The following is a 135,276-nucleotide window of genomic DNA, read 5'->3' on the forward strand; positions in this document are numbered from 1 at the left end:
TTTATTATTCATCTTCTTATTATTATTATTCAGGCAAATCAATTGGCTTTTTGAGGGCTTTAACATGCTCAACTTCTTACCAAAATTTGCAGAAAGTTAGAAAGTGGTGAAAATTTACGTATTCTGAAGGAATTTTCAATGGGCGTCGCAAAATGGCTCAACGGTGCCCCCGAGACCCCTGGAACGTGTTCGCATTCACCGGTCTTCACAAAAATCGATATACAGGTGTATCATGACCAGACAAACAAAAAAGTCTTTAGGTGCAATTGGAAAAACACAACAGGAAGCATTTAGTGGCCATTTTGGCCATATTCCACATTTTTACTTTGATGTACTTGTACAAGGGTTTTCATCGGATCAACGTCAAATTGAGATGAGTGTCATCACAACAAGATGGAGATAAAAACTGACCGACAGATTTTTTTTTAGTGACACGGTGTGACCGTGGCTTGACGTCAAAGTTTGATTACACGCCATGAAAACACGATGTTCTGGCCATTAAAACACGATGTTCTGCGACCATGAATCCTTTGATGCTGAGCCGGTCAAATATCAAAGGAATCTCTGTTTTTATTATTATTTTCAGGCAAAACGCATGCAACGCTAGGCAAAAAGCATGCAACGCTTCAAATGTGCTCGGGCCCACTCAGTGCTGCTTTGCAGCCCTAGAAATTTTATATTGTATTTGAAGTTCTATCACATGTGTTTATTACGTTTATATTTTTATTATTATTATTATTCAGGCAAATGAATTGGCTTTTTGAGGGCTTTAACATGCTCAACTTCTTACCAAAATTTGCAGAAAGTTAGAAAGTGGTGAAAATTTAAGTATTCTGAAGGAATTTTCAATGGGCGTTGCAAAATGGCTCAACGGTGCCCCCGAGACCCCTGGTTATTATTATTATTATTATTCAGGCAAATGAATTGGCTTTTTGAGGGCTTTAACATGCTCAACTTCTTACCAAAATTTGTAGAAAGTTAGAAAGTGGTGAAAATTTACGTATTCTGAAGGAATTTTGCATGGGCGTCGCAAAATGGCTCAACGGTGCCCCCCAAGACCCCCCGACACCCCCGGAATGTGTTCCCATTGACCAATCTTCACAAAAATCATTATTATTATTATTCAGGCAAATGAATTGGCTTTTTGAGGGCTTTAACATGCTCAAATTCTTACCAAAATTTGCATAAAGTTAGAAAGTGGTGAAAATTTACGTATTCTGGAGGAATTTTTAATTATTATTATTATTATTATTATTATTATTCAGGCAAATTAATTGGCTTTTTGAGGGCTTTAATTTTAGTTAGTTCTCTCCTCTAGGGAGTGATCTCTGACCTGTTAATGGATGAGTATAGAACATGGGACATCATCATTAGAGATGAGGCATGTCTTTGTGAATACACTATTTCATTTACATTATATGCTTAGACACATGCAGTTATGTCCTGCTGAACCACGAGATTTGGGACGTTGTTTTGCCTTGGGTCGCAACCTCTCTATTTAGGTCCCGAGCACTGATCAAAGGTCAGGTGAGACCCTATTGAAATTGTAAAGATTATTATTATTCAGGCAAATGAATTGGCTTTTTGAGGGCTTTACCATGCTCAAATTCTTACCAAAATTTGCAGAAAGTTAGAAAGTGGTGAAAATTTACGTATTCTGAAGGAATTTTCAATGGGCGTCGCAAAATGGCTCAACGGTGCCCCCCAAGACCACTGGAACGTGTTTACATTGACCGGTCTTCACAAAAATCAATATACAGGTGTATCATGACCAGACAAACAAAAAAGTCTTTAGGTGCAATTGGAAAAACTCAACAGGAAGCCTGCTATTTTGCATTTAGTGGCCATTTTGGCCATATTCCACATTTTTACTTTGATGTATTTGTACCAGGGTTTTCATCGGATCAACTTCAAATTGAGATGAGTGTCATCACAACAAGATGGAGATAAAAACTGACTGACGGATTTTTTTTTTAGTCACACAATGTGACCGTGGCGTGGCATCAAAGTTTGATTACACACCATTAAAACACGATGTTCTGTAACGCGGTCATACATGGACCATGAATCCTTTGATATCAGTCTTCCTAGATCAAAGGAAACTTTATATCTTGCAAAGGTCATGTCTCTTTCTCTCTCAGAACTGGTTATTTTTGTTTTTTCAGACAAAAATCAAAGGTCAGGTAAGACCCTATTGAAATTGCAAGGATTATTATTATTCAGGTAAATGAATTGGCTTTTTGAGGGCTTTACTATGCTCAAATTCTTTCCAAAATTTGCAGAAAGTTAGAAAGTGGTGAAAATTTACGTATTCTGAAGAAATTTTCAATGGGCGTCGCAAAATGGCTCAACGGTGCCCCCGAGACCCCTGGAACGTGTTCACATTGACCGGTCTTCACAAAAATTCGATATACAGGTGTATGATGACCAGACAAACAAAAAAGTCTTTAGGTGCAATTGGAAAAACACAACATGAAGCCTGCTATCTTGCATTTAGTGGCCATTTTGGCCATATTCCACATTTTACTTTGATGTACTTGTACCAGGGTTTTCATCGGATCAACTTCAAATTGAGATGAGTGTCATCACAACAAGATGGAGATAAAAACTGACTGACGGATTTTTTTTTAATCACAAGGTTTGACCGTGGCGTGGCGTCAAAGTTTGATTACACGCCATTAAAACACGATGTTCTGTAACGCGGATATACATGGACCATGAATCCTTTGATTTCAGTCTTCCTAGATCAAAGGAAACTTTATGTCTTGCAAAGGTCACGTCTCTTTCTCTCTCAGAACTGGTTATTTTTGTTTTTTCAGACAAAAAGCATGCAACGCTTCAAAATGCATGTGCTCGGCCCCACCCAGTGCTGCTTTGCAGCCCTAGAAAATTTTAGTTACACATGTTACTGCTGCTCCCTTCATCTCTGGCGGACGTTTTCATGTGTATTTTTTTTTACTGTTTCTTTGGCACCAGACTGTATTTTACAATAAGTGATAATAAAATAAAAACTAAATTGATAAACACGACAAGTATTATGTTTTACATGAATCACTGTGCGATGCCAGAAACCTGATGTACAACCGGTTCTGTGATCTATTTTTCATTTTAAGTATTTTTTTTAATTTATATTTATATATGTATCCATGAATTAGTTTATCATTTTGATATTTCCCAGAGTATTTATTTCTGTACTTTACATGTATTCAGTTATTTATTGATTTATTTACACTGTTATTTTGTCTTTCATATTGAACAGCTAATGATCACAGAAAAAAATTCAACCAAACTAGTTTATCCACAGAATAAATATAAAATATTTTACCCTACATGGCTATTTTGTCTCTATGCTGCCCTTGTGGTTTTCCTCAAGTCAGCAGGTGTGTTGACAGTTTGAGATGTGGGTAATGACCCACTGACGACATAATGACTGACATCAGGAAATCATCTGTTTAAATGATATAGATATTTAGAGAGTTTACAGTAAAGGCTACTGGTGTGTATGTTCGACAAGGTTCAAGGAATTTCCCAGCAGGCCACACTCCACAGGGACCTGTGTTCCTTCATTAAACACGCAGAGCCACTCTGGATACGTCCTGCTCATTGAAGTGACTAAACTTCTGTGGGTTGCCTGGCAATGATTAAACTGCATATGAGTTAAAAAGTGTCTGTGAGGTTTCAAGAACATGACAAATTATCTTTTCATCTTATTTGTATTATTTTTTCATTTGAAATATGTTTGCACAGAAAATAGACTAACTTATGATAACATTTCTTCATAGTCGTTATTAAGTCAGAGCAGCAAAAGTTAGTAATCCTACCTCTCCTGGGTGTTGACTAACTTTGCCTCTTTAAATGATTATCCCACTGAGGGCTTGTCTGTGGGGTTAGTGGCTCTGTTACCCCCAGCAGACTCACAGTTAGTTTGGAAACTCCCATCTCGCTGCAGTCTTCTACTCAGTGGATGTGTTGACTCCCCTGGTCAAACACTGGTGACGGATGATTGATCCAAGGAGTTGGACATTCCTTTCCTGTCTGGATACAAGAAGCTTTGTTTGAGTAAATTGGGTTTGCATGAAAAGACAGAGCGAGTGATGCAAACAAAGATCTCAGTTTGGACCAAGCGCTCACAGGAGGAACTTCTCACCAGGCTCCTTGTGGAGCTCAGGAACAATAAAACTCTGACTCTGGATTAAATGTTGATTAAAACTTCAGCTGAAAAAGATGGAGCAGTATCGGGAATGAAGGATTTACCGAGGAATTCAGACAGTGAGGCTCAGGTCGTCAGTATGGATACTTTAAGAAACAAAAAAAATACATGGGAGCTTTATGAGAGAGAGGTACCACACAGCAGGTTTTGGTGAGTTATCATTATACTTATCATTGTTATTTAACTGTTAAATGAGAATGATAAGGCCACTTATTCAATGCATGCAGTAAATAATGTGTAGGATGCATTTCAATATCGATATCATACCATAATTGCCTATAAACATCTATTATCCACATAATAATATAATCTAAAATGTGTTTATATATATATATATATCTACATACATCTATAAATCTATTTCAACATCTACAAATACTAATTTACAAATACATATTACATCCTTGTAACAATATCCAAATTGAAAGGTGTATATTATGTACATATTATGTATTGGCATTTTTATTTTTTTATTTTCTCATTCTATTGCCTTTTTTAAATTATCATATCTTCCTCATTCTGACTTGTCTGATGCAGTTACAACTGAAGATCCAGGGTATGGGATCTTGTCTTGTCTTATCTTATAAAATTACTAATAACTTCCATTTTCAAAATACTGTGTAAAGCATGATGTTAAGTCTGCAGCCTCTGACATGTTATCACCTTAAAATAGCTCAACTCCCAGTAAAATGTTGATATTAAACATAATTCTTCCATCCTTAATTAAGACTTGTTAATAAAGTTAAAGCTGAAGTTGTACAATAGCGTCACACTCTGTCCCTTAATTCTCAGATTTTCTCTTCTCAAACACTCACAACACTGAAAAGGACTTTCTCTTCCTCCACCCCTCGTCCCCACACATGTAGCAATCTCTTTCAGATGCATCAGTCTTTTAACCTGCCTTTTCAGCAAACCTCTACACTTTTATTACTTAATTATTTTACGGTTCCATCGGGTTGATTGTGAGAAATGAGTATAATGTAAAGGACCTCTCGTGCGTGTCCTGATGGAGCTGGAATAAAGAGCTCACATGTGACTTATTGTTTCAGGCTGTATAGTCTCCCTGAGCGACAGGGCCACACAGGAGCTGCTGGGCGTGAGGAACACGCTGAACTTTCAAACACAGCATCTCCCAAACCTTAAGAACTCCCTCATCCCTTATTCCCCATTTTCAACTTTCACCAGACACACACGTTAAGGCCCAGAGTACATTTGAACTATATATCTACTGCTTATCGTGTGTCTCAGAAGAAAACAAAACGATTTGCATACTGCCAGTCATCTATCTATCTATCATCCATCCATCCATCCATCCATCAATCCATCCATCCATCCATCCATCCATCTATCTTTACTTTTGTATGGATCAGTTGTGTGTTGTCCCGATACTGCCACTTGGGAGCGCTGCATTCATTCTGAGACTTTCACCCATTAGCTTTTCCAGAGTACACTAGATTAAATAAATTGAATATTAACAGAAGAAACTCACTAACAAAGATAAGCAATAATAATAATAATGAAAAAAAATAAGAAAAATCATAATAAACTTTATTCGTATAGCACCTTCCAAAACACAGTGTTTCATGAAAGACTGAAGGCCAACAACAGGAAATAATTACAGGCAATTTCCAAATCACAGAACCCTACAGCACAAATACAAAATAAAAAATGTTATTTAAGAGAAGAGAGTAAAATCACGATCAAATAAAACATGGTAAAATCATTAAAAAAAATGCTGTTAAGTCAGAAGTGTGTCTGGAGTTCATTCAGGGGCTGATGTCACAAAACTAAGAGCAGTTCCCAACATAAAACAACCCCTAAAGAATAATGGGAAAGTTTGCACTCTCACAAAACATTTAACTATTGTAGTACAAGCTCCTAAAACTGTAGAAAGTCCAGATGTTCAAGATGTCAGTGAACTCCAAAATTTGTAAGTTTTAAACACAAACAGTCAAAATGTATATACACTAATTAACATTTTCATTCATCTGATTATCCCCATTGCAGTGATCCCAGCTGGGGAGTCAGTGCTGCAGAGAAGCTGAGCCCCGAGCAGCTGAAGCTCCTGAGAGACGCATTCACCGTGACTCCGAGAGCTGGAGAGCCGCAGATACAGGAAGACAGGCTGAGTGGAAGGAGAAGGAAGAACAGGGAAGGAAATGAGGAGCAAGGGTTGACGTTTGAAGAGTTTCTTCAGGTTTTGAGGACAGTGATTGGTCCGGATATTGAGGACACGTGGGTTGAGAGGTTTTTCAGTGAGGTAAACAAAAAGTGTAGATAGAAATCTCACTTTTCAGCAGCATAAAGTCATTGTACGTCGTTTATAATGATGCAGGGGCACTAACGGTATAAACTTCATGACATCCAGGTGGATATCAGCTGTACGGGTCAGGTGAGGTGGCAGCAGCTGTGTTCCTACCTGCTTCTGGAGTACACTGAACGAGAGCGCTCCTCCATCCCCACAGCTGCTCTGCTGGACTCCCAGCCACAGATCACACACTGCTCTCACAACAAGGTACAAATTCACCTCATATACAGTCTATGATTCACCTGCAGACCTGTGAACGAGGGGAAAATGTGCATCTTCGTAGGATGTTTCGTTGAACAATTACTCAGAATTGTCCAATCTAGGCACCAAAAGTGAAGATCGTGTTTTTTCTGGACGACAAGTATGAATCCCACTGTCAGTTTTTGAGTCACATGATGCACCCAGCTGATCCCCAAGTTAACTGCAGAGGGAACGTAGTAAGCAGTTGCATTTGGTACAAAGCATAGACTGTAAATAAAGATGGACGACATGACAGCCTCCCAAAAGTGAAGCCAAAGAGTCTTGATCATCCTAGTGGCAGGCTGCAGTGTAGCTATTAGCCTCCATGTTAGTGGCTGGGATGGATGGACCGTGGATGGACCAAATTAAAAATCAAATAACATTTTTCAAATACGGTTTCTGTCATGTAAGTAATTGTTGATGGTACTAAGTGGAGAGAAACGGTATGATTGAAAGCTGAGACTGACTTACGATTGGTAGAGTGCTTGCATTGGCAAGACCTCGCTACTGTGGCTCCATTTGTGAAACCTTGGCATATTGATTGTCCCCCCTGGTGGCTGGCTGCAGTACAGATCATAAATTCTGCCTCCTCCATGTTAGTAGATGGGACATTAGCCAAAAATAAAAAGTTAAAGTATACGTCAAATTAAGTTTTCCCAAACATGGTTCATGTCATTTTGGGTAGTTATTATGACTTGTCCAAGTTTTCCTAGTAAGTTTGGTTTTGATTACATTAATAATCAAGGTGATACGTCGTGATAGAAGGATGAGACTGACTGACCTCGACACCGCAGCTCCGTCCTCCAGATCAGTAGAGTGAGACTCATCAGTAATCAGTGCAAGATGGCAGCTTTCGTATTTGAGAAATTTTGACTTCATTTCTGGATAAGAGGAGGAGAGACACGTCGTCCATCTTTATTTACAGTCTGTGATCATGACATATTGAAAAGTCTTCCCTAAAAGAGGCTCCTAGTGTTAGGCTGTGAGGACTACCTGTATTTTTTTTACTAGGACTCCTCAACAGTCAAATAGGAATTAACAAATTAATTCTATAAGTATGAAACTTTACTAACTAAATCTCTCTATACTAAGTTTGGTCAGCTTCTTTTCTACACTCTTCTACTGTATATATAAATAGGTTATTTCATCCACTAGCCTTTTTTATTAATTACATTTCTTCATCTGCAGCGGGAGCCAACTGTGCGAGTGGTTGCTGTTTCCCATCCACCCCCACTCCGCTATATAAGTGTCAGCAAGGGAGGTCAGATCACTGTCTGGAACAGCGGCCTACACATCCTCAAAACTGTTGGGGTGAGTGACATCACGGTCCTACTTTTACATCCACATGGAAACACAGCACGCTCACACAATCTTTTTTACATTCACTCCTCAGCTTGCCGGAGACCCAACGGAGGAAGTGGCCAACACGAGGAGGTTCAGAGGCTGGACCACTGATGCTGTTTATATGGGCAACGTCCACAAGGTTGCCATAGCAACTGACTGCAGGGAGCTGCACTTTCTCGATGTCTCATCAGCCGATGTATTTGAGGACGTCCACCTGTTTGGTAGACTTGAATGCTAGCATGTTATAATGAGCTGATCACTAATGAAATAATTTACTGTGCAAAAAGGTGAACTTTCAAATCTTTGTCTCATCAAGGGTTTCGAAGCGTCCCCACTGCTCTTTGCTACTGGCACGACGACCAGGTATGACCACTGTTCCTTTGAGATGTTGGATGAATTCACCCCAGAATCAAATATTTACATAAATGTGATTGTTCCCTAACCCAAGAATCCAGATTGTCCCCCTCTGCTGCTGCTGGGGGACGAGAAGGGAGGAGTCCACCTGATGTGGTTCCTGAACCCCTCTAAAGGTCTTTTTAACAATCCCTCCAAGAAACAGAACGGCCCACATAGGATCTTCTTTTCAGTAAGTCACCCATCTAATACCTCTATTTAATTACTGAGCCCAGTGCTCCTTGCAGGTTCCCAGCAGAAACTGAGGCAGACAGCTTTGATATGCACCTGTTGAATGCAATCGAGTTTTTACAAATAACACTTAACCCTTCACTTGTTATCCATCTCGAAAACAGGACCTTAGCGAACACAGCAAGAAGGTCTCCCACCGTTACATCCCCAACATCCACCAGGAGCCAATCAACAGGCTGATGTTTGAGCCCAGCACCAGTGACATCATGACCTCCTCTGAAAGTGACACCAGCTCTGTGGTCTTTCTGAATTTGACCCTGAGGCGGGAGCCATACATTTGGAAAATGAAACAGGTAACTGCCCGATGATGGATTGACGGTTATTACCCCTGCCAAGGATGTCATGTACTAAAAAAAAAATGTAATTGTGGTTTGATCAGGTGACTTAGTGAAGGTCTGTGCACTCTGAGGGTCACTCTAGTTAAGGGTTGTGTATTCTCCTTAACTGTTACCGTCAATAATACCTGAGTGTACTTGAATGAGTATATATTTGTGTATTTGTAGACTATAGTTTGCAAATGATATCAGAAACATTGCACGAGGGTAATGAAATTACCTTTGTATTTGAACATGGATCAAGGTCATATGTTTATGTGTCGGTCACAGTACTCTGATCGGGTTGACCCTGACATAACTGGGTGGATCGTGGTTTGAAACTTAACAAATATCAGTAGAGAAAAAAAACTTGTTAGACGGTGTTGAAGGTCCTTGTATGACACATATTACATAACTCATTCGCTGAATTACCCCTGGCCAGTTTTAATCTAAAAGAACAAATATGAGTCAAGTTACTCATTTATAAAGTTTGCTTCCACCCGACATCAAGAGGCAGACAGTGTCACTGACGGTGGAGAATAGAAGTAACGCTGTTGCACAGAACCTTATTAAACTGGGTGGTCGTGCTTCCTGTTATGCACAGTTACTTTATGAACAGGCAGAATCATTTTACACTCCAATTAACTGTAGAGACATTTTAACAACGAAGACGCCCTTTAAAACTCCTCAGTACAAACTCATGAGACCGGCTGACCAGTCAGTGTACATGTCTGTCTCTTGACTGTTTTTTATGAGGGCATTTGTGTCTAATTTTCAGGGCGCCAAATGCTTTGACTACAGTGCACCTCTGCAGTTGATGGTGACAGGAGGTTGTGACCGAGCAGTCAGACTCTGGACTCGATTCGTCACCACGCGTCCTGTGGCCACACTGCTGGGCCACTGCGCCACCATATTGGATGTGGCCATCTACCCACCTGTCGGTCAGATCTTCAGCTACTCCAGAGATGCTGTGAGTCATCAAATATACAATAAGACAACAAAGCTTGTCTGTGTATTAGTCAATGGACATGTGATTTTCTTTGCTTTACTCAGGAGCTGAGGGTTTGGGACATTTCCACGCATCAGTGTCTGAAAACACTCCGACTGCATTTCCCATGCCTGCAGCTGGGTCGAATCCCAGAACATGGCAATTTCCCCTTCCTGCTTCTGAGCCCTCCTCTTCCTGTAGAGACTCAACCTCATTTAGTAGTGGGATGCAAAGATTACCTGGCACGGCTCCATCTGACTGAATCCAGAAGAGGAAGAGGTGGATGGTTGACGAATGAACAGAGGGAATTTGGACCAGAAATTGGTGCGGTCCTCTCCTGTGCCCTGTACAACCCCACCCTGAGACAGGTGGTGACTGGACATGTAGACTCGTCTGTGTCTCTTTGGGACGTAGAGACGGGTCAGAGGCGGCTTCAGATCTTAAACGCACATGGTGAGGATGAACTCCTCTGCATGACACTAGACTCCACCCACAGAAGACTGGTCACCGGGGCTCGCAACGGTACCATTAAGGTTCGAAAACCACATATTGTTTCTATCAGCTTATAACAAAATATGGTTAATTGGCACCTTATGTTAATTGCACCTGTGAGAGGGTTTTTAAAAAATTGTTGAGGCGTAATTTTTCTTGCTGACCACTCCAAGCAGGTGTGGAATTTACTAAACGGCCTCAACCTGCACAAGATGGAGCCTGCTTCCAACTCTGAAGTCACCAAGCTGACCTGTCTCCATGACAACAAGCTGCTGGCTGTGGGATGGAGCCAGCGGATTGTTCAGTATGACATCGGTGCAGCAAAGGTAACATTTAAATTGATCCCTAACCCTTATTCCACAGTTAAGTCACATAAATACATATTATTTCCCATATGAATAATTTACAGACTGAAAAGCAGAGTTTCACTGCTCGTTATGGTTTTAAGTTTCAAGCATGTTTCCCTCCTGACTGAACCGATACATCAGTGGTGGGGGAGGTTGGGTGTCGTCAACTCTGTAACTCCACCCAAGGCGTGTTGTAACAGGGTCCTGGATGAGTTTTTTTTACAGGACGAGTAAGAGATAAGTTACAGTAAACTTAATAATTTTGTCTATAATAGATGCAACAAAATAATAATTTAAACCTCATATTCCAGATCTTAAATTTGATTGAAAAGTAAGTGACAGACACGGAAAAACGTTAAAGGGACCCTGTACATTTTTAACAAAATGGCACATGACTGCAATCAAAAGTATCAGTTCCCCTGGGCCAAGATTGAAAATCTAAAGCATTACTTTTTGATAATGTTCGGTTTGATTTGGACTGGATGAATAAAAAGCCAAAATTTCTTAAATATTTTTAAATTGGACGAAGGTGACGGATCTAGGATTTTCTTTTTTTAAAGATACTTAACTTATGGGAGCATCAACACACATCATTACTGGACAGACAAGGAAGGAGTTCCATCTAAGAAAACAGAATCCATTAAATACAATAATCAAGGCTTTAAACTGGCGGCTGATAAAAGCGTGTTTATATAAAAACAAAAATGGTCCCCCAATCATTACCTTAGCTTTTAGTCTTTTTCTCTACCACAACTTCTCCCCCACATGTTGAATGCTGCATGATGCTGGTCACACAAGGTGTCACTATGGAAACCAATCTGATGCAGAGTATTTCCTACAGCAGCACAAAACATATCCAATTTAATCCAATAAATGCATTGTAACAGTGTGATATCTTGAAATCATTCTTGCTGTAAAAAATATGATTACCTTTTACAGGGAATAGATAAAAACATCATCCACCTACACATTAGTTCACAGGTCATAAGAAATACGAAAGCCAGTGCCAGTATAAACTCAGACTGAGCTGCAGTGTGCGAGAAAGTCTGGATGTGCACACCTCAAAATTCTTGTGTTACACTTAACCCATCCCAACTTTTAACTACCATCTGCTCTGCGGTTAAATTCATCCCTTAAAGAACACAGCATTAATGCTTCTCCGGCAAATTCCTGAATCTTTCCCCCCCACCAGTTACAAAGTTTCTCGGTGTGAAGCCCCCTGTGTCAGCAGAGCTAGGTTCCTGAACAGGAAAAATTCCCAAAACACTGGTGGGGAAGGACTTTGATATTAGGAACTTACATGAATTTTGTCACAGTTACACATCCACCTGGTGAGATGAGAGACGTCTGTGCCGCAGAAGACATCTGCACCAGTATCTGCACGACATCCACCACGCTGAGTCTGTGTTTAAGAGCCGACCACAATGTTGTTACCGAGGTGTAAACAAAACCAGTAAAACAGAGAAGGAAAGAGAGCTGCCTTCCATCAGGCAACACAAACAATTACAAGTTATTTTAGACCACTAGTCACGCAGTGGGAAGTGGTGAAGAGGTTTACAATTAAAAATAGCAAGGCCCAGGCACTCTGTAGAGGTTGGAGTCAATATTGCACTGTTGTTGTGGAAAACCCTCCACGGTGACACTAAACTGGTGATATTCAGTTTTGATACTATGTTAAATGTCTCTGCAGGATTTGTATGTGAGAGCAGACATGTCCTGGAAGTCCAGCGGTGTCCATAAATCAGATATCCTTGCCGTGTGTCAGTGCCCGGCTCTGGGGGTTGTCGCCACAGCGAGCCATGATGGAGAGGTGGTCATCTGGAGGTTGGAGACACAAGGACCACTGCTTCACTTACAGAGAGAGGGACAGGCAGGGTGAGGGGACACAACCATGCATGTGTGTGATGTGCTGAATGTTAAATACTGGTGTTGCCTATGTAAACTCATTATGTATCACTGTCTAGTCTTTAAATTAAGGAGAAAAAAAGTTACGTACTAACAATTTAATTTGTGGATTTTTAAAAAACTTTTTTTCGCAGTACACAATGTGCTTGAACAAGGAACAATTTTTTGAATATATTCAATGATGTATGGCTCAAAGCTATACAGCTAACAGTAAACAAGGAATCACTTAAACATACACCTTGCCGGCCAGGCATTAGAAATATAATTGGACCCTGTGTGTAAAATTATGGCCCCTTTATGGCCCCTGATTTTGGAGATCCTAGATCCGCCTCTGGATAGCCAGTCCGAGTGGGTTCATGTTGGTGATACTCTATCCCACATTTAAAAAGCAAGATGACTACATATCCAATAGATAGTGATGTAACCATGACAATCGGATGGACCATTAGACATAATTTGTCTTTTTTTAATTAATTGTTATTCAAATGTACAAAAGTTAACTTGTTCACTTCCTGGCACCACTGAAGAAATGCACGTTGGTATTTGGCAATGGTAATTCTTACGCTTATATGGTGGTCAAAAGGTTTCTCTGCATCCTTAATGGGAGCCAACTTATACATCGTTGTTGTGTGCATTGAACCGTAGCGTGTGTGTGATTCCAGAGTGGTGCCCCCTGTGGACAGCCTCCTGTTCCTGCAGCATCGAGCTGCCAACAGAAAGCTGAGGAACAGAGGAATCCTGGTGTCGTCACAGGCTGGTTGTCTGTGCTTCTGGAGCGTCACTGGAGAGACACACTCATACGGTGAGTGAGACGCCGGAGGAAAAGTTGCAGGTGGAAAACTGAAGAGGTGTTTTTCAGAAGAACTGGATGCAAAAGTGAAATGCATCAATTGAAAGTAAATCTCTAAGAATCTGAGGAGGTGGAAACACTAGAGCAGTTGACAAGCAGCTGTCAGTTTTAATGATCCTCTCATGAGATGGATTCACGCACAGCCAGAGCAGTGACAGTTAGACTCAACTGTCGACTTGGACATAGTCAGTGTTGGGAAGGATACTTTCAAAACGTATTCCGTTACAGAATACAGAATACATGCCCAAAAATGTAATCTGTAACGTATTCCATTACATTAACTAATCTGAGTAACGTATTCTGAATACTTGGAATACTTCCGGTTTGTATTGCATATTTTAAGTGTATGATTGCGGCGTTGTTATAGTCAGTGGAGCAGCAGCAGTTTAAACTCTCTCTCCGCCGATGCGGCGGGGCAGCTGGATGTCCGGCTCCCCTCCCCCCCACCTCTGTGCGGGTCCTACCGGAGGCTGAAGCCCCCCCCCCCCCTGCGCCAAGGCTGCCTCGCGCCTTGCAGCGATCGTTTCGGCGTCGGGTCTATTTCTTGCGCTTGACGCGAGCGTATCGCTGCAGGAAACACACTGAAAAATGATTTTAAACGATATTTTATATGATATAAATGATAAAGTATGCATCCCATAGTTTGTATTCCCCTTCTGTTGTCCTGGAGTTTTAATTTTACCAATTTTACCAATCACATTATTAAATGCCCCCCTCTGCACATCCACTACAGACACACAAGCAGTCATAAAGATAAAAAGAGGGGGGGGGGTTCCGTTGTGAACCCGGCGTGCCTCGCTGGTCTCCTGCAGAGCCATGACAGCGGAGCTCTGGGAGCGCAGGTCGGTCTTCTCTCACCAGGCGCTGGAAGGGCAGCTTGCGGATCAGCAGCTCCGTAGATTTCTGGTAGTGACGGAACTCTCTCAGAGCCTCGGTCCCGGGGCCTGTAACGGTCCCGAGCCGGTCGCGGTGAGGCTCCTTCACGCCGCCGGGGGCCGGGCGCTCTTACGGCAGCCCTGGTCTCCAGCTGCTTCCTGGGGGCTTTGCCGCCGGTGGATTTACGAGAGAGTGAATAAACTCATGAAACAGAGAAGTACCGTCATGTAATCCACTGATTTCAACAATGTAACTGTATTCTGAATACCATCTATTTAATTTGTAACTGTAACGGAATACAGTTACTCATAATTTGTATTCTAAATACGTAACGCCGTTACATGTATTCCGTTACTCCCCAACACTGGACATAGTTGTGGGCTGCCATTCCTGGAAGGCCACAACTATGTCTCTTTCCAGATCCCATCTGTGTTTAGTGGTGTGGGATTCATCCACTGTGACCACGGCATATGTGTATGAACGTGTACAGATGCATGTGTGTGTGTGAGTTGTCCAGTGTGCATTTGTCTGCATTTGTGTTTATGCATTTTTCTAGCAGGGAGGAATTTGGAACTGTGACATAACAGGGAGATTTGTGACATAACAGGACAAATTTAAAAAGTAGCAATTTGTCCCATATGTACTTTTGTCATTTGAGTCAAAACAGTTTTCTTGAAATTGGCAAAAGGTCGGAATATAAATAGATTCGCTTGAGTGGAGTGAACCAAGTTTACTCCCTGTGGAACCTCAACTGCTTATATAAAAACCACAGGAAACATTTGCTACAATAATTTTTTTACTGGAGTTTTAATGTTTTGAAAACTGCCTTTTTTACAATTCTGAAGTTTCTCCTTATCCCAGGTGAGTTTTATGCTCCGGAGCAACCAGGTGCACGTGTGTTGAGTCTGAGCTCAGATCAGCCTGAAAACACCATCCTGGTCTCTGGAGACACAACAGGCTGGCTCCAGATCTGGGATATTTCTCATTATGCACTGGACATCCAACACGGGGTGAGCTGGTGTGAAATCAAGACAACTAAAAACACTTCAGACACATGTACTCAATGTGTTCTCTTTCCACACAGTCAGTCGGTGAACGGCCTACGCTGCTGCGGAGTTGGAGGGCGCATGAGAGAGGAGTAGTAAGTGTGGAAGTCCTGGACGTGGCCGAGCGACTGCTCGTCCTCACAGCCTCAGCTGCCGGCGCTGCTGGACTGTGGACGAGAGACGGAGACCACGTGGGATCTTTTGGACAGGAAGGGATGTGGAATATCACCGATGCAGCTGCGTACCAGAGGTGAGTTTATGAGGGTATCTCAAATAACAGGAAGAATGAAAAGTATTTTGAGGGAGCTTGGGATCAGCAGTGCACTGAGTACCTGTACATCCATGGCCACATTATATTTAAATGCATGAAACTGAATCACCTCAGCTGAACAGAACATGTATTTCCTTCCTCAGCTGAGCTCTGAGGGTTAACAGATCCACTTCCCTTTGTTCCTCAGTGGCTCACTAACTCTTCAATAGTTGGAAATATGACCTCACGCATGCTGTGAAGCATATTCAGTCCAAAATATGAGGAGGACCTGTGTAAACATGGTACTTTTTTGGGATGTGATCATTTACTTCTACCAACAGTAGCTAAATGTACCTGGCATATCCATCCTGCCAGTATTAGATGCAGGACCTGTCCAAAAAAGTAATGTTGTCCAAGAGGGAACACTAAATTAGATTGACCGAATCTAATTAAGAGAATGTCGTGTGCGGAGGAATACATCGCGACGCTCGCTCGCTGTTTCCACAGCTGTTTGAATCTTTAATAGAATTTAGAGTTTGGTTAAAGGTCATAAACTCTGGCTTGGCGGTAGCCTTCGCTGTATTTCTGTCACATGTGAGGTAACTCGGACCAGAGAGGAGAGAACAGTCTGAAGTAATTCTTTTTTAAAGGGGACAATGAACCCCAGTCGAACTGAAAGAAAGTCAAACAAATATGCTTCTGCATAAATGAGGCTCACTGAGGAGCATAATCCCTACGTCATTTGATATTATGGTTAAACTCTTGTGAAGACATGCTGCAGATGGTTTCCTGTGGTCGTAAAATGAAGGCATACCACAAAAATGATTGTACTGAATTCTAAATTGAATTTGACTAAATAAAGTGCCAGAAATTAAAAAGATAGCACACATGAATAAAATCAACAACACCTTAGGAAGAAAACAAGGCTAAAGTCAACATAAACACAAAAAGTCCAATAAAAGATCCACAAAGAAATAAAGGAAAAGCCATTGAAAAGTTAAAAGCACAGGCTCTAGATCAGGAGCAGAATTATGACAAAACTAAGGTCCAATCATTTTGAGTTGTTGCCTAATTTGAACCCAAATCGATTCACTCAGATGTTTGTCAGCTGATAAATGAGAAATTCCTCTATTTGCTTCTTTTAACTTGTATAACCATAAAGTTGAGCTTTCACCTTTGTTTAAATTATAAAGTCACATTTGATTTACCATTTAATTTGTCCTATGTGCAAATGCACACACACACACATACACACACACACACACACACACACGCACACACACACACAAGCAGATTACTCAAGTTCAGGCTCACTGCACCACGGAGATAGAGAACAGCTCCACTTCTGGTTTGAATCAAATCTAACAACAAACATTCTCACAGATATCTCTGACAAAATATTATCCAACACAGGTCACTGATCTGAGTCGTGTACGCTTTAAGGACCTTGACGTGAGCCCAGCTGGGAAAACTCTATCTAAAATAAACAGCTGTATGTTTGCACAAGTGAATACCCTTCAGCGACGGGTGACATCTTTTGGCTCTGACACCAGCAGGGAGACGCAGAACGACCTGAGGCAAGATAGGGAAGAGGAGGGGAGGACTGGAAGTGACGGGGTGGGAGCCAGCAAGGTCAAACCTCAACTAACTTCACAGGAGGAAGGTAAATATTGCTTACCGGTATTTTAAGTAGATATGCATGGTAGCCATACCTATCTACTATAGATGCTTTGGCTTTTGCATCATTGTGGCTTTTGCATTCGTGTTTTGGCTTTTGCATTTGTGTTGGTGCTAATGCAAATCGTGTTGAGGCTTGTGCGTTCGTGTTGTGGCTTGTGCAATAGTGTTTCCCGTTAATGTACTTCTGTGAGACATCTTGGGCCATTGTATATATCCAAAAAAAGTGTTTACAGGTCCAGGTCAGGATGGTCTTCCAGGGAACCTGATACTAAGATTCATTCATGTCCAATTTCTCCACATCATGAAGAGAAAAGTCAGAGCATTCCTCAGATTCTCCTCCTCTGAAGTCTGGAGCTCAGTTTGGGGAACTTTATGGAGATGTTCAGCTCCAGACATGCAGGCCAGAATTTTTCTTTTTTTAAGTGCACGAATGCTGAACGTTTGTGTGTGTTGCTGTGTACCTGTTTCCCCATACTTCCCTCTCACTGTCTCTCACGTTATTCAGTATAACCAACTGTGCTTTCTCTGCAACCACACCCAGCAGACACGCACATTACCTCACATAATGTTGTCTTTTGTCACCTCAGCTTCACGCACCAGCCCAGCAGAGAATCACCACGAGCAGCCTGGGCAACCCATGGTAGACTGCAAACACACAATCAGCTGCTGATGCGTTTAAACACTGTCCACATTCCAACGTTCACACACATTTGTCATTCTCATCTCAGTTGTCTTCTTTCCATCCATCCATCCAACCATCATTTGTGCATCTGTGTGTGTCAGTATGTGTGTGGGGATGTTTGCCAGATCCTCGCTTCGTCTCATAGGACGGGACGCCTCTTCGATGACGTTGATCACAGCAATCACTGTTGATTGGCTGATTTTGCCTCTTCAGACTCATCAGCTCCTGCAGGTGAGTTTCATCCTGTTTGCTGATTTGTTTCCCTTCAGGTTTTTTTTCCTCATGCAGCATCGATGAATCCCCGATCTTCATTTATGCAGCTATACAAATTCTGCTATAACACACTAGTCATACGCTGTTTGAGAGTCAGGGGGAACTTCAAGGCTCAGTATCTTGCCCATGGATACTTCGGAATGCAGCCTGGGAAGCTGGGAATCGTACCATTGACCTTCTATATCCCTCAGTAGATGATCCCTAGGAGTGACTGAATGCAACTTGTACGACAAAGCGCTTTGAACACTGGAAAAGATCATTTTAAATAATAAATAAAGTCTGTTTACCTCTCAAAACATTGAATCAATTTTCTGATAAAACCTTATTTCCCAGAATGTCAACTTCTTCCATTAACAATTGAATCTGTTGTAAAGAGAGAAAGCAATAACTCTGCAAATGAACTTGATATTGAACAAGTGGCTTGTTCTACAATAACAAAGAAGTTGGTGACTTAAAGCAACAGGACGTTTTTGAAATAGGATGTGACACATTCGTCCTCTTACAAATAATAACGTCCACTCCCTCAACTGAACTCAGTGCACTTGGGGTATTTGCTAAAGTTCCAGGTATCTTGCTGTGCTACGGATGTTAGCGGGTCAGTTTGCCAACTTTATGACTTCTTTGCTACTTGTGCTGCTATGAAGCCACATTTTAGCACTGGCATTTGAACGTATCATTATCTGTGATGTGACGTGGCTGCAGTTCAGGAACAAAGCCTCACTCTGACTTCTGCAATGACTCATATCCCTAAATAATCCATAAACTAATTATTCCATCAGCCCCAACAACTCATTTGGTCTTATTAGTGTGCTCCACCTGGCCATGATTGTGCAATGCTGTTTTCAAAGTATGAACCTAAAACCCTATAAAATGTGTGGTAGGGTGTATTGTCGGTGACCATTGAGGTTTGTGGACATCCATACGAGCCACATGTGGCTATAAAACGCTCAATCGATTCCACAGCTATATGTTTCTTTTCATCCCGCCGGTGCTGTTACTGCAGCGCTCCATGTTCAGGCTGTAGTTCTCCAAAAAACATGAGATTGATGGGAAGGGATAATGAAAGAGGGATTAAAGAAGGAATAGAGGAGTAGTGCCATTCTATTTTAGATATATCTGATGGGAACAGAAGGATTACTTTCATTTGAGGATACGCATGAACCCACATCCCCCCTTTTCCTATTTTATCTTAAATGCTGTAACTACTGATTTTCCTCGTCGTCTCTCCATCTTTTTTTCCCGACTGTGGCCTTGTTCTTAATACTGTGTTTTGCTGCCACGCTGTGCATTTGTGGCCTAGACACTGGAAGACATTTCCTGTAGCTGTCAATCCATGTGGTCGGACCGCAGAGATGTCATTAATCAAATGAAAAAAGACATTCACCACTCCATCTCACGACTTAAAATGCTTTCAGTGGGAGGAATATCAGAAAAGCCTTGATGTTACTGCTGAGCAAACCTTGATACCTGTTACAAGTGAAATTTGTAAAATAAATTTCTGTTTTTTGTTTTACTTTTACCGTTTTTCCAGGAGATGCCTCCACTGTGGATTTACGGATAATCCCCCAAGTGTGGTATCAGACAGAGGAAGCTCAGCTCACAACATTTTGAGGGAACTGGGCAGGCTCGTTGAACTGGGAGCCACACTGCAAATACACGTCCAGCCAGACAGAGAGATGGAGGAAATAGAGACAAAGACTAGTTTTATGTTTCTATATGCAGGCAACAGCCAACTGGCCGGAGGCAATGACTTTTCCGTCGTCCAGCCGTGCATTGCATTTTTCTGAACACAATAACTCAAGATCAGCTTGAGGGAATTTCTTCAAATTAGGTAAAAAAAACATTGAGTTCGACTGAAGTGTGGACTGGTTAGAATTTGGTGGTCAAAGTTCAAGATCATAGTGACTTTACAAACCATGTTTTTGGTCACATTGTGAGGAAAATTCTTCAAAATGGTTTAACATCTGTAAAAGGTCACAGTGACCTATTATTAGTAAACTGAAATCATACTGGTTGTCGGAGGCATACAAAGGATTCTAGTTCATCTTATTTTGTGAAGTTGTCTTTAAAATGTAAATCAGTTATGTTGAAATATGTTGCATGAATATTGTTTGTACTTTTCTCTTTCAGATATATAATATAATGTAATTAATTCTACATTATTAATATAATGCTTTTTCTACAATGCATCAACTGTTCATTGCCAACCTTAGCTTATTCTGTTTTGTTCATTTTAATAAAATTGATTGGTCCAGTTCTTGCCAGCTTCTTTCAGAAATAATTTTGAAATTTCGGAATTACACTTATATAATAAGTTTGACACTACTCTCACTAAATCACCAGTCGTCTACTAGCTTAGCTTAGCACAAAGACTGGAAATGGGTGAACACAGTAAGCCTGGCTCAGGCTGAAAGTGCTAATTCTGCATATCACACTATTTTAATCCTTACTTAAACATAATTGTTTCCATAGTTATCATTATCAATAATCTAGGCAAATTATAGGTGCTGGCAGTATTTTTACATCTAATCCACCGACATGGTTTTGTAAGAAAAATAAGAGCAGCTTCTCTTTACTCTGTATGTTGCAGTTATTATATCAGCAGTGAATTTTCCTAATATGTGAGAATTCTCAGACAGACGTTAACGGACTGACGCCTAAGTCTGTATTCAAGATCACACCTCAGCTGAACCTCTCATATTTGTGACACAACTCTCCGTGGCCCTGTTATTATTTGTTTTCTTTTCATATTTGATTGCGAAAGCCTGCTTTCATGGGCTCGGCCTTAAAAACTTGGGTTATTTCGAGCCTCTGGTCTGGATGTTTAAGTGAGGCAGGAAGCGAGCACAGAGCCCGTCCTCGTGTTTGTGTCTGAAGGGATAAATACAGACACAGCTGGGACAAACAGGGTAAGTCATCGACATCGTCTGCACCAAGGTCCCCTCGGGCATCTGTGAGATAACACAGCGTTATTGAATCCCGCCAAATATGTTTTATATCCTATGTCTGCTGATGAATTTGATTTTAAGTAATTGAATTTTCAATCATACGGACTTTAATGCATGTCTCCTTTTTTGTGCCATGCAAAAAAAAACTAAATGATATACCCTTACATTACATAAAACTATATTTTCTAAAGAACAAATGCATCAACAGAAACTTTAAACAAAGCTCACCGAGTTTAAAAAAAAGTGAAGCCTCTGTGTAAAAGCAGATTTTCCTTTTTTGCATTTGTTTTTAAAGAACAACTTCTCTTGTTATTGTTGCTGAGGTCTAGCAGTCGAGCAGGGGAGAAGTCACCCACTCATTGTGTGTTGTGTGTGTGTGTGTGTGTGTGTGTGTGTGTGTGTATGTGTGTGTGTGTGGTGTTTGTATGTATCCTTTCACTAATTTCCACCACAGGCCAAGGCTTCTCTCGGACTGTTTTCTCTTCAGAGAGGATAAAACACCCTGAAGAGCACCTCCCAAACACACACATATACAACTCTCTCTTTCTCTCACACTCACTCACACACACACACACACACACACACACACACACACACACACACACACACACACACAAACACACACACATACACACCCATGCAGACGACAGATGTTCCAAAATACCAAAGTAACAACAGTGAACATGCAGGCTGGGAAATGCCCTACAAGATCCTTGTTGCTTTGCTATAAAGTTGCTCAGAGGTTTCAGAGCAGACACGGGGCAGCAAGCAGCGATCGTAATTTATACACTGTGTTTTCATGGGAATCAAAGAGAGGAGGGGGAGCAAAGACAAGGTTGCCTGGTGTGAATGAAGGGAGGTGCTCTTTTTTTTCCCTGCATTTGAAGTTGTGCAAGAACTTGTATTTCCTCTTTCCAGCACTCTGAACTCTCGGTGTCTCACTGTAGCTCAGCAGAAAAGAGTGAGTGATTCTCGTGTGGGAACTGCAGCAGGAAGGAAAGTGCAGCTGGGAATGTTTTGCCTGGAGCGAGAGAGGGTGGAGGTTTGTAGCAAAGAAAAAAACGACAAGGTGGAGAAAGGAGAAGAGAATAGGACAGAGGGAGGCAGGGGAGATGATGGAGGAGCGGAGGGAATTTGAAGCAGGGAGGAGATGAAGCGTGGGACGGGAGGAGGAGGAGGAGGAGGAGGAGGAGGAGGAGGAGGAGGAGGAGGAGGAGGAGGAGAGAGGATTTGATGAGATGAAGGAGTGAAAGTTGATTTGACTTGAAGAGGGGCAGCAGGGAGGAGACGGGAGGATGACAGGAGGGAAAGGGAATCTTGCCGAAGCACCTTCTTGGGGAGAGGGTGGGGGGGGGGGAAGAGGGATGGCAAGACACATATAGGCTTAACACACGTCTACACACACATGTAAATCTACACATGCATGTTCACAACTGGCCTACCAGAAATCACTGAGGAAGATTGCTGGACATGGATACACACACTCAAACACTCACACACAGACACACACACACACACACACACACACACACACACACACACACACACACACACACACACACACACACACACACACACACACACATTGCATCAGAGTGGAGACATCAGCTGGATGTGGTTTCATTCAGATCTGCGATAAGAAAAAGTCTCCACCCCTTCTCGTTTCTAGGAAGAGAGAGAGAGAGAGAGAGAGAGAGAAAGAAAAAGAGAGAGAGAGTGTGTGTATGTGTGTGTGTGTGTATAAGAGATAGTGTGTTTTCTGCACTCTCAGTTTGAAAACATGTCATTTTAAGTTTGTGTACATACCTGCGCAGACACAACACACACACTCGCGCACACACTCCCCCTCTCTGTCTCTCACATGCACACACACACGCACACACACACCCTTCACACACTCCCCCTTCACTCTCTCTCTCTCTCCCTTACACACACACACACACACACACACACACACATGCTCCCTCGCCCTCTTGCACTCGGAGCACCAGGTCCCTGGAAGCAGACGAACTGTCAGTGACTGTTGCGAACACACGCTCGCTCTCAGCTCGGCTCGTTCTTCTTGCGCTGCTGCCAAGAGAGGAGGAGGAGGAAGCGGAGGAGGAGGAGGAGGAGAAGTGAGGCTGGAAGGAGCAAACTGAAACACACAGACAGAAAAAGAAAGAGACAGACAGAGAGAGAGAGAGACTTGGACCAACCTCTGGCTGCCTCCCTCTCTGCCTCTGTGTGGGAGACCTCGAGTGATGCCTCTCACACTGTGGAGCTGCACATAGTCAGGACTTTCCTCAGGTTTCTCTGCTGCTTTCTTTTTTTCCTCCAATCTTCCTCCCTCTGTTTCAAAGATGAGGAGGGACCGTCTCCTCCTGGCCGCGACCCTCACAGCCATCCTCTCCGCCGACCTTTACTTCTTTCTCCTGCCCAAGCTGCGGAGCGTGGGGTTCGGGGAGTTCTGCTCCTGTGGTCCCGACAACCTCAGCCTGCCCATGCAGGGGGGGCTCGCCCTCCCGCAGCTCTACAACTGGACCTCCTCCTCAGCCCTGGTCCTCCACACCCCGGATGACCCCACGGGTGGAGGCTCGAAGATGGAGATGCTGTTTGCTCACCCGCTGTACAACATCCAGAGCCCGGAGCTGGGACCGGAGGAGAGGCTGCTGCAGGCCGAGCAGCTGATGGACTACTACAGGAGGAAGGTGTCACGCTGGGAAAGGTCAGTGGTCAGACTCTGGAGGAGCATCAAGTGGAGACACTGTTGAGTTCAGTGCAGACTGTTATTGATTTTGCAATGTCTGAGTTTTAGCATCTTGAAATTTTTGCCTTTCATCACTTTATTTTGAAAGAAGAAACCTGAAAAATCCCCCATCTGAAAGCACATGCTGGGGCTTGGATGTGGTCAAGAGGCAGGGTCAGTGACATGGAGGCCAAACACACACACACACACACACACACACACACACACACACACACACACACACACACACATTCATGCACATAAACACACTGTGTCCATGATAACAGATGTTATCCCGCAGACAGACCTCAGGGTGTGTAGTTCTGTGAGTCATAAAAAGTACAGTGTGGGGCTGGTGGCAGAGAAAACGCTCACAAACATGTCTATCTGAGAGTGTGTGTCTGCAGTGCTCTCTTTAAGGTAAACAAGGATTTTAAAACTGCTGAAGCTTATCTTAATCTGTGGGAGCCGTAGCTGTTTTGGCCTGTGAGGCCGTCTATCTATCCAGTTGCTCCCTTAGAGAGACAAAGATTTTGGGCTCTTATGGTGGAAAATAGGAAGAAAGACGGGCGATGGATCTTCTCTCTCTGCAGCTGCATGAAACAACAAATAACCCAAAGGCTCATTTAGGACTCGCAATATCAACTGCAGTAATCGCACCTAGGGCCAGCTTTATGACGGGTGCTCTTCAGGTGAAACCGGTTTGATTTTCAGTCTGAAAGAGGAAAGAGTTTAGAAATTAATTTCCTGTTCAAGTTGTATACACGTGTGTGTGTGTGTGTCACTCTTGGCAAACACTGATCTGTCACTTCAGTTTGCGACAGATGACTGATGAGGCGGAAGGATGACCAATGCCCAAACTCCTATTCATAAGCCGTTTCGCTCCATTATCGCAGTTCAATTATCCCCTGGTGGGAGTTTGTTTGGGTTGGCTGGTGACCGTCCCACTCTGCGCGGTCAGCTGCAGCTGGTGATGTGGTGCCACTTGTACCACAGACTAATTTGTGCTGCACTCAGATTATTCTTGCTCCAAGCAAAGAGGAGAAGAGAGGAGAGGAGGCCGTGGTCAAAATTTTGTAACAGCTGCTTCTAAGAACAATAGAGCCCAATTACTCTTCCTGTTCTTTATATTTATATTTATTGCTTTTTCATGATGCTGTCTTCATGTTGCTTTTATGTCTTTTTATCAGAGTGAATGCATTTTTGCAATTTCTCCTGCAGTTTCCCATTTCTGCTTTGTCTTTATAAACCCTGTGTTTAAAGGAGCTATAGTAGTAGTTGTCGTATGAGTATAGATTACTAAGAGTAGTCCAAATGCGAGTGAAAACTTGGCCGACTGTGAGAAATAAAACAGGGTGTGTATGATGAATTACATAAACGTCTGTATCATCACGTAGTTCCTCGAATCCTCATTCTTTTAAAACACTCTTGCGAGATCTACTGCACTGAAAACCTGTTGAGCGCACTCTGCCCTCTCTGGCCTTTCCAAAATAAAACACCGCCCATAAAACTGTCTGTGTTGTGTAAAGTATACGGTGGACAGTGGTCTGGACTTGTGCTGAAGCCGTACACTTTGTTCGACGTTTCTCTCCGCATGCAGGCACATGAAACTCTACAGCGACGCGGCAGCCCTCTCCAACATAACTGTGACTCAACATAAAGTGACCTTTGACCCCGACGCCAGCTGGCTGAAGTTCCACCTGGGGATCAGCCGCTACGCCCTGTACTCTCGCGATGACCTGGCTGTTCCACAACTGCTCAAGGACATGGGGAGCATGGCGATCGTCAACGCAGGTCAGGGACGGATGAGATTTACAACACCTGTGTGTCGGTTTTTTATATTATCTTACTTGGAGGAAAAATTCTGCAGGTTTAGCTCCTTTTTTTGTGTGATACAGCAAAATCCCTTTGGGCCATAAAACAATACAGCAGTTTTCTGATTCTAGCAACACTGGAAAGTGGAGGCTGATAGAGATGCTACTATTGTGGCAACAAACCCATCTAAGTCAGTGGTGTTTAATTGTTGATTATTGTGTTTTTTAATTATTAATTTACGTCTTACAGATTACACTCAAGATGAGAAGGCCCTGAAAGGAACCTGTGATTGCACCCAAGGTATGTTCAAGTCACCTCAGACTTTTATTTTGTAGGACTGGATGTTCTTTATCTCATTTCCTTGTGTTGCGTTGCTGTATATTTTGTGTACGGAGTGTTCGATTCCTGACTGTCTCCCTTGTTTAGCCTTTTTTGTGTTTCTCTCCTCTTCTCTGCTGTGCTCGGCGGCACCGCGAGACACAAACACACTGCTGCCTTTGTGATAGTGAGGATTTTGTTTTTCATTTGGCACCAGAAGTCAGATTTGTATAAGACACATGCTCTGGGCCAAGAAATAAAAACAAAACAAAACAAGCCTTCATTTATGTTCAAAGGCAGCACTCTTAATTAAATGTTGAAAGGTTTAGAGTGAAGCCTCTTTTCAGGCTTCAACCTACAAACCAACCGCCACCTACACTGTCATCTGTTTCTCTCTGTCCTCTCTCCTCCTTCCCCCTGCACTTACAGGCACTTACAGGTTGTCATTGTAAATAAGAAAAGGCTCTGAAAGACTTGCCTGGTGAAGTAAAGGTTAAAAAAAATGGGTGTCCTTCTGAGCCTCTTAGCTTGAGGAAGAAAACCAAAATTGCAAAATGTATGGTCCTGCTAACTTTGGTATTAGTGTAAAGAAAGCAGTTTTAAAGAAAGTGAAAATAATTCCTGGATCTGTCCCTTTGTCCACATCATCACCAAATTTGATATGGGTTCCCTCTTGGCCCATGTTTTATCCTTCCACCAAGTTTTATGTAAATCTGTTCTCCAATTTTTGCATAATCCGTTCTGTTGTGGTTGTGTTATCTTGCTCACCATCAAACCAAACAACCAACAAATGGACAAAAGTGAACAATGGATGGATGGAGCAGAGATCAGTTTTCAAATAACTGCCACAAATGTATGTAAAGCCTGCAGTTCACTTTTCAATGTAGACTGGATTGAAAGAGGTGCACATTTCTTTAAATATTAGTTTTATATTTAGTATTTTTCTCCCGACAACATACCCTCACACAGCTCGATATGGACGTGAACTCAGCTATGCTGCATGTTTTTGTCCTGCCTGTGGCTCTGCAGCACTGCTGCACAGTAAAGTAACAGACCACACATCTCTCACTGCCAAGAAGAAATGCAACAAAACAATCTGTTTAAATTTAACCTCCATGAGATTTTCATTACTTCAGTCATCAAAGAGCGACAGTGCACGGTGGCCACGGAGGAAGTTTGGTCCCCTTTGATTCATTTCCAGAAGAAAAAAGAGGAGATTGTAAACTCTTGTACTCAGGCGTGCAGCAGGAGGAGGCCTGTGTGTGGTCAGCCTGGCCTAATGTTGTGACTGTACTGTGCAGAGCGACAGAGAAAGAGGGACGTCAGAGAGAGAGTGAAAAACTAACCAACCAACCCTCAATTACCATAACACTCTGGAAACTGTTCCACGGTTCGAACTCTGACCTCTGGAGAATTAAGCTAAAGAACAAACAATTACTGTGAACGTGTTGCTCAGTGTTTGTCATGGTTTCAGCTTTCAAACACACAATCAAAGGAGTTCTCTGTCTGTTTCTTTAAACTGTATTGTTAAGGAAATGTGTTTATGAAGACCTCATGCTTCATATGTTCTTCTTATTGTCTCTTTATTACAGTGGTGAAACCCAGTGGACATCACCTGAAACTGGCTCTGAAGATGCAGAACTTTGCCAAGGCCATGTTCAAACCAATGAGGTGAGGACTGAGTCATCATGTGAAGAGTCTCTGTTTCAATTTGCCTCAGATCACTTCAATAAGTTGTTGATGCATGCATATGAGTTGAGATCATGAAAACAGTTTATTCCAGACCCAGGAACCAGGATATCAGCGGCAGGTAAACACCTTTCTTAAATGCCTGAAGGTTAAGGGTAGGGTATTTCAGGATGATTTGTATTTTGTTCCATGACCAATAGCAAAGGCTGATTTTCTGAACAATCTCGTTGGATGTGAAGCAAAAGCGGTCGGGAGAATAATCATTTTTTTCAGGTTCCAAATGCGAAATTGTGAATAGAAAAACTGGATAAGGGTAAAATCCAGGATGTATGAAACACACTCGATTCCACCAATAAGAGATTTGTTGGATGAACAATCAAGATTTCTTTCCTACCCACACAAAGAATATGTGGTCCTGGAGTCTGTGTCCATGAAAATGTTAAATTAGATTACATTATATTACAGGGTATTATCTCAGCTCGTGTGCTATATATTTTGTGGGAGCCGAAATTATCTAGCATCTGTGAAAATTACAGTATTTGTTGTGTTGATTACATGGGTGTGTGTGTGTGTGTCTGTGTGTGTGTCAGGCAGCAGAGGGATGACCAGACTCCAGAGGACTTCTTCTACTTCGTTGACTTCCAGAGGCACAATGCAGAGATCGCTGCCTTTCACCTGGACAGGTGCAGCCTCATCAGCTCCTCTCTGTATTCTCTGTTTTACTATCTCTCCACGAATGTCTTTCATTGGACTCTCTATTACAAATCAAGGAAAAATGTATGACTGAAAACAATCAACAAAAAACAATTGAACCTTAATTATTTTAGCCACACTAAATTATGCACACATCAGGTTGAAATTGTATTTGTTCAGAGTCTAAAAACCTGAAAATACTGTGTTTTTGTGTTTACTGTTAATAAGCCTGTAATTAATATATACGATGATCTTATAAGATAGTTAATATGGTAACCATTAGGCTATACCTGTTAGCAGGCTGACATGAGCATGCATTTCACTGCTTTGGTTTGGTAAAGCTTCTAAGTACTGTAAGCATAGCGGTAGACTGTAAAATCTATAAAATTACCAAAAAATAAAATACATTTGTAATGTGTCGCAATGGAGCTAGGGTGACAATGCAGAGATACGGCAGCATTCTAGTAATAGGATACCTCTGATATACAATAAATAAATAAATTCAGTTAGAAAGTCACCCACTTGTGCGGCCACACACACCCAGACAGACACACACTCAACATATATATTTCCTGGCGCTGACAGAGAAACTACCCAACCTAATCCACAAAGATTGCAACATGTTCGAAAACCATTCTTGCAACCTACGATTTCCCAACTCGCTGATCAGAGTAAACCACAGTCCAAACACACACACACACACACACACACACACACACACACACACACACACACACACACACACACACACACACACACACACACACACACACACACACACACACACACACACACACACACACACCGTACGTTGTTGTGTAATAGTACATTAGCTGAGATGAGGTGATTCATCTGAGCCAGACAGTGTCATTAGGCAGCCAGTCATCACTTCACCACAGAAGACACGTCAACAGCTCAATCACTGTAATTCTACCTTAAAATATTATTGTTGTACAGTGTGTATCTGCTCATATTTAAAAGTCGATGAGGTTGGATATCTAAGAATCATTAAGGTTCTAACTGTCGCCCAACACAAACAAGACAGAGACCACATCTCTGCTCTCTCCTATTTGTAATTTATGGCGTTTGGTTTTTAAATCTGTCGCAGGGTGACAGCTCTCTGTTGTGTCTGACTTTTCTGCCAGAAGCATTTATCATTTATCGCTCGAAATCAGTAGGTGAGGAGTGCCGGAATTTTGAGAAACAGCAACTCAGCTGCGCACAGTGATTGTTGGGTGATTACAGTTTGTGAGACGCGAGTGAAATATGGCCCTCGGGGAGGTATACGTTTTTAGTAGTGTATATGAACACAGACAGTCTGGCAGAGGATGTCAATAGGATACATTCATTGATAAGAATCAGTAAAAACCCACCGTGGGATCCTGTGAAATGAGGTAAGAGATACCATCATCTCCAGGGGGTTCACATTACACTTACATAAGCATCGAACTCTGTGAACTGTAAACTTTTCTTTGCACTTGCAAAAGCAAGGAGTACATTTTCTTTGGCAACGGGCTTTCTGAATTTCATGAATGTTTTCAATAGGATCCTGGACTTCCGGAGGGTCCCGCCTGTAGCTGGCAGACTGGTGAACGTCACAGGAGAAGTCCTCCAGGTCACGCAAACCGATGACCTACGAGCCGTCTTCTTCACCTCCCCGGGTAAAGCACCAGCAGACCGCTTTTTGAGTTTCTTGGCAGGAGTTAGATGAGCAGATCAGCACCACTCCTGTGTTTGTCCGTTAAATATAAAGCAAACCAACCAATCATGAGTCAGTCTCAACTGCTCATCATGATGTTTCTTCCTGTTTTTATATCCTAAAATAACTTTAGAACAAGAACAAAACTCTTGAACAAACATCAGTGTGATAGGAACTACCTAAAAACATTAGATTTTTTTAGTTTGGTCCATGTCCCATCTACTAACATGGAGGAAGCGAGGTTCATAACCTGTGCAGCCAGCCACCTTTTATGTAAAGTCTATGGAGGAAGCAGCTAGTCTGTCCTGTCATCAAACGGATATAAGAGTGGTATAAATCTTCTCATTTAACTCTTCCAGAAACTGAATCATCCTATTTTTCTAACGTTGAAGCATAAACAATATTTAGAGTTGCAAAGAAATTTCCCTTACTCATTTCGAGGGTGAAAAAATATAAATTATAAATAAATAAGATAATATTTGATTTTCACCAACACTATAATATCCGCACTATGCCACTATATGTTAACAAGCAAAGCACATACAAGCCTACGCCTCACTGTCAGTTATTTTGGTTCTGGTTTGATGTTTCTTCTCGCTGATGATTCGACATCCAGCTGTAGGGGAAGGCCGAGCTGATCAAAAACCGTATAATTACATGTGAACAGGAAACTCATTTGGTATTCCACTGTTTTTTTGCTCCGTTCCCCAAACAGCGAACAACACATGCTTCTTTGCCAAGTGCCTGTACGTGTGCAAGACAGAATATGCAGTGTGCGGGAGCCCGGACCTGCTGGAGGGCTCCATGTCTGCCTACCTGCCCGGCCTCAGCATTTCCCCCCGTATCTCCATCCCAAACCCCTGGGTACGATCGTACACTTTCACCGGACAAGAAGAGTAAGACCTCAACCTCAGCAGAGGAATCTCATTTTATGTCACTTGTGCAGTGCCCGTTCTAAACCTGGCAGTTTGGAATGGGCCTGTTGTTTAAAATTATTTAAAGCTGCCGAGCTACTTCAGAATTATTCCTTGTAATTAGTGAGTCCTCCTCAAACAGTTTTACAATATACTGTAACTTTTTATTGTTTGCGTACTTGACGTTGTTTGCAGAGATATTTATAAACAGTCTATGGTGCAGATTGAATTTAGAAAACTTTGTGTTCATTCTTCCTGGTTTATCTGCAATGAAGATTTGATAGTCAATGTTTTCACCAAATATATATCCAGTGGGTTTTTTTTATACATTGCATCTCGGCTATTTCAGTGGTCTGTTATAAAGCCAACACAATCTTCAAAGCAAGTTTGAACCAAGTGAAGCTCTGTAACACATCTTGATATAAAGCTTCGGAGCAGCAAAACATTGTGCTTTTACTTTGACGATAAATTGCCAAACAGGAAGTTATCAATTTTTCAAAATGAGCTGACCCACGGTTTGACCCAGTTGCCGACCACAGCTGTACTTTATCTGAGGACGTAGAAGAAGACAGGTTCAACCTGGTCTGCATACTGGCACACTGCCCCGCCCCCACTACTGCTACAGAGCGCTGGTCGCCTGTCTATTCAAATTGTATTTATATCGAACATTTTGTGTGATCAAATCGCACAAAATTCCACATTGCACTTCCTCAGGGCCTTAACAAAACACGTATCAAGTGTGACGTTGGCAAAACGAGCAGTTCACGAGGTATCCGGGTCAAATACAGACAGACAGACCCTTGGAATTATTTGGTGGCTGAGAAGGTTGGTGGCCTTTAGCACGATTATAAGATCTAGAATTTTCAAACTAAAGTGAAAGGCCACATTTCCCATAAATCCAGTTAATACCGGACTAAATTGGATGTTTGTGTCTATGTTCAAAGACTTTTTTCTCTTTTATGCTTTTTCACTCCACTGTTTTTTAAACCCACAGGGACAATTTGCCCCAGACGAACGTAAACCTCTTCCTGTTTTGTGCAATAAATAAGCTAACCGGCACCTCATGACACATAACACGAAATGCAGCGTATAGAGGCTCCTCATTATTTCCTAGATGCTGTTGTTGTGGTACATCATTATGATAATTTCTCAAAAATAAAATTTGCCAGGCCATGATTTAAAGCACTGCACGTCAAACCAAATGTTGCAGGGAAAATGTTGTGAGGACTTAAAGAAGCAATTAAAGACTCTGTTTTGTCACATTGTTACAGATATGTTTGTTCATATCACACAAGAGAATATAATATTCCTCTCATTTCTCTTTGTCTGTGTGGGTGTTAAAGGTGGGAAGCGAATCCGTTCTACTGTGACACCATAAAGAAGCTGTATCCGTATAACTCCGGCAACAGGCTCCTCAACATCATCGACATGTCCATCTTCGACTTCCTCACAGGTATTTTACTCCACCAACACTTTATCTACTCTTCATATATCCAGCAGGTCTGTCAGTATCCAAACACATCTCACCTCGTGTCTTAGTAAAAGTTGTGACGCTCGTTTGCAGGTAACATGGACAGACACCACTATGAGGTGTTTACCAAGTTTGGGGATGAAGGATTCCTCCTCCACTTGGACAATGCCCGAGGGTGAGAAGAGAACACTGTCGTGGATTCAAATATTGTGAAATTGTTTAACAGCATCCTTTATGACGCACAGCATCATGTGTTCAGGTTTGGAAAGCACGCTCTAGATGAGATGTCCATCCTGGCCCCACTAACTCAGTGCTGCATGTAAGTAAGATGCAGCAGGACCACCTTTTATTTCTGTGGATCAACATGAATTCACTCAAAACTAAAAATGTTGTATTCTGTCGTCTTAATTCCCTCCTCAGGATCAAACGCTCCACGCTGCTGCGGCTCCAGCTCCTTGCCCAACCCGAGTTCAGGCTCAGCGAGGTGATGAGGGAGTCCCTGGAGGGAGACCCTTTACGGCCGGTCCTGACGGAGCCCCACCTCCTGGCGCTGGACCGCCGGTTAGAGAAGATCCTCCGGGGGGTCCGGCGGTGCGTCCGGAGGCTGGGAGAGGAGGAGGTGATCACCAAGGACTTTGTCAAATCCACAGAGAGACCTCAGACTGGGACAGAGACGGAAATGACCAGGTAACAGAGGAGGACAGGCTCGTCTCAGGGCACAGAGGACTTCATGGTGAAGCTCAGTCACCTGGTGAGCAAACAGGGCTCTCGTGGTTTTGATTTAAGGAACAAGCCATAAAAGGAAAATGCTGTGAAGACTGATTGAGGAAGTTCAGAACGTGAAACACTGCAGGCCTTGAATTCCAATCACCGAGCGAGCTCATGCTTTTATTTTCTTTAGTCTCGCTCATGGTCATAGATGAATTAAAACCTTTTAAGGATCGACTAAAGACCAACTTGACCTGAAGAAAGCAGTAAAGCTGTTTTCTGGCATCCAGTGACCTCGGGATAATCTCCTGTGTGAGAACGCAAATGTCAGAGTAGGAGGCTCCAGACTTTCTCTGGAGTTTCTGCTTTAGTTAAAACTCTGGAGAAGGCCCAAATGATCCCTGTGAGAAAAAAATGGGATAATCACCACTGGATTCACTGCAAATGAGCGGGCAACAGAATCAAAACTGAAGAAACTCATAGAAGACATCAATGAAGATGTCAAGAGCTTTGGTGATAAGGGCCGACACCGGTGTCCTGCTTCTTCCTGCTGCGCCCCCCCCCTGGCTTGCAGATTCTCCTGCTGCGTTGCTCATGTGTGAAAGGAAAACTCCAAAGAAAATCCGGGCCCAATAATGCAGACATTCTCCGGAGATCATGTCTGAAGATGGCTCTATAGATGAATGCAGAAGATTTCTTACTCTCACTGCCCAACACATTAAGACCAGTGAAGGAATCCATGTGAGAAACCCTGTGATGCAACGGATCAGCTGTTTGAATATTCTGACTGTGGAGAGACAGATTTCTGTGGCGTCAATATGATGTTATACAGAAGAAATAAAGTTATTTTAAGTGATGACTGTGTGAGTTTGGTAGAAGTATCATCACCTGTAAATAACAGTGTGAGTTGTATGTGTCAGTGAGAAAAGTGCCTCCTCCTAAACAGTCATTGAGTTCACTCCACCCTAGTTTCCAGACTTGTAATCCCTCTCTGTCTCATCAGAGCATTTAAAGAGCTTTACGACAGCTCTGTCAAGTAAAACAGGCTAAGACGGAGACATGGCAAACCCAAGGCAACCAACACACGTGTGTTATGTTACAGCGCTGCTATAAATCTGAACCATTTATAAATGTGTTTTCATGTCTGAATTAGTCTTCTGTTTTATTTGTTCTTAATCAAAGTAAGAAACAACCACAGCTATTTTAAGGAAACACTGTTGGTGAATTCTGCCAAATTAGAAACAGCAGAGGGATCCTGATAAGCATCAAGATCATAAAACATGCTCTCAAGCACAAATACATGAATTGAACTTCCCTAAAAACTCAGTAGCATGAATACAGGTTCTAGAATCTCGTCACATGTAAAGGATGATTAAAATATCAAAGAACAGCATGAACTTTTCTCAACCCAAAATAACTACAAGCTATCGTTTTGTAGCAGCAGAGTTGAAAAACATACAAAAAAAAAAACCATTAGGAACCATTCGATCTGAATTCAAGAAAATGTAATACTTCTTTTTAAGGCATTTATTTGTAAAATTTAAGAAAACTTTTTGTGGACCCACATGTACCCGGTTTTAAATAATGAGAGAATGAATGATGAGAGGAATGATAGTTGTTGTGTATTCAAAAAGTATCGGCATTAATTTGAATACAGCAGGTGTATTTGAGCAGGAATGAGGGAATACAAGAGCTTTTAGATTCCTAAGACTGAGGGTAGAATTACGTTTCTCTCTGGTGGACAAAATTCATATTACATCTTTTTTTAAATGGGCCAGCAGGTAGAAAACAGTTTTTCACCCTCAGCGCCAGGTCAGGATGTCAACTTGGACTCTAGGAAACTACATTTTTCACTACTATCTCATAGTTTACATACCAAACATATCAATAGAACAACGATCAGTAGATGAATCAATAATGATTAATAGTTGAAGTTGTAAGTGGATTGTCTTCATGACAAATTGCACCTGATTTAATTTAGTGACATTATAAGCATTTTGACAATAAACATCATGAGCTCAACCATGTCCCTGCAAATGCAACACAAGTATTAAAAAAAGAACGAAGACGAAACCGAATCATTTTTACTTTTTTATTGCTTAAACTGCCATCTGGAACAATCTATACCAAAAGGATAAACATCTTTGCACATACAGGAGGTCAAACTGAATACAGGGTAGAATAGAAAAAGAATGGTCCTCTGATCGCCTGCTGCTCTCTCTCGAGCGGCAGGTCTAACAAACTCACTGAAGGTCGGGCTAGCAGGAGTGACCGACTACTACTGTAAGCCCAGGTAAGGTAAGCTAAGGCAAACCGGGACGATTGCAGTGTGGCTAAAAACATTTTGGAATAAAACCGGTGATATCGCTATTTACAGGAAAACGATACGTCGACAAAAAGGTGCATGAAACCCTCGCCCCTAACACAGTCACTTCCTGTGGATCAGGATCAACACAAATCCACATGTAACCACATCCACAAGGACAACCCGAGGGCTGAGGGAGGAAACACGTGAAGATGCTCAAATAACTGTAAAGAAAGAAAAAAATGTCCGTGAACGAAAACTCTCATCGCTGATCTGACGACCCTGCAATCGGCACCAAAATCAAATCGTTTTGGACGTACAAACACACATCTCGGTTCCGAGCGAGTACAAGTGCTTTGAATGAGACAAAAACAAAAAAAAAAGCCAATAGAAACAGAGATGTGACTGGTTCTGGGCGGTTTCTGGTAAAAGACAGTGAAGCAGGAATGAAGAGTTGAGCTGAAAATCCAGAAGTCAACATTGTGTGATTTGGTAAAGATCTTTTCAAAACAAAAAAAAAAGAAAGAAAGAAAGAAAAAGACTTAACATTTTATCTAAATAGTCATGAAGCAGTTAAGCTAGGGAGTAACAAACCAAATATTTGACAGAGGTCCTGCGTCTGCAAGCAGCTGCAGGACACTTTTTTTATATAGTTTTTTTCTTTTTAAATTCACGCTTCCATTCATACCGGATCACTGGATGCCTAAAACATCATGCCAAGTAAGCATAGAGAACAGATCACAAGCTACTCTGATGAGAAGACAGCCACCTTTTTCAAATAGGCAATAAGCAATGACACTAGTTTTAAATAAATATCTGCTCACGCTGGCCGTCAGCTCGCCTGTGATGCTTCCATACATAAATACTTCGGATGTCCTGAAAATCCACAAACCACCTGGTTTGCTTAAACTTTTTTTTTCTTCCAAGACGTCACTTCAATAAACCTGTATTTACCCTTTTGATCTATTGTTAAAAAGTTTGAAACCCATGACGTTTTACACAATACAATTACATACTGTTTTGTCAAGAAGAAGCATTTATTTACTTTGTGGCACTGGACACCTAAAATAGAATTTATGGAAAAATAAGTGTTTACAAAAGACAGTTAAACATATTTTTTTAAGATCACCATCACTCCAAACCATAAGTTTATCATTTCGTCAATGATAGTAATAGAACAATGATCGATTTTTCTATACTATGATAATATTTTTGATTACAAACCATAGCAGAAGAGTGACCAAGTTATTTGGTATATACTAAAAAAATGAATACTGAAATACACTTAATACTCTTGTTTTTTTTTCCTCTCTTTTTTACTTTTTTTCCCCTCAGAGTAGTCAAGGCAGTTCTTGTATGGTCATTCTACCGATTAAGAGGATGATAAGGGTAATAATAACTACTTCCTGTTTTGGGGGCTTCAAACAGCCAGGGGAACAGAACACGCACTGCATTTCCACAGCTATGCATCTTTGCGTTTTTAAAAATAACCAACATTTGGCACTAGCCTGGTAGCTGCACAATTAAATAAGAACCTTTAAGTTGCACAAGCTCACCCAAACTAAGCAAAAAATCACCAATCTCATCATACCAATCACAACGGCAACCGCAAAATAAGAAACGGAGCTTCAGGTCGCAGCTGAAACCTAAAAACTAAACTCGAAGCAGTCAAATACTTCCTGCCTCCTACAGTTTCTAGGTTCTGCTCTACACTGTTCATCTGACTGATGTCCAAAAAAGAAAAACTCGGGGGAAGAATCAATCCTCTTCACTTCAACCTACAACATAATTCTGTAACAAAGCGCCATGTAAAGTTTGATTGTCCTGTCTCATCAGCGTGAGACCCAAGTGTCTTTCAGATCTCCTAACAATCCTGTTATGTGTTTAATTCGAAAAATAAAACCATAACCAGCAAATACATTTATAACATAATTAACGTGATGTAACTGTGCCTACAAGGTAGCGTACAGCAGCTGGTACAAGCGCTGGTGAATGGCTAAAAAGTCACCTCTGCCTGACGGGTGGTAACAACAAAATCATCCGTGAGGAAAACAAAGAGGGAGGAGGAGAAAAAGTGAACAGAAAGAAGAAGAAGAAGAAGAAAAGTGACAAAAAAGCAAATTGCATTGGTGGACCCTGGGTCTAAAAGGAGAGTGGAAGAGGAGAGGGAGGTAGGGTGGGAGCAGGAGAGGGAGGTAGGGAGGAGGAGGAGGAGGAGAGACACGCCCCCTTCAGACAGACAGCGAGACGAAGCTGTTGTACTGCTGGATGTTACGTTTGAGGATGTCGGAGCAGGGACCCAGGACGCGCTCGAAGCGAGGCCGGTCGAGCTTGACACACTTCAGGGGGCCGCGGGCGACCACGGTGGCAGCACGGGGACGGTTCATCAACAGAGCGATCTCACCTGGGGAGCACACACAAACACGGACACTTTAAACTCTAGCTCTGATTTAACTATTTGTATTCTTTCACTATATTCTATTTTTTACTCTTTTCTCATCTTTATCGTTCTTATTTTTAAATTTGCGCTCTAATGTTGCGTGAACTTCAAACCACTTTTCATTATTTACTATTGTTTGCTTTCAATTATTCCTTTTCAACCTGTAAAGCACTTTGTAACCGTATGTTTAAAAGGTGCCTGATAAGACCTTTATTATTCCTTAATCTCTGTAAGAACAAACACCTTATTGTTGATCACGAGAAACAGGACTTTACTCATACTTTCAAACCATTTTCAAACAGATTTTAGAGACTTCTCTGTTTTCATTTTTCCACACAGATGACAAATTGACAGCACAAATCGATTAAAGGAAATAAAAGACTGCTGTGATTCAGTTCAGCTCTTACCAAAGTAGTCAGATGGTCCTAGTCTCCCCACTTCCACAAACTCCTCGTTCTCTGAGCGACGCTGCAACACAGCTGCAGAGCCCTGGAACACAAACAACACACACACACGAATGGATGATTTGAAGGAGCACCAGCTACATTTTCATCTCCATAAAAGCATATTCTCTGAATGACTAAAAATCATCTGACATAAGAACATTGGTTTTGAAATTTCAAAATATAAGTTGCAAGTTCATTAGTCAACCAATCACATGAATTCCTCTCAAGAGTAAGCAACAGGAATTTATGACAAATCCATCATTACATGTAAATCATCGTGAATCAGGCATTAGTTAGAAAATACTAAAGCATGTGTGGTTTTTATTTGTTTGTGCTTTTTTGATAGTGTTGCCAGTTAATTTTAGACCCTGACTTGCCACATTCACACAACATAAAGACAATTGAATAAATCAACACATACAAAACACTGAGCTGAGCAGGTTTTAAAGAGATGCAAATATTACCAGCTATTTATTGTAAGTATCTCATGCTCAGTCACAAGCTGCTTTCAGTTTGGTGGCCCTTTATGCTTGGTTGTATCTTTGATTTGATCAAATTATTGATTATTCAAAACTATAATTAAACAAATGCCCATCATAATTTCAGAGTCAAAGGTCACATCCTCAAACTGTTTTATTGCCTCGCCACCTAACAACAGTCACTTTACTATAATAACGCAGCATTTCACAATAAAAATAATTTCAATTATGAAAATAGTTGCTGACAAATTTTCTGTAGTTTGACGATTCATTTAAATCAACCATTTCAAATGCATGTTGAAGGTGAAGCAACATTTTCCAATCACCACCAGAGGGCGTGTGTGCGTGTATAAAAGTGGATTGAAATAGTTCAACAGAAAACATGAAACAGCTTTAAGTCACGAGTGGATCCATCAATTTCTAAAGTGTTTGATGAAACTGGGCCAACAGCTAAATACAGAACTGATGGAATAAAACCAGCAACAATGACGGACAGCCCATCAACACTAATAAACGTCACGTGACATCTCCTCACACTTCCAGAGGTAGAATCATGGTAACACATGGTATTGTGTGTGGAGAGAGTTGTACCTCTAAGATGATGAAGAACTCGTCTCCAGGTTCTCCCTGCACGACAATCTTCTGTCCGTCCTCGAACTGGACGGGCTCCAAGGCATCAGCGACTGTCAGACGCTCCCACTTGTCAAGGGACTCTGAGGACGGAGAACACAGAAGAAAGTTCTAATCTGAGACGAGGGACAAAAAAGTGTCTTATCTAAAAGTTTTGCTTTTAAGTGAGATATTTTTACATACTCTTTCAGGTTATTTTAATCCCAGACGCAAACACACGTGGCTTCTCTTGTTCTATTTTTACCTTGTGTCTAATTTCAAAATAAAATGGACCCACCTAGAATGGACACTTTCCTGAGGAATTCCTCATACATCTTCCTCTTTCTCAAAGTGCTTCCCTAAAGAGAAATATAGTTGTATTAGTGTAATTGCATTAAAAAGAAAATGAAATAATGATAACCTTGTTGTAGCATCTCAGCATTAGAGTCAATCAAGGTTGGATGATATGATATGTGGATATTAGTTAGTTACAGCAGGAACCAAAACTAATGTACACAGAAAATGAACAATGATCTTCCTTTACGTCAGACCCACGAGAACAATCACATGCGTCCTCACCATGAGTATTCTCCTGTAGCTGTCTCTGTCGATGCCCCACAGCTTGACGTTAGTCTTGGCTCTGACCGTGGCCGCCCTCGGGGTGCCATAGATCAGGGCCAACTCTCCAAAGCTGCCTCCTTCCCCGATGCTGGTCACCCATTCATTGTTCACATAGACCTGTCAGATAAGCAGGGTAGAAAGCAAGGGCCAAAAATCAAATGGCAAAAGGGGAAAACTAAAAACGTCACATTTATTTATGATTTAAACATATTTAGCTTTATCCATGCTCAGAATCAGAAACTCACGTCCATCTCTCCTTGGTCGATGACATAGAAATTGTCACCTTCGTCACCTGTATGTAAACAGTGGTAGTGTTAATATCACAATCACACAACGACACGTCTCATTCTGGAGTAGTGTTTGTTGAATTGAACACTGAAGAGATGTAACTTTACCCTGCAGAATAACTGTTTCCCCAGCGATGTAGGTGACTGGAAACATGGCATCAAATATGTCACTAAAAAAAAAAAAAAAGATTTGTGAGCTGATCAACTTATTTCAGTTACACAAATATCCAAACTTGAAAAACCACAGTTTTCACGTATACCTCCTCTCGTTGTCATCCAGGTGGGAGAAGAGCACATTCTTTTCAATAGCTTTGGCCAAGGCTGCCATCGTCTTGTAGTCTTTAGGAATGACCTGAGAAAACAACACGCATGTTTTCACTCACTTAAGACTTTCAAACTAATCTAAAGGAACTGAACTTTTCAGAACAGTGACGGTATCAGATTGTTGTCGATTTAAGTGTTGCAACCATAGACTGTAGATAAAGATGGATGACACAGAGTCTAAGTATCTCAGATATGAAGCCAGAGTCTGGGCAGTAGTGATTGGGAGATGCAGCCACGGTAGTGAGGTCCGACAAATGCACACTCATCTAGTTTCAGCTGTCAATCATGACATTCACCCTGTTTGAGAGAATTTGAGAAAAATCTAACTAATTGGAAAAATTAACACTTCTAAACTACTGTCTAAAATGACAGGCATATACTGATTTGTTAGTTTGGTCAATGTCTCATCCACTAACATGGGGGAGGCAGGATTTATGACCCAAGCTGCAGCCAGACACCTGGGGTCAAGACACATTTGAAGAGCCATCATGTCGTCCATCTTTATATTCAGTCTATGGTTGCCACACTCTAGTAGACTTCAAAGCGGTTTGCTCATGTGTGTATGTGTGAATCTACCTTTCTGACATATGAGGCTGCATCTTCCTCTGTGTAAACCTCTGCGCTAAAGGCTCCTCTCCGCCGGCGACCTTTTACCACCGGGTTCATAGGTGGAGACACCTCCTCATCGCGTGAGTCTGAACGGGAACTGCCTGCCTTCTGTTGGTTCTGAATCTGCTTGGCCTCCTCCTGAGAGGGAAGGAAGGGATGAAGATGGTGTACAAAAAAAAGAAAAAGAGCGCCATCGGGGCAACAGGGTTACTTAACAGCTTAATTACAACATACAAAACACAATACATGAAAATATAAAGAGAAACTAATAAATACAATGTACATTCAATCCAGTGGTCAAATGAAATAACTGAGAAAAACTACCATGTAATAACGCAGTGTCTTACATATACTACAGTATATGCATATGTGTTCATAATCATATATGTATTTATATGCATGTGCTGTTGTACACTTCAAGAGGATATCGAGGTCACCCTAAGGTGAGTATCTTTAAAAAATCTGATGGATAAAAAAAGTAATAAATGTTATTCCACCACGATAAACTTATTTTCAATCAATTACTACTTTGAATACAAAAGGTTTTGATTCATACATAGTTTCAGAAGCCAATAAGTGATTCATATTAATAACAATTTGTGAAATGTCAATTGTTGTATGTGGACTTGTCTGCTTTCATTTAATTTAAGGAGTTATTTAATCAAGTATTAGTAACTTTGCCCAACAAGATTTTTACTGATAAAGTAAATGTATCTGGTTTTGAACATGTCTTCTGACACCCTGATACAAGAGTGTTAATATTCAAACCTTGTATTTGTATTTTAGAGAAATCATGAAACATAATATTAGGTTCACTTTGTGTAACAAAGTGGAAATAAAAAATAAATCAGAACATAATTAATATATTTGTTCAGAAATGTTTGACATTAAAGTGGTATTATCATGATTTGAATATATTAATATAACCTACTTAATTCTCACTTAATTTTTGCTATGTGACTCTTGGACAAACTGACACTCAATCACAACATTTTTTAAAAAGCTACAGAAGCTCAAATACAAAAACCTGATCGGCAAAAGTGTTGATGACATCATATAATAACAAAGTGCTTGAACCTGATAGCCTGAGAATTCTCTCCGTCTGTGACATCTTCTGAGTTGAAAGGACAAAATTATTAAATTGAGTTGTTTTTTGTTTTACTTAAAAATAGTAATAAATATAATCTGACCAAATGTAAATAAATATAAATTAGGATTATGAAAATATTAGCAGCCCTAGGAGACAGATAGTAACTGTGTGGCGTAACATGAGTATCTGATGCTCAGCTTTCACTGTATAATGATTTTTCTTTCTGTCCACTGACGAGTAAGGACAACCAAACAAAATCCAATAACACACACACACACACACAAACCTTCTCCAGCCTCTCGAAGTACTCCCTGAGGAAGGCCATGGGCCTGTCTGGCCTGGAGGTGCACAGCTGGACAATGCAGTCCTTCAGCAGCTGTTGAATGTTGTGTTTCTGCACGTACTGCTCACACTCCCTCAGGCTCCGCTCCTCCTCACTGTTCGTACTTCCAGATGCCATGACGACAACGGCGACGCTGCTGTGTGACCTCTAACCTTTGTACTGGAGAGAGTGGACAGCAACGGGAAAAAGGGCTTGATTTTAGATCATCACTGAACAGCACGGACTAGCTGGGCTACTAGAGAGCGACACTGAATTTTAGTGCCTGTGTGTCATGGTGAGATGCGGACAGACAGGAAAACAGGGGAATGTGAGAAAAATAGAACCAGAGTGAGAAGGCACAGAGAGATGGGGGGGGGGGGGGGGTGTTGTGGCTCAAAGGAGCCTGAGCGCCTGTACACGTTGGGAGTAAAAACTGGTCATATGATGCGATCACACGTATCTGTTTGAGACAACAAATTAAAACTGGCGCAAGCACACACACAAAGACTCACACATTTGTGTTGGCTTTATTTATTCAAAACAATTAAGAGTTCTCTACCACCCTGAATGAAGCCCTCTGTCACAGAGACAGAAACTAGCTAGAGCTGTAACTGTATCACAGCCGAGGCCTAATTTTAGGCTGAAGGCCAGTGAATCAATCCAGTGTGAAACAGACCAAAGCATAAAAGCAAGTGCATTTGCGCGAGGTTTCAACATTTCGAGACACAACACTGTTGCTGAGCAAAACAGCCCGACAGATCCCAGATCATCTGATCGGCCTCAGTGATATCAGCCTGTTCACAGAGTGCTCTGAGGAAAAGGCCTGTGCTGTAACCAACAACAAGTGCGTTTAATGTGAGAAACTGTAAATGAGTAAATGTGATTATGCCTACAGACTAGTGCTGTGGAGCAAACCCGTCTCTGCAAGTGTATATTGCGTGTGCATTAGTATAATAGGATTGGGATAATTTCTAATCTGACAAGGTCTAAGGGAGATTACCAGACATGTTATCAAAGATGAGGCTGGCACAGGCATTGGGTCACTAACTACACTTGTGGAGGAAACTTGGCAGGCGTGCTCTGATCTAAACCTGTACAACAGAAATAAACGCTACTGTATTCAGACCATGTGGTAGAAACGAACGTGTCTCAGTTGTTTAATGTAAATACCCACACCAGACAGCTAGCGTGTGGATCGTTTGGTTCCCGAGCTGCAGCATCCTCCCTGCTGACACCGAGAACAGGGCTGTCAATTCGATCAGATACAACACGGCGATGCACGAATGACCTTGCTGAACGAGTGACAACAGAGAACACAGCAGGATGGAGGATGTGCGGAAACGAAGGGGGTTCGAACCGAGTGAATGTCACCGCCTGTAGAGACGGTGTGAAGCAGATGCCCTGTGTGAACCATCGTCTAGGTCAGGAAGGCTTCATGAGGAGGCTGACGGCTGCAGCCAAGTGACTCCCAGCGACGGAGATACCACCGTTTAAAAACCAGTGGACAGCACAAAGGCGACAGCAGTGATTGTGGTGCACTTTAGCCTGAGTGTTGTCGACGCGCGGAACGTTACAGAGCCCGTCCAGCTTGATACCTAGCTTGCTAGCTCCGTGCAAAGGCAAAGCTCTCCTCTAGTGACGCCATCTTGAGCTCTATCATAAACAAACGAGCAACGGAGGAAGCGGGTTTCAGCCCGTTCAGAGGTCACACGCCCCGCGGAACAGGCAGCGAGGCGGATACTCACGGGAAAGTGTACGATTTCCTGCCGAGTCCTTCGCTGGAGACTCGGGATGGACGATGTTTTTCAGCAGCGAACCGTTACCAGATCCTCCTCGCTTCGATTTTTTTTCTTCCCCGAGCCCTGGACCGCTGCCCCACCGGATACGGCCAGCAGCCAATCAGCGGCCGCCACTGACGTCAATTCTCCTCGTTCTGACATGTGAGCCCGTAACCCCTGGCAACCTTAAAGGGGACGCGCAGAAATCGTGACGTCAATGAAATCGCTCGGCAATAAAAAAAAAGAAAAAGAAATCGATTAATAACCTGATTCAATTTAAGCTTGATTATAGGAAACTCTCGTCGCCGTTTTTTATTTAGAGATTAGTGGTGATCCCTGAAGTATTATCGTTGCATTTATAAACATTATGGCACTCTTTAAAGGGATTGTTCACGCAAAAATGAAATTTCACTCATTATCTATTCACCACTATGCCGATGGAGGGGGTGGGGGAAGTGGTTGAGTCCACAGAACACTTCCAGGGGTAAACACTGTTGCAGCCTAACCCAATACATTTGAAGTAACTGGTGATCAATTCTTCAACGTAAAATAACAACAACAAATTTTTTTTAAATCCTTCCATATAACTCCTGTGGTGTCATCCAAATGTCAGTAATCCCCGATATTCAAATTTGTCTCAAAATGACACCCTCATGACGCTGTCATGCCCAAACCTGATAGACAACTTGTGGTGGCCTTCAGTTGTGCTAAAAACTCAAAAGGTGTTTAGTTACTACTGTAAAAAAAACTAAAACATGGTGGCCTCCGTGGAGAGGACCACCTCTCGATGTACATATAAGGTATTTAAATATAAAGGGCCCTTTCTAGGGTAAAGACAATTCATACAATTTTGACAAAACACACTAGTGAAAACATCAGTAGGATTATTGCATATAAAAATGTTGCCAACAGATGATGTACTTGTAGTTTAGATGATGGATGGGTAAGAATGTAGGTATGTGTTAAAGAATATAGTCTCTGCTTGAAGTAGTAATACCACAGAAAATCTACAGGAAGGATAGACTAAATTTAGAATGTTACTCACATAAAAGTACATATATATTATAAAGAAATTGTCCTTAAAATATAGATATAAAATATAAATCAAAATACTTATCTTGGATAAATATGGCACCTGAGAGTGTGGTGTCATTATAGCTTATTTGGATGTAGCTACCTTAATTTGATAAAAGTATGTTTTTTTTACACCTGCAAAGTAATTCAAGTATCAGAAAAACCTAGATGGGTAAAAAGTACAGGATTTTCCACTAAACTATTGTCTACAAGTATAAAGTAGCATAAGATTGAGTCCAAAAACCAACATGTAAATTATTAATACAAATTAAAAACACCTTAATCAGCCAAATGATATTTTATTAACAGCAAAAAGCTTTGTCCCACAGTGTGGATGGCTGATGTCTCGCGGCAGCTTGCTGCTCGTCTCTCATCCAATCAAATCATCAAAACAATTCCTCGTGACGAGACTGAAAGTGGAATTGGCCAATCAACAGGTTCTTACCTCAAACTGGGCGGCTCCTATTTTAGTGACAGTATCGCTGTCAAATCAATCCGAGGCCTTAAGAAGTTCCACCAATAGGAATCCCGGAGAGGACGGGTCGCCGTGCAGCTGCCAGCCAATCCCTACGCGGCTCGGAGTGACGCAACCTCCCATCAGCTGTTTTTGTTTTGCAGTGAGAATATTGAAAGTTAATAACACAATAATAACACCGCGCGCTGAGCGGAGGAGGCAGCTCGGTGAGGAGGGGTTGTGTTCGGGTCTTTTGTTGGGCTCTGTGTGTGTGTGTTTGTGTGTTTGTGTGTGAGATGTGTACCACCTGAACCGGACATTCCTCTCCCCGGAGAAGAGTGTGAGCGTGGCGCTTGGAGAACCAGAGGAAGGGGGGGGGAACCGGGGATCGACCCGAGCCCAAAGGCCTCCGACCTCGGCCGGCGAGACGGGCAGCGAGCTCGGCGGCTCTTATGGAGACCGAGGACCGGATGGAGACTCCGGACCGGCTGGAGACCCGGGACCGGATGGAGACCCAGGACCTGCCGGAGGGCCCCGCGGCGGACCGAGGCTTCATCTGCGCCTCCTTCAACCAGGACACCACGTAAGCGACCCGGCGGCGCGGGCCCGGCGTGAACTCGATCTGCCTCCGTGCACCTGACTGTTGCATAATTGTTTTCAGTCGTATGTACACACTGCGGGTTGTTTTTTAAAACAGTGTGAATGTGTGTGTGTGCGTCAAAACGAACTACGAGCTTGTGTATGCTTTGATGAAACTTCAGCTGAAAGTGAGGTAGGCCACTGATCTAATCTTCTGGGCCTGTTGCACATTAAACCACAGTTAGTCACCAAATGCAACTGATGTAACTCCAACGTGATGCATGGCAACAAGTAACGTACAGTTAATAATTAACATGCAACAGTAGCAGTACATTTGTTTTGTCAATTATTACTGGAAACAGCTTTCCTGGGTCATTTTGGACCCCCCACTCACTTTAACCAATCATATCTGTCCGGTAGGTGTCCATTGTCCCATGTTAAGGCCTTATTAGGGGGTAAAATAGAAATAACAGACACACCCAGCGCGGTGTTTTTTCAGATACAGGTGTGTACATAAACATCCACCCAGGAACTGCTTGTAAAACTAAGCAGGTGGTCAAACACTCAGCCCAGCCTTCTTATCCCTTTGTCTTTGTGTCCCTTTTTGTCTTCAGCCATGCTAAGATAAGGGGACAAATCTCTGAGGCACTTTATAGGGTTTTAATGGCAGATGCATAACGGCTAAGTTGTCTAAACAAGATAAGAACAACAGGGGAGAAAAAACACCTCCTAAGGTGAAGTACAGCTCAGGTCAGACCCGGTCACTGCCTTCTCTCAGTTATGGCCGTTTGCTACAATTACAACATCAGTTTTACTGTAAACAAGTCACCTCAGCTCATGAGAGCACATGCCACAAGTATGTGATGATCTAACTCATCCAACACCAACGGAATAACTCTCCAATGGAAGCTAACAGTCCTGAGGCCAGTGGCTTATAACGTCCTTTATATAGATTTCACCCCCTGCTGTGAGCAATATTATTCTACACTGATTGTATGTGCGTGCATGGAAAGTCATCTTCATTTCAGGTTCAAGCCAAATACATTTATCTGTTTTGGTGCAAACAAAAGTTTCATGGAATTTCAGCTCAAATACAGTATCAATTAGTCAGTCAGTCAATCACAGTATTGTTAATCTATTTGTTTTACCATATCTGTGGAGGATGTGGTTAATAACATGTTCTGTGTTGTTTGTTTGTGTGTTTTTTTTGTAGTTCTCTGTCAGTGGGCACCAAGACGGGCTACCACCTCTTCTCAGTCACTGCTGTGGACAAACTAGATTGCATCCATGAGGGAGGTAGGAAGAAATCTGCTCTTTAGTTTCTTTTCTCAGGAGCATCGAGTGCACGTGTGACACCTCCCACATCCACAGTACAGAATGTACATGTTTGTGGGTGTTTATGAAATCTCATGTCATGCATGTGCACCAGCATCCCCTCCGCCAGAAGACGTGCCGTAACGTCAAGGTGACACACGTAAAGAAGTGCAGTTCACCTTGGTCATACAACAGCTCAGACCACGACATGTTCTGCATACAGGGGTCAACATGGAGGAACGCTCAGTTTTCTAATCCTCAGAAGCTGCAATGAGAGTCTTTGTCTGTTAAGCTGTTAAAGTGTCGTACAACAAATCAGAGTCAAACAGCAGAAGGGGATGCAGCGTTCTCTTTTCTGTTATTGGTAATATAAGCTTACATTTAATCAATCAACCAAATTTTATTGGTATAGTCCGTATTCGCAAATCCCAAGGGTTAAGCCCTTAACTGCCCTGTACAAGGGGCAGTGGACATCCTCTGTCCATAACCCTTGACTACAGTGAGGAAAAACTACTCCCCCAAAATTTGTAAAAACCTCAGAGTCACCAGTGAGGGGTACCTTCCCCCAGGATGGACAGAAGTGTCATAGATGTCAGTACATTTAAGTTTCCATAGCTTTTCTAAGTCAAAGTACCCAGCTGTCCTCTCATCTCTCTCCCCAGTCGAATGTTCGGACGTGTTTATAGTGGAGCGGCTGTTTTCCAGCAGTCTGGTGGTGGTGGTCAGCCTGTCCTTGCCGCGGCGAATGAACGTCTACCACTTCAAGAAGGGTACAGAGATATGCAACTACAGCTACTCCAACGACATCCTGTCCGTCAGGCTCAACAGACAGGTGAGACGCAGGAAATAGACCCGTCCGCAAACCTGTAATCTCGCTGGTTCTGTACTTATCTCTGTGTCACGGTCCCCACAGCGGCTGGTGGTGTGCCTGGAGGAATCCATCTTCATCCACAATATCAAAGACATGAAACTACTCAAGACCCTGCTCAACACGCCCACCAACCCCTCAGGTACGCTCAAGCTGTTCTACACACGTAGATGCAGATTATATGAAGTCACATCTACAGGAAATGGTTATGGTAAACCCTGTGACAGTAGCAAAAGCAAAGAGTCATAAAGTAGTAATGTTAGTTGTGGATCAAATCTATCTATGTGTGCTAACGTTAGCCACCAGAAGCTACTGCTCAAACCACATCTACTAGGTTGTAGCAGCAAAACCACTAAGTGAGCGTGAGTGTATTTTATTAGGACTACATACAGTTCTCATTTGGAAGATGAAGCTGCTATTGCTATAAAGCTACTCAGGGGGGTGCAAAGTCTTATAAGATAAATACTCATCATTTTAAAATAGTCAAACTAGGTATCTGGCAAATATTTACTTTATACTGAATGTCTAATTTGTTAAAAAACTATTCAAACTGCTTAAATTCCATTTTTTAACAGCACCCAAAATATGTCAGGTGGCTCAACCAAATATTTGTAAAGATATATATAGAAATATATTTTAAGTGAATCTTGGCCAGTATCCCTCGACCCATTAGTATTTTGTGGATATGTTTGGTATTTTTAATAATTCTGTATCTCAAGCATCAAATTTAGATTTAAACATGGAAAAATACACAAATACAAAAATCCAACCATTCAGTACAATAACTATTTGCATTTAATTTTAAATAATTTGTTCACTTTAATGATTTGTTAGACAAGTAATGGGCCCAGATAGATAACAGATGAACCAGCCTACAAAAGGAGTCTTGAAGAAAGAGAAAAAAACCATGAAACCTCCTCTGCACTCTCTCGTAGGTCTCTGCGCTCTTTCCGTCAACCACAGTAACTCCTACCTGGCGTACCCTGGCAGTGCCACCAATGGGGAGATCACGATCTATGATGCCAACAACCTGGTAAGGCTACAATGAATTTTCTAACACAACCACATAATGGAGAGAAACACTACTGTTGTCAAAATCCCAGTGTTGATGTCACTCGTTTGCCTCTGTTAGAGCACTGTGACGCTGATTCAGGCCCACGACAGTCCATTGGCCGCCCTCACCTTCAACCCCTCTGGCACCAAACTGGCCAGCGCCTCAGAGAAGGTGAGGACTTGACCCCTCTTTTATCCCGTTTTTCATTTTTGTTATCCCCCTGTCTAACCATCCATCGTCTGCAACATAGGGTACTGTTATTAGAGTCTTTGGCATTCCTGAAGGACAGAGACTGTATGAATTCCGGCGAGGGATGAAGAGGTAAGTGCTTCACAGTTAAATCCGAAACAAGCAAACTGTGCATAGACAGGGATCAAGATGATACACGATGTATGACACGGGTTAAAAAAAAGTTCCAGTCACAAGAAGGCTAACAGGCCATATGCTCAATATGAAGGGTTTATATGAGTAAGACACTTAACTCCTGCTGCTCAGTAGCTTGAGAGGCTGTTTTCACTCAACTTCTTAGCACATGATCAGATCTTTGCATTTATGGGTTTCAGTCACTGATGCTGTCCCTGTTTGTTTCCTGTGTGTGTGTGTGTGTGTCAGGTATGTCAGTATCAGTTCCTTGTCCTTCAGTGCCGATGCCCAGTTCTTGTGCGCCTCCAGCAACACTGAGACGGTCCATATCTTTAAACTGGAGCAGCACAGCCCGAGGTAAATGCTCCCAACTCTTTGACCTGATTAGACCTTATATTAACATCCGTCCAGAGAGAGCCGCAGTTAAAACCGCGTAGTTAAAACGGTTTCTGTAAGCTTCTGAATAGTAACCGCCGATATAAAATCAACACTGATCACCACATAGTGATTGATACATTTCTTGAATTGGTCAAATCTTTCTTTATGGCAGTGCATTCTAATGAATTCAGTACCACTCATTCTCTATGTCTTTAACCCACGCGGACACACAGTAAAATCAGATCTCTCACCCAGATGTTAATACCAGGTCTGAACAGACCCTTTTTCTATTTGACAAATTAAATCAGTGTTTTGTTTTCTGTAGATCCAAACATGAATTTACTGACTAGCCAGCTTCAGAGTGCTGATGATGCTGGTGTGGTTTTGCTGGTGCTTTCATCCATGTCATAATAAACCTTGGTATTTGCTGTCAAGTGGGATTTTCTTTATCTGTGATCAAATTCCCCCCTTCCTTGAAAATTACATAACATTCCTTTTGCATGTGCTTTTTTTCCCAAAACAACTTGCGATGACACGATTCCTTGTATCAGAACCCTCTTGTGTCCTTTTCTGACCCTTGCATGGTTCATTGAAGGAAAATTGAATGACCAGCACCATCTGCTGTATCTCTGATGTAAAGCATTGTAACATGTTTTCAACTAAAAGTGCCTTAATATGTGAAACTCATAGAAAAAAAGCTCCTGTAGTGATTTATTGATCTTGAAATGCTATTTTCTTTACATCTTTAATCATGACCCTTCTGTTTTCCTTCCAGTCAAGATGAGGAGTCTCCTACATGGTCAGCGTATGTGGGAAAAATGTTCACGGCAGCCAGCACCTATTTGCCCGCTCAGGTGTCCGACATGATGCATCAGGACAGAGCCTTTGCGACTGTGCGACTCAACATGTTCGGCCTAAAGAACATCTGCGCCCTGGCCACGTAAGAGAAGGGAGAAGAGAGGGGCGTTTGTTGACAAGTGTATGAACGTAAAGGGTCATTGACATCTCGTGTGTGTTTTGTTCGTCAGGATTCAGAAGCTCCCTCGCCTGCTGGTGGCGTCCTCGGACGGATTTCTCTACATCTATAATGTGGATCCACAGGACGGAGGCGAGTGTGTCCTTGTCCAAAGACACAGGTGTGTGTGTGCTCTAATGGGCTCTAACATGCACAAGTATAAATGTAATGTTAAAATTATTCAAGTTAGGAGTTCCTCATTACTCTAAAGCTGCTTTCAAACATACATTGAAGTGTGGACATTTTCCTGGAATTTTCCAGAGGCGCCGTATGTGAGCACGCAAGTGTCTGAGCCAGTTACAAACATTTCAGGGTTCGTAAAAAATGTCAGCAAAATGTCCGAGTGCGCACATGAGAGAATACAGCTTCAAAATGTCCAGAAAATGTATGGCGAGCAAGCTGCCGGGAAACTGGATCTATACAAATATCTCCAGGAGGATGAAGAGTTTTCATATGTAGAAGATGCAGAGGAAGATGAAAGCTCATGTAATTTACTGGAAATTCGCTAATTACTTATTTTGAGCCAACAACATTTAAATAGGACAAATCCACTGTGTATATGTGTGAACCCTTGGTTCAGTGTAAGTCCCTGATTTCCAGTTTCCACCTCTACAATCTTTACTTGTGTTTATGTAATATCATCACTGTGTGGGTCGTTGTGATGTTGTCGTGTCTCAGTCCGCTCTGTTCCCGCAGGCTGTTTGACTCCGGCGAGGAGCAGGTGGAACAGAGCGAAGAGGACAAAACGGAGGATGTCCCTCCCCAACCAGCCAGCCAATCATACGCTGCCACTGTGGCACTCCCTTCAACCCCACCCTCCGCCACCACTCTCATGGGTAGGTTACCACCAGGCATACAACACTGGCCTCCTGAACTGGATACATAACAATTACTCAGAAATATCAGAACTACTAAAAGTAAAATCCTAAACAAAAGAGCTGAAAGTTATACTACAAATATTTTCAGAATATTTATGTGTTTTGGTTTAATTTGACCTTTAAATGGCCCATACCGGCTGCTGGGATGTGGAGCCTACTGGGATTTAAAATAATATAAAAGGCTGTAAGATATGAAAAGTAAAATCAGATTTGTCTATTTAATTATGTTCAAGTGTGAAGCAGAGAAAAGACAGGAAACCCCTATGATTGACATTTAGAGTCTGATTGACCTCATTTTAATAAGATATAAAATTAAGTTTTCTTAGGTTTTGTGAATCCACAGCTGAAACCTGTAATGGTACAAAAACCTCCTCTGCCTCCTGTCCTCTCCTCCTCAGGTTACTCTGAAGATGGTGGAGCCCAGAAAGGCGACGTCATCCCGGAGCATGAATTCGCCGAGAGCCCTGTCTGTCTGGATGATGAGAATGAGTTTCCCCCAGTCGGCAACCAGAGTAACTGACCCCGTCCCCCCCCCCCCCCCCACGAACCCTCCCATCCCTGCGAACAGTCCAACTCAACTTGCTTGGTGCATGGATGGAGGCTGGAAAACTTCAGACATATTCCTGACGTGTTGAGACATTGTTGCACCCCCTCTTCCTTTCCCCTTCCCACATGTACCTCTGCTGGCCTTGGGTCAAATCTGCATCCCTCTCGCTTTTATAAGGAATATTTAAAAAAAAAAGTCAGAACATTTCAAGGTTTTTGCTGAAACAGATTAAAAGCCGGTCTGAAAAGTGCCCAGTGTTAGCTCCCGTATTCCGCCATTAAAAAAAACGCTCTCTCATCCCTCATTCCCTCTTTAAATAAGGACCTGACATCATAATATCATGGTAGCAACCAGCTGAGCATGTGATTGGTCCAGCAGAATATAATACCCGGGCCACACTCACATCTTTTGAGAGATACTAAAGTCACTTTAGAAGCTTCTTACAAGTGCTATAGACAATAATCAAAAAAAAAAAAAAGCTATGTAATCTTTTTTTTTTTTCATCTCTTACAAATCCTTAACATCTGAATATCTGTCATCAGGGTATTTTTTGTCAATCAGGCCGCAAGACGTTTGGAGCTTTTTGACGGGCATTACATGAGTCACACCTCGAGAGACAGAGAGAGAGAGAGATGCTGTTAGCGTGACACACTATTTAAACCCTGATACGTGCAGTAAGTATTGTATGACTTGCAGATGCTAATTATGGTAGCGACAGACGAGACTTAAAACTATTGCGGAGTCACAAGTGTAGCCTGATACATGTGTAGGCGTCGGCTATGTGGCAGTCGACTCTAGATTGGAAAAAACTTGACGATGAGCTGCCAGTGACGAAAAACGTGCACGTCCGTGGATTTCAATGATATCCTGAAGACCTATTTTTTAATTCACGACACGATGCTGAATAGTGTGTAAACGTGCAAGTCCAACCCATTTTACTTTGTATTAAATATTCTTTTGCAAAACATTTTGAAGTATTACACATCAATGCATAGACTTACCATGCATAAATATATATTGAGGATTTTTACTGTGTGTATAATGTGTATATATAACATTTATATATAGTACTGTTGTAATAAGTAACATGGTATTACAATTAGTTGACAAAAGGTGGCACTGTTAGGACACCTTTCTGCTGCATTGAGCTGTTCAGATCTGGACATTCACCACAGAGACTCATTAAAGCTGAGCAATGATTCAACCTCCGCACTGTCTCGTTATGGTTTGTTAAAAGAAACATTTATTAAGTTGTGATGATATTAAATTGTCCTATTAAATCTCATCAAATACCCCCAAAAACAAATGTATGTGTTTGTAGCCTGCAGAGTCCATTGTTAAACAAACAGCGTGGCTTTCTAATGATTAACATTGCAACAATATGACCCGTTGACTGTAGCACGTCTGAACTGTTTCATGTTTTGATGGATCAAATGATTGACCTTATGGATGAGCTGCCTCACCCGGACCTTTTCTCCGCCACCCAGCCAATCACAGGCCAGAGTTCTTCTATTTGCTCTGTCTGCTTGTTTACACGTCTCCTGCGGCATCTGCACGTTGAACCTCCCAAAAGCCCATTCTACAAACAAACAGCCGAGCACATCCCGAGAGCTGATATTTGTCCCCACTTGTTGTTGGCTCACATCTGTGTGCTTCTCTTTCTGTGGGGGGGTTCCCGTCCTTAACCAGTCGGGTGGCAGCGGCAGACAGCCCGACCCGGGTCACAGCAGGGTGCTGCTGATTGGTCAGTGCTGTAGTCAGCTGCAGACACAGACCCGTCGGTGGCTATGTCCCACAACAGCTCCTCCCTCCCACGGGCGATCCTCTCTGCTACCGCCCGGTATTCAGGTGTCCCGGCGTCCAGGGGTGTTTCCTCGGCCTCGTCGCGCTCTAGGTCAAATATCAATGGTGGGTCATGGAGCTGCTGGCTCCCTGTTGCACCCCCACATGCCTTTGCTGCACCTGTGATGGGACAGAGATTTGTGTTACTATACTTTTTCTCATGTGTCACATTTGTGTCACAAAATTATCATAATAACTATCTCATACCACTTATGACTTATGCTACTTTCCAGAATCTAATTTTGGAAAACAAGTGGGACTGGGTCAGCACTTAGTGTGGTTAACGCCACTGACCTGTGATGTAGAACGCTTTGTGTTTCCCTGATCGAACCGTCTGCAGGTCACCAAACCTCCCTGCAGCGCCACTGTTAGGGTGGAAAAGAAACTACAAAAAAAAGGAGAGCAGAACTTAATGTTTGCGGCAAGATCCTAATGCACGTCTCCATTGACTAATCTATAATGTCACTCAGTTAGTTAGTCCCCTTTAATTCATCAAGCTGTGCCAAATTGTACACACTCATGAGTCTTCTGAATATGCCTGATATTTCTTATCAAGATCTATCATTTATTCTTTGGAATTTTGGGGAAATTTAAAAAAAATCTATCTCGCAATGTTAAAGAAAGTGAAAAAACAAGTCCCATTCTCTCACCAATTCATCAAAATCCAGGTTATGGGACAGGGTCCAAAACATAACCTCCTTGGTGGAGTTTTAATAAACCAAAGTAAAAAACTTCCATCCATTAGCTAGACCACTTATCCTGTCAGGGTCGTGAGGCAGGGCTGGAGCCAATCACACAAGACTTTAGGCAAGAGTCAGGTTACACCAGAATGAGATCAACAGCAAAAACGACCTCTTACCTCATGACCTCTGTGTTCACCTTGCAGGAGGATACTTGTTGCATCGATGCCGTCGTAAGGTCTGTCTCCGGGAGGTTTTACCCCTGCCAGAGACAGAAGAGTCGGGAAGATGTCCATCCCACTGCAAGAGGAAACAAAGACAAGAAGATAAATAAGTATTTGAGGTTTTTGAGTCTCTGAGTATTGGTAAAATAAATAAAAGAACCTGAGCAGGGCAGAGCTGGTGGTGTTTGCAGGGATCTTTCCAGGCCAATAGGCCACTGTGGGCACCCTGTGACCTCCCTCCCAGGTGGTCCGCTTAGCCGAGCCCCCACCTCACACGCAGGAAAAAGATCAGTGTAGGAATATGAGGATTCAAAGCAATATGCTGTACAGCAGCTGAGTTATCATCCGATTACAATATACACTTTTTCAAAGGTGTTGCTTGAATGTCTATTCCTATTCTATTCCTGCTGCCGTCTTGATTTTATTTCCTCTAAATGGTACTTTTTTATTTACTTTAACCATCTCCCAACATTCCCACAACATATTCATTAGGTTAATAATCTTTAAATCATTAATCCATATAGAGCAACTGTCAGATCAACTGTCCTTCTCACTACCATCAGGCCAATTCATTGTGTCCTTACACAACTGCAATTCTAATTTTTCTAAGCAAAGGATGTGAGAACTTATTCCACCACATATTTATCAGCTCCTAGCATATTAACCAACTAAAACCGGTTAACTTCTTATCAAACTACTTAGTATACTTTATTATAAACTATATTTCTATACCTCTGCTGGTCTGCCACTTCCCTATGAAAGGTCCCACACTTCCTGCATACTGGCACTTCTGTTCCCAAGGACCATTGTCACCTAGAAACACACACACACACACACACACACACACACACATGACATTTCTTCAATAACAGTTACAATAGCAGTGTCAAAGAGCAGACACACCTCTTCCAGTGTACTCACCAGTGAACCAGATGAGCGTGTTGTTCTTGTCCGTGTCATCCGAAGTGCTCTTTACTGCCTCCACCAGGCTGTCCATCTCTTGCAGACTGGCACTGTACACTGTGCAGTCATTTGGTTGGTTAGCGGTGGTGTTGTTGTCCGGAGGGAGTGGAGGAGCCAGCGGAACGTGCATGTGAGCCAAAGCTATGAATAGCAGATAGGGCTGCCGGCGCTCCCTGAAGAGACAGTTAATAAAGTGTCAGAAAGTTTATATGGACAAATTCTTATGACAGAACATGCTCTTGATTTGAAGACGTTCTGACTTGTAGCGACACCATAAGATATTACAATGATAACATTCAATGTTGTGCACATAGGTGCAGATTACCTACTTTAAAGGGTATGTTGTTTTTCTTTGTATGTTACTGTTGTGTCATCCCCAGAGACTATATAAAGATGGACGACATGGCAGTTCCCAAAATGTGAAGCCAAATGATTGTAAATGCCCCTTTCCTCCTCCATTTCAGTGGATGGGACATGAGCCAAACTAAAAGTCAAAGTACATTTCAAATAAATGTTTGTCATTTAAATTAGTTGTGATCACACTGGTGTTTGTGGCGGGTTAATTTTTCGGGAGAAGTTTGGTTTTAATTTGTTATTTGACGATACATCTGTGAAATTCCATGATCCATACTGCGCAGACTCCATCTCTAAGTTTGGTGTATGGTCCTAACAGACACATGACAACTAAAATTAAATTCAAAAGAGTGAACTACACTTTCACAAAGGCTGTGATCATAGATGTCACAGAGCTAATTTATTGCAGTGCTTGTTATTAAGGTGCCATAAGGAATAAAAGCTCCTCCAGATAAGCTGGTAAACTGGTTAGCTCAGGTAGCTTATTATCCCAGGCTTCATATGCTACACTACACTACACTAAACACCATTTAATACCATGCAAAAATGCTATAATTGGAACTTGAGTGTGATTTGACTTCATTGTGACAGAGGAGGACATCCTGATTGGTGGTTAAACTTACGCTCTGCAGTGCTCGATTATTTCCCAGCCCGTGGTCATACCTGTGCATGTGAAAGGCAATTAAACTGTAGGTGGGTGCAACTGTACAAAGGAGTTTGTCCGCAGGTAATATTTTAGCAAAAACAACTACAAAACAAACACAGGCAAACTTCAGTTGTTATGACTGTAGATCTGCTACTGTAAAGACACAGCTACAGACCAGAATATATTTATTATTATTATTATTATGGTGTATAAGGTAATGGAGCATAGAGTTGAGAATAGGGGACACTGACCTTGACCTTTACTTGTTTATTATAGCCTCTAGTAATAAAGTAGCTTTGGTCCTGCTGTGATCAGGTTACCAATTTTCAGTACATGGGAAACAACAGTGCAGGGAACTTCTTAAAAATACATTAGGGTGTGAGTGTGCGTGTGTCTCTTCCTCAAATCCCATATTAACAAATATGTTTGACTTTCTCAGCAGTGTCTTCTTGGCTATCATTTATTTCTTTCAGTTCTCATGTTTCCCACTCTCTGTAAAAAGAGAAAGAGAAGCAGAAGCACTTGACAGACCAGGTTTCACTGGCCGCTGAGTAAAAAGTAGAACTTGGACGATACAGAAGTTTAATCTCTGTGTTGGAGTTCCTCAAGGGTCCGTTCCCTGACCTCTTTTGTTCAACACCCACATGCTCCAATTACTCAGATTATGGAATACCATAACATCTATGATCATAATTTTGAAGATGACTCATCTCTACATTACATTTCCACCACATGACGGAACTGCCTCACATCTTCTGAATTAGAGCATTGAACAAGTCAGTGAATGGATTCGGCAGAATTTCCACCACTGAACACAAAGGAAAACTGCAGTTTTTGATTATGACTTTGGGTCTGTTAAAACTGCCAGTTTGAATATGAATATACTATGTATGGGATTTCTTTTTAAATCCTAATTCACATCCACCAATAAGGTTATGTTTTCATTCACGTCTGTTTGTCTGCAGGACTACACAAAGACTAATGAATGGATTTCAATTAGATTTGGTTGAAGGACTGGACATGGGCCAAGAAAATAATCCATTAAATGCTGACCCGGATTAAGGAATGTTGTTTTTCACTTTCTTTCCCATGATAGGGTGTTTGTTTTTTTGACACTTTCCCCAATTTCCCATGAAATTAGGATCTTATCCTATGAGTATGTGCACGTTGGGGCTATATATTTCTGTTTTGTTGTCCTTTAAATGTAGTTTTACTTTCTTCTTATGTCTTATTTCTAATGTATTCCTGTGCCTCTACAAAACATTTGCCTTGTGCCTTGCCTTGAGTGAGAATGATGTAATCTAAATAAACTAGCCGTGCTCTGCCCAGCCCTGCCTTGATTATGGAATGAGGACCTGTTTGGCTGCACAATCAGAATCAGTAAATCCATCTTTATGCCTTGAAGCTTCAGAAACATCAGAGAACCACCCAAGTTTTTAAGTCACCCTCCGGTAAATATATAAATCAACATCTTTCATACTGTTTTCTCAATAGAAGAAATTCATTTGGCTCCACATTTTGATCCACAATATTATTATAGCCCTCTTCAATTCTGGAGGTGTGGCCGAGTTATGAACAAACACAGGGCTTCTGCTGCCCTTTGGTCCCCGTCTCCAGCCTCCCCTCATCTCCCGACACCTGTCTTCCTGTACTCATCCACCAGATGTCCTCACACCTTCCTCCATGTTCCCCCCCTGTCCTGCCCCTCCCATACACACAAACCAGTTTCTCTGTCCCAAATCAACCCTGTAACTTTAATTATCGCTCTACAGTCTTTGACAGATTGTTGACTTTTGTTCTCAGTGATGTTCCCTGTTTGCTCCCCTGCATGCTGACTTTCAACTCATTTGCCTTGTCATCCACCCATCTGACTGTTAGTTTTCTTCATTAAAATACAACAGCATCATGGTCTGTTTGGGGTCCTCTGCTACACACACACACACACACACACACAGTGACATAGTGGAGAACATTTATATTGCCTGCTGTATTGTACCTTGCATTTTGTATAATTCTGGTTGCAGCAGCTTTGTATCGTTCCGTTAGTGTCCATAGGTCGAGCGGCTGCTCCACTATGCTGCGGTTTTCGATCAGAGGAAGGCCCACTTGGGAATAGCAGCCTTCATGCACACTTCTCTTCAACCTAGAACATAACAACATAATCAATGTGAATGTGTTTGTGTGTTGAAGGGGAGTGTTTGTGTGACTCATGTTGTCAAGCGGTGAAATTATTTGGAGTGTGGGGGTTTACAATCCTAAAAGAAGCAGGTGATACTTAGTTGAAAGAGTCAGTTTGTGCTTGAAAGAATTCAAGCAGGGACCTGTCCAAAACAGTTGGGTTTCTGGTTAACCAGAACTTCAGGCTTAATTCTGGGCTTGACTGATAACACCACATTATGTCATAACAACACATTCTGTAATAAAACTTTAAAAAGTTATACTTTTTCCCTTCAATGTGCAATAACACCTGCATTATGTAATAATCTGACACAATTTGTAATAAACCGCATGAACACAATATGTTATGAATATCTCTGCATTACAGAAATGTAATAATATGGTGCATTATGTAATAAACAAAACAAATGGATGGCGTCTTCTCTTCTGGCTTTGACATTTAAAAAAAAAAAAAAGGTAAGGTAATAAATATATTTCACAATAAAGCATTTGATTTGCTTTCTAACGTACTGGTATGAAGGCTATGGTAGGAAACTACATTGAGTAACTAGCCTTCTATATATATATTATACCAGAAGTTTACCTGCGTCATCATCATCTGTATAGAACACCTTTTGGCTACAGTGTGCAGAAGACACTAGATGCAAGGAATCATGCTGTAAGGTATGTGGATATATTTGTATTCATCTTCAAAGCAGGATTTATATGTTTTCTCATTTAGAGTTCACTGTAGAGAAGGCTAGCTTCTCAATTAATATAAAGAGTTAAGTGATTAATAATAAAGCTCAAACCTTTATGCTAACAGCCACAGCACTACCTAACCTAGCTTGGTTTTAGAAAGTTTCTGACAGGCAAATAGCGTTTTGCTGAAATGGAACACCTTTGTCACACTATGTTGATGGGAATGACTGGGACGCACTCTTGGATAGTTTGTCACAATGTGGGACCTATGGTGATCACATATTGTAACTCTACAAAGGCTGCTGAGATTTTCAATGTTCTGTTTTTATCATCTCTGCACTGGGAGGCATTTATTTTCATTATATCTTCGACTAATTCATACAGTGACAATTTACAAGTGTTGGTCCTTGGACACATAATGCTCTGCCACCGGACCCCCAGATAATACCCTGCCACCGGCAACGTTGGGTAATGCCCTGGCAACTGGACCCGCGGGTAATGCCCTGCCACCCGGACTCACAAAACGTAAGTTGAAAGACTAGGTGCTTCTAAGCACTGATGAAAAACCAGAAGACAAGATAAAAAGTAATATGTATTAATGATATACTGTAAATATTACATTTTTATGAACAAACGCAGATGAAGAAAAGTTTTCGAAACTATTTGGTCCCGGTCAGGATCCAGTAGGAGTAATCGTTTTGGTTTTCCAGTGACCTGATTGGTCAGTAGTCGTAACCCTGAAAATCTAGGAATAACTCTGTATTGCATTGTGTTAAGAAAAACAAAAACATTTAAATGTCTAACAAAACATCATCCGTCAGTAGAACAACTTCCAGTTTTATGTGAGAGTGTCCAGTTGGAGTGCAGAGCCACACCTGAGCACTTGAGGTCCAGATGTGTCACAGGGGGGGCACTGGGGCAGGTTATATCCCGGTATATCAGTGCAGCCCATGTCATTACTGTATGGAACCCCTAAGTAGGAGTCAAAACCTGTCCGGGAGACAAAAGGAAATGCTGCAAGTATTTCTGTTGTGTCACACAAACTCAATACACAAGGGTGTAATCCTGTACACTCTGTGCTCATCCATCAACCCTTGAAACCAGACTGCCAGACTTTTGTTGATCAAAATGCCATTATGGCCCCCAATTTAGAGAAATCCTAGATCCGCCACAAAGTGAATAATTTTGTTTAATTATTACAATATAAAAGCTGGTGGTAATTTATTTCCACCACAGCCAAATAGTTGTAATGACAGTGAATAAGACAGTGACAGATATGAACCAAATCCAACCGGTCAGTTGTAAAGGTCGACATGTGGTGGTAGTGTGCTGCACAAGGATATCACTTGTTGTGTTGCTCCTGGTTGACTTTAACATCACACTGCGGAACTGTGCCTTTTGCAAAACATGCCCTCAGGACACTTTGAGGACACGTATTTCTGTGGTGGCTCCACACAATCCCTCTTTAGAGTCCCAACTGCTGTGACCCTGCTATAAGGACCATGCCACTGAGTGCTGGAAAAGGGAGGGAGGGGGGATGTTGAGTCAGCTAAAGTGGAAGGGTCCAGTGGAAATATGGCGTCTCACAAGACACCAGCTCACACTCGATAGGAAAGAGTCTTAGCTATGAACTGGAAAGATTCAGCCCAATTTCAAATTAAGTAAATCCGAGTGTGTGTCACGTACATTTTAGAATTTTTTTAAATGCTTAATTAAAATGGCTCTGTATGAATATGTGTGTGAATAGGTGGATATGATTTGTACTGTAAAGCGATTTGAGAGGGCAATAAGACAGAAGAGAGCTCTATAAATACATCAATCTACCCTAACCCACACACAATCAATTTACTCTTCTATGAATGATGCCATGGGCAGCAACAGCCGAAGTTTCCACATTTGGATTCTTGCAGTTTCAGAAAACTTTATCAGTCTCACCTTTGTGTTGACAAAAGCGTCCTTGTTTCTACTGTAGCTTAACAAATTCCCTCAAAGACCATTAAATTGAATCTATTTTTATCATCCATTCTTGCACAGAAACAAAACCTGAAATCAATCTCTATGCTTGCACTTGAAAGGATGAATGTTTTCTTTCAACCCCAAAACCTCTTTGACAAATCCCTGCCGTATCTGAGGCTGTGACGTTCAGCCAGGTCTTCACAGATTAGTGGCGGAAATGTAAAGGCTTGCACTTACCTCTGTGAGTTGGGCCGTATGGTTCGTTGTGGCCCAGATGCCATTTCCCGATCATGGCGGTGTAATATCCCGCTTCCTGCAGCAGCTGAGGCAACGTGACTTCAGAGAGGGGCAGACCGGCCACAGAGCCCACGGCGAAGTTGTGCGTCACTCCGTTTCTTAGGCCGTAGCGGCCTGTCAGGATGGCGGCACGGGATGGGGAGCAGGTAGAGGCCGGGGAATGGAAGTCTGTTAATCTGTATTAAAATAATATGATTTTTTTTACAGAGAAATGACAGAAGGAGAAATTGTGGATCACAACTTATTATTTAAGCTTATTGAAATACCTAGTTTTTTATAAATAACCTATAATGATGCAGTCTTTATCCACCATGTCACAGACTGAAGTATCTTAAAACACAAACAACTTCTTGCTTTTACTAAATGAGATAAATTAATGTAGATTTACACAACACACTGATGACATCACTTGGTATTTAGTGCTAGAGAACAGGAATGATATTAGGTATTAATTCTCTACTTTAGTCCTTGCTCTGCCATCAGGTTGAGGTAAGGCGTGTTGTTTGCCCTCGCTTCAGGGTGGTTAGCATCCAGGTCACCCCAGCCGATATCATCTGCCACTATGATGATGAAATTGGGCCGCTCGCTGGGATTATCGACCCTGGCTCCGTGTAGGGACACCGCGTGGAGCAGCAGCCCACACAGCAGCATCCCAGTCAGAGGAAACGGGGCGAAAAACTCCGCCATTTTGGGTCAAATCCTGCCAAGTGTTACATAGGTGTAATTTAAAACAAATACTTAGCATATAAACACACTGTGAGTGAGACTGCACACAATAAACACAAAGTCAGAACTGAGCTGAACTCCCTCAACATATTTAAAGGCAGTAAGGGAATGGACAGTGGTGTATAAAGTACTTGAAAGCCATACTTGAGTAAAAGTACAGATATCTTACTTGAAAGTGACTCCGGTAAAAGTAAAAGTCACCCCTCAGAAAATGACTTAAGTAAAAGTCTTCGAGTTGCTCATATTAAATGTACTTAAGTATCAAAAGTATCTGGTGTTGAAATGTACTTAAGTATCAAAAGTAAAAGTACAAGTACCAAAATTAAGTGCTTTTTATAGAAGGCCTATACAGACACAAAACAACCCAAAATTGTTCAGTTCAGGATTTATTTCAACTGACTGAAAAATTATAACAACACTTTATATATAATGTATAATTTTACAAATTTTGAACCCGAGATGCTGAGGTTAAAATAGTATTGGACAAGTGCATCTGAACTTCTAGCGACAACAAAGAATCAACACAACAGAATAAACCTGTGCCTCTTGATTCTACTTAAGAACACTAATAGACCAAATGAACCTTTTGTGTCTATTAGCTGTATTTTGTAACTGCCTGGATGTTTACCTGCCTGTATACCTGCCCGCCAGCTTGTCCACAAATCTACATGTAAGCCTGTTTATTTATCATTAGACTATCTTCACTGAAAGGGCCTGCGGTTGTGTTTGCATTTGTTTCCAGCAGGGTGACAATACACCTGTAGGGTATCTTGCCTGTAGGGACGACAAAGTGAAGACACAACCCTGCTTGAAGTTGTACACATTAGCCAGTTTGTACAATACATATATAAGACTCAACAGCTTCTAAGTTGTGTTGAGTCAGCACAAAGGACGACTAAGGATTGGAATTGGTAATATATAGATATATAATATCTTTGCAAAAATTATATTAGCATTATAGTGAGTGGAAAACTGGGCCTGATTACCCAGGGTTCCATTTGGCGAGGTCCATTAAAAAACCTGAATTGTGTGCGTGATTATGCAGTAGTCCACGACACAGTGTTTGTTTTTGGTTGTGTTGGCTGAGAGTTGTTTTTGCGTTTGCTTATATAATTGGTTGTGTTGTTTGTTTTTCCATCTCGACTTGTTTTAAATCTGTTTGGTTTTGTTTACGTGGACGTGTAAGACTAAGTAGACACGGCCAACCAATGATAGTCTATTTGCCAACAGTTTTTGTTTAAACCAACTACTTCCAATATTTTCTTTAAGAAAAGTTAACCACTTGCTGCTTCGAGCTATGTATTTATGTGCAGATGTTGACACTAGGCAGGAAAGGGAAAACAAATGTGAATCGAAAAAGGAATACCTTCAAAAAATTATGTAAAGTCACCAAATAAAAGCACTCAAAAAGCCAATTCATTTGCCTGAATATTAATCCTTACAATTTCAATAGGGCCTCACGTCTGTCAGTGCCTGTCAGTGCCTGTCAGTGCTCGGGCCCTAATAATAAAGACTGAACCGAGCTCCTGCAGGAGCGAGAAGGCAAGAGAGGTGCGCCGTGCGTAAAGGTGCACGTTCCGCCAACCTCCGCTGCTCAAGTAACGAGCCAGTTTTGAGAATGTAAGGAGTAGAAAGTACAGATATTTGTGCTCAAATGTAGCGAGTAAAAGTAAAAAGTTGTCAGGAAAATAAATACTCAAGTAAAGTACAGATATGTGAAAAATCTACTTAAGTACAGTAACAAAGTATTTCTACTTCGTTACTTCCCACCACTGGGAATGGATTCCTTTGGGGTAGATGTTTTTGTTGACACTGTGACCAAATGGGTTCACATGATGTGAAAGAGTGCTCTGTAGCTGAATGACTTCATTATTTACCTCACCAAGTAGCTCCATTTATAATGTACAGTAAACATAAGGAAAACGCTGATGTAGCAGTTGTGTTCTTGGACCAGCCATGCAATCGTACATTCTGTGCTTTTTAAGGCCACAAAAACAAATCTCTGTTAAATACACAGGTTGCAACACGATGCTATTTATGTGAATTGGAAAGGTGTTGCATGATCTTGCGAAATGTCCAACGAGATGAATTTGTAAGGTTGCAGGATGATAAAACATAATTTTCAAGTAATTGTGTTTGTTAGGGGTGGTCGGTGAAATTGACTGAGCGATATCAGATAGTTCTCGTACATAAGATGTTCTGAAAAACTAGCACACATTCAATTTGACCTCTGAATACCTTTTATTCAAAAATACATTACTTGGATTGTGATCTTTAAAAAATAGGGGGAGCTGAACTATTGGGCAACTTTTTGGTGGTAAAGTAAACCAACTTTCTTAAAAAAAAAATCCTTGTAAACAGAAAAAATGGGTCAAACCCAAACTCTTCTTCATCAAGTGTCAATATTGATCAAACCCCCCATTCTAAAATGAAAGTTAATGTTTCACTGATGCAATCTGAGAGTTTACATGAGGCCATGATCATTTTACGCAGGTCACAGTGATGGAATGTTTAGTAGCGAGGCTGTGGAGTCAGAGATTTGGACAATAAACAATTATCTTTGCGATGGAAAATCACCTCAAGGTTTACATGATCTCAGGTCTATATCGAGTCTGAGGTAAATAAACGTTTGAGCGTGTCTGTGATCACTTTAAAAGACAAAAGGTATTGCAACATCATCTAAAGATGCGGATAATGTTGTGAAATGGTGAAAACTTCAAGATTACATTTCTCAAGTCATTTGATATGGATAATTATCCCAATGAATACCACAGTATTGTTTCTTTTAAAAGCGTAAACACGGATTTTGTGCTGGAGTGAAATTTGTGGTTTTAAACTCTTCTTTACAGACAGAGAATCACAAACACTTGATGAAACACTTTTTTCATCTCCTCGCTGCTCTGACACAATCAGCATTACATCGATATGGATTTGAACTTTCGTAGTATTGATATTTGTTGATAGCAAATGACGTAAACTAGGAACATGGAGAAATTGTGACTTTGAATAAGTGAATAAATATCTTGGACAGTAAATAATCGAAAACTGAAAACTTTTTCTAGCTTGACGCTCATTCACGAAGTTTTCCTGTGTGTGTCTGTGTGTGTGTGTGTTTGCGTATTTGTGTGTGTGTGTGTGGACCCCTCACTGTAGCAGGGCAGGGGGGGAAGGGGGGGGAATCTGCAGACGCACGTGGAGGAGGGGAAGAACTGGCTGGAACCAGATCCTTCACCCCTCTGGAGGGGGGAGGGGGAGGGGGGAGGGTTGGGGGGTGTCCTCGGGACCGGCCCCAGGGGGCATCTCCGTGCGCGCGTCCGCGTCTGTCTCCATGTGCGCGGGTGTTTGTGGACACCGGCACGCTACAACATGAACGCGCGTAAAACCCGGTAAAACCTGCTGTCGTTCAGCGCGAGACACCAGAGCATCCGGTTCCCAGGAGCGTTAGACCAGCGAAGAGGAAACAAGAAGAGGAAGCGAGAGAGAGAGAGAGAGAGAGAGAGCGAGGAGCCGCACAGGTGAGACCCGCTGCTCCGGCTCCACTCGGATCCTTCCGAACCGTCTCGTCCCGATCACACGAACCTTCTGAGCCTCCGTAGCGAGGTCCTCTCACAGCTCGACCGGTAGTTCAAGTCCCACCGAGCCCGCGAGCCGCCGGTCTCTCCCTCGGCGTTGCGTCAGCCTCAACACACAGAGCCGACATGTCAGTGTGTGACCACTCCTCTGGCGTGAATCGATACCGTGATCAGATGTAACACTTCTAATGATTTTTTTCTTTTTTGTGGTGGATTCACACAACTGAGTAAGTAACACTTTCAGTTGCAACTTAGTCGTGTGGTGTTGATCGTTCAGGTGAAAATGAATGAATGAAATGAAAAAGTGAAAAAACTGATATAATGGATTCAATTATAAAATACAACATTTGAAATCATTGTTTCGTTTGTTGGTGGATACATAAACAAAGTAAGTAACAAATGGTGTTGCAACCTAGTAATCTAGTATTAATAATGCATTGGAAATGAAAATCAACTAAGTAACCGTCCCGGAACACGTCAATATGACCACTCCTTTAACTTGATCAATAAATATAAATTAGCAATGATAAATCGTTGTGATTGTGATGGACTTTATTTCATTACTTCTTTTGGAAACTACTTTAAAAGTGTTTTTTTTTTATGGAAGTAAACTACTACTTATAATGCAAATGAAAAGTAAAAAAAAGTAACTTAGTGGTGTTTTTTTACTTTTTAAAATCATTGTTTGTAGAACATGATCCATTGTGTCTTGTGCTGCATTGTGAAGATGTATCGTGTTGTAGTTTAACAGGTGGTTTTGCAGGGGAGCTTTCCGTCAGTTCATGTCTTAATTATTGTAATGTAATGGGTTTAAATGTGCTGGGCAAGTGTTAATAGTTCTAAAAATTAATGCTAGCTAAATTTAAATATTACAACTACACACTGTACACAGGCATTTGTCTAAACCAGCTATATTTGTACCACTGTAAGCTTTACAGCAGGTGTCAATAAGCATAGTAGTTTTTCTTCGAGTGTGTGTGAAGTCATTAGCTGAAATCAGGTAAATCAGTTCAACATACCAGTACAGCTTATGAGTGCAAGGGTATTGTACGATTAATAGTCTAATCTGAACAAGTATGGGGTCAAACAAAAACAATGGATACAATAGCACCTGGACAACTGCATAGTGTTAGAGACTACAGAGGTAAACTGTAACCAAAGTTATGTAGTATTTCACTCCTTATTAATTCGTCACACTCCTTCCTATGTGGAGATTATCACGATCTACACCTCTACACCTTAGCAACTATCTTCCTAAGTTGTTCGTATCAGCCAGACAGGCTGAACTTCAACCTCTATCATAACCATCTTCAGTTCCAGCACAGACGCTGTTTGTACACGAAACAGTGGCTTGGCAAGGAGGCATCCTTTTTTAAAACTAGCTGATTAAAATAGGGAGGGAAATAAACAAGGAAGTTAAAATGAAATCAGCAGAATAGTCCGCCCGACTCAGCTGAAGCTGACTCGTGTGCTGCGGAAAGGTCGGAGGCGCACACAGCTCTGTTGATGCTGGAGTTTGTGTATTCACCACTGCCTTTTTGTTTGTTGGTTAGTATGGGCTCTACTGGGAACCATTCTGGTTTTTAGTTCAATCGGACCTGTGGTGAGATGGTTATCCACTCGGTCTGTCATGAATGCATTTCAATTTTTCTTTCAAACCTATTTACATATGGAAATATTGTTTTAATTTGTAGACACTCACTGTTAGTGTGAAGTCAAAGGTCCAACTTCAACTTTTTAAACAACATTTTGAAGTTTATATTTCCCAACAACCTTACCAATCACTTAAAATTGCCTTTTTGTCTTTCCAGTCATGGTGCTGTGTGGCATCAAGGTGCCGCGCTTCTTGGGGCCCAACGTGTACCCAGAGGCTCCCGATGGAGGCTGGGGGTGGATGGTGGCGGTGGCCTTCTTCGTGGTGGAGGTTTTCACCTACGGTACCATCAAGAGCTTCGGCATCTTCCTCCAGGACCTGATGGAGGAGTTCGAAGAGTCCAACAGTCGAGTCTCCTGGATTGTCTCCATCTGCGTCTTTGTCATGGCCTTCAACGGTGAGTGCAGCTGATACGTGGTCTCAAAAACTAGGTCGAGGCTGAAATTATGATGACGTTTTGAGAATTACTGTTTTGCTGTCGACTCTAAACAGACCTGTGACCCCTGTTGGTCCTCAGGTCCTCTCTCCTCTGTGTTGACGAGCCGCTTAGGCTTCCAACCCGTCGTCATGCTTGGAGGATTGCTCATTTCCGCGGGGACCATTGCCACCAGCTTCACCAGCTCCATCAACCAAATGTACTTGACGTATGGTTTAGTTGCAGGTATTGAATCGCTTTCTTGCTCCCTGGTCTCCATCTATAATCCTTAACATAAAACTGCTCTTAAACACTTGCATCTTTTCCTCTGTGCAGGTCTGGGCTACTGTCTGACCTTCTTGCCCACTGTGACCATCCTGTCCCAGTACTTCTCACGTCGACGGTCTCTGGTCACAGCTGTAGCGTCTACAGGAGAGTCCCTGTCCATGTTTGCCCTGGCGCCAGGTGAGTGCAAGTGGAAAAACCATGCATTTTAATATACATTTCTCAGATAGAAGAGGAGAGGTAGTCTTCGGGCTATCTTAAAATGTAAATCTATCATGTGTTTTCCCTCTTGGCAAAAAAAGAGACACAGATATCATCAAGTCAAAGCTGGACTGTATACAGCTTGTTTCTCTAGGCTACAAAGCTCCATTGTTGTCGAACACATCCCTCACACATACTATTGCATTAGCTGTCATGTTTCTTCCTAAGCATGAACATGGCTGCGGTAGTTTATTTTAAATCAATCCCACATAGTCTGTCCCACTGCAGTAAATACTCACAAGAATACAGCTGAAAAAGGTCCCCAACAAATACACTTTTTGCTCCTGTTTGTGAAACATTATAAACAGTCACTCAGTCTATAGGAGAGCCACAGAACAACACATTGGCCAACACATTAGCCAACACACCCAAGATCCGTACATCGTGTTCTTTTAACCAGAATAATCAGATTGGACCAAACCCAAGTTTTGGCCTCTTTGTTGTGGCATGTAGTAGGTTTTAAAATAGATTTACAGTTTCTTATAATTACTTCGGATCTTTTATCCCCATACAATCCTGCTGGCACAGGAGCCTGTAGATTCTTTGAGAAGTGAGAAGATGTGAATAGATACTAATGATATTAATGGGCGGCGTGGCCTAGGGTGTAGAGTGGTCGTTCTCAAACAAGAAGGAGCCGGTTCAATCCCCACTCTTCCCCATCTGCATCCCGAAGTGTCCTTGGCAAGATACTGAACCCCTAAAAAAAACAACCTTGTAATCGCTTTGGACAAAAGCGTCAGCCAAATGACATGTAATGTAATGTAATATTAAAGAGTCACTTCACTGTGTAGTATTCAGGGCCCTCTAGTGGTGAGGTTGTACATTGCCATCAATTCTCATTCTTCCCTTCCATGCATGTAGGAAAAGTTATATCGTCTGTCAGGTAACATAGAAAAAGGCTTCCTGGAGGGGTTTGGTTCAGGTTATTATAATACTATAACACTGAAAACTGTTTATTTAATCTCTGCCTATAAATCCCCCAGACACTGGACTTTTAATGTAAAAATAGCAGCTTATATACAAGCCAGATCTCAAACACCTCATACTTAATGCTCCACGTGCAGTGTTATAGATGAAAACTCACTGATGGAAACTCTCTTCTTGACTTTTAGCCTTTTCTGCACTGAAAGAACGAATTGGCTGGCGACACACCATGGTAGTGATCGGAGCGTTGCAAAGCACCATCATTATCTGCGGTGTTTTTCTTCGGCCAATCATTATTCAGCCCGGAGCCTCCCACAAGAAAAAGACTGACGGAGAAGCCCCAAAGGAACTGGAAGACCTCAGCGATAAGGAGATCTCGGAGGGCACAAACCCAGAGGACTCTATAACAATCAAGTTCTCACATGCAACAAGTGCTTCATACAGTCTGGACAAGGAACTGACAGGAGGCTCCGTAAGCACCGGAGACTCCGGTGTACATTGTATTGATTCTCTATTTGGTGGAGATAACGGCAGCGCAGAGGAGAAGACGCTACTGCACAAAAACGAAGGGTCAGACACAGAGAAGGAAAATGTGGGAAACAGTGAAGCAGGGATTAAAGAAGCTGAGGCTGAGGAGAAGAAAGACTACACAGATCCTGAGAAACAAAGGATGAAAGATGAGGACGATGAATCAGGAGGAGAAAAGCCGCCTCCAAAGAATTCAAAACTTCTAGATTTCTCCATCCTCAAAGAGTGCAACTTCATTCTCTACTGTATGTTCGGGCTGTTTGCCACGCTGGGCTTCTTCGCCCCTCAGCTCTACATCATCGAGCTGAGCGTGCATCGGGGCGTGGAGCGGGACCGCGCCGCCTACATGCTCTCCATCATGGCCGTGGCTGAAATCTTGGGCCGGTTCTTCATTGGGTGGATCCTAACGCGAGAGCAGTTCAGGAAGAGGAAGCTGCTGGTTCTTTTGCTGTGTGTCATTATAATGACAGCAGATCTGGTGGGATTTACTTTGGTCACGGAGTTCTACGGGCTGGCTGTGTGCTGTGGTTTGTACGGCTTCTTTATGGGGACGCTAGCTTGCACCCACATCCCCATACTGGCTGAGGATGATGTCGTCGGCATAGAGAGGATGTCTTCGGCTGCCGGTGTCTACGTGTTCATACAAAGCTTCGCCGGGCTCGCGGGACCCCCACTTGGAGGTAAGCGTTATCTCTTAATTACAATTTTCCCAGGATACTGAGGTTCTACTTTACCATAGGTTTTATCTTCTGGTCGCTAAAGGATAGTTCTTGTCATGACGAAAATCTAAATTTGATAACCAAGCTTAAAAACAGTCAAAAGAGAACAGCATGCATTAACCTTTAGTCGTTACTATGGGCCGAGCTTCTGAATCTCTTGAGTGCATCTTTCATTAGGCCCTCCTTGCCAAGTAAACCTTTATGTCTTGCAAACTCTGAACTTTGGGCTGTGTAAAAAAAAAAATTTATGTAAGATTAGGCGTCGACTTTCTCTGGAGTTTGCCTTTCACATATGAGGAACGCAGCAGGGGATTGTCCGGGTCAGACACATTCACAACAACAGGGAAATGTCCATTCACAGCACATCGAATTTACCGGCCATTTTCCTGCTTATTCTCACATGGGCTCATTCTAACATTTTCAAAACATTTCACTAGGCAGCTGGCAGGAAAAGTTACAGACAATGTCTGGAGCAACTGACTCTGAAAATTTTCAGAAAATGCATTCAGTGCATGTTTGACAGCAGCTACCGTGACGTGATCTGTGTTATATCTCATATCAGTCAGAGACATTACACAGTGGTTGAGTGGACTGCTCCATTAATGCTTCCTCCTTAATCTCTCTATCCACAGGTGTGCTGGTGGATGTGACTGGCGACTACGGCTCGGCCTTCTACTCGTGTGCAGCCGGCATGGCACTGAGTTCCCTGTTCCTCGGTTTGGTAAAACCTGCTAAGAGAGGATTCCTCTGTAGGAAGAAGACCTCAAAACAGCTTGAAGACGTATGTGCACGTGAAGAGGAGTCAGAGGAACAGAGCGAAGAGCATAAACAGCCCTCAGGACTGCTCTGAAGCGGGGGCCAACTCTGACCACAAGGGGGCTACATGAGACGTCCAGGACGTTATATGATTTGCTTGAGCCAATAACGGTTGATAAGGATAATTAAAGGGTCAAGCCATATTGGAATAAAAGTCTGTTTAAAGACTACTGCTGAAGTGACACAAATACAAAGGAAAACCTCTATATCTGGTGTTTGACAGCGAATCTTCAGAAGCCTCACATCACAATATGAAGGTATTGTGCCGCAAAGTACCAAACAGTTTTTTAATCAGTCAATACTGTTACAATTACAGTAAGTGGCCTTTAGATTAGCTTTACGTCAGTAAGATTTTGATACTGTCTTGTGAAATATTTATGAAAGGAATGGACCAATGACATGGGCTTTTAGTTTTAGATTTTCGAGAGAGAAGATGCAGCGATTTTAAACACTAATAAACTAATCACCTGCTGGTTATTAATACCCTGATGAACGCCAGAAAAACTTTGAAGCAAATCTAGCTGCAAGAAGCAACGGGTTGCACAGAAAATGCATAAACCTCAGGAATATGTGATTAAAAGTTTTTGTTAATCAAACTCACCAAGCTTACAATGTACTGTTGTCATTTGCTGTGTCCGACACAAACTTTTTTGTAATGACGAGTTCAATCACAATAATGAAAAAGAGTCGTTTCAGCCTGTGAGTTGTGTAGTTTTTTGTAAACTTTTACCTCGAAGAAACTGTGTGACATTTTCACTGCAAAAATGGGATAAAGAAGATTTGTTGCACGAAAATGAGTTTGTACAGTTTATATATCAAAAAGCAGCACATATTTGTTGCATATTGCACTTGAAAGTTTCGTGATAAATACATTTTGATGTCACTGTTCTCTCCATTTTTTCCAGATCCACTGGAAAACACCGTAAATTCAGTTTTTTTCCTGTATGTCCAGGCCTCAGTGGAGCCAAAGTGTAGACGCATGAAAGGCTTCAGTGGGTTTGAGACAGGAGAGTGCAGACCGAGAGACAGAGGACTCATCATTGATCTCTGATCCTCCTCCATCCAGTGCATTTAGGCCTAATAAACACATACGCATTTATTCAGTAAATCAATAAATTAAGTTCATTACCATGGTAACATGTCCAAAGTCTTTGAAACAGCAACAAGTTAGTGAGCCACCAGATCCACTTGTACTGTTTTTGTATCATGACTGCACCTTCTGTAAATGTGAGTCTTCACCACAGTAGAGTGTCAACTGAAGCCTGGGACCTGTAGAACTCGTGCTGTCATAACCAGGACACACTATTATACGGTTTTCCTGAAGAGACCTGATGAAAACTACTGGATGTTAAGATGCACTTCAAAAATAGAAAACTAAGGAACCTGGTTTTATCTTATAATGGTTATTTCACAATGTTTTTTCTATTTTTTTTTTTTTTATTACTTTGTATCTTTCATCTATTTTGAAGCAGACATAAACCTGCAGCTTGCGAAGGCAGATGGGACAGAAATCCAGAGGACTGCGATCCGACTCCTCGAGATGGTTCGAGCCCTGCATGACGCAGCTCAACCTCTGTCAATGCCTTATTCCAAACATGTGGCCGATCATGTGTGTCCTTGTCTGCACAGGAATGTTTCACGCTAGGGTTTTTTCTGGTAACTCCACAGTAAAAAAAAACATGTACAGAAGTGACGCGTCAGCAATATTGAGTGTGTTAAATCTACTGATTAACGTAGGTGACCTTTGGCAGGACCACTCCTGTGTATAGTATTAAAAGTGTGTGGAAACCTTGCAGGACCGAAGCAGCAGAGTGCTGGAGATGGGGGGAGTGATATATCTGTCAAACACAGAGTATTCCCCTGCTTTGGCTGCAGAGGTTATTTCAATCGACCTGCATAATTTCTGCTGTAGAAGTTGTCGTCATACCTGGCGAAGCTGAAAACACCCATTCCTGTGCACAGTTTAAAAAAAGGATGAGGCAATAAAATCTCTCCTGGATCGTATGGATTTTTCTTTAGCACCATCTAGTGGTAGCACAACCACATTACCTCAACGACCAATTATCATGAATATAAGACAACATATTCTACATCTGTCAAATTATTACTTATTGTTTCTAAATTAACATTGTGCATGTCCTGGATGTGTCAGGGTATTCAAAATGCAGATTTACAATATGTTGTGATGCAGTGGAAGAGGATTTACATCAAGTGTTGTGTGGCAGACCTGTAATATTAATAATCAGAGGGCATTGTAGTCTATGCATGTGAGGTAATATTCATCCATATTTGGTCAGAATGTAAGTGGAAAATGTCTCTTAAAGGTGTTATTTGTTGATTTCTTTATGCTGTCTTTAGTGTACAGATATAAATGTATAAACGCTGTTAACATTTGCCTACGCTATTATTAATTAATTATGATTAAGATTAAGATACATTTTATTATCCCACACACATGCACAGACATGCACAAGCACACTCATGCAAGGGGAAATTTAACCTCTGCTTTTAACCCATCTGGTGCCAGACAAACAAAGCAGTATTATCGCATCAAATGAAAATGTACAATGGAGTGCAGTGCCACTTGAACATGAAAATGTAACAAAGGAAATGGAGATCCAGAATAAGAAACAACTCCCCTTCAAAGGGAAAGTTTCAGGTTGTGAGGCGCCATGGCTGCATCGCTCAATTTAAGGAGAGCTAAACTAAATAAATCAACAAAATAGCCGAACTGGTTACCATTTGTACTTCTGAGTCTTTCCCCACAACATCATGCAGGGACCAGTTATACTTTTTATTTAAGGCCTTGTGGGAAATTCTCACCCATACTGAGAGACAAAGTTCCAGGAGTTTTGGGGATACAGGTCAATCATTGTGAATCCGACAATCCAAAAAGCATCTTTCGGCTTCCTGTTGCCCATAAATTGTAGAAGATCACCTTAATTTCAACAGAAAACCATAATGAGAAAGCGACCTCTCTGACTACCTTCATACTGAATATCAAACATATTTACTGTATATATTCAGAGATTTTTCAATGTAAAGTCCAACATTTTCACTGTGGAATAGATCATTTCAGGATTTTCACTGTAGAAAATAGATCATTTCAGGATAGTTCAAAGTACTGTAAAAACACTTGGCTCAATAAGTTCAAAGAGAACTTTTGACCCAGATGACCAGAGTGTGTAAATATATGTAAACAGAAAACAATGCACCTGCCTGGACCATAGGCCTGGACAGACACGTGCATTTCCCTTCAAGTTAAAAACTGCCGGAAGTAACTTGTTACATTTCTCACATCGATTCAGTAAAAACTTCCGGTCGACATTGCAAACGACATCCTTGCCTTTCTATTAAAATGTTATTGTCGATACATTGATTGCCTCGTTAATGTGGAGAGAAGGTGGAAATGACAGAATGTCCCGGAGGAGATTAAAGCTATAGATTAAAGAACTTCGCCATGTTGTTGACACCGGAAGTCGTTTCCTCTGTGACGTCACGTAAACAGAGGGGCGGAACTTCAGGCGACAGTGACGAAGAGCAGCGAAGAAGACGAACCCGCTGCGATGGCTCAGCTGAACCGCACCGACTATCAATGACTTCCATCTGACCACTTTATTCTGTCATAGTTTGTTAACTTCCGCTGTTTTACTGTCTGACGTGAGACTGTCGTCAGGTCCTGACATCAGCTACCGGCGAGAGGACGGAGTACGAAGGCGGAAGAACTTTCCGGTGCAGTTAGCTTAAGTAGTTAGCTTCGGCACCGCCGTTCACTAGCAGCAGTAGCAGCTAGTGGGCTAGCCTAGCTTAGCCTAGCCGGCTCTCTTTGCTGTCTGCCTGGAGCTTCTCGAGATTTCACTGCGTAAACGAGAGTACCTAGCAGCTAGCTGGTTAGCTGGTTAGCTCTCAGGCTTCCAGAGGCAGGCGCTGGTATCGCCGGGGCGTTGGATACTCGGTTGGCCGGCAGGTTGGGCTGGACTCGGGGCAGTGACAGGGCTGAAGTAACCCTCAGCGGAGGTTCGTGTTGTAGCCGGCTGGAGGTTAACTCTCTCACGTCCTGGATATTCTGGTGAGATGAGAGGAAGCTTGCCATATTGATTTTCTACGCAGTGGTTGTGGCGCTGTGACATATTAAAGGCACTGAACCCGGCCCACAAGAAGTATCGACCTCTCTGGTTGCCCACCCCCCTAAACAAAAACACACCCGACAAGACTGGAGAAATGCTGACTGACAACAGGTAACCATTTCCACCGTAATGCAGCCCCTTCATTCCACACAGGATTACAAGCAAACACCTCAGCTGTACTGCAGCATGGTGTCCAGATCATTCCTTTCTATAGCACACTAATCGAGACTGTTCCGCCTAACAATGCCGCAGCTATATGTTGGATTAAACTCCTGCTCAATCCCAGTGAAGTTATGTTAATGATTTTTGTTCTCATAATGGGAGTGCCACATGTCTATTCGTGTAACTGCTAGTGTGTGTGTTGCTATTTTTGGTTCCTCTTCATGTTCTCTCGTCTCTCGACGGTCTGCCTCCCTCCCTCCGATCTCCCTCCCCCTCCCTGCATCATTTCTGTCACACTATCGCCTCCACTTTTACATACACCTCAGCATTTAACAACACTCCGCCTCCATTTCTGCTTCTGCACAGGAAACGACACCGTAGCTGCGACCGTGAGGAGGACCAGCAGCTCAGTTCACAGGCCAAGAGGTCAGGAGGAGGACCCAGCCTAATCGTTTCAGATTTGGACTCAGAGGTGAGACTGAAGTCCTTTCATCATCAGAGCATTACACAGTCAAGCTTTTCATGAAAGTTGTCCTTTGGGAGAGGATGAATCTGTCTGCAAAGGTTACATATTCTCTTTCTTCATGCATAGAGTCTGACATTTGTGGATAAAGCGAGCTACATTTAAATACGTGCCTCTGCAATCCATATGCAATGCACTAGTGTCGGGAGAAGCACTGAATGTTTTATTTAAGGATTCTCCATCCACTCATGAAGCTGCTCCTCGGGGCCCCTCTCTATTCTGTGTTTGCAGTCTTCCAGCAGTGACAGCAGTAACGGGATCAGTAGTCCAGAGAGAGCCATAGTGGTCACTACCAGGCCGTGCATACACAGCCAGAACAACTGCATCGCCCAGCACTCCCTCAGCCCAAAGCCTGAAGACTCTGCCAGCGCCATGCAGCACGGTCTCCACGGCAACGGCAGCAGTGTCTCTTACGACCACATCAACAGTGTCCTGAGGGAGGCGCACTTCAGCAGTCTACAGACCAGAGAGCGCCCGGGCTCGACATGACTGTGACCTCTGGCCCTTCTCCTGACCTTTTGTCCCTCACCCATCGGTGCAGACGCTGCCGGCACGGTGGCTCCTCTTTGAAAGCCTCAAGCGACACACTCGGGTCAGGGGGAAGGGGATGTCGTGTGGGGAGGTTTACAGAATTTGGGCACAAAGGCTCATCCCCACCTCGCCATGTACCATTTGTTGAAACCATAAGCACATCCGCCTTTCCATGGCCCAGCCACTGTGGTTTTCTGTGCAGTATTGATGTGTAAGTGTGTTTGTGTGAGTGCATGTGTGTGCACGCACCCTGTGCACTTTATAAAGAGTTATCATTCTCTTTACATGCGTGCATCGATGTGTGGACATTTTCATTGGTGCTAATCACAAGAGAAGTGTGATGATGATCCAAAGTGCTTGCAAAACTAAATAAAGCTCAGCACTTTACTCAATAACTCCTCATTTTGTTTACTCTTGACGGGGGAAGGCACTCACACGTTTGTATCTGTGAATTGGGAGTTGTGATCCCCTTCACCAAATAAGTTGATGGAGGCCAACTGATTCACTCCCAAGGAGCATTATTAAAAAACATCTAGTTTAAAAGAGTTTAGGCCTTTTCTGTTTTCTCTAACCAAAGTAATAAAGTTAGAGCAAACTGTATTTTGCAGTTATTTTCCCTATCTAAAAGCTAAGGTGTGGCAGGTCAGTGGGTTCAAGTTAATGGAGCAGTGGTTCTTCATGAGGCACACCAACCTCAGATTGAAGCCTGGCTAATTCCAGAGCTGAGAGTTGACGCAGCAGCCCGCTGCTCCTCTAGTTCACTCAGCTCAGTGCATTTAACAAATCAAGCCCCTGAGAAAAAAGGTTGTCTAAAGGAATTCAGAACCAGGTTTTACTTCTTTAGCATCTAACATGTGTATGAGCGTGTCATAAAACTGTCAGCCATACTTGTTTATGGGCAGTTTAATATGACAGTACACTGTGTTGCAAATAAATAAGGTGTGATGATTCATATTTTGTGTAATGTTCCAAATCATTTGACATTGAAATAAAGCGTTATTGGAAGTGATGTTTGAGACCATTCCGATTTGTGAATTGGCAGCATAGTGAGTCTCACTTATGTAGTTGTTGCTGTAACAAAAAACAGCATGTTTTATTCTTCAACCTGTGCAACAGCGTGCTTCACTGAAACAAAGTGACTGTAGCAGTAACGGTACAGTAGCTTTCACTTTGTACCAGTAGGTTTCCATTATGGTATGTCGTTTGTACTAAATGCCACATTATAATGTGTCACTGAAATAACCATAGTGGATGCAGTTTACATTATACTTAGAAGTGACTGTTAAGTTGAAGATATTGTTCTTATGCTTCGCACATTGGTTATTGCACACAGATGTCAGCAAAAATGTCCACATTAGTTCTCCACACTCAGTTTTTTCATTAAAGACATGCACTCTATTCTCATGGGTAGGTTTCAATCAATACAGGGTACAATGACTTGTAAACTTAACACAATACTGATAGCTTAGTACCAACGAAATATGGAAGACGACTGCTTTCTAGTTTCATGAGATCATTAAAAAAAAAAGCAACTGTAGTGCAAATTACAAATCAAGGGATTGTCCCTCAGAGGTTTAGGGGCTGCTGTGGAGGTGTAAGAGTTGTTACCTAAAATAAATCCTGAGATAAAGCAGCCATCTGTTAGAACCTGTAATTTAAGACAACCATACTCATGAAATTTTTTTGAGAAATTCAACTTCATCCCTCAACGACTACAGCTCAGAGTCCTCAATCTGTCTCTCACCCAATCTGCTGCTTAAAGGAGCAGTGACGAGGATTCAAAGCAAATCCGTTAGCACAAATTGTATAAATGAAATATAATATTCCTAACCTTTTTTCAGGTAGTAACTCGTGTTTTTGTTCACTTATAATGAGCCAGTCACATGGAAATGAGAGGCAGGTCTTCCTTTCATATTGAATTACAATGTTTCTCCAGTAGGCCAGATGGGACAAACCAAACACTGGCTCTGAGGAGGACGTTTTGTATTCTATGCAAACTGAAGGCCAATGCAGGTTCTCCTACATTTTTGGAAATTGAGGGGGGAGGGGTTGAGTTGATCACAATGTGCAACCTCACTGCTAAAAGGCTCTCCAAGATCATACCACTTGATTGACTGGCGACAGGGTCAGACACTACACAATCTTCACCCCGTCTTGTGCTCTGAATGGCAAATTTTAAATGTATTTGTTGCTGACTTATCTAGATATTTGGCCTGCTAGAAATCTTGTCGGAGGAGACAACAAGTAAAGCGACACTCTCAAATCTTCTTTGAAGAGTTCACACACGACGAAAAGATTCTGCATGTGAATATTTTAGATGCATTTTAAGATTGGCCAATCACGTTTGAGGAGCCTTTGGTTGCCTGCAGGTAAACAGTTAATGTGGAGAGCAATACACCCAGACAACATGAACCAAAATGCATCAGCAATCAGCTTTTGAGTTTATCTGGATTCATCTGCAGATAGCCGTGAATACAGATGAGCCAAAATGTTATCTGGACCTAAAGCAGCTACTAGAAGTGTCACTGTTTGTGTTTTGGGTGGAGAAACATTTGTGTAGAAACTAGTTCAACTGTAAACAGTGTACGGCGAACAGATGACAGAGTCTTGGCCCTGATATCAATTCTGTCTACACCAGAGCCCCAAAACGTGAAAATCATGTAATGTGAACTCTGCATAAATCCCACACGCTGGTCCTCTTAAGTACAGCTTCCACAGAGGCACCCCACATATATGAATAGACAACTTGGACATAATATGAATCTGATGCCTCTACAGTATAACCTTGCAGATCTGAGCTCGTTTTAATTAAATAGATTTCCTAAAATGATATATATATATATATATGTGTGATGACATCATTGGTTTAGGTAGAACAGTTCCAGCAGCAGTTGTAGGTCAACATTTGAGAAATGAGAAGGCAGATACTGGCTGGCTGCTATCGGATGCAGCCGAGTTGCAAAGTGAAGGAGAACTCTCACTGTTTGTACTGGTGACAGGGGGAGTTGAATGTTCTGCATCGTCAGACCTATACACAGCTGCATTCTGCTTTAAGCCATCCTCCTTTCTGTCCGTGTCAGTCGTGGACGTTTCTCTTCCCCTCTCACACAGCGGCCTCCCCCTGGTCACCATCTCCATTCCACTGAACAGAGACACTCTGCTCAGACAGAGCCGCTCGCTCTGCGGCTCACAGAGAGGAGAGGAACCTCTGTCTCTGGTAAGCTCTGGATCATCAACAGCCAGTGCAACGTCAGCAGTCCTGATGGGCTCTGGCTGAATGGAAGAAAGTTTCGGCTCATCGCCGTCATTCATTAGGTCTGCTGAGTGTTTCAGTGCCAAAGCCAGACCAGACGGGGAAGATGGGGGATCTGGTAGCTGAGTGACATCTACAGGTGCGATGTCAGGCTGAAGATGGTTGAGGTTGGTGCTGTCAGCAAAGCAAGACGGTAGTAAAGGGTCTGAGTATGAAGATGTGTGAGGCTGATTACTTGTAGCCTGGTGGCTGCCGTTTGCTGTATCCAGCTTGGGAGCGTTCAAAGATCCACCTGTCAGAGCTTCAAACTGTCGCAAAATCTGTTCGGACGAGAAGAGAATGAATCTGCTGATCTAGTTCTGTCATGTCATCACCAGGTGTCGTTTTCTATGTCTGGTTCCCTTACCTTGGTGGCTTTGTTTGCCGCAGGCCCAGGGGGCCCCTCACTCAGCTGGCGAAGTCTCCTTTGTGTGGCTCCAAACATTTGCTCCAGAGAGAGGAGGTCAGAGGTCATGAGGCATGCGATAGCACACAGAGCCCTCTGCAGGATTGGAGGAAAATGAGACGTGAATGTTAGGAGTGCACAATATCACAAAGAGAACCTGGGTGATCAGCGTAGCCAATTCATTGTTACCATCTTAACAGTGTTTGAAGGATCTTGAAGTTTGCTTGAGAGCAGCTCCACCACAACCTCACAGTTAAGAATGGAGCATCTGAAAGATTAGATACAAAGACAAATATTAGATCACTTATTTAAAGAACAAAGATAGAAGGTAATTACCATATTACATAAACAGAGAGTCAGCCACAACAGCTGTATTCTCAGGCTGATTAAGTACTAACTCTTTGATGAGATGTTGGTTCTCCTCTCTGGACAGGAACACTCTGGATCCTTCGGTCAGTCTGCTGATGAGAGCCATCTCCTGGCCACAGTCCCCCAACTGCAAAGCATCAACCCTGGAAATCAGACAGTGTTCAAAAAAGAGAAATTAAAATAACCGCGGAGAAGTGGAGAATCTGTGCATCATCTTAGAGTAACACTGCACAAACAAAGATATGTTATGTTAGGTGTTAAAGTCTGAGTACTTGTAGAACTACAGTAAAACCGGTGTTCAGAGAAATCTCTCTCCTCACACAGCTCTACAGGCTGACCATGCCACTAACCGTTCTGATAGGTCCCCACTGCTCTCTCTGCTGGCCCCCGATTGGCTCCCGGTCCCCGCTGACTTGCTGCCCACTGAGGCCCTGCTGTTGGCTGCGATGTCCTGAGAGGAGTTGTGAGAGGAGCTGTTGCCGCTGTCGGTCTCTTCCCAGCCGCCTCCTACTTTGCCCGGGAGCCGCTCGGTCACTGCTGCGGTGGAGGGACCAGATAGTCAAGGGGAGAACATTTATGGATTTAAAGTGGAGTCTCAATGCCGTAGCTTGAGCTCGCCAGTGACTCATATACTGTTACACAAGGTCATAATTTGAAGCCTGTAGTCTGTGTTTTCTATCACACCGTTAATGACTGACCTTTCGGTTTGCGAGCAGGCAGGTTATAGGCACATGCAGGCACCGCAACCTCTATGGGTGCAGACGGCGCCACGACGGCCCTATAATGGTTTTCTTGGAGACGGATGCCCTGGTGTTCAGTCGGTGGAAGGACAGCACTGGCAACTACCTCTGCAGCTTTCTGGATCTTATCCAATAGTGAGTCACTGCCTGTTGGGAGGCACAGGTACAGACATAAGCTTGATTTATTTATTTGTTTGTTTGTGTGTTTGTGTGTTTGTGTGTTTGTGTGTGTGTGTGTGTGTGTGTGTGTGTGTGTGTGTGTGGTGTGTGTGTGTGTGTGTGTGTGTGTGTGTGTGTGTGTGTGTGTGTGTGTGTGTGTTTGTGTGTTGGGCAGATTACACACCTGTCCCCTGCTTCCCTGGACTGTAACCAAAGCCCTGCATTCCTGACCTGTGGTCAGAGCCCATACCTGAACAAAAAAGACACAACACATCGATTGTTCCTTTGCTTTCAGCTCACACAATTCAATGACCGAGATTCTGTGTGATAGATGTTTCTATATATTGGCACTCATGCATTTCTAAAATTTGTTCATGACATGTTAACTGAGGTCCAATTGAGGGTTTTTAAACTTGCCCATCATCAAATCTACAGTCTCTTACTGACGGTAATAGATGCACTGGTAAACATGCACAGCCGAACCAGCTCTCTTCTCTGGACTGTATCTGAACATCACATGATTTCCACTAGATCTCTATGTATCCAGATTAAGTAAAAACACTTGTGAGTTATTAGATTTTTAAATAAACTTAACCTAAATGTTTTTAAAGCAACCTACCATGCAACCTTTTTACCTCAAAAACAGCAGGTTTAAAATGTGTTGAATGGTTCACTGACTTGGAATAAGGAGAATGGGGCTTTCATTGCCTGAACGTCTGTTCTTGCTCTATGTTACTTAAGATATCAGGTAAGATCTCCTGTGACATGTGTGTGACTGAGTTCAAGAGTAATGCCGAACTGCATGATGTCGAACCTAATCCGTTAAAAAGACTTTAAAACCAGATTTCATCTCCAATATTAGGCCAAACTCTTGTATTTCTTACACCAGCAGCTATTTTGGTTCAGGAATTTGAGGATCATGAGTAATCCATCCATTAGTTGTATTTTAGTTTGGTGAGTGGGGCGAGACAGTCAGAAATCCGGTCAGCAAAACAATAGACTTTTCTGATTTTTGTTACTCACCCATCGTTGTGGAGCCGAGGTTAGGGGGAGAGATGCTGCTCTTGTTTAACATTGCATCTGTGAAAAGCGACCTGGCCACTTCCTACACACAGACAAGACAAAAAGCTGAGCGAGTGTGTAACTTTCACAGCTATGTGATGATTGTGATGGTGAAATACAACTCGTGTCTCACCTGTGCTGTACTCCTCACTTTCTGGTACAATGCTGTGCCATGAATGGGATCGGGTGGGCCACTATAAACTTGAAGAGCAAAAAATGTCCAGTAGCAAACAGTGAATATTCAGGTTACAGAGCAAACAGAGAATACTGAGAGATAAAAGCAACAATAACCTGACGCTTGCTGGATGAAGGTGGAGTTCCTTCTAAGTTCTGTGAGGAAATGGTTTGAACCATGGCTGCAGAGATGGACAAAGATCTTCAGCACCTAAAAAACAAAAAAAAGAATTGAATTTTGAGTTACTGAAGCATTTATCAATTTTGAAGTTTCACTGTGCAGGCAGAAATGTAGAAACACACAGGTCTCACCTTTAATTTGACGTGACAGGACCCAGCTTGCAGCCTCTCCAAAAGGTACTCCAACAAACACTGACCACAACCTGAAGATTCATGGGAGATTTCTAATTGGGTGGTTAAGGATATCACAATGGAGTAATCAATATGACTGATCTGGGTAATGGATTATTATCCATTAATGGAATATCTATTCACCAATTATCCAAACCCTTTAATGTCGGGTGAGAGGCGGGGTACACTGATCAATGATCATTGCCATTTGTTCACCTATGTTCAATTAAGAGTCTCCAATAAACCTAACCTCAATCTCAAGTCTTTGGACTCTGGGAGGAAGCTGGAGAAAACCCTCATAGAAACAGGGAGAACATGCAAACTAAATCTCACACAGAAAAGGTTGAAAACAAGAACCTTCATGCTGTCAGCCAACGGTGTGAACCACTACACCGCCGTGCCACCTCTTCATTTTCACTATTCATCCATCCATCCATTCATTATCTATATCTATTATCATTTGAGGATCACAAGGAGAACTAGAGCTCATCCCAACATAGGGTGAGAAGCACAGGGCCAACAGAGAGAGACAAACAACCATCCACACACACATTTACATCTACGATCAATTTAGAGTATCCACAGTCTTTGCACTGTGGGAGGAAGCTGGAGGAAACCCACAAGAACTTTCAAACTCCGAACAGAAAGACCCCGACCGAAACTGGATTCAAGCAGCGAACTTTCTTGCTGTTGACCTTGACCTGTATTCGACAGCTCCACAGCCCATTACATCAAAAGGGGAGACGTGTCATTGAGGTGAGGAAAAGTAGTCAAATCTTGAACCAAAAAGCTCACAGTACTACCATTTAAATTTCTCTGACTTAAATCTTCTGGTAATTTTCTAATATAATGTATGGTATTAAGAGCCAGTCAGTATCTATCAGCCGAATCAATTCATAAGCATGTGTCACGTGAGCAACATATCATATTTAAACCGCCATCAGAGGCTACACATACTTTATACTAATATATGTATATAGAATATATACAAATACAACAGAAACTGCTACAGGATACTTCCAATCTCCTGGAACAAGTAGCCAGGACAGGGGTTTTCATCATCTGCTGTAGCCTTCATGAGGGTGGGCACCTAAAGAAGAGAGGTGGAAGAGATCATGAACAAATGGTGGACGAGTGTCTGTATCACACAATTCCATGTGTGTAGTGGAATGTTGATTCTCATGTTACTCCCATGTCTCACAGAACCATTCACGAGTTAGTGTATTCAACTGTTAAACTAATTCTGACATGGATAGGTGTGGTTTTCAATCGAAACTTTATCGGAACACTCCGGCGTGTCAACAGAAACATGACAAGATATGACTGGATGTTTGTATTCATGTTGTTAGCTTAGCAGGCTAATAGCGAGCTAAAGGTAGCACAAGTTAACAGGCTCGAACAGGCGGGCGGACGCTCCGTGGAGCTCGACCCGCCGCAGGCAGCTGTCGGTCGGCTCCTCTCCCCTAGCTGCTCGGGCGGGTCTCGGTACTCACTTTCTGGAGGAAAGCTAACCGCTCCATGAACGTAGCCATGATTTCGCAGTCCGAGCTCCGGGTTCCTCATCTTCCTGTGAGGGCGGAGCGAGGAGAGGCGGGGTGTCAAGGTGACAGCTAGCCAATCGCGGAAGAACGAGAAAAAATCTTAAAAGCGCATTGGCTCTTGTCAACCGTTGGGCAAAGGCGAATCAGCGTAAGGGAAGCTGGAGGGGACATTTTGAGTGACAGGGAGACGAGCGAATCGCATTGACGGGGACGTTTCCTTGATGACAGGGTCAACAACATGGCGCTGCCCATGGTTTAAAGTATGACTCTGTTCTTTGAGATGTCTTTGTCAGGTTTGCCGTTACATTTGAGAAACAGCGACGGAGCGTCGGGGTCGGAATCATCGTCTTCTTTCTGTCGAACCCTGCATTTTACTTTGAGGACGTAAAGGACGTCAGTGGAGTCGGTGAACTGCGGCCATGTCCGGGTCAAACGTGTGGAGTCGCAGCAGAGAGAAGCTCCGAGCTTTCCCTGAACTGTTCGCTCAGTGTTCAGCCGAGGTGAGATCCGACAACCTGCATTAGAGAGCAGACACATGGGATCCCTCCGCAGCGAGATCTACTTCTCTACGGGAACATTCAGCCCAGCGAGCTGCTGAGGCTGTAGAACATGTCCGGAATGATAGGATGAGATAACAGATGGTCAGACAGAGGTGGACAACGTGAGGGTATAATGGAGACGAAATGGCAATACAATAAATTAAAGATACAGAGAATAGTTACATAATGTTCATCTATCACTACAGACAGAAATAACATTCGTAAAGGAATAAAATAAAACAATTTAAAGACAGAATATGTAAATAATGTACACTTATTACAGATATTTAGAGACAGAAATATTATTTGTAGAGAAACGTACTTGAATAAAATACTGGAGCAAGGATGCTTGCATGATGATGTATTCTGTATTTATGCATCATAAATAATGAAATATTTAAATATACGTTTATTTATATATGCATATATAGATTATTATATATAAGCAGGTATAGCATTCAGTATGAGTATAACAATGTTTTGTTGAATTTAATAAAACTGCACCAAATTTCACCCAGTTGCCATATGAAGATCCATGAATTATTCTCCTTTAAATTAATTTAATATCTCACAATGTTGAAAATAATGAAAAGAACGACAAATCTGCCGCCTAATCCGAATAGTTTTTCTCTGTCTAATCTCACTGTCTGTGTAACTCAGGCAACAGTGTATGGGAAGTGTGTGGCAGCTACCACGACAGGCAGACAGGAGCTGAAGAAGGACATGTGTGCTAAGGAATTTGAAGCACTGAAGACCTGCTTTACAAACGCAGTAAGTGGCAAAGACAGTCATCTTCTCAGTGGTCTTTCCCAGATGTGATTTTTCGTTTAAATATCATAATTCCTTTTTGTATTACAGGCCAAGAAAAGAATCAAATAAATGGAAACCGTCCTCCTTATGTTGGAGCCACAGAAATCAACAGTTCAGTGCTGTCAGAAGATGTGAATTTCCAAGTGTTGAGTGGCTTGTGAGTTTGAAAGGAACAGAACATGGCTGCTTCCTGATGCTGACAAGCAACTGACCATAACACAGCTTGACAAAGGACATTGTAAATATGGACACTCTATGTTATTGCCACCTGTCAGTTATGTATTTTTCAGCAGTGCATCTTTGCCTAGAATAAGTAAGATTGATTTAAATGTGTACTGTAGAGATGTGAATAAACTACAATTATTGTCATCTGGTTGTATTCCTCTGCCAACCTGTGCAGTTTCAGTCTATAACATTGACCACTGGAATCTAATCAGTTCATCTTTGAGTCCAAGTGACAGCTGGTCAACATTTTATGAAATATAATATTCAGACTTGAGAAATCATGTTCAAGACGACAAAGAGGTTTTTTGAATCCACTTTGACCTTGACCTTTGAGCATATATATAATCAGTTCATCCCTGAGTCCAATTTAACGCTTCATGCCAGAGCACATCCTGCCTCCAGCCACTAGGTGTCGCCAGCGTAGGGGTCATAAAACAATGCTTCCATCTGTCTATATTATAAACAAACACGCATGACCTCCATTGTATTTGATCCTTTATTCATTCGTATCACCAAAATGTATAGAAATACAACGCACATAGAAAAATATTCAGATAACAAAATAGCCTCTTGTTCAAAGCAAATGTGATAAGTGTTGAAGCTTTGAGTGATGGAGTCTTCAGCAAAATTGGATTACATGTAACACAAAAACAGTCCACGTTTCCTTACACCGTCCTCAACCAAATAGCTTTATATAAAAATTAATTTACTGTACCATTTACAGTAAGAGGGGTCATGGAAACACCATCACTACTGCAGCATGTGGATTGAAAGGCACTAATAAATACATACAAGGAAAGAGACAGGGGAATATGGAAACTGGTGATCCAGGTCGTCTGTATCAAGCTGCTTCATAGTAAAGTTTATCAAAGAGTAAGGCTCCTCTGTTCAGCTCCAACAATGGGTTGAGTCTCATTTGAAAATGTGAAACAAGGACGTGAATCCACATTACATCCAATATGAAGGTTCAAAGACACAGAGACATAGAGATTTACATTATTTACATCTCAGAGTAACACAAAATGACCTGGACCTTTAGAAAAAAGTCATCACAAACACACATTGTAGAGAAGACGGTGAACAATACAAATTTGAAATGATTTGCAATAAATCAATATATTTGCCTTGTCAAAACTCTCCATATAACGGTATTTGCATAGATTTATATACATTTTTTCAACAAAGGATCCCCCACAAATCCCCGCCACACGCCAAAAATAAGTTAATATGTACATACACTTTTCTTTATAAAGAACTCTTTGTCCACGAAGAGACAGAGAGAACGTAAGGCATCGGTTGTCATGCTCCACAGTGTGAGGAGGTCCTGCAGGTATAACAACATGTGAACTCACTGCCTGACCACTAAATGAGAATCTGTGCTTCTGATGTTATTTCTCTCCCTCGTCCTCTGAGGCCTGTTTAATCTGCCGCGAGTGCACCATGGCCCCGGCCAGCAGCTGCTCCTCCAGGGCAGCGTGCAGGTTGGAGCCTCCCAGCTCCAGCAGGGGCTCCAGGCCGGGCATCCCCCTGGACTCCCCTGTGTCCACCGGGAGCCCTCCAGCCTCTTTAGGTCCCACCTCCCTGCGCCTCCGCCTCAGATCCATCTCTCCCTGGTCCCTCACTTTCTCGTGGGAGCCCTGGGGGTGAGCCTTGGCTTTGACAGCTCTGTCTTTCGCAACTTCTCTGGGGTTTGCCTGAGCCTCGACTTTCTCTTTGAGGTCTCGTCCTCCTTTCATCAAAGCTTCGCCGTCTTTACTCTCAGGTCCCTGTGCAGCAGCCTTTTCAGCTTCTTGGCCTTCCATGGCTGGCTTCAGCTGGGCCAGCCTCTCCCGAGCCTGCTCTGCCTCCTTTTCTTTCCTCACTCTCTCAAGTACTTCGTTGTCTGCTTTCTGTATCTCCTGCTGGATTTTCTCCTCGGCAGCTTTTTGCTGTCTCTCTCTCTCTGCTCTCTCTTTCTCCAGCTCCTGTTCTCTGGCCAGCTTCTCTCTCCTCTCCCGTTGTTCTTGTAACCTCACCTGCACTTCTTTCTCTATCCTTTCACTCTCTGCTCTTTCCTTCTCTTTGACCTTTTCTTTTTCCTCTCTTTCCAGTCTCTCTTTTTCCACTCTTGCCTGCACTTCTTTCTCTATCCTTTCTTTGTCTAATCTTGCCTTCTCTTCGTCCAGCCTTTCTTTTTCCACCCTTGCCTGTACTTCTTTCTCTATCTGTTTAACATGTTTCTGGTTTTCATTATCGATGTGTTTCTCTTCATTTTTAAGTTGAGCTGCAGGATCGTTTTGAATCACAGGTTGATTTTCATCGGATCTAATCTTCCCTAGTGGCACTCCCCTCGCTCCCAGCTCCATCTGTTTCTGAGCTTCTTCTCCGCGTGCAGGATTGGAATCCTCCTTGTAAGCAGCTGGGACGACTTCTTTAGGTGGCACGGCCACATCCACTTTGCCCACAGCCTGAGCTTGATTCTCGGCCACATCCACTCCACCCTGTGGAACTCCTGCTTCAGCTCCAGCTGCCTCCTTGGCCTGTTTCAGATCTGGGACCAGTCCAGAGTCTTTGGGCTTTGCTGCTGCACCTTCCATCACCTCCACGTGCTCCTGGATGCCTTTCTCTGCCTCGCTCTCAGCAGCACCTTTAAGTCAAAGCACTTAGGTTAAATTCTCTGCGATTCAAGTGCAATAATATCAACAAAAATTCTGTGTATACGAACCAGCAGGTGGTTTCTGGATGATTTCCTTGTGTTGCTCTTCTATGACAGCCAGTAGTTTTTCGTGCTGATCTAGAAGTCTCTTCTGTTGCTCTTGTTGCACCTGGATCACCTGCAGTAGCACCGCATGGTCGAGCTGGCCCTCTGGACGGAGACACAAGCGTTGAATTAAAACAAGACAGCTCACAGGCTGCTCAGAGAAATATGCACTGGTAAGGGATCAGTGAGAGGTTCAGTGAGGCTCATGTAGGGTCAGGTTCTATGTAAAGCTGCTTTCAGACATGCACTGAAGCCTGAATATTTTCATGGCATTTTTAAGAGGACGTGTATGTGAGAATGTCTGAGTCAGTTGCTCCAGGCTTTTTCCATAAAATGTAAAATGTTCCAGAGTCAAATGTTGGAAAAAGTGAGCCCATATGAGAAAACACCAGGAAAATATCCAGAAAATTCACAGCGAGTCAGCAACTGGGCGTGTTGATGTTTCTTATACACAACAGATACAAAAACTCAACAAAAAGAATACAAAGATGAAAAAGAAGGGTCATACATGTAGAAGACACATACACAAGCAAAGATGTCAAGTTTTAAAGATAAGGGCTGATGCTGTTGTTAGTGTGCTGTAAACAACAACAACCTATACTCGCAGCAGAATTTAAATCACCCTTTCCCGCCTCCTACACACCCTGATGCTGTATTGCATCTGACCCGCACAATCACCTCCTGGGTCCTTTATACATAAAAGACAAACCCAATTTTCTGGAGCTTATGTCTGAAAACAGATTTAGATAGTCCACTATTTATTTATAGTTGTATTTAAACACACGTCTCTACATGGTAGCACATAAACTGGAATGGGCAGCTGTAACACAATCTATGTTAAGAGGTGAGGTGAGTGGGTGGATTCTACATCGGTGCATTAATTAGTTAAAAATAATAATGAATGTGCAAATATATAGTAGAGGATAAATGGCCCAATAGCTGAATAACAGAAAATTGGAATGATAGGACACGTTAAACAGAAGAAAAGGCAAGATGGAATTCATACCTGCAACCAACTGTTTTATCACTGTGATAGGAATCCAGCAGGGAAAGGAAGAAAGAAAAAAGGAGGTAAAGATTGAGAAGGTGAGAGACAGAGGGCAAAAGTAAACAACAGAAGAAAAGTCAACCAAAGCCAACAAAGACTGCTGAAAGTATCAGGTCAGGTCAAGACGTTTTTTACGCCATGTGTGGAAGAACAGAATACAAAGATGATATCTCATAAGATAACACAAGCAAAGCGAGATGAGGAAAAGAGTGGCAGCAGCATAAACAGCATGCAGCCAACCAGAGCAAAACACTTTCAATTATATTATTATGTGTTGGTCAGTGGCGATATCGTGGGCAGTGGCTACAAACAACTCAATGTATGGACACTGAGAAGCATCAAAATGCGTTTTAACTGTGGTGGGTCAGAGGAAGTCAGCCGAGTAGGCCGTCCTTCATATCTGGCCCAGGATGCATTAGGGTCTGTTCACACATGCACTTAGAGCTGAGCACTTGAGATCAAATCACTCAGGACACGTGGTTGAAAGGGGTCGAAGTCAGCCAGAGGAAAATATCTTCATTCAATTGTATTTTAGATTACATTACAAAAATGTATCATCTGTTGTCCTGCCGTTAAAGTTCTTACATCTTGATTTGAGAAATTTTCCAGACATTTTCTTTTCTTACCCCCCATCTTTTCGTCCGCTGTGTCTTTACTACTTTCTGCAGCGGGAGCGTCATCTGCAGCAGGATGAGGTTCTCCTTCAAGAAGCGGAGCTGAGGAATCACCAAATGTCATAAAGTCAATAATGCTTTTTTTCCTTTCTAGATCTTTATTTCCACCACAAAGACGATGACAAATACTCACATTTCCCTGCAGGATCTGGAACTTTGCCCACTTTTACAACCGCAGCCTGATTGGCCGCACCGACTGCATTCGCTGCCGGAAGATCTTTCGCCGCATCTAACTTCTCCCCCTCTTTTGGCAGGGGAACGCTCTGCCTTTTTCCTCCGTCTTCCACCGGGTTCTCCGGCAGCTCGTTGGACTGGACTTCACCTCCACCCAAATCCACCTCCTCTTTCCTCACAACAGCCTCTGCAGGCATTGGGTTATTTACCTTGTCCTCTCCTCCATCTCTTTTGGGTGCTTCATCTACTCCTCCTCCATCCGCTTGTTTCTTGACCTCTTTTCTTGTGTCTACTTTGACCTCGTCATGAGGGATGGGGGGTTCGTGGCGATGGGCCTCTCCCTCTGCCAACGCAACACCTGAGCAACGAGAAAAACAATTCCTCAGTTATTGTACAGAGTTCAGAGAAAATCCAGAGAAGATTCCAGTTTTGGTTCAGTTTCCTTACCAGCATCAGGTCGGTCCAACTGCACCTCCTCCCCTTTCTTCCCCTCAGGTAATTCAACTGGTCCTTTAATCTGGGGGGGCTCGCCCTGGTCCCTCTCCACAGGTTGGTCCACTGGGAGGTCAGGCTTTTCTATTTCCACTGGCTTCTTGTTAGAAGGATTGTCTGCATGCAAACACACAAAATCTTGTAAGTCATTTAATCATAGATTTATACAACTATAAAAGTTAATTCCTCTCATTAAGATGTGTTTTCCTCTTGTTTAGTACCGCTCCTTGTAGTCCTTTTATTTGTCTTGCTGTATATTCTCACACAGTATAAACAGTCAGTCTGAAAAATATGAGACACATTACTGCGACTAAATTAAGGAACCATAAATGTGACATCTTATTTATTTCGGTATTTTGTCTGGTCTGAGAAAAGTGAAATGACAGTATCTGAAATGTACTCTTTATTTTCCTGTTCATTGGTGTTTATTGTACACATTAACTACCGCCATTACAAATAAATTTAACACCTAGGAATATCTCGCACAGATGGCCTGCACTGGTCCACCAGGTGGCAGCAAACGCTGCAGATGGTAGGACGGGCACACTTGGTTCAGTACAATAAACTGATTGTGGGATTATAGAGTAACAGGGGGATGAACTGAAACTGAAGCAGACGAAAAAACGAGTCACATAAGTTTCCCATGACACAAATCAAAAACCACAAAGATGGAGTCTGAGACTTTTCTGGTATGAATAAGTGAGCAAGTTAGAAAAAGATGCAAACAAATAACCAAGATTAAAGAAAAAGAATTGAAACAAAGGCTACGCCCGTCTACTCTGGAGTTTTTGAGCTCCTAAAACAGAGCAATTTGGAAATTCTGCTGGTTCTGGAAGAAAAAAAACGCCATTAGCCTCGCCTACCAGTGTAAAACACAACAACTGTTTACATGCGTAGGAGACAAGATATGTCCAGCCTGCGTGAATGGTCACATGATATGCTTCCAGACGTTTCCAGACGTGTTAGTATGGATGTACCATAAAGCCCTTCCTGTTTCCAAAACTCTCATTTCCTTTACGCCTCATCTCCATTTGTTTCGTCTGCCCCCCCCAACCCATATAAACCCTTCCCTTCACACAGCCAGAGCTCGAAGGCATTTTATAGCTGCCACAGGAGATACAAGAGGAGACGGGTGGGTGGGGGGGGGTTACACAATGTATTTTGGGGGAAGGGGGGTGGCAGAGGTAGTGGAGAGAAATTGCTGGAGTTTGAAGGGCATCACTCTTGCTCCATCAATGTCAAGCACACAGTGCTGCTCTCAGATATTATCAAGAGGTTATCTCCTCACCCTGCCTGTCTGTCTATCACTCTGTCTGTCTGTGTCTTTTGTTCTCACACAGATAAAAGAAATCCTTTCTTTCACTGTGGCTTTGTGCTTTTGTTTTAGCTTCGCTGGCCCTTTGCTACCGGCTCATATTCTCTTTATGTTGCTGTTTTAGTGTGTTGCATTCAGTCCCTGACTTTGGAAATAAAACAAAAAAAACATCAAAACAACAAAACATTTCTCTTGTGTCGCTCGTGCTTTTTGCATAAAATAATTACATGCTGTCCAATTTCAGACGCTGCAAACAAGCCTGGCACCAGCCCGCTGAGGTAAATGTTTCCATGGCTCATTAGTAAACCACTCTCATCTACACTCCGTCAGGTAGATAAGTGATTGCCAGATGTTAAGGCATGTCGTGATCTTTACCATGCTGTTCACGGGGGTCCGGAAGCAGCTGATTATTCTTGACAGGCGCTCGAGGAGAAGGGGCTAGGACCTTGGTGCCAGGGGTGCTTGACGAAATGGAGAGAGTGGTAAAGGTGCTGATCAGCAGGATGCCCAGTCCCACGCAAAGCACCAACTACACGACAGAGAGAATGAGGAGAAGCACAGAATGTCAGTCAGTGAATAAACGTAGAAAATGATTACATAAGTGCAAATTCAGACTATGTAACCTGAGCGATGAAGGTTTTCTTCTGGATTTTCCTGTAGATGAGAGCAGGGCATATGAAGCAGATGAGACTGCCCATGGTGGCTCCAGTCAAACCCAGAATGGTTTCCACTAAAGCGAGAAAAGAGAAAGAAAAAACATGGGGATTATCTTGTGGTCCTATGGAGCAGTGATTACCAACCAGCGTTACTTGTAACCAAGGTTCTAATGATACAGTTGTCAGGGTACTGGATATGTTCCGATAATCAATAAACAATTCAACTAATGACCAAAACTTAACGGTGAAATGGTGATGATAGATGATTGAAACATGCAGCTCCAGCTCCAGTGTCAAGCTTATCCGATAGAGCTCACTAGGCACTGGGTCAGAGCTGATATGTGTGTGGTCCACAGAGAGCATTCTTCCATTTCTCATTATTATTTCTGCCAAATAACCCAAAGCAATGCTCAACAGTCTCTGCCGAACATAACCAGCAGCCATCCATACCACTGCAGGCCCCACGCCCATGGAACCCTGCTACTGGCAGCAGCCTCACCCCTGTCTCTGGAGACCAGGCTCGTTGGACAGGGGCCTGGAAACCCATCGCTCATCCTGAGGACAGACACCATATTGTCTCCCTCTGATTTAGTGTCCATTCTCCCCAGGGTCCTTACCTCTCTTCTCCTCAGTCTATTAGTCTGATTAGACACACAAAGAGCTTTCGAAATCCACTGTGTGTTTATGTCTGTATATATAATATACTGTATGTAGATGCGTGCGTGTTCCTAATGAAAAGTTCACAAAACAGCCACCATATAAAAGGATGAATAAAACATAAACTCATGCTAACCTTTACATCTCCACCATTTTGGATTTTGTGAGAGGCACAGGAAGACTCATAGAACCAGACTGAGAGACAGTGTTGGTGTGTACATCAGTTTTGTGAGTGTGTGTTTAAGTGTATGTGTGAGAGAAGGGGAGAGAGAGAGAGAGAGAGAGAGAGAGAGAGAGAGAGAGAGAGAGAGAGAGAGAGAGAGAGAGAGAGAGAGAGAGAGAGAGAGAGAGAGAGAGAGAGAGAGAGAATAATAGCCCTATCTTCCCATCTGCCCGTCTAAAAGGAGATAAAAGTTAGGGCCCTGATTTAAGGACTGTGTTAGAGTGTGACAGTCACTGACTCGTAAAGTCACATTCACACATGTCGTAAAGCTCCACAGCTACTCCGCCCACATAAAGGAACACATGCACCTTAAAGACCTCCAGTCTGTGAGCTGCACACGTACGAACACATATACAGTTTTAATTCATTCAATCCTCGCCTGATTGTTCTCAAACACACACACACAGACACAGACACACACAGGACGTACCGTTTGGAATCAGAATGCCTCCCAGCATGGTACCAAACACGATGCAGAGGGTGATCATCTTGAAGCGCAGAGGAGGCATGTATCCCCCGGCAGCAAATGTCCCATCCTTCTGCTGTGAGATGGAAAGAGACAAATAAGAGGGAGAAATGAAGGGAAGACTTAAAAGAAAAACAGATTCTAGCAGTGACTTCAAATTTTCCAATTTGATTTTTATTCCAGGGCACAACTTGATTTTCGTTTCATGATGATACAACCCACAAAGCTAAAAATACTTGGCATTTCTGCTACATCACATTTGTATGTGGCCACAACATGGCTACGGAAGGTGCAGTGTAATAAATATGACAAAATACCCCCAGTATATGAAAGAAATTCATCTTAATCAAAGAAGAAATAGTGCACACCACAAGAATTTAAAATGTCAGATATGTTTATACGCCTACACTCACGTGGATGTGATAAAAATTCAATAGACATCCGAGTTAAGATCCACAACGAGTGTCTCCAGAGGCCTCTGTTTACACAGCAACACATTTTAGCCTTTATAACTGTCTAAATGCCCTACAGAGAGGATGAGTGCCTGCTTTCTCACCCTACTGAGTTAAAGTGTTGAATAAAATAGATTAAAACTGATTTTTGTGGTGTCCTTGGGCCTTTTCATGCACTATACAGGAGGAGTAAGAGGAGTATTTGAGCTGACCTGCTGTTCAAAAAGCATGGTGTTGATGGCCTGGCGACACGGCAGGATCATCATCGGGAATCCGACGGCCACAGACATCATGAAGCCCACGCGGATCATTTCCGTCACCAGGTTGGAGGGGAAATTCATCAGCACGTTGCCCGCAATGTTTTCTGTGAAGCTGACGTAGCCAAAGAACCCCACCTGGTTCAGAGGGAAGCCGGGGGAAACAAACAAAAGGTTGCAAGGAATTAATATGTCAGAGCTTTCTTCTAATATTTTCTCATTAAAACTGTGTGCACATGCAAGAAGACATCCGCTGTGCTGTCTCATGGAAATGTCACATCATTCCAAAATAGTCAACAGTCACTGGCAACACACAGAAATGTTTGATGCAAGTGACTTGAAGACGCCTGATAAAGATCAGACATTGTAATACCACAAAAGTCTCGAGGTTTCCATGCGACAGCACCAACAGAGAAAAATGTGACTGGTGTTGAATGGCGGGTGGCAACTCCACTCACGGTGATGTAGAAGATGGTGACTACATTGAGGGAGGAGGTGAAGATGGTGCTCATGCGTTTGACGGACGGCTCGTCCAGGCTGTCGTAGGTCGGCAGCACCTGCCTGTGAGAGACAAGCAGCCTAGAAGCATGCTCTGTATGGTGCATTACACATCAGCACTCCGGTACTACTGAAGTTGCTGTACAGTATGCAATCACATTTTTGTCAGAATTATTAAACACACTTTTAAGCAACTTTGTCATATCGTCTGGAGGAGAGGGCAGGGAAAGTTGTTGCAAAAAGGAACTGACAGAGTTGTGTTTCTTCTGTTCAAACAGCTGCTCAGTCATGGTCTACATAGCTAGTTACTTCAAATCTGGCGGAGGAAACGGCTCTGTAGATTTCCTTTAATGAGCGGCCATATGGGGGCCCATTTGTGCCACTCAATAATCAAATGATGCATCACTGTCCTCATGTCCTTGTCAGCATCCTACTAAGACAAGTGATTTCTTTATGCTGTTTTTAGCCCATTAGAGTTTTAACAATGTAAGGCAGTCATCAGTAACATTAAATTAAAATCGGTATTGTTGACTAAGCTGCTGTCAGATCGGATTCTGTAATCACACATGCTGATGAGGACATCAACAACATGTGTGAATTTGCACCAAAAAAAGTATTTTTAACTTTATTTTTCGGTTGAATACTTCTGCTGTTGCTTCAGTAGACATCAACAGGTCATAAATCACTCCTCTATGTCAGTGGATGGGACATGGACCAAGCTAAAAGGTCAAAGTACATATCTAAAAAAAGTTCTCAAAGATGGTTTATGCCATTTCAGGTAATTCTTATCTCATACTGATGTTTATTTAAACGCTCATTTTATTGTTATTTGATGCTAACAAAATTGGGTGAAAAGTCACGATTGACCATTGACTCATTATTGGTCGAGCGGATTCTGTCTCCAAATGGCAGCACTCGTATCTGGGATATTTTGGCTTCGTTACTGGATAGTAGGAGGAAGTGGAGGGGTGTCGTCCATCTGTATTTACATTCTATGGTTCAGCCAGACATAATTTGGATGCTTCTAAGTCCAGACATAAAGCAAAAAAAACATGCATGCAACAATTATATGATTGTAAATCTGTCTGACGTGCACTTGAATGCAACGTTTTCAAACAGTTTTTTAGCATATTATTTCATTCAATAAAAAAAAAAACACATTTCCAATTTTGTTAGCTGCAGGCGAATTTCAAATTCAAAGTGTCAGCTGATGGAAGTAATGTAATGGCATTGGGGGGGAATTGGTCAGAAGTGTAGATGTGTGTGTGTGTGTGTGACACAGAATAGGTGACAGTGGGGCTGAGGTTGAACCTGAGACGTGTCCGTGTCTGTGAACCCGGGTCTCTCTCTCTGTCATGTTCTCCTCTGCGCTGTAAGAGTGTGGCCGATGTGAAGGCAACCCTCGGCACATTAACCGCTGAATTTACAGGCTTTATATATAACGACGAGTGGCTGGCAGGTTTTAGAGCATTATAAAACTTTCCTGGCAGACTCTTAGCGCTCACCTCCTCTCTTTCCTTCTCCCTCTCTTATTTATAAGTGAAAGGGAGAAGCAGAGAGAAGACAGAGGAAAGGGAAAGGGAAAGAGAAAGAGAGAGAGAGAGAGAGAAAGAAACCATAACTTTCTCTGCCCCTCGTTCTCTTTTGCCTGTCTCTCTTTCACACACTCTGGTTTTATGAGCAGGCGCCGTCCCGTGGTGCTATTCCTTGATGCTTGTTTAATCCGCAAACCAGTAAATCTCGGAGCCAAGGTTAAATAAAACGCCATATTGTAAGCGGGGAGCAAAAGCATCTAATGGTCACCCAATAGTCCCGACTCCGAGGCTAATGTGTTTTTATTTGCTTTACCGCTGCTCTTTAAATGGAGGGAATATGACAGAGAAGCTGTGTGTGTGTGTGTGTGTGTGTGTGTGTGTGTGTGTGTGTGTGTGTGTGTGTGTCTGTAGATAATATCATTAACTTGGAGTTGAAAGCATGCTGACAGTAGCATCACAGAGGGACATTTTCGCTGCACATGTTTTTCTTATGTCCCCTCTATTATGAGCTAACTGCTCCGTGCAATTCCAACGTGCAGCCAAAACACAACAGGGCCAGCTCCCATCCCGTCATAATGTTGATGTTAAGTAATGTTTTAACTGAAAGTAAACACATTTCACGAACGCAATAAAAATCCAATGTGCTGAGAGCTGTTTAATCAGCCTGTGAATACATCAGTGTGTGTCTGTAAGATGGCGGCAGTCCAATGTGTTGATTAGTGGTTTGGCTGGAGCTGCCTGCCGCCTGACGGAGCGCTCGCCTCGCTCGGCCTGACCACAGGCCAAGAAATCACCGTGCCAAATATCACTCAGCAGCACTAGTGGGAACCAGCGCACAACACACACACACGTACATAAACACACACACAGGCGCACACGTTCCTCCTCCTCTAACACGCACACACCCCGCTTACTAATGAACACGTCTGACATACCATAATGTTATGTTGGCTTTGTGCATTTACATTAATTAAAGTCTCGTTTCGGTCTCGAGCCTACGGTCGCCCACTCCTGCCACTTACCTCACTCGCTCTCGCACAAACAAACACATACACCACCACTACCACCACCACCCAAACATCTGGGCCTCCGATGACCTCACCATAACACTTCCTACAAGCTTCCCCTGCGCTGCGATCAAATCCAAGACAAGTCGCTGTACACACGGACTCACTGCAATCCCAAGAGCAGGCACCACGGCGTAGAGGACAGGACAAGAGAAGCATGAAGGATGAAGCACGCAGACGAATGAAGATGGAGAAATAAATGAGTGATGATGACTCAGCTCCTGAGCGGCTGAGGCTCAGGGGGAAGAGCGGGTCGTCCACTAATGAGAGAGTTGATAGTACGAATCCCAGCTCCTCCAGTGCGCATGTCTAAGTGTAAAGAGACTGAGTCCATGTGTGTGCATCGTCAGTTTGATGCCTACAGGTTCAGCTTAGAGCAGCTAATGATCTTTCACCACAGTTCCAATATCCAACATGTCACAAACACTTCCTCAACCTGTTTCAAAGTAAAAGCGCTCTCGCGTTTTGGTTGACTGAATCCATTCATTTGTTGTAACAAGATTTGTATTGTTGTTATTGCAGGAACCGAGGATGCATGGCTTCATAGCTTAGAGTCCTGGTATTTAGTTGGGTACATTCTATTCAAGGAAATACAAATATAGTTAAAACAGAAAAGCCACAATAGACGCACGCGAGACCCAGTGTGGCCGAGGCTTCCTGTGTTTGTGTTAGAGAAACGCTGCCTTTAGAGCACTTTGGTCTTTAAGACTAGAAAAGCTCCGTTTTAGGTCAGTCCATTTAACGTTAAACTATGAGGAAAAGACATGTGATCTGTGCTGTCACTGTGGGGTCGGCACCCATGTATTGTGTTCACTTTATGATCTCAGCCCACTGTATATTTCATAAATTTATATGTTTCAAATTGGAAAAGATTGAAAAAAGAATAAAAAAACTAAAGGATTAGTCTGTATGTCATCAATTTATTAGTTTAAGGGAATCATTTTCTTGCAGCTAATTCCACTTGACAACTGAATGGCACCAACATGCTTTTTGGTTTCCATAACTGCCATATTGACTTTCACATCAGATAAAAAACAAAAGCCGTAGCATGGAAAACAAGCACTTGACGTCCCAGGTTAATTCTCGAGAGCTCAGAGCAGACGATGAAGCAGAAACAGATGCGCTGATTGTGAGACGCACATTAGAAAAAATAAGCAGCCTCCCTTTACGAGACACCCTTCACCCAACCACCTCATTTCCACCACAGATCTGTGAGTCTCTTCACCTGGCAACCTCATGCCAAACTCTCCACTGGGAGCGGTAGGAGCACACGTGCACTAATGGTCACATTGGATGAGTTTCCTCATGCACAAATTAAGGATTCAATTTAACTGAGTGGAAAAGCCCACATTTCAGGAATTACCCGGCATAAAATTTAGGACTACTATCATTCTGAGTCAATGAGCTTTCAGCTAGTCTGATTAGACATTAGTTTCATTACATGGTCCCTGTGCGGGTGCAGGGGGGGCGGGAGGAGTACTTACGACTGACAGGCGAAGGCCATCCCACAGATTGGGAGACAGCGAAACACACCCTCCCAGCGCACCGCATAGACCTGACTTAGCCACCAGCCGCTGAGCACCCCGTGTTTGAACGAGGACAGCACCATCTGAGGGGAAGGAGGCGGGGGTGGGGGTTACAGCCCGAACCAAATGAAGACAAGAGGGGGAGAGCACGAGGAAGAGGTGGCCGGCTGCACCCATGCTGACGGGTTACACACAGGTAGTAATGGAACGAGGAGAGAAAACAAACTGAGAGAGAAGGAAAAGGGATGTGACAGGAAATCCCACACTGAACAGAAAACCTGTATGTGATGAAGTTGATGGATAATGGTGAAATTGTAAATTTGAACAATAAAACAACTGTACATAAGAAGGTATTCTACACAAAACGACACCACAGGTTTTTTGCGATCAGCATGCGTTTCCTACATCTTGCTCCTTTAATTACCTGAGAAAGTCCCAGAGGACGGCAGAACACTCCATAACCCTCCAGCCTTCCACGCCCACACCCAGGCTGCTCACCCTGGGTGTGGAGCAGAGCTGGGAACCCCACAAAGATAAAACTTCCTCTGCCTCATTACAACTGCCACCACACACACACACAGACGCACTCAGAGCTGAAATGGCTCAGACCAAACCCGAATTAATGGTGAAAAATGAAGGGTGATTGATAAGCGTGGGCGGAAGGTTCAGGTAGGACGGAGGGGAATTTAAGGAGCATAGAGTTGCAAGGTACATATTGCCCCCCAGTACCCCCCCACCCACTGCCCCAACAGTGGTGTTATTCTGGGGGTGGTTACCATGGTTTACTTACGGGTGACAGCAGAAGGTTGTGGCGATAATGGGCAGGCACTGAATGACGCCCTTGAAGCGCCACAGGTGAACCCGCTCCACCCAGGAGCCCGAGATTATGCCGTAGCGCAGAGATGACAACACTATCTATAGCACCAGCAGCAGGAACAGAAGCAGGACAGAGGGGAGCAAACACAGGGTGTAGAGGAAGTGGGGGTAATAAAGGGGAGTGAGGAAGAGCAGGCGGGTAAAAAGAGGACGATACGGTAGTGCATGAGCAGAAGGGACAGGGAGAGAGAGAGAGAGATGAAGGGTAGGATGGAGAGGAGGGAGGAAAGGAGATACATCACTGTTAGAGGGTCAGGGGTCTGGACTGGGCCAGGCTGGAACGGGCCTGGGTCTAAAACCAGACACACACCACACCTCCGCTCCATGTTATCGCCATGCTATGGGACTAAAAGTCACATCACAACAATTCACTATGCACAGCAGTTTGACGTCTGTGGAAGCAACGCTACAGGTCAGCAGAACAGAACCACACACACAAAGTATGTATGTGCACATTTCAAGAGTAAATGAGCTGAATCACATGAGGCAGAAAAGTGTTGCGACAAATCTATCAGCTGTGAAAATGTTTAAATCGAATATCATTAGGCTTAGACTGGAGATGTTCTGACAATAGCGGCGCCATCATTGCCTCAGATAATGCCAATCATGCCAGGTTAGGCATCAGCGAGTATGAAAATTGATGTACCGATTCAATACCAGGTTTTTAAAGTATTTTAGGTTTTCCCCTGATATCAGGTCAAAGGGCAAGAGGAGTTCACTAAGATGAGAAAAGAGGGATTTGTGATCTTTTTCAGTTATGACAAACTAGATGGTGAAGATTGACAGCATTATTCTCTGTATGTATTTGTTTTTCCAAAAGGGTTTAAACTGAGCCAGGTCATGATAACAATCATCACCTACAGGGTTAGTAGCATTCAGCTGTTCAAATACAATTAAAACTTTGTTATTTCTTCAAATGCATTGGTATCGGATCAGTACTCAGTATCAGCTGATACATAAAATCGGTCTTGGGAAGAATAAAAATGGTATCGGAACATCTCTAGTTTAGACCCCAGTTCACATTATGACTCGAAAAGAGTGGTCACAGCGGGGGGAAAGATTTGCTTTTAATACGAATTAAAGAAATGTTTTTAAAATGATAGAAAACCTCTTTTATGTTTTACAGTCCTCTATGCATCTCCACAAAGCTGAATCGTATTTCTTCCATTCCTGAGGGAGACATGTCCAAATCATTATTAGAGCTTTTAATAACCTCAATATTTGTTCAGCTGCCATAGTGGTTTTGGTAATGAATGCTGATTGGCTGCGTCAGAAAGGTATGTTCAAGCAGGAATGTCGTGATGACTTAGGGTAAGACCAAGTGGAGCAAGTTTTTTTGCATCAAATGAGCAAGTGGAGAAAGATAACTCCCTGAAGATGCAAAGGTTTGTGATTTAGTGGAATTGACCATCTGGCCACCATTTACTTTGCACTTACAGAGCTTAAAATGTCTCTGGTGGCCAATTTCCAAGTGGTCTCTCGTTCCCAGGGGGAGAGGCTTTGTTTCAGCCTATAATAAAGAGCTGGGCAGCAATTGTTTTCTGCCTGATGTGATTTACTGTGAATTTGCTCTTTTTAAAAAGAGGAGCAAGAGAATATTGTTGGTGAGGAAGACATACTGTACATCGGAGCAGATAGGAAATCAACACAATGCAACATGACATCAATATGACCTAAATTCTAAAACGTTTTATGTTAAACAGAAGATTAGGTCTATGAGCTACTGAGGTATTACATGAGGAATTTGTTAAAGTCAGTAATATTCATTTGTAACGTATTACTGGGAAAACTAAAGTAACAGTCGCTCATCTCCAGCACATAAAGAAAATACATGAACTAAATGTCTATTGGCAATTTGCATCATAAATTAAGTTAACTAGGGACTGGGCGATAAAACAATATCAATAATTTTTTACAATATAATTTCATCTAAAGCAACATAAAAGATCTGATATAATGTGACATTTATCATGAAAATTATTGATATTTTTATCTTAATTTTTGGTCCCATCACCCAGGCCCAGTAAATTCTCAAAATGCTGAGAGAAAAACTGTCCTCCATTTCTGTGGCAAATTTGTCTGATCCATATTTCAATCGATACATTTGTATTGATACATTTTGTCAATGAGCCTAAATCCTAAACTTGCAACTGCACCTCTCAATACTGTGAACTGTGAACTGTGGTCCATCGGAAACTCAAGGAGCTTTTCATCTTCTCCCAAGGACAGTTCTACCTCATGCATTTTGATTGTTAAGCTTGGGAAGCAGAGCCAGAACGTGTTTCCTCTGCAGTCTATTCAAATGCACTGTGCAGAGTGCCGCTGTCTGCGTGATGCTGCGCTCACCGTGAACATGAAGAGGGTGTAGAAGATGAGCGCCATCGCAGAGAAGGACTGGATGGAGGACATCATGTTCCTCTGCAGACTCAGCGGCAGCACGATGAAGAGAGACACGGCGATCAGCAGCACCACGCGAAAACTGAACGTCACCTTTAAAAGGAATAGCGTGACACCACGGTACAACATTGTTGTCTTAAGATCTCACTTCCAGGCGTGGATCTACCTTTTGCTTCAAACATTCTCTACAGTATTTTGACTAATAAGAGGGAAGAGGAGAGCAATGACGATAAAATGTCTAATTTGATCAATAAGAGATGCAAAATATTCAAAGATTGTCGTGTAAATATAAAAGTCATAATCTCGAACCTCTAAACCCAACAGCTGAGCGAAGAAATTTGAGCCCAAATCAGCGATGACGACATAGAAGGCGATGCAGGTCCCCAACATCAACCCAATCATGCTGCAGGGACAGAGAGAGAGAGAGGAGACACAGACACAGGTGGAATCTCCACTGTTATACGTTTCCATCATATTGAAAAAATTGATTTGATATCTTATCTTTGAAACTTTATATATTTGTCTGTGTTACTATTCTAAATCAATTAAATAAACCCACTTAAATGTCCCATCATTTAAAGTTCTGTAACAATTACTTGCAACCAAACTACAGCAGAATGTGTGTTGAGGACAAATGATGAGACTTGCCTGGTCTCCACCAGTGCTTTCCCTGGTTTCCCGTAAGCGTGGAAGGCTACGGAGAAGAGAGTGATGTCAGTGTGAACAACGTGAGGCAAAGCAGATGGCAGTGTCCTAGAATAGCCTCTTATGATAAAAAACAAAATAGCATACCTACACTTATCTGCTATGCCCAACACACTTCTTGTTTTTCTGCGTGCAGGCACTTGAAGTTGTGATATTCACAGTTCTTGTTTATTAACACTGTGGGCAGTGAGTTAGCGTTCTGTGCATGAGGTTTAAGTTCCTGAAGCTGACACAATATTATCTTGATCATTTTTTTTGCTGCTGCTAACTACTAACGTCTTCCTCTTTTTTAAACAAGCGGCCAACCCTGACAACAGTAACAGTGATGAATAAAAGCCCTGTCATGAACTAAATATAGATAATGGATCAAATGTCAATAATTACAACTTAAACTCACCCAATCCTGCATAGGTCCTTCGTTTGGTGTTGCTAGCCGTGTGAACCAGGAACATGCAGGACTTGTGGGTCATCCAGGAGCAGGAGAACAACAGTATTGTTCCCAGCACTATCCCACACTGTGAAAGCCGAGAGTTAGGTTGTTATCACATTTCTTGAAATACGAGTCATACTGAGTCATAAAATTTCAGATAATCTCTAATTATTAAGCTATACAAACATCCCTGAGGCTACTAAGGAACCTTACTGTCCTGGCAAACAATTAAATCACATTTAAACTATTCTTAATTCAGTCTTCAACACCTCCAAGGAGGAATCTTTTTTACTTATTATAATTTAAATCAAATGAGCACACACCTCTTGTTAAAACTTTCTTAAATTTCACTTATACCAAAAAGCCTTTCCAGATTCAATCTGTGTTTGTATATTTTCAGTAGTTCATTTATACTGGTAAAAGTACCGCAGAACATACTTCTACCAGATCAGCTTTTTGGATTTTATCTTGACTTTTTATTTCTGTCTTATTATTTGAATTGTTGTTTTGCTTATCGAGAAGCTCTTTGTAACTGTGCTTTGAAATTAGCTATTAATAAAGTTTATTATTATTATCATTGCATAACGATTCAACAGAGGAATGAACAGGATATGCAGGATCTACTACAGGATCTGAATATTTATCCAACCAGCGAAGTAAAGCAAATCAGATTAATCCACGACAGGAAGAGAATAATTAACTTTCAGAGGGCGTGTGATAAAACATTAACTGAGAGCTGTGTAACAGTATTGCATGAAGCTCCATATAATGGAGGCTATGCTAAATGTACGCTAATCATTTTGATTGTCTTTCTCAGTAGAAAAGGAATTATTATAAGACTGGTCATGTGACTAGCACAAGACGTGAGTGTAACAACTTGATGGTGATTGAGGATGCGAGACTCAAATTAAAACTTTTATTTAACTTTATTTTTTTCAATTAAAGTTACTCTATAGTTACTCTACAACGGACAGAACATTAGTTTGGATTCAATTTGTAAAACTGAAACATGTGCATTTGAAGTTCACTTGGGACCCAAGCGTCCTACACCTGTGCAATTTAGTTTTACATTTGTGCGTGTGTGTTTTCAATGTGGATGAATGGTGCAAAGTTCATTTATTACCTCCGCCCAGGAAGTTATGATTTCATCTGCATTTGTTTAATTGTTTGTTAGAAGCATTACACAAAAACAACTGGATGGATCACCACCAAACTTGGTGGAAGGACGGATTAGAGTCCACGAAAGAACCAGTGGAATTTTGGCACGGATTCGATTAAGGGAACGGATCCAAGAATTCTTTCTTGACCATTGCGAGAGAAGCGTTTTTGGACATTACCACCAGTTTGTCAGAGCATAAGTCATGGATCATACTGGAGAGTGGAAATTATGCAATACACTGGGCTACATCTTAAAAGGGAAATGTGGCTATTACTATTTCAAGACCTTTAATAACTTTTCACATTTTTATTTTTACAAAACAACTGACTAATAACGTTATTTTCACATTGATAAACCACACATTTAAGGTCCAGCTTTCCTTCAAACTTCTCATATAGTGAAACTTAAATTGCAGGACTTGCACTGCTACTTTTTACTTAAGTGAATAACCCAGGTCCTAATGAAGGGCTGGTGTTTCTGGGGGGGCATTTGGCCGCAGCACCCGCAGGTGACCCACCTGTTTGAAGCAGAAGGGCATCGTGAGCACACTCACTCCCACGATGCTGTTCACCACGTTCATGATGAGACCCGAGTTGGACGCCGTCATGTTGATCCTCTTACTCACTGATCCTCGGTAAGAAAAACAAAAACCGGTCCAGAAAACCCGGCAGCGCTCCGAGGGGACGTGTCGCCGTCTAAACCCCGGCGCCAGGGGCTGGGACTAAATCCCGGGTGTGTTTGCGATGACTCGACCAATGACGTGGCGCTCTGAGGCTACAACACACAGACAACACAGATTGACTCGGTTTCAGCTTGTCTTTCTTCAGTAGCACAAACTACAAACACAACACCAACACAACACAGGCACGATAATAACCAGAGTGTGAAGACTGTGACGTTTAGCTAGCGGGCTAACTTTATCCGTGTGTACTTTCATCAACTAACTCACCTCTGACACTTCTGCGCCCTCCGCCTCCACGTCGGATTTCACGTTATCATCGATACGTCCTCTCTCTCAAAGGGTTCTCTATCGCCGGAAGGCTCCGAGTTCTCCTGTGAATATAAACCTCAGGTCGGAGGAAACTCTGTGTGAGACAATGACAACAAATCCAAACCTGGCTGTTTTTTCTGTGAACGCGTATCCAGGAAGTAAGGATCGTAGTCGAGGAGGAAACAGAAGACGAACCCGCCTTTCGAGTAATCCTGCTGAAATACTTTGGCGCCCGCTAGTGGTCACAGAGCTGTACTGCTTTTGGATAAACCTCTGGGTCAGGTATGAACTAATATAATGTAAATATTGATATATTTATATATATAAAATCATTAAAATGAGAGAGAGACTTAAGGGCTGATCTAAATGTTCATATATATATATATTTATATAAGAAATCAGAATCAGTTTTATTTGCCATGTATGAGTTCACAGAGGATTTGATGCCGGTGTCTTTGCCCTCAAGGTTCTTACACAAATAGACAATTAACAACAGTCTTCCAGGAACCAGCAAAAAAAGTGTAACCACTTTGTGTCGTAGAGATTGTACAAGACAGTGCTGCAATGGGAAACAAAATGTGCACAGGTGGACGAGTAACATTTAAATTCTGAACCAGAGGACAATAGTGCAAATGATCCAAATATGCTTAAACATATATGTAAATAGTATTTATGTAAATACAGTTCTCTAAATAAAATTGTATGCGTACCTCATTTGCATTAATAAATCCTTTTAGCCCTCACATCCCCCCCTACCTTTTCTATACTGCTGTACCCCTACGTTAAATGATAAGAGATAGACACAAATATTTCTCACTTCACAAAAGTTTTATGACAGTTCTAGTTACTTGTGTCTATTTTAATTAAGATTTTACTTAAAAATATCGAAAGCCTGTGAAAATAGAAAATAGTTAACAACCAATTCACAACCTTTACATTTTATATATATATATATATATAATATATATATATATATATAAAAATAAATAAAGTCTCTCCATCAGATGTTAATGAGCTGAGAAAAGTTCCATCAAAGAGTTAGTTTAAACTTCTCGGACACTTCCATTTGAACTTTAAAACTAAAATCAATAAGTACATTTTTTGGTATCATCTATGTTCCTCAATCTTTCCTTCCCCATTAATAATCTCATGACCCATCACACTTGTCTTGTGACTATTTGGGACGAGGTCAGGCTGAACTACTGAGTGAGTGCATATAAAAAGTTTTAAATGGGCTTCTACTCGAACCAGCTAAAACATTAAAAGTATTTACAATGTAATCATGCAATAATGATATGTCAGTCACACTGGTTATAATGGGGGCTTATACTTTTGATCCTTGAAATATGTTTTATTCACAACATTCCTTTTGCTGAAGACTTATTTAGGATGTTGGACTTTTTTTTAAGTTGCAGTATTGCCGCTTCTGTAACTTTGTCTTCCACCGCTGGCGTGCAGTGTAATGACAACAACACCGGTAGACACGTATGAACGCTGTTTTTCCAGATGCCTCAGAGATCCCCTTCCGGAAAGGGAAGCGGGCAACCGGGGGGGATGTGAGGGCTAAAGGTGCGAAGAGGAAGACTGAAACAGAACAGGCGGGTCGTGGATAACGTCAGAGAATGTGGTGAGGTCCTGAGCACCTGAAGCTCTGCGGCGTGGCACGGTTTATTTCCATCACCCGGTGCCCTCTCTGATAGATGGCCATTGTGTTGCCTGACCAGGAAAGAGAAGACTGAGTGAGGGGTTGGAAGGGAAGGGGGGGGTTGACCTGGGAGCTTTCCCCCCTCTACCGGGTGTGCTTTCCCCTAAGGACGTAGGATTTGCAGAAGCAGGGATGTGATGAGGCTCTGAGACGCAGACGGGGGGGGTTTGAACGAAAATAATGTGTATGTCTGTGGAAAAGACGAACAAGAGTCGGTGCATTCTCTCAGTATCCTTTGGAAACAAGTGTTCACAGACTTCAACATCCAACCGTTTGAATCTGAGGATTTCTTTTTTTAACACACTAACTCAGTCGTTTTTTTCCCTCCTGCTTTCTATTTTTGCCCTTTCATTGTTTGCCATTCTTCTCCCCACCCATTGGGCACATTTCCAGCTCTGCCTCACACACATATGTGATATAAATAAAGTTAATTGTCACTGTTTGCGTGTGTGTGTGTGTGTGCGTACGAGTGTGTGTCTGTGCATATGTGTATGATCAGAGGGGTTAAGACGGGAAAACCCTGGCCATTGTGCACTAGTGACCCCTCAAAATCAATGTGACAGACCGGTTGATTGGCTGGAGGGTCCTGTCTCTCTGCACCTAATCCCTCAAGGTAGACCCTCAGCCAGGCCTGCCGCGCTCTTTAAGTGTGTGTATGTGTGTGTGTGTGCACGTGCATGTGTGGATGTATCTGTGCTTGTGTGTGTGTGTGTGTGTGTGTGTGTCTTTCTGCACCTAATCCCTCAAGATAGACCTAAGACCATGGGATGGGGTATTAGTGCAGTTACAGGGGGTCAGGCCTGTGTGTGTGTGTGCGTGTGTGTGTGAGTAGGAGAGAGCTTGAGAGTGAGCACTACTCCACAGTAGTCCAATTAGACTGCAGAGTACTTATGTATTTCTATGGGGCTCTGTCATGTGTGGAGGTAGTTGTGTTTTTTCTTTTTTTGGGTGGGGGGGCATTTTTCGTGCAGATTTGGACGGATAACCCAGTCGGGGTGAAATTAGACGCAGGCATCTGGATTTGACCTCGGGCCCTGGCCGCGACCCCCGGGTCACTCGGGGGTCACGGGGCACAAAGCAGAGCGCTGACCCTGCACAGGTCAAGCATGCGGGCGACTGAAAGGACGCCTTTGTGGGGCCTGGCATGCTCACTATTTCCCATGAGCACCAGGGGACTGTGTCTACCCAGGAAACTGGACCGGAGCGCCGGCCAGACAAGGTGTGTGTGTGTGTATATGTGTGTAGATAGAAACCATAATTGATTTCTGTTTATATTTCTGCGTGTTTGCCTTATGATTATCACTGACTGAAGGTCATAGTTTAGCCTGATTTTTATTTACCGCTGCACGACTCGGTATGCGTTTGTTTGTTCTTGTGCGTTTCGGTGAGATTTAACTGTCAGGGAGAAGGAAAAAAAAAACCTTGCATCTCCAATTTCTGTTTAAACTCCAGTTGAAGGATTACATACTCCTCGCCTTAAAAAAATTCTACCACCCTTTGGGCAATTTCCCTTTCAAATCCAATCCTGCTTCTCTCCGCGTCTGAAAAGTTGACATTTTGGAGATACATGATTTTTTTTTTCTTCCAAACTTGTGTTTATGTTTTCGGTGTGTGTGTGTGTGTGTCAGGGAGAGAGAGAGAGATGGCTTAGCTTTTGAGGTACGCCTGTGGCCGTTGCTTGTGTACATCTGTTAGCGCCTCCTTAATGAGCGCATGCACGCTGCCTCCAGTCCTGTGTGTGGCCCTCGGAGAGGCAGAGAGGAGCCCTCTGCTCCAGTAATCACATTTAATTACGCACCAGCATTAGACAGCCCATGAATAGGGTTTTTAGGCAGGCCTCTCACACAGAAATTGGCTGCATCCAGCTGAACATTGCCCACCTTTGTCCTGCCCGTCCCCACTATATTCTATTAAGACTTTGTCATTTGACCATCAGCGAAGCACTATGGTCCAGCACTAACAACTGCCGCACTAATGCTTCACATTAAAAAAACGGGGAGGTATAAGGGAACAATGGGCGTTTTTCTTGGCCGAGCCGGCTCGCGTCTGCCCCATTAATGAAGCAAATGGACCACACGTTAGACTCCATCCACAATTTGCACAGCACCTATGAATCGCAGATAAAGGATGTGTAGTCTCAAGAAAATCCTCCACGTCTGCTTATCTGAGGTTTGAGTCAAAAAAATCTGCGTGTGCGTCCTTTAAGAGGGGAGAAGTGGAATTTGCTTTGTTAATCTCCAAGGGGAGTGGGCGGCGTTCGTGGCGTGAAATCAATTTGGAAGCGGTGCGTTTTGAAGATGACGTGGGAGTTTTTTGCATCGCAGAGGCGCCGGAAGATGCCAAGTTGCCGTTTGCACTTCTCGGCTCCGTGTGCATGTGCATCGTGTGTGTGTGTGTGTGTGTGTGTTTGTGTGTGTGTGTGTGTGTGTGTGTGTGTGAACGCTTCTATCGACGTTAATCACCGTGTTCATGTGAAGGATTCTGATCTCACACTGACAACCTGGTTCTGGGGTCGGCACATGAAAACATCACAACTGGAGATGGTTTACACCCCTGAACTAAACCTGTTACTCTGGCATGAAAAAGTGATTTTTACTTTCAACGCTTGCACAAACACTGATTCCTAGACTCTTCTTTTATTTCATTTTATTCCTCTCTCTTTTCACAATGTAATTAGGACGTGAATTAGTCAGTCCTATTAGTCCCTTGAGGGGCATAAGGCATCGACGATCTGCCTCCATCAGGACCCGTCCTGGGCTACGTGTCAGGCCTCTCCCGTGTCAGACATATCTCTTTCAGCCTGGCCGTCACACCTCGACCGCCATGTTGCTTTGGGCTGACCTTGTTGGCGTTTTCAAGGTGGTGTCCATCTCATGGCGATCTGTAGGTATACACTTCTGGTCCATTCTGAGGAAATGCTGATCTCCAGCACCACACGCTGGCTCTCAGTCTCGTTGTAATGTTCTTCTTTTGTAATATTTTTATTGTATAGTAATCTCATTTATCCTCCTTGTGTGTGATGTAAAATAAAACCCAGCTGAACTGCACACGTCTTCCTCCATCCTCACGTAATGTTTTGCTGTAGATATCATAACCATTTTCTTTTATATATCTACCTGGTTTATTCATTCATTAGTTACCGCCTGCATTTACACTACGAGCAAGAGATCAGGTGAATGTTGTCAGAATAATACAGTAGAACATTCCCACCTGGCACCTTTACTCTCTCTCTCTCTCACTAATAACCCTCTCATCACTTTGAATGTTTATGTGTTTAATTCCTCATTTGACAGCAAACAAGACTCATTCTCTGCATTAGGTGCGGTGTTTGGTGTTCGGGGCGGGGGGGGGGGGAACACATCTCTTTTTCTTGACTCAACACTCTCTGTCGCACTCTACACACACTCGCGCGCACACACCGTGTGGGAAATTGCGCCCAAACTGACCATAAATCCAGTGTGTTTTTAAAAGGCTAGACTCATAAAGAGAGGAGAGGTGACAGAGCAGCACTGATGGGTCAATACGGAGCCCATCCTGCTACACACACACACACACACACACACACACACACACACACACACACACACACACACACACACACACACACACACACACACACACACACACACACACACACACACACACACACACACACACACACACACACACACACACACACACACACACACACACACACACAGAGAGAGAGGGGGAACACATGGTATGTCACGTATGCATGAGAACACACTCAATCACATTCATATATGCATATTGTATACATGTCTCTCCACAAACACATACTGAAGCACACAATGTACAGTATGTAGGGACGTGCATTTGTGCAGGAACACACACACACACAGGCACAGAGTGTTGTGAATGGTGTGTTTGAGTGGAACAGAATGACTGTGGGGATTCATGCTGGCTTTCCTCTATTAAACTCTGCAATAAGGCTCACTGTGTATGGGAGTGCTGACGTCCCTGCCCACCTCCATGATCTACAGCCTGCGCCTGTGTGTGCGTGCGTGCGTGCTAAACTCTCTACCTGTTCCCAGTGATCTATAGCTCCAGGGGATTTTATATACCATATACGAACATTTGTATGCATTTGTGTGTGTTTAAATCAATGTTTGCGAGTGAGCGTGTCCACAAGGGCGTGCAGCTGCATGCTCCGTGGCTCCGGCTTGCAAAGGCTTGGGGTTTGGCACACAGAGGGAGGGAATTCCTTCAGAATCGGACCCGAGACAGAGCAGGGTCTCACTGGTGACTCCGAAACCGCTGTAGACCTCGGAAGGAGAGAGGGGGGGGGGGTGATAATTTACAGTCCGAGCGGGCTGCAACTGAAGGGGGGACTCAGTGAAGTGGTGGAAATGGGCCGGCCCCGTATATCTCTCAGTAATTGACGACGTTTGAGCCCAGTGCAGAGTTCAGAGCCAGGAGAGAAGGTGTTGTCCCGGGTTCTCCTCAGGCCTCCTCCACCGCCCCACTCTCACTCTCACTCTCACTCTCTCTCTCTCTCTCTCTCTCTCTCTCTCTGTCTCTCTGTCTCTCTGTCTCTCTCTCTCTCTCTCTCTCTCTCCGTGGCCGTCTGCGGCTGCTCGGCCAGAAACAGGCCTTCTATTTGAGACGCTGCTTTATACGGCGCTCGGCGGCCGCTGCCAGCAGCATCATTAGGATTTTAGGAGTGGCACTTATCACATGAACAGCCAGGTCCTTAGTACCCGGTGAATATTATGGTTATTCCTGCTTTGCTTTTTTTTGATTGCTTCATTTGATTTATTACAGACATGCGTAGAATAGCCATCAGCTTGAACATCCCCCAACAAACTCAGAAATACACCATGGATAATGCAGTCATGTCAGACAAGAAAAACATATTAAATGTTGTATCTTGAATTCATCTGCTCTGTGCACAGGGAATTTCTGCTGTCAGCTCTGTTGACCATTTTCAATTCATGCAAAAAAAAAAAAATATTCTACACGTAACATTCACATGTTCTCTGTCATTTGTGCATCTTAGGAGCTGATGGGTCAGCAGAGAACGGAAAGCCAGAGGTTTCAAAGTAAGTAAACCTAAACTTTGGTAATAATGCCATCTACCCCAGAGCCACGCAAAAGACTAAAGACTATTTTGCACTTTTCCAATATATATAGATCTGACCTGCCTTCAAATTGTCGGTTCTCCTGTGATATCTAATTGTACACATGTGGTTTCATTTGCCCCAGGTTTAGACTTTTCTGGCTTTGTGATATTTTCTGCTTTTACCAATACAAAAGAGGTAAATGCAGTATTATGCTGCTTAAAACACTGAAATATAAAAGACAAATACATAACGATAACATATGTTATTACACAAAAATTGTACTGGCCACTTTGGAAATCATCATCACAGTAAAATGTCTTGAGTCTGCTGTCCAAAATGAAGAAATGTGTGCGTGTGTTGTGTGTGTGTGTGTGAGAGAGTGTGTGTGTGGGTGTGTGTGTTGTAATAAACAGGAAATCTCTCTTCAGTCCCAGCTAATAAAACACAGGCACGGGAATTCACTTGTTAGCTGAAATTATCGTGCAGATGCTCAGAGTTACGGATGATAACTCATTTCAACAGCACACACACACACACACATCCTCAACTACACTCTAGATAAATTTACATCTATTTTAATTGTTGCTGTTTTGCACAGTTCACTCACACTCGTCCACTCTTCCAACTAGTTTTCCACATTCCTCCCATTTCTCCTCTCTCCCCCCTCATGAAGGATATACTATCCTTCTTCCCTCTCTCCCTTTTCACGAGCCTTCCCCGCCTCTACTTGTTCTCCCTTCCTCTTCCTTTCTTCTGCTCTCATCGAAATTCAGCTGTGTAATTCCCTCTCCGAGGACACCATTGATCTCTCCCTTCCTGCGATGTTTTGAGAAACACTGGGCGGGCCGAGCCGGGGGTTTTAGCGTCAAGACAGGAGCAGCGGGGAGGACAGTGAGAGGAGGCAGAGGGGACGAAGAGGAGAGGGATGACAGAAATGAACTGCAGAGAGAGAAACAGGAAGCCGAAAGAGAAAGCTGAGAAAAAAAAGGGGGGTTAAAGTAGAGGAGGACGAGGGGGAAGGCCGTGGAGGAGAGCCAGACCCCCCCTCACCCTCCTCCTCCTCCTCCTCTCTGTAGTGGCTGAAGAAGAAAAGACACGGGCTTTCCTCGTGATCGCATCTTCCGCCCCTCTTTTTGAAGCCCAGAGAGACAAGAGAGCAGCTATTTACTGGAGCCCACACATAATGGCCACTTTTATTTACTTTCGTCCATTTAGCTTCTGCCAAGGCCTCTCTGGTGTGTGGGCCAAAAACAGAAACCTGAGGTGTTTTACAAAGTACCAATGTCCCCTCCTCCTCCTCCTCTTCCTCCTTTAGATGTGTGTGTGTGTATGTGTGTGTGTGTGTGCCTTCTCATTTATTTACTTAAATTCAAATCAACCCTCAAAACGGAACCAAAAATCCCAATGCAGAGACGATTATATCCCCAGTTCAACATGTGGGCACATTTATATATGACCTGCCTTCAATCCTCCCCCAGGCCAGGCCACATCCACACACACACACACACACACACACACACACACACACACACACACACACACACACACACACACACACACACACACACACACACGGACCTCTGCTCTGACACCAGAAAGGTCAGCTATCCAGGCGGCGACGGCGCTGACCCTGTGTCCCCAGGCGAACCTCCGTAGTGACCAACTGGTCGTCTCCGCGGAGTTCACCGTTGACCTTTAATGGAGCTTTTTTTGATGCCAGACCTCAGACAAACCGCTGCTCTTTGACGTGTCTCTCTCGCTGTTTAGAAATCTGACTTTATCCTGATAACTATCACATATGACCTTATTTGTTTGTAGAGGTCTTTTCATTTGTTTCCTTTTGTGCAACTAATCCTGAAATCTAGAAAATATCATTTCTAGAAAAGTTTCAAATTCATCAATTTTCCAACAATAAATATTACATTACATTTCAAACCATTTAGCTGACGCTTTTACCCAAAGCGACTTACAATGAGTGCATTCAACCACCACAGACTTGAGAACAGCAGGAATAATGTAAGTTCCTAGATTAAATTAACAACAACTACAAAGTGCTACATGTAAATACAATATATAAGTTCAACTATACTTTCTATACATTTTTTTTTAAATATGAGAAAAGATTACATTTTAGGAGCACTCATTCAAATTAGATTAACCAAACACCTCCTAATTCTATTAATATGATAATATTATTATTTATGAGAACAGTATTGGCATCATAGATGAAATAATTCATTTTTAATTGAGATTCTGGTTTAGTGTCACTGTCTTATAAAAAACATGTATGTCCAACATGTCTCTATTCCATTACAATTCAATTCAACTTATTTAAAAAATATATATATTGCAGTGACATACAGAGATTTTGAAAATAAATAGTAAGAAAAAAGGACAGTGAATTAATGTTAATTATTTTTTGTTATGTCATGTCATTAAAATTCCCAAAGTGTAAGAAGTGTGAAAAATTCTCTATCAACCCTTTTACAGTTTTTTTTTACAGTTCTTGTTTGTCTGAAATACTTTGGAGGCATCATGTCCATCACATGGGTTGGGATGTCGTCGGAATGATTTCAAAATATACCGAGGTCATGAGTGCAACTCCTCCCACAGAAATATTTGAGTTGACCACATAACAAAAATAGTCTCTAAACTTTACAATTGTTTATTCATTTCATATTTTATCAACCCGACTAACTGCTGTGATATGTTATCTGAAAATGTAATTCCCCTGCATGAAAATCTAAACATTTTAATGTCTAGACAGTCTGCATTAACATTTTGTTGGGGACATGGTGATTATGTTTTGTTACATCAAATTTAAATAGATTTCAAATCACTGGAATTTGCCTGTAAAATACTCACCCTTATGTACCCTCATTTGAGTTGGTTTATATAAACTCGGTCCATTTGCCTGAATTTTACAAATTCCTCACCAAAAATACAACTTTATGTTCCTAAACATTTGCTTTAACTCTGCTTCCTTTTGTATTAAATGTGTTTATTCAGGGGTTGAGATCCTGGATCACATTGTCTCGGTGCAGTCTCTCACTTCTCACACACTCCTCAGACTCTGGATCTTATGAAACTGAAGATAGTGTGAGAATGATGATCGTCCTGCACTCGCACCAAACTTATTTCTCGCAAACAGAGAGAGAAACTGCTTTCTCACAAACGAAGCTCACAAGGGGTTGATCACAAGACAGAGCTGCGTGTGTTTCCCTCTCTCTCTTCCTCTCGTCGTGTGTGTGTGTGTGTCGGACGCCCTCCTTGCATCGGGCCTGATGCCTTTAGTTAGGGGGCCTCTGAGGCTCCTGCATTCAAAAACAAATAAGCTGCCACATAAAGATCATCCCTCATTTTTTCTGCAGTCACTCACCCCGCGCTGACACACACACACACACACGTAAAGATGCACCATCACTTAACATGCACCGACTTCCATACCTCACCAATCACTAACGACCTCCTCTTTCAAAAGTACACGCCGCTAAACACACACGCCCAGGCATGCACCAGGGGCTAACATCTGTAAGGGATTTGTACAGTGAGATGATACCCAATAATAAATAATGTGAACATTTGAAACTCATTTCAGTCTCCCTCTGTGTGACCCCAAACAAGGTCAGAGGCGTGTGTGTGTGTGTGTGTGTGTGTGTCTGTGTGTGTGTGTCTGTGTGTCTGTGTGTGTGTGTGTAAAAAGAAAAGAGAACAAGAACCCCGCAATGCACATTTACACTGCATTATTCATGCGTGTCTATGATATGACGACTCCCACAATTCTCCAGGTGTTCCCAATTCCCCGTTGCTGCGGCGACCTCGCCTCAGTGTCCCCCTCACCCCCTCACCCCCTCACCCCCTCACCCCCTCACCCCCTCACCCTCTCACCCTTCATCCTCTCCCCGTAAAGATTAAAAAAAAGGAAAGAGCTCTCCATCAAATCTCGCCTCCTCGGCAGACCTTTAATCATAAGGATCCTTTAATTGGTTAGTTGATGTTTTCCAATGATTCAGGGTCAGTCCCTTTTTTTTTTCTCTTTTTTTTTTCTTCTTCTCCCATGAGATGGTGGTCTGGTATGCGTCCAGCAGGGGAGGCTGCAGCTCATCCTTTAAGACCTTTCCTGTGGCTTCCCATAGCCGGCTGATCCTGCTGGTCAGAGGTCAGCGGACGGCCTGCTAGAGGAGGGCCGGGGCGTTCCAGTTGAGCTTGTGCAGAATGTAACAGGAAGTCAAACGAGGCGAGAGAGGAGACGCGAGGGGAGGCGTGAAGTCACCGCGGTGGTTGAAGCTTACACCGAAGGAGGATGTGACTCCCTGTGTCCTCCTTCTCCACCTCTCCCCTCTCTCAGGACAGCCTGTTGGATATTTAGCAGTTGTCATGGCAGCAGAGGTTTGTTTGAGATGTGATGGGATCATCCCTTATGTCACCTGACCCAACTCTGAACCCCCACACACAATTGTGGTGGGACGTCATCTCAAAGAAGGCCACCTTTAACTTAACGTGTGTGTTGAGCATGGACGTGATTTTCTGTGTGGAGTGTAGAGGGGCATCTGTGTGTAGGTGAGGCGGCACCATGTGAGGATGGGGGACAATGGGGGGGGAGACAGAGGTGGCATATGACAGGTAGGTCAGCTACAGGGGGGGAGGAGGGGGGAGTAAATCTGACCCAGGTGACACACCCCACCACGTAAACACACACACACACACACACACACACACATGCAGTCAAATGCACACACACTTTCACATCTGGTTTGGCCATCGGTCTCGTTCTCCTTTGACGTGCCCCTCCTCCAGCTCTCTCTCTCTCTCTCTCTCTCTCTCACACACATTAATTCTCCCTGTAGTGCTGCTGCTCCTCACCCCTTTTTTCTATCACTGGCAAAGTAAATCCACCATGTGAGAATGATGAATGGGCTATCCTGCACCGGAAGCACACGTTAGAAGCCCCCCCACTCCTACCACAGCCCTGCTTGGTGCACACCTGCCACACACACACACACACACACACACATATACTCACTCACTCCCTCTGTTTCTCTCTCCAATCCACTATCCTTTTTCCTCCTCTTTCTCCCCTGGTGACCTCATAAGCCTCCTTCCTTCCTGGTCTACCCTCCCAACACACACACACAATCCTGATGATGTGTGTGTGTGTGTGTGTGTCTAATACAGAGCGCACAGTGTCTTGTCGACGGTGTCCAGTGTCATACACACACCTGCAGGTCATGTGCTTGTGTTTATTGTGTGCTTTGTGCATCGGATGCCTTTAAACGCACTGCAGGTTGGTGTGCGTGCGGAGGCGGAGGCTAAAGGATTACATGTCACACAAATAGAAAGTTAAAAGATTTCCCTTTCCATTCTTTATTTAAAAGATGACAAAAAAAACAGCTTTTTTTTTTTCTTTTTCTAAATGGAACACAAAGTCAACAACGCAGAATTTAAAACTCAATCCGCGCAACATTACACCAGTTTAGCATTGCAAATGACATGTTTTTCTTTCTTTTGCCCGAGCTACAGACATCACATGTATAGTTGACCTGAGGGAGTCTGAAATCAGCCAGGGGAAATGTTGAAACTCCAGGTGGTCCGCAACCAATTAAATAAAGCATCACTGTGCTTCTTTTTGAAACACACGCACACACACACACACACACACACACACACACACACACACACACACACACACACACACACACACACACACACACACACAATCTCTCAATAGAAGCCCTCTCGAAGCAGAGAGAAAAGGGGGGGGGGGGTTGGAAAAAGAACTATTTTTCCTCCACAAATCCCCTAATGTTGGAGGAAAAAAAAGGAGCGATGGGGGGACGAGTTTCATTTGCTGTCAAAACATTTGTACTGAAATTAAACATATGGATGCCACAGGCAAAAGCGAGGGGTAGGAATATTTTAGAGCAGCACGATGTTACGCTAACCCCTCCAGTATCTTACACACTGCTTCCAGAGATTAATGGAATAAAGGGGGGGCGGGGAGGGGGGGGGGGGGTAGAAGGGTGGGGTTGAGGGTGAGGGGGTGTCCTGTCTTTCTGAGGCCACTGCAAAAAAAATCAATATCTTCTCCATGCTCGTACAGCTCTACCTTTTGGCCGTATACACATATTCCAGACATCCCCTTAAAAAACCCGTAAATATTAAATGTCCTGAGCAGGAATAGGACTTCCAAATTATTGAGACAGGTGCGTTTGAAATTGTTGTATTTGATTTGTTTATGAAAATTTCCTCTGGTTTTTTACATTTTTACACTAAAATCTAACTCATAACGACTCCATAGCTTTTATTTTAAATGCTGCTGCAAAAGCATAACTCATAACTCACTTAGCAGATATTTTGCACCTACAGTTCCTAAATGTTTGGTTGTGCTAGTGTCTCTAAATAAATGAAAGAATAGATAAGATGGCCTGTTCTGTTAAATCAATGTGTTTCAGGACCACAGCGAGGTCACTGGGTGAAGCTTGTATAAGGAAATGTCAGTGCGTGAAGATGGAGATAAAGAAAGAAAAAGAAAAAAAAGAGGAATGTGCAGATATGTCCACAAATGAATGGTTGGCTTGTTGTTTTATTCCCTCAGTGAGGAGAGAATTGAACTGAATGTCTCAGAGTGAACGCAGCCTGGTGGGAGGGGTACGTTCACCAGCACCGGCCCTGTTTCACTCCAAAGTTGCCAAATCTCATATTGTCAGAAGTCACCATTTTCAGGGGCTTACGAGCTCAGACGTGTCAGCAGTGTGACACCACCTGCTTCCTGATGTTTGCTATATGAATATGAGTCTCGGAAAGAGTTTGACCAGCAACGCTTTGAAACACTCACAGTCCAAAATCTATCATTTCAAATGAAAGTGGAGCATTTCGCTTAATTCTCACCCAAAAGCACCAGCGTCAAGTCAACTTATTATTTATTTTGAACTTTACTTTATCGATTCATTTTTCTTTCTCCTATTTTTCCCCTTGAGCTTTTGTTGTAAGCGACAAAGGAAATTTACAGAAATTCTGATTTTAGGTTTCAACTGATGCGCCCTGATATTTGCTGTGAATAAGAGAAATAGTTTCAGTGGTTTGATCTAAATTGTATAATTTTGTAGGAAAATATACCATTAACTCATACCCAAAAGCAGCAGTATCATGTCAAATTAGAGTTGAAATATTTATGTTTTTAACATAAGATTGTAAATTAGTTTTTCTGGTGTTAAATCCTGGGATTAGGCAATATTTACAATTTTACAGATTAATACAGATTGTAGTACTTTTAAATGAAAGTCAAATGAAATGCTTCTTAAATGTTTAGAGCAACAGAACAAAGGCTTTTTATTGTGTTTCGATCCACTATAAAATAAAATAAAGTCCTTATCGTATAGAAAAGTATAAGAATTCTTTACACTAAGAAACATGTTCAGTTGATAGAGTTTGGATTTTCTTCCAATAGAATTTAAATCCGACATTTTCCTCCTTAATCAACTTTAAATTCTCTATTTGTTCTGTACCTGTGACATTTGACTACATTTGTTAAAAAGAAAAAGTGTGTAAACATCCACCAACACATTTGCATACTCACCAAATAACTCTTTTTAATAAGCAAATCTAAATATGTGAATGATTGTCAATAGGTTTAGCAAATGTTTAAAATGAGTTTACGTGGTTTTGTTCTTGTGCGCTCCAGAGGCTGCAGGTGAAGACCCCCCCATCCTCTCTCTCTCTCTGTTTGTAATTATTGTTTACACTGTTTACTGCTAAACCATCTTTTTGCTATGTACTAATTTCACGCTAGACGGCCACAAAATTATTCAGCACTCTTGCAATATGTGAAATTCGTGAGTGCGTTTTTATTCTGCGGCGGACCTCCTCTCTCTCTCTTTTTCCGGGGTAACAATGTGGCAATTTAGCCCATGTAGCAGTTTGACCTCAACCACACGCTTTTAGAGACAAACCTGGTTATTTGAGCAGGAATTTCCCAACAAAAGGCAGCAGACGCACAAGTTACCCCTCCCGGACCAAATTTGGTAAATGAGCGCCCGCCCGTGCATATTTTACATAACGATTCTTGCCTATTATTGCATTTTCAGAGATCCTACGGTGTGAGAACCACGAGCAATTTATCATTCATTGCGGTAAATCGCAGCGGAGACTGCATTTAATTGAGTTTGTATTGTATTTTCGTAGCTGGGTGCCTTCTCGCTGTAGGGTGGGAGGGGAGGGGGGGGGCTTCTCTCAGGCCGTCCCATGCAGTGCAGAGGAAAGGAGGAGGGGGGGGGAGGAGAGGAGAGGGGAGAAGGGACCCCCTCCACCACCTCCTCCCCCCTCTCAGCTCCGCCTCTGTCTTGACAAACTATCAACTGGTAGAGAAAATGGACATCAGCAACAAGAGGCTGCATATTCACAAACTGTATTCAAGGGAGTGGCTTTGAATCAAAGGGATTTCTCAGTTTTCAGTATAGTGATGGGAAATTGTAGAAAGTAAGTGAAGCAAGAAGCTCTATGAGAAAAACATCTGCTCTGATTAATCTCCCCGAACTGTTAATGGATGAAATAAACAAAGTGAGGAAACCAGGTTTAGGTTTGACTGATCTGGAGCTGAACTGGGTTTGTGTTATTCGCGGAAACATTGCGCGTCACCTGACTCTGTTATATTCCACTTCATGGGCCCACCACTTTGTTAATTTGCGTCTTAATTGTCTGCCATGCAATTATGGAGATGTGTATGTTCTGCGTGACGCCCATCAGGGCTGCGTGAGGAGCGTGCACGGAGCTAAATCAACTCCACTGACACCCTCGGTCCCCGGTTTGACTCCGCGAAACTTTGCTGATTCGTGGCTGCGAACGTTCACCATCACCCGAGCGAGAGCCCCAGCGGCTGAGCACGGACACATCCCGGCATGCTCTGCTGCTGGGGCCCCACCACACCCCGGCTTCCACCCTATACACTGACCGGGAGTGGGAGTGCGCTTTTAAAATTAATCAATCTACCTCTGTTTGCACTTTGGGCTGCATTCAATAGAAGGCTTCAGCTGCACAACACACACACACACACACACATACTCACACTCTCGCACACACACACACACACACACACACTCATACTCACACTCTCACACACACATGGCTTGTGTGTCTTGCGAATTTCTAAATAATTCAGTTAGTTTCTGAAACCATTACAATCTCATCCACACAATGTACAAACACATGCACAAGCAGCGTTTTACGTGCAAATATAACAACTTAAAATAAAGAATCTTATTTGTTTTACTTTGATGAATATTCATGACGTGTCTAAATTAAATATTTTCTCACAATAAGCAAATGATAATCTAATCCACAAAAGAACAAACGGCACAATATCCAGAGAGTTTCTCAAAAATATTTTAATTTGCGACAAAGATGACAAAACAAAGCGATACAGAAATAAAACACTGTTTACTGTTCAAATTCATTATGATAAAGTGAATATTTAGACACTATTTAGGTTTATTGTAACGCACAATCAGTAGAACCATTCCGAGAGTAACATGGGAAAAATACAAATAAATAATTATCATATAGTGTAATCTCTATTATTATTCACATTAATATTTATTTTATTGGGCCTAAAGCTAGGCAATATGGTCCAACAATTTTACCAAAATTCTAATTTAAATTTTGTGAAATTAATTTACATTTCGTTTGAAGACCCATATTTGCTGCTGAGTGAAGGTTGTAGTTTTAAACTTCTTTATGAGCAGATGATAAACGACAAAACATTTTATAAATCTTTTGATTTCTCACTGTGCTTGGACAATGCATAAGCAATAGATCAAATAATGTATATATATATGTATTTATATATACAAGTTTAGTAATTATGCTATTAATTTAAATCATATTGCGATTACAACAGAAGTTGCTTTATTACCCAGCCCTAACTGTCCTATTGGCCTATTTACAAATTAGTTTGTTTGTTCATTGTACTCTCTCATGTTTTTTTATTTTTAAATTAGCCGTATGTCAAGAGGCATTTTATTTCTTAAAATGTTCCGTTTTTAATCTTAATTAGTACTTTTTCATTGTCCATATTTTATTTATAATTGTATACTATTTTTAAACATCATCCATTTATATGAATCAATGAAGCACTGTTAATTTTAATGCTTCAACTATTTAGAATTAAACCGATTATTATAAGCATATTTTAATTGTTATTATTATTATTTGTATTATTAGTGTAGTTGTTATTACCGTGAGTCCCAGTGCAGCTTCACATATCAAACATCTATAACGATAATACGTAAATTACTTCTAATAATAAACTAAATATAATAGAGAACATACATTCAATAAACCAAATGAAATAAAAGCAGTTGTTTACATTCATGCTCGTTGCTCTCTGTTGTAACGTCAACATTTTCTGTGTGAGTGTGTGTCTTGTTTTTCTTGTTATTATCGCCTGATCGTGCTGCCACAGAAAAGCTGCCCGTCCTGCTGAATTAACTTCACACACACACACACACACACACACACACACACACACACACACACACACACACACACACACACACAAGACACACACGCACACATTCACGCACGCACACACACGGCTGCACTATGTTGTTTTCCACTAAGTTTCAGCCAAACACAACTAAATACAATCCCAGGTTTTACTGCTGTTTTCCATTATTGCAGATGATTCAACAGGAAATAAGTCCAGGTGTCAGTTTGTGTCGAGACGTAACAATAACCGAACACACCGAACAAAACTAATTGTTGCTAAAAATGCACGCGCCGAATGGCACAAAGCGCGAATAAGATAATACAGATAATATGATTGCAGTGGAATGAGCTGCTGTGGTTAACGCTGGGATGATGAGTACAAGTAAAAGCGTGTTGTTCAAAGTGAGCAGACCAGTCCTGTGTGTGTGTCATTATGTAAAACAGGCCTGCTCCTGCAGCCAGACTCTAATCTCACATTTTGATAAGGCTGCAGACTTTAGAACAACACACAAGACATGGTCAGAGATTTCAAGAAAAAAGGAGATTTAATTTAAACTAAAACCTAACAATAGAGAACAGACTCAGAATCGGTTAAAAAAAGAAAGTATGTAAAAAAAAAGAGTATCAGAGCTGTTCTCACTGGCGTCACATTCACTGAGGCGTTCTGTCTGCATCGGTTGTTTCTCACAAGAAAATAAGAAAAATGTATTTATTGTTTATTTGTAATTTTTTACTTTAAAATCTATCAATTTTAATATTTATATTCGTTTATTTTGGTTAAAGATAAAGGTCATGGTAATAGGATCTATGGACACACACACACACACACACACACACACACACACACACACACACACACACACACACATACACACACACACACACACACAAAAGACCTCTACATGGCTGTATGTGTCTCCCCTACCCCGCCAATGATCGATTTAAGGTTTTATTGGTTTGGGTTTTTTCAGCTGTGAACGCACCACGGAGTGTTTAAAATTGATTTTAAATAAAGAGAAAAAATCCATAACAGTTCTTATATATTTAAATATTTATTTAATTATAATTATATGAAGCTAAAACATTAGAACGCGAGACTCTCAATGATTCATTTGTCACGTGTTTTCTAGCTGTAAAAGCGTAATTACCTAAAATAAGTCGTAAATTATTTTGTTTACAAAGTTGACTCTTATTTTATTTAATTACTTGTTGTGATTAGGGACCCATTAATATTTGAAACTCGGTACATTTTAACTTTAAGAGTTAAAATTGTGATTTAATCACATTTTTCCTCAAATCATTTTATTATCCTAAATTTATTTACTACTTAAATTAAATTTAAATGCTGTGCAAATTAATAAAACACCTACTAAACCTAGATGCATTTACTTTTAAATGTACTAATTTCCAAAACGTCACATAAAAAGGAATACATAAAACGCCTCACCTTTTCCAACAAAATAAAAAAATAAAGGAAAAATCTCAGAAGAATAGAGTGAATAGATTGAAGGTGTCCAGATGTCCGGTTTGGCGACTCCTCTGTCCTCGGTGTTGTTGTGCAGAAACGTGTGTAACATGAGACGGCAGCAGGACTGCTGAAGCAAAAAAATAAATCTCATATGCAAAAGAAGGCTTTTTTGAAAATGGCGCCCTGCAGCAGACACCTCCCTGTCAGTGAGGAGGAGGAGGAGGAGGAGGTGGTGGTGAAGAAAGGGAGAGGGAGGGCTGGGCGTGCCATGTGCGTCGTCGCTTTACGCGCAATGGGGCTGTAGTCTCTGCTCCCGCGTCGGTTGCTGTATCTGGATATGAAACCGTGCCCGGTGACTCTCCGGTGCAGCCTCACACACCGAGCACCCCCCGGTCCTTCCGGTGCACATCGGGCCGGTGCAGCCGCCGGGGAGCCGGGTGCGTCGTGCCATTACGCACCGGATAAAAAGCGCAGTTCTCGGGCATCATCTGGCTGGTTCGCTCGGGCTGTCCCCATCCCCCCCCTCTGCTGTCTCACCGCGACGCTAGTTCGGAAAAACACGGATCTGCTTCGCGTTCCATCCGAGACTTTCACCCGCAAAACGATCCGCGGCGCGCAGCCACGCACGTTCCTCCGTCGTCCGCGCCTTCGCTTTGGAGGAAAAACGCACGAAAAACCGCTTCTCCACCGGCTCCTCTCCGGCGCGCAGACAGCCCGTGGAACCGCACAGTGTAGCCAGCAGCCGGGGCTTCCAGGGGCGAGCTGTGGAGAGGGGATCTCTCTCTCTCTCTCTTCTCCCCCTCCCTCCCTCTCTCTCTTTCTCTCCGTCCTTCCCTCCTCAGCGGAGCAGCAGCGAGGGAGGCGAACGGGGGAGGGAGGAGGGGGAAACCCACGCTGATAGCTGGAGGGAGCCCCGGTGCGTTGAGCCTGTGTCTGTGTGTGTGTCTGTGTGTGCGCGCGCATTATAATCGTTGCTAGGAAATCCTTTTCTGTGGAAGTGTGAGGGAGGATACACAATCTCAGGGTGAGAAAGCAGCTGCAGACTTCTTTCTTTAAATCCTCCTGCAAAAGCAAACCAACTTTTATCCTGTCCTCAAATATAGATTTCGTTATTTTTGTTGGTCTTCATTTGTTGAAAGTCTAAGGTATGGATTTGTTGAGCAGTGACTAGCTGTGTGTTGTGCTCCTGTGTTTGTGTGCGTTATTCTCATGTATATGTGTGAGTGTGCAGCTGCGAGTTAATCCACGCACACAAATATCATTCATAGTGAGGGGATTGATTCAGGGCAGTGTTGTAGGTGTGTGTGTGTGTGTGTGTGTGTGTGTTTGTGTGTGTGTGTGTGGTGGGGGGTGTGACTGGTGGTATTTTCAGATAAATCACTCTCGGCTTGCAGAACAGTCAGTCCTCACCTATGTAAACGCACCCCTGAGGGCAACAGATTTATCTGCAAGAGGACGGTTCACCTCTCTCTCACTCTCACACACACATACACACACATCCCCCTCCCTTTCTCCCCCACACCCCCCCTCCGTTACCCCCTTCCCCTCAGCGTGGAGATGGATGGCCCATGTCCCTTTTGTCTCGATGCAAATGGACTTTAACCTCGAATTAATGGATAACTCCCCAGAAAGGCCTAATAATGCTCCGCTCACATGATGCACACACACACTTTGACACACACACACGCACCCTGGCAGTCACTCTCCTCTGATTTGATAATACATGTTGAGTTTGTCTGCAGAACGTTGACACTATATGCACGGTCATCCTCAGAAACACGGGGCAGAAAAACACGTCGCTTGCTGCTATAGTACATTAATTACCATTAATCACCAAACTGGCATTTTTATTTGTTTTACTTTCTGGCCTCTTCTCCATGTGCAGCGCTTTCTAAATTAAATCAAGCCCTGCCGGGGGAAATCTGCACCAACCGCACAACCGCTGTGACCACCCTTTCCTCTTCAACCGTAGAAGCAACCCTGCAAACACGCTCACCGACTGTTACTTCCTTTTATAACCGCCGTAACAGCAGAAATATCACATTGTTGTAATTCTGCTTTTTTAATGTGTGGACATTTGAACTCGCCGGCCTGTTGTATCCCCTTGCCGAGCGACCCGGGATGATGACAGACGCTGGGGGTTTAACATGGAGCTGGGTGCAGGAACAGGGGATGTAGATATGATCCCCCATTAGCTGTGGCGCCATGCTGCTCCGCAACATTACCACGGCACTAAAATTTTATTTTAGTAGCCTGCTCACTCAGGTTGATCATGAGGAGCAGAGGGGGGAAAGAGAAAAGTGAGGTGTGTGGTGTATTTAGGCGCAAGTATGTGTGTGTGTGTGTGCACTTTTTATATTTTGTGAACAATAAACCCACTTCCTCCATGTATACCTGTCACCCCTGAGCACAATCAATGAAACACCCCCATTTGCTCATGTCAGGAGCAGACTGCATTACCACGGATGTAAAAATTCATCTGGGGAAGAGGCCACTTGTTGCCGGAGATGACGATAGAAGAGACAAAGGGAGGGAGAGAGAGGTAGAAGAGGGGGAATAATTTCCCTCCAAGCAAGACGGATGTTTTAATGCAGCTGCTCCATGTGAAGTCCTCTCCATAACATGTCACATAAACACATGTGACTTTATGGACTGGTATGATACCAGAGGACGAAAGCGCTGAAGAGTTGTTAGTGTTGTGAGAAAGCAGCGCGGCAGTGTGTGTCTGTGTGTGTTTGTGTGCAAGGACCCACTAATAATTTCTCTACATATGTTAGAATAAGTTATTTTTATCTGATTTATATCTTGGTATATCAACACCATCAAAGGGATTTCTGTGATATCTCTTAAACGGATTAGCTCTGGACTGATGAAACCAAAGGGCAATTAAGGGGTTTCTTCAAACCATATTTGGTCAATGCAAAAGCAAACACAGAGCGATCGCGATTACAGAAGCTCTGAACCGATAAACCATCTCTGTATTCCAAATATTCCTCAGCTCCCGCTCAGCAGCTCGGTAAACTTTTCACTCGGCCCCTGGTATTGCCCCATTGTCCCATGATTAACAGACGGTGAATAAACACAAGCCCTTGTTGTTGTTGTTTGGAGGAGAGTCGGTGGTGGCGCTCTGTCATGTGGAAAACAACATCTGCACTTCCTGATACACCTACAGCTGCATCATGCTACTTTCATAAGACTGGGTCACGTCATGGGACCCTGACAAATCAGCAAAGGCTATATAGGGACCGAAACGATTCAATCAGCAAGCGGTTCTGAGTGGCGATGCATCATTCCCAAACATCTCCATTTCTACCCGTCCAACTAAAACACAGCCCCAGAGTTTTCAAACTAAAACGGGTCCAGCAGCGTTTCCAAGCATTTCAGTGTTTGCATCTCTAAAACCTCTGGAGCACTGAGGACGCCAGAGTTGCATCAAAGCAGATACACCCGTACTCACCTTGATAATTTTCAGAAGTTTCACTCATTATTTGCACTCAGCAGAGCACACACCTCTGTAAAGCCCTACAGTCTCCTTATGTTGGAATCACATCCGTCTTTATGGACACAGAATCATTCAAAAACCAAATAAAAAACATGTGTTTAAACAGGCATTTAGGTGACTTATGTGCATAAGGTCTGTCTCGCTGCACTTTACTGGACTTTATATTGTTCTTTTTGTGAGTGTGTGTCTTTGTTTTATTTATTTTTAATTTTCATAATGTGTAACTCTGTTTTTAACTTCTTTGGTCGGTGAAAAGTGCTCTACAAATAAAGGACTTAAATTCAATCAAGCTGCAGCAAATTGTACACTGTCGTAAATATATCAGTCATCTAAATATGACTAGTTATTTTCATCAAGATCTATGAACTATTCCATGGGAAAGCGGTTAGAAATGACTAAATATGCTATAAATATAATATATCTTGAAACGCTTAAGAAAGTGATTGAAACAAATTCCTGGACTTTCCCCTTTGGCCGCATCTGTTCCGAAACTTCATGCTTTCTCTCTTGGCTCATGTCCCATCCTTCAACCAAGTTTAGTGGAAATCTGTTCAGTAATTTTGTCATAATCCTGCTGATAAACAAACTAACGAACGGGGCAACACAAACATAAACTCCTCAACGGAGGTAAAAGGCGTGAAATTGGTTTGTATTTGAAAGTTTTTTTTTTATAGTGATCCAGATTTGCCCTTTATACCATTAGACTTTAATATATATTCTTATCTATAATCAAAAAAGTAACAGCAATATAACAGGAACAAAGTCCTGTGTGTCTCACTATCAGCAGTTTTTATTCTTTGTTCAGTTCAACCTCTTTAAAGTTGCTTTCACACGCACTGAACTCTTGACATTCTCTTGAAGTTATCCAGAGAGGTTGTAGGTGAGAACGCAAATGTCAGACTCAGCTGTTGCGGACATTTTACATTTTACTTTTTCCCGCCTGCCCCCCCAGTCAAATGTGCAGAGTGAGCCCATGTGAGAAAACGGCAAAATATTGTCCGTAGGATTCTATGTGACACAGTGTGTGTGTTGATGAAGTTTCTTACACGACAAACACTACAAATGCAAAACTGATAAAACAAAATAATACAAATATCTCAGAATGATGAAGATGAAGACGTCAAAACGAAAAGCTTTTGGTGGAAAGGCCTGATGCTGCGCTGTTCATAAAAACACGTAATTTTTTGGGATGGAATTTAAACGTCATGCCCTGTGTGCTGTGCCAGCGATCGTTTGAATGCCATGGATCTTTTCCTGTTGCGTACATGTCTGTGAAACGCAAAGTTCACGTTGATCTCTGAAAATGGCCATTTCTTAAACCGCTTGAGAAATGTGTTTACGCATTGCTGTGCTTCTTCCCTGAATAGTCAACATCTAGCTCTGGGCCTTGTTATGGTGAAGCCCTTGATATTTTGGTCATGTTTGGGTTTACTATCTCCGTGTGCAGATCTGTAATGGCAGTCAGCCCCGAGCGTCAAAAAGAGAGATTTTGGGTCAGACCAGAGGCCGGAAAGCAAAGGAGAAAAGAAAGACGGCACCAAAAAGGCAGAGTAAACCTGAGTTGGCCCTTTTGTTGCATGAACTGGTTGGATCAGTGTTGAGTTGACCTTTGACCTTCCAGCTGGGCCAAAAATCGGTTCCGACACACATCTCCCTTTTTCCTCTCCCGGGGCTGCAGCCACTGTGCCGATCACATGACTCTCTCTCTCTCTCTCCGGGCCCGGCCATGCCAGGCCGCGTGATGCTTCTGCAGATGTGGAGAGAGAGAAAAAAAAATTATAAAAGGAAGAAAAGAAGTTTTTAGTGAAAGATTGGAAAGGGAACAAGGGCTAGGGGGTGACACGGAGAACAAGCGAACGCGTCAGCAGACAGCGAGGAGGGGAGTGGTGGTGGGGGGGGTCCACAAAGCCAGCTTTGTTTCTGTTCTGGCTTCTGCATTAGCAGCTGCAATAAAAAAAAAAAGAAGGCTCAGAGAGAAGAGGATGCGTGGAGGGGTGAATGGCCTGGCATGACGTTTAAGAGACGTCTCTGTTTGTCACTTTAGCACACTGCGTTTTAATGTGGCTTCATGGAATATGCATACTCGCCATAATTCATATGGAGAGATGAAAACCTACACGACACATCGGAGATAAAGGCAGCACTGTGCGTCCGGTGATGTCACGCTCTTTTATGACTGATGTGCATTACAATATGAGAGAGCAAAGATGAAAGAATTTAGTGCCTTGGCAAGAAGTCATATCCCAAGATGCTTTGCTCTCTTAGCTCACCCCTTTGTGGCCGTCCCAGTTATGCAGCTATGCTCACCTGTGGGGTCACTGGGCCTCTATAAACCCGGAGGAGTGTGTGTATGTGTGTGTGTGTGTGTGGGTCTCTGTGCAGACGTGTGTGTGTGTGTTTATGTGTGTGTGCAGTGCACTTGCCTCCGGGGGCCAACCGTCTCCGAAAATCAAATGACCATGTAAACTGCAGAGACCGGCACCAACTTTAGGTTCTGGTGGCACCTTGAAGTGTTTTCCATTTGCTAAAGAAGGAGCTGGCCTCAAATTGGAACCAGAGACAGGTTTAATGTCTAAATCTTAACCTATCGCAGCTGTGTCACTTACACACACACACACACACACACAAATATCAGGGGTTCACACACACACACATGCAGGGAGCGAGCATTCTCCGAACACGTTTTTTTGAATGAGCAACTGTGCTACACCGCAGCAAATGAGAGGCATCACGTAAATTTCAAACATTTGTCCGCATTTATCAATACCGCCATATGTGTGCAACATCAGCTTAAAGGCCTGTCGGAAACGTGCAAGTATTGTCTTCTCTGCAGCTGCCGGGTTGGGTAATGAACGTTACAGATGTTTCCTGCGTGAATGTGTTTACTGCATAATGACACAGAGCGCGACAATTTCGGAAAACAACCTAGAATATGATGCTATTTAAGGATCTTCGCAACCCCAGAGCAAAGAATGTGTCCCACTTAAGAGGTTTTAGAGCCACAAGACAACTTTGCTCCAACAGGTGCAACGTGTAGGATCCACAGCGTGAGAAGGAGTCCGGGAGTGAGAACCATGCAGACACCTCTGATAGCATCTCGGTGAGGCCAGTTTAACCAACACAGGCTGAGTGTGAAGCCGAGAGAGGCCGGGACTGGTCCGGGGGTTTCGCTCTCAAACTGGTCTCGTCTTGTTCGAGATCTTCCCAATGATTGGAGGCTGCAGGCGTCGATGCAACAGAGCTGTCTGTAATTAGAGGTGTAATAGATGGAATTGCATGGCATCAGAATTTATTGGATTGTCCGGGTCAGAGGCATTCACAACAGGAGAGTATTCAGAAAATGAAGGCGAGGGGTGGAGCCTGGATAGGGCATGCAGGAGGCAGGACATGGCGTGTAACTTCTGCAGCAGAAATCAAAAGTACAGCACATCGACACTCATCGTCAAAATCTCTCAGATCTCATCGTCTTACAGAGTTGACATCTTCATCGGCGTCTTCTATGTGTATGATACCTCTTCTTCATAGTAAGATGTTTGCCTTCTTTTTCCGTTGTGTCTTTAAAATGTCATCACTTGCTCTCTGCTGTTTTCTCACGTTGGTCAACTCATGATATTTTACCAGGGGGCTAACAGGAAAAGTTTCTGAAGACATCTGGAGCATCTGACTTGCAGCAGTTTATCATAGAGGGTAATAAACAGTCTTATTTAGAGACGCTTCCAATACAAATTTTATATGTATTCTTAAACTATAAACTATAGTTCTAGAAGAGGAAAAATTCTCAGTACAAAGTATTTGCAGAAAAGAGAATTGCGTCAAACTTGAAACTATGGGTAATGGCTGGGAGTTATTCAATAAAGATCAAAAAGACTTGATTTTCCTCGAAGTGACCGAAATAGGATTTTCAAATAAAACAAAACATTTCTGTGTAATGCTCTGAAAAAAAAATCTTCAAGCGTATGTGGAAGTTTTTGAAATTTGAACTTGTGCTACTTCTAATGAGAATCTAAAATACCACATAATGGGATAATTATAAGAATATATAGACCAAATGCATGACCCACAATGCACCAGGAGGTCATGACAGAGACAAATAAAGGTCAGGTCCCTTGGTGGGTGGGGTCTGCTGAGACCCTCCCACTTCCCCTTCCCATAAATCCTTTCAAAGGACCTTAGTAGAAGGATTTATGTGCGTATTGTTACTCCTGTTCTTGGGAATAGTTTTTGGATGGGGACAACAATGGTTTGGGAAAAGTCACAGTTAGAGTTATTTAGCTTGAACTCTGGTCAGTTTGTTTAAGTGGGTTTGCCTGCTGGGGCCTGGTGGAGCATATTTCTTTCTGGCTAAATGGGAACGTCTGATGACACGTTGAAGTTCTCATGTTTGAGGGCAGTTCATGGACCTTCCAAAATATGATGTACCCAAGGATGCCTGTGGGCCGCTGTGTGCTGTTGTGAGCTTATATTGTTCCATCAGGGCTCTTGTGTTATTTGGGTGGTTTTCGGCTGCCACATTAATAATTTACTTTTAGATTTATTGGAAAATCAAGTCTGGATGAGGAATCATGAATTAATAACATCTTGATGTTTAAAATTAGAATTTGTTTGATGTGATATTTTTTTGTATGAGAAAGAAATTATTCGAGTGTTTCTGCTTGTGACTGAGTCACAACTTATCTTTTTTTTTTTTTGCCGTTAACA

At 42.6% G+C, this 135,276-nt stretch overlaps 11 protein-coding genes and 1 pseudogene across 13 annotated transcripts; 6 read left to right on the forward strand and 6 right to left on the reverse strand.

Moving 5' to 3' along the window:
- The first annotated feature begins 4,241 nt into the window (after positions 1-4,241).
- On the forward strand, positions 4,242-20,574 carry LOC133028262 (WD repeat-containing protein on Y chromosome). Its single transcript, XM_061095459.1, has 19 exons — positions 4,242-4,360; positions 6,218-6,470; positions 6,579-6,725; positions 7,947-8,069; positions 8,152-8,323; positions 8,419-8,465; positions 8,551-8,688; positions 8,852-9,040; positions 9,840-10,031; positions 10,115-10,582; positions 10,718-10,867; positions 12,579-12,763; positions 13,456-13,595; positions 15,381-15,529; positions 15,604-15,815; positions 17,372-17,478; positions 18,083-18,135; positions 18,279-18,408; positions 19,982-20,574. The coding sequence occupies exons 1-18, from the start codon at positions 4,242-4,244 to the stop codon at positions 18,366-18,368; spliced, it is 2,934 nt and encodes a 977-aa protein (XP_060951442.1). The 3' UTR covers positions 18,369-18,408; positions 19,982-20,574.
- On the reverse strand, positions 14,441-14,715 carry LOC133028386 (histone H3-like; annotated as a pseudogene).
- A 2,788-nt stretch (positions 20,575-23,362) lies between the features above and the next one.
- On the forward strand, positions 23,363-34,582 carry fam20a (FAM20A golgi associated secretory pathway pseudokinase). Its single transcript, XM_061095561.1, has 11 exons — positions 23,363-24,105; positions 25,727-25,920; positions 26,191-26,241; positions 27,852-27,930; positions 28,539-28,631; positions 30,187-30,302; positions 31,056-31,236; positions 32,598-32,707; positions 32,819-32,900; positions 32,985-33,044; positions 33,146-34,582. The coding sequence occupies exons 1-11, from the start codon at positions 23,741-23,743 to the stop codon at positions 33,414-33,416; spliced, it is 1,602 nt and encodes a 533-aa protein (XP_060951544.1). The 5' UTR covers positions 23,363-23,740; the 3' UTR covers positions 33,417-34,582.
- A 929-nt stretch (positions 34,583-35,511) lies between these two features.
- Positions 35,512-44,865, reverse strand: prkar1ab (protein kinase, cAMP-dependent, regulatory, type I, alpha (tissue specific extinguisher 1) b). Its single transcript, XM_061095562.1, has 11 exons — positions 44,711-44,865; positions 42,930-43,145; positions 41,521-41,691; positions 40,881-40,972; positions 40,729-40,790; positions 40,579-40,625; positions 40,292-40,450; positions 40,011-40,071; positions 39,695-39,816; positions 38,586-38,667; positions 35,512-38,142 (listed from the first exon to the last, which is right to left on the reverse strand). The coding sequence occupies exons 2-11, from the start codon at positions 43,101-43,103 to the stop codon at positions 37,970-37,972; spliced, it is 1,143 nt and encodes a 380-aa protein (XP_060951545.1). The 5' UTR covers positions 43,104-43,145; positions 44,711-44,865; the 3' UTR covers positions 35,512-37,969.
- A 1,539-nt stretch (positions 44,866-46,404) lies between these two features.
- LOC133028370 (WD repeat domain phosphoinositide-interacting protein 1-like) lies at positions 46,405-53,244 on the forward strand. The gene is made up of 12 exons (XM_061095567.1): positions 46,405-46,854; positions 48,064-48,146; positions 48,827-48,996; positions 49,078-49,174; positions 49,968-50,065; positions 50,165-50,257; positions 50,337-50,407; positions 50,699-50,806; positions 51,603-51,767; positions 51,856-51,963; positions 52,539-52,678; positions 53,119-53,244. The coding sequence occupies exons 1-12, from the start codon at positions 46,724-46,726 to the stop codon at positions 53,238-53,240; spliced, it is 1,386 nt and encodes a 461-aa protein (XP_060951550.1). The 5' UTR covers positions 46,405-46,723; the 3' UTR covers positions 53,241-53,244.
- Positions 53,245-54,487: 1,243 nt separating this feature from the next.
- arsg (arylsulfatase G) lies at positions 54,488-67,534 on the reverse strand. Of its 2 annotated transcripts, none has more exons than XM_061095565.1 (11): positions 67,394-67,534; positions 63,549-63,788; positions 63,029-63,264; positions 61,711-61,825; positions 59,973-60,119; positions 56,935-57,149; positions 56,746-56,826; positions 56,174-56,282; positions 55,969-56,089; positions 55,404-55,494; positions 54,488-55,229 (listed from the first exon to the last, which is right to left on the reverse strand). In XM_061095565.1, exons 2-11 carry the CDS (start codon positions 63,773-63,775, stop codon positions 54,949-54,951), a joined length of 1,623 nt encoding a protein of 540 aa, XP_060951548.1. In that variant the 5' UTR covers positions 63,776-63,788; positions 67,394-67,534; the 3' UTR covers positions 54,488-54,948. The 2 variants fall into 2 exon arrangements, with proteins under 2 accessions (XP_060951548.1, XP_060951549.1); XM_061095566.1 differs by having other exon boundaries at positions 67,328-67,534.
- LOC133028368 (monocarboxylate transporter 7-like) lies at positions 67,106-73,782 on the forward strand. The gene is made up of 6 exons (XM_061095563.1): positions 67,106-67,613; positions 69,198-69,437; positions 69,558-69,701; positions 69,792-69,920; positions 71,114-72,133; positions 72,805-73,782. Exons 2-6 carry the CDS (start codon positions 69,200-69,202, stop codon positions 73,020-73,022), a joined length of 1,749 nt encoding a protein of 582 aa, XP_060951546.1. The 5' UTR covers positions 67,106-67,613; positions 69,198-69,199; the 3' UTR covers positions 73,023-73,782.
- Positions 73,783-73,916: 134 nt separating this feature from the next.
- On the reverse strand, positions 73,917-77,081 carry LOC133028263 (archaemetzincin-2). Its single transcript, XM_061095460.1, is given in 6 exon segments — positions 73,917-74,029; positions 74,032-74,065; positions 74,433-74,609; positions 74,778-74,848; positions 74,851-75,013; positions 76,941-77,081. Coding segments are annotated over 6 exon segments (699 nt in total).
- Positions 76,529-79,331, forward strand: si:dkey-21c1.1 (uncharacterized protein LOC100150256 homolog). The gene is made up of 3 exons (XM_061095182.1): positions 76,529-77,226; positions 77,644-77,749; positions 78,032-79,331. Exons 1-3 carry the CDS (start codon positions 77,210-77,212, stop codon positions 78,287-78,289), a joined length of 381 nt encoding a protein of 126 aa, XP_060951165.1. The 5' UTR covers positions 76,529-77,209; the 3' UTR covers positions 78,290-79,331.
- Positions 79,332-79,394: 63 nt separating this feature from the next.
- Positions 79,395-86,439, reverse strand: tepsin (TEPSIN adaptor related protein complex 4 accessory protein). The gene is made up of 13 exons (XM_061095183.1): positions 86,378-86,439; positions 85,902-85,974; positions 84,846-84,937; positions 84,651-84,744; positions 84,493-84,560; positions 84,321-84,402; positions 83,482-83,547; positions 83,097-83,285; positions 82,749-82,935; positions 82,428-82,541; positions 82,219-82,297; positions 81,991-82,125; positions 79,395-81,904 (listed from the first exon to the last, which is right to left on the reverse strand). The coding sequence occupies exons 1-13, from the start codon at positions 86,414-86,416 to the stop codon at positions 81,230-81,232; spliced, it is 1,893 nt and encodes a 630-aa protein (XP_060951166.1). The 5' UTR covers positions 86,417-86,439; the 3' UTR covers positions 79,395-81,229.
- A 215-nt stretch (positions 86,440-86,654) lies between these two features.
- On the forward strand, positions 86,655-88,143 carry ndufaf8 (NADH:ubiquinone oxidoreductase complex assembly factor 8). Its single transcript, XM_061095174.1, has 3 exons — positions 86,655-86,925; positions 87,625-87,735; positions 87,823-88,143. The coding sequence occupies exons 1-3, from the start codon at positions 86,845-86,847 to the stop codon at positions 87,841-87,843; spliced, it is 213 nt and encodes a 70-aa protein (XP_060951157.1). The 5' UTR covers positions 86,655-86,844; the 3' UTR covers positions 87,844-88,143.
- A 338-nt stretch (positions 88,144-88,481) lies between these two features.
- slc38a10 (solute carrier family 38 member 10) lies at positions 88,482-108,508 on the reverse strand. Of its 2 annotated transcripts, none has more exons than XM_061094498.1 (17): positions 108,296-108,508; positions 107,864-108,120; positions 106,155-106,272; positions 105,701-105,746; positions 105,362-105,455; positions 105,002-105,145; positions 101,738-101,862; positions 97,612-97,714; positions 97,109-97,291; positions 96,409-96,520; positions 95,066-95,172; positions 94,818-94,971; positions 93,083-93,244; positions 92,595-92,993; positions 92,414-92,503; positions 90,704-90,844; positions 88,482-90,625 (listed from the first exon to the last, which is right to left on the reverse strand). In XM_061094498.1, the coding sequence occupies exons 2-17, from the start codon at positions 107,951-107,953 to the stop codon at positions 89,388-89,390; spliced, it is 3,306 nt and encodes a 1,101-aa protein (XP_060950481.1). In that variant the 5' UTR covers positions 107,954-108,120; positions 108,296-108,508; the 3' UTR covers positions 88,482-89,387. The 2 variants fall into 2 exon arrangements, with proteins under 2 accessions (XP_060950481.1, XP_060950482.1); XM_061094499.1 differs by lacking the exon at positions 101,738-101,862 and adding an exon at positions 102,570-102,694.
- Positions 108,509-135,276: the final 26,768 nt, after the last annotated feature.

The sequence above is a fragment of the Limanda limanda genome, chromosome 21, assembly GCF_963576545.1.
Source record: "Limanda limanda chromosome 21, fLimLim1.1, whole genome shotgun sequence".
In the NCBI taxonomy this organism is placed as follows: domain Eukaryota; kingdom Metazoa; phylum Chordata; class Actinopteri; order Pleuronectiformes; family Pleuronectidae; genus Limanda; species Limanda limanda.

Bases quoted from the DNA above. Each gene is read 5' to 3' on its own strand.
- prkar1ab (XM_061095562.1), bottom strand. From the start codon at position 43,103: ATGGCATCTGGAAGTACGAACAGTGAGGAGGAGCGGAGCCTGAGGGAG. The intron at 40,791-40,880 runs GTATACGTGAAA...TTTTTTTTTTAG, and splicing joins CTGGATGACAACGAGAGGAG to TGACATATTTGATGCCATGT. The intron at 38,143-38,585 runs GTAAGAGCTGAA...TGTGCTCCCCAG, and splicing joins AGGACCATCTGACTACTTTG to GTGAGATCGCTCTGTTGATG.
- LOC133028368 (XM_061095563.1), top strand. From the start codon at position 69,200: ATGGTGCTGTGTGGCATCAAGGTGCCGCGCTTCTTGGGGCCCAACGTG. The intron at 69,438-69,557 runs GTGAGTGCAGCT...GTTGGTCCTCAG, and splicing joins CTTTGTCATGGCCTTCAACG to GTCCTCTCTCCTCTGTGTTG. The intron at 69,921-71,113 runs GTGAGTGCAAGT...CTTGACTTTTAG, and splicing joins CATGTTTGCCCTGGCGCCAG to CCTTTTCTGCACTGAAAGAA.
- LOC133028370 (XM_061095567.1), top strand. From the start codon at position 46,724: ATGGAGACCGAGGACCGGATGGAGACTCCGGACCGGCTGGAGACCCGG. The intron at 50,066-50,164 runs GTAAGGCTACAA...TGCCTCTGTTAG, and splicing joins TCTATGATGCCAACAACCTG to AGCACTGTGACGCTGATTCA. The intron at 51,964-52,538 runs GTGTGTGTGTGC...CTGTTCCCGCAG, and splicing joins GTCCTTGTCCAAAGACACAG to GCTGTTTGACTCCGGCGAGG.
- tepsin (XM_061095183.1), bottom strand. From the start codon at position 86,416: ATGGCTACGTTCATGGAGCGGTTAGCTTTCCTCCAGAAA. The intron at 84,938-85,901 runs GTATCCTGTAGC...CCACCCAATTAG, and splicing joins CTTGTTCCAGGAGATTGGAA to AAATCTCCCATGAATCTTCA. The intron at 83,548-84,320 runs GTGAGTAACAAA...TTTTTTGTTCAG, and splicing joins CCTCGGCTCCACAACGATGG to GTATGGGCTCTGACCACAGG.
- ndufaf8 (XM_061095174.1), top strand. From the start codon at position 86,845: ATGTCCGGGTCAAACGTGTGGAGTCGCAGCAGAGAGAAGCTCCGAGCT. The intron at 86,926-87,624 runs GTGAGATCCGAC...TGTGTAACTCAG, and splicing joins TCGCTCAGTGTTCAGCCGAG to GCAACAGTGTATGGGAAGTG. The intron at 87,736-87,822 runs GTAAGTGGCAAA...TTTGTATTACAG, and splicing joins AGACCTGCTTTACAAACGCA to GCCAAGAAAAGAATCAAATA.
- si:dkey-21c1.1 (XM_061095182.1), top strand. The intron at 77,750-78,031 runs GTGAGACTGAAG...CTGTGTTTGCAG, and splicing joins TTTCAGATTTGGACTCAGAG to TCTTCCAGCAGTGACAGCAG.
- slc38a10 (XM_061094498.1), bottom strand. From the start codon at position 107,953: ATGACGGCGTCCAACTCGGGTCTCATCATGAACGTGGTGAACAGCATC. The intron at 101,863-105,001 runs GTGAGCGCAGCA...CCTTCCCCTCAG, and splicing joins ACACCCTCTTCATGTTCACG to ATGGTGCTGTCCTCGTTCAA. The intron at 97,715-101,737 runs GTAAGTACTCCT...TGTCTCTCACAG, and splicing joins ATGGCCTTCGCCTGTCAGTC to GCAGGTGCTGCCGACCTACG.
- fam20a (XM_061095561.1), top strand. From the start codon at position 23,741: ATGAGGAGGGACCGTCTCCTCCTGGCCGCGACCCTCACAGCCATCCTC. The intron at 26,242-27,851 runs GTATGTTCAAGT...TCTTTATTACAG, and splicing joins AACCTGTGATTGCACCCAAG to TGGTGAAACCCAGTGGACAT. The intron at 31,237-32,597 runs GTAAGACCTCAA...TGGGTGTTAAAG, and splicing joins ACTTTCACCGGACAAGAAGA to GTGGGAAGCGAATCCGTTCT.
- LOC133028262 (XM_061095459.1), top strand. From the start codon at position 4,242: ATGAAGGATTTACCGAGGAATTCAGACAGTGAGGCTCAGGTCGTCAGT. The intron at 6,471-6,578 runs GTAAACAAAAAG...CATGACATCCAG, and splicing joins TTGAGAGGTTTTTCAGTGAG to GTGGATATCAGCTGTACGGG. The intron at 10,032-10,114 runs GTGAGTCATCAA...TGCTTTACTCAG, and splicing joins TCAGCTACTCCAGAGATGCT to GAGCTGAGGGTTTGGGACAT.
- arsg (XM_061095565.1), bottom strand. From the start codon at position 63,775: ATGGCGGAGTTTTTCGCCCCGTTTCCTCTGACTGGGATGCTGCTGTGT. The intron at 56,827-56,934 runs GTGAGTACACTG...GTGTGTTTCTAG, and splicing joins CACGCTCATCTGGTTCACTG to GTGACAATGGTCCTTGGGAA. The intron at 55,495-55,968 runs GTAAGAGGTCGT...TTTTTTTTGTAG, and splicing joins GTGAACACAGAGGTCATGAG to TTTCTTTTCCACCCTAACAG.